We start from the raw sequence: 144,179 nt of genomic DNA, 5'->3' as shown, positions 1-144,179 counted from the left end.
CCTAACTGACTCGTGCATTATGTATGAGAGAAACTTTTGTTACGTCAAAATACCATACCACTTAGACGTGATATCCGATTTGTAACTTTGAAGAAATATAGAAATGGTATGAAGGGTTATCAGCAGAATTTAGACATTAGTGTAGGTAACCTCACTGCGTGTAAATTTCCAATAATCAACCATTCTGAAGTTACGAATGTTGTTGATTAACACACTTGGCCAACGTATTTCTCATGTTATAACATTCTGAAATTACGAATGCTGTTGATTAACACACTTGGCCAACGTGTTTCTCATGTTATACTCTACACCAGTGTTAAATCCATGATTATATGTTCTATGTAAACTTTACTATAGATCAATAGTTATAGATAAATACAGGACATCATTTTATTTTGACCAATGAGAGGACAGTATTCCATTCAGCCGGATCTCACATATTAAGCGGGCGCGATCACGGCCATGTCGAGCAGTAGTGTGGAAAAATGATTTGACATTCCTTAATTGTATGATATTAAGTCAAACGTTTGATAGGGATACACAGTCGACTGCCTGAGCTAAATATCGGTACCAAATTATTATACAGGTCGCGTGAGCAAGGAAACAAGTGTCCTCCCTTGTAGTTTTTATATAGTACATGTATGACAGGTCAATTGCAAGCAACGATACGAGCCCTTGTGGTGAAAACGAAATGTCCGGTTGCAACGATATTTTTGTCATCTTCATATGCATGAAATGCTTTATATATACCGTGCCTGACGAATCAGGAGCTAGTCCCTAAGTCAAGTCTATACAAATACTAAATTTACATCAAAAGTATATTGTCACTTTCTTTCGCAAAAATTTTACATTTCAGAATTAATTATGGGCCATTAAAATAAGGTCAAACATTTCTAGATTGGTCTATAATTGTGCATATTATTAGTACCGCGAATCCAATATACATGTATACCGGCTAATGTACATAATGTCAATTGGTAGAAATTGAATTTAAGTTTTAACAGTGAGTGTAAGTATAGATTCAGTTTGGATCTAATTAGGCTTTACATGAACAAGAAAACGTCTTAGCAGTATCTAAAAGCAACATTATGACTTTACTTTTAATTTTATGTAAACAATCATTTCATGTTTCTTGTAGTGAAAAGTTATAGGTTCGCAGATTAGGGTGTGTGTGTGATTTGGATTTATAACGTAGTTTTAACAATTATTCAGTCATATCGCTACGATGTCTAGTGGTTTACAGTGACGTCTAGCACTGAGGAATCATAAGGCAGACATGTAGCATGATGTCCCACCGAGTCACATTATTCTGACACTAGGCCGACCAGTCCTAACACTAACCTCGTAATGCTGAGCGTATAGAGAGGCAGCCGTATGTACCATTTTTATATGTTTGATATGACTCGGCCGGGGTTCGAACCCGCGACCTCCCGTATCCGAGGCGGACGCTCTAACCAGTAGGCCACCGGAGCGGTCGCAGAGTAGGATGTACAAAACTGAGTTGTATAAGCTTGTTCTTCGTGTATCATGATACATTATGTGCTACAGCATAATGTCGGGAGCAGCAGAGGGGGGGAATCATACAAAGTATTTTTGTAACAGAATCATTCTATCAATTGTATTCTGATAGAAGGGTTATTTTAATTTAAAAAAAAACTTATTTTTAGTAAATATAACAATAAAGGTGTCAATTTACTAAAACAATAAGGGTTTATCACATAAAACTCATTTGATAGATTATTTTTATTGTTAACATGGTTCCGTTTGAAAACTGCTAGGTATATTCCCCCCCCCCCCCTTCGCTGCTCTCGATGGGGATTTTTTTAAACTAAATAGTGTATCAAGTCCGATACGGTATCGTGTCAGAGGATCATGTAAATTTATTGTTACAAATCCGTGTGGTTTTGCCTGAGCACGACTAAACAAACTTTTGAATTTATTTATGTCCATGTCTCCGCTACACCATGTCTGATGAATATTTCTTAACGTGTGGACATCAACTCCGTTAAACACCGCAAGAATATTGCAATTATCTCTGATCACTTTTGGAATTTGTGTGTACCGCTGTGTTACATAAATTACGTCTGTGTTTTTGTTTCTGCCTCGGGAAAATATTCTTGCAGGATTTGTTTGTTTATCCAACATCACATCATCGTACACTACGAGATTATTAATTGATCCATCGATGTCATCAATGCCTGGTGCATCATTGATGTCGATGATAAATTCAACTATGTCTTCACCGGTTTCAGTTACCGCTTTTGCACTCTCGTTAAAATCTTTTATTACATCATAGCATCGCTGGTCATCCACAGACGGAGCAATCAAATATAGTTTTTCCCATTTCATCCACTTCATTATCAAATTTAACAACAAAAAAACTGTGTTTTACCTGATCCGGATGGTCCTATGATAATCATTCGGATTGAATTTTGTAGCACACTATTATGTTTAGCTGGTTCTTTTTTCTTGTTGCGGAAAAGTCAGTGACTTCCATTTATATACAAGTAAATAAGATATGGATTTATATTGTGTGAAGTGCAAGACACGAACCCCAACAACTGATCTGACAACAATCACGACAAGTAATAACAGACAAGCACTTTCTGGTAAATGTGTACAATGTGGCACAAAAAAATTTAGATTTCAAAAAAAAAAGCTACGCATTGACATCTCCGGAGGTGATATCGCAGCAAAATTGGGAAAATTACCCGGAACTCCATGGGCAAAATATCCAGGAGAAAAGCATCTCCCCGGATACAATTACTGCGGCCCTGGAACCAGACTTGACATCAGACTTGACAGCGAAGATCAACCAAAACCCGGCGAGTATCCAATAAACGCTAAAGATAGCGCATGTCATATACATGATATAGCTTACCGAAGCAAAGATCTGTAACAACGACATATCGCAGATGTGAAATTAATTCATGCGTTATCCACGATAAAAAATAAATCTCTCAAAGAGTCACTCGCTAATTGGTTAATAAGATCCGCAATGAAATCTAAAGTAGTATTAGGCGCTAGCAATTAAATAATATGGAGTTGATTTATTATTCCCCAGTCGGATACTGGAGAGGTAACGCAGCAATTGATAAACACGCCAGCGCGGCATCAGTAACACGCGCGGTTGCGAAAAATTGCTTATCAAAACAGGCAATATGGCAAATTTATCTACCACCGCCTAAACAAATCAACTTTGCACATTTTGATGTTAGTGTGCCAAACGAAGTTCATCAGGCAGATATCTTATTTCTGCCACATGATACTATCCGAAGACGAACATACAAATACGCGTTAACTGTCGTTGATGTTGCAAGTAGATACAAAGAAGCAGAGCCGCTAACAACAAAGACAGCATCTGAAGTTGCTTCTGCGTTTAAATGAATTTATCAGCGAGGATTTCTAAACTGGCCACAATTATTACAAGTTGATCCTGGCAAAGAATTTCAGGGCGTGGTATCATCGCTGATGAAGCAACATAACGTTACCATACGACGAGGACATACTGAAATTCATCGTGATCAGGCAATCGTTGAGAGATTTAATCGAACACTCGCCGAAAGATTATTTGGATATCAATACGCGAAAGAATTTATTCAAGATGCGAGATCACGCGAATGGGTTGCAAGATTACCAAGCTTGATAACTGCGCTAAATAATGAAATTACCCGAGCCACCAACATGAAACCTGCCATCGCGATAACAAAAAAACATATACCCAGGCAACGAAATAATGTTTGAACGCAGCCAGTGCTGGGTAATGTCAATGTGAGGTATTTATATGAACCCGGCGAGCTAGAAGGAGGAAAAAAAAGAGCTACCGACCCTGTCTGGAGTGTTACAACACACAGGATATCTAGTATAACCAGATCTACTGGTAGACCAGCAATCTACAGATTGGATTCGACTGCTCCTCAAAGTGGATTTACACGCGAGCAACTTCAGGTGATTCCTGATGATACACAATTACCACCAAAATCACTTCAGTGATTTCAATCACTTAAATAGCTGCAGTAGCACCTCTACGTCTATTACACTCAAGACAGGTCAACATGATATTTTCACGTGTGTGACCAAATTTACTATTTTTTCCATCTATGGTAAATTGTCTTGAGTTGTTTTTCGAATACTGCCATAACATTACACAATTGCAATACGCGCAGTGATTATTTTGTTGCTGTCGCAGCGCAATAATAAATTCAACATCCAAACTTTGTTCAGGGTCAGATTCTCGATCATTTTTTTGGTCGCTGTGTTTGCAATCGATTAATTTTTTTCTTATCGTGTCATTCATCGTTGACTCATCAACGACTGATGTCGTCGACGTATCTAATACAATTCTTCGCAGTTGAGACATTCTTCTTACTCTGGACACAGCTAAGTAAACTAAATTTGACCACTCGATGCGATCACCAACAATCCAAACGGTTGTGTCTTCGATGGTTAATCCCTGCGATGAGTGAATTGTCATAGCATATCCTAACACCCATGGGGATTTATTCATACTTAGTGCATGTTCGACAACATCGACATCAACTAACACAATATCATTCAACACTAAATTTTGTTTCTCTGATTTCCCTGGATTATCAACATCAGTATTCTGTAATCGTGTATCAGCTGGTCTATAACATAACGGTACCGGCAACGTTGGAAATTTTTCTCGATGTAGTTGAAATAATCGTTGCTGAAGTGTGTCTCTGACTATTTTTCTACTTGCCACTATGAGATCACTTGGGTTCCATTTTTCCCAGAAGTCTCTCATGGAAGTTTTTGGAATTACCTTACGCATGATTAAACATTGAATTTTATTTGACTGTAACCTAATCATGGTTTTGAACATCTTTAACTTTTCATCAAGCGCTCTAGCATCGTCATGTATTTCTTCGTAATAATCAACAAAATTTCTCAGCCAATCATGCGGAGAATCACCAATAAATGGTGGTGGTTGGCCATGAACACCACACATGATCACAGCAGTATTTTTAGTCAACAACCATTCAAGAAATCGTTTTAATGTATCCAACGGTACAGTGTCTATTTCGTCCCAGATAATTTTCTCAGGAATATATTTTGTGCCCATTCGTTCAGGAGTCCATGTACCTCCGCTGTATTTGAAAAAACTGTGATATGTACAAGAATTAATCCCGCGTTGTTTCATCTCCCTGGCAAGTCTGTGTGTGGGCGTTAACACAATCATATCTGAATGTCGAAATAACTCAATTACTCGAGTTGTCTTACCAAAACCACCTGGCCCGTTCAGATAAATAGTTATGTGTCTAGCAACAGGATCATGTACAGATGGCAACAACTTGTTAGAATATATTTCAGTCATTGTTGATTTACGATAATTATCTTTGATTGGAACATCAGCTGATTCACAATATCCGTGTAACGTTTCATTTTTTATTCTCCAACAACCCCATGATGAAGATTCCGTTACGACATTATTCACCAACGGCAAGTATTTGCTATCTATGTAAAATGAATCTGTTGCAACTCTCATTGCGGTATCAGGAAATCTATTTATCATCGACAACAAATTTATAGAAACATAAGACAGCATTGAAGATCTCAAATGTGTGTACTGAGATGATTCTCCATCAAGGTAACTAACAACCGTGCCTAATTTTTTTCCGTCTGACAACAACACATCCTCACGGGTACAGAATATATTTCTCGCGGCAGCGTCAGCTATTATAAAATTTAATTCGGCATCATCGATAATTAATCTATTGTGATATATTTTGTGATCATACGCTCCTCCTTGAGTAAATTTCCCTATTAATCTTCGCCCGAGATCCTTCGCTGATTTTTCGTTGTTGTTAAGTCTAATCTTAAGCATTTTAACAGCGTGACTTTTGATATCATCAAGAGGAGTTTCTGGAAATCCTTGTGTCCAATCTTCGATAACTTCTTCAAGAGTAATCGGTGTTGGTGTTGGTAACCAAACTTCAGTTTGTGAATTGTAACATATAATTGCTTCGCTGACCGTCAACGATATTAATATTCGACTGTCAAGCATGTATCGCAATAACACTATTGGTGCCCATCGTTTTTCACTAAAATGTTTACCAAACCATACATAATTGATCGGGTGCAAATTCTCAGCAAATTCAAACGATGCCACGCAAGCAAATCCAGTCAAATCAAAATCAGGTAAAACTCCGTTTACAGCGACTCGTGTCATCAAGTTAGTGGGATGTCCAAATCGCTTAAAATATTCACTGCATGATCCATACCCGAGAAAGCTTCCCGACTATCACGCAATCATATCCACGGATATCATATCGCGGTGATCATATCGGGTATTCCATAATCCTCCATGTCCATATTCTACACAGCTCAGCTGAATGTCCTCGAGGAAATTACTCCGAGTTGGTTTCCATGAATTTCGTTCCCTGGCTATGTGAGCAGCAACACTTGGAACAGTAAAACAGTGCGTCAACAACTGATCAATGTTTGAAAACTCTTCAAGTTTCACTGAATATTTTTCTGCAAGTGCTTTCATTTCCCCGTGTAGTGACTCAGTCCGGTATATTTCCCCGTTCGGTTTCACAAACTGATCATATTCACCATCTTCGTTACTTTTAAACAACCATACCGACACAGGATCGGTTTTACTCATTTCATGGATACAATCAAATATATTTCCGTGATAATATTTCACAACACGGTCTCGCGGAAATATCCTAACCGAGTCAGTCCAAGCATGACTGTTATGATCAATAATTGTTATTGGTGCTCCATAACAGTTGTATTTTGATTTGTATAATTCTTCTCCGGTCAACGATTTTACCTTTATAGGAAATCTCAATGAACGTTCTAGTTCAGCAACATCGTTTATTGATGCTCCGCTATCTTTGACTCGATTAGTCCATTCTGTTATCTTAGATTGTCTTAGCGGAGTTAGACCATTACCTCGCATTACGTTTTTAAAATGTTCCATTACTCGTTCAGCTACACAATTTAACTTCGACATTCGCATCGGGGCAAGTTTATCAATTTTTGGCTTTTTTACAGGATATATTCCATAAACGACCGCAGTTACAGGATACGCTCGAGCATAATAAGGAATATCAATTCCAACGAGCATTCCTGGTCTGGAATTGTTACTTAGCAAAACGGTTTTTCCGTTAGCGAGGACAGGATCACGTTTATCACAAATGATCCATGTATCTTCGCCGGTATCATCGATAACGTTGACAATAAATTTTATCAGAATAAAATATTTTTTATCATCAAGATATTTAACAATGTTGCTCGCGCGTGTATCGGTCATTGTACCGTCAATGATATTTTCCCCGATATCTTCGGTTCCGTCGTTGATAATTTTATACGTCGAGAACACGTGACTGGCACCATCATTGTAAAATTCCTGTTTCGCACGTCTGATGATGCTATTCAGCATTGTTAAATTCTTTCGTCGTGCGTCAGCGGTTAATCTATCAAAATCAAATCTTCTCCGGGTTGGTCTTATCAATGATAATCTTTCAAACTCTTCCATATATAACATTTAAAACAAATACATTCAATTGAAAGTTTACACAAGTATATATGCCTGAAAACTACTGCAAGTGGAGAATCATGGGAACTAAACAATGTTGTCAGCGAAAATGCATCAATGAATATTGTGCATCGCATAATCAAAATTTCAAACGAGGATCCAACGGTGGAGTTATTTGTATGATATGCGGTGTTGCAATCCGTGAAAAAACAAAAGTATGTTCAGGTTGTGGCGGTAAGAGATTTCGTGAGCTTGCCAGGTATTATCGATTCAAGCATAACACTACGCTGACCGAACAGGAATATCTCATACGAACCAACAGACAACCCTCTGAAACACCCCCCGTTGATTTTTGTTTAAGTGACAATGAATTAGAAACAAAAAAATATATAAGTATACGAACGACGAAACCATTGCTGTGTTATCTGCTGAACTTGATTCACTTAAAAAATTTACCACACACAGTGAAATTTTTAACTCGGCATGGTTAGCTCAACAATACAGCAAAGTCAGTGATGCCTGCGCACAAGATTATCGAACTCATAAAAATGAATACCTGATAATGAAAATTCTCAATGAAGAACTAAGAACTAAAATTGTTTATTAGAACCGAGACAACATAGCATTGTTATCTCCGGTAGCGAAGACAATAAAGAAAATTCTTGATGAAATCGGCAAAATATTTGAACAAGAAAAACTAGGTAAGGCTCTCTCTGATCAGCTCGATAAACTGATTTCCGAAGATTAGATCTTAATCTTCCGAGATTGAAAAAAAATAATTACCGAAAAATAATTATCATGATAATTACCATAACAGTTTCTCTAATAATTTACTCGATAAATAACATCGACGATAATTACTTGACGAAAACTGTAACGTTTTTGAAATTTTTGTTACACGCGTGAAAAAAAAACAACAAATCAAATCAAAGATTTCATTGATAATATTTATCAGTAATTTTTTTTTCGCTAAAAAATAACGATGAAAACCATACTCACTCCGGAACAAATTTCACAAATACTACTTCAGCGGGGTGTTATTCCTATCAATCAGATCGCGAAATAATTCCACATCGGATATAACAGCATTTATAACATTTGGAGACAAGCTGATCCTGACTCGATCAGACCAAAAATAGTTACAAAACCTAATCAATCACAGATAGATTCAATGGCACGTCAGCGAGATTCATTTGAACCAAAGCATAATCTTGCCCTGGCAAAGATTAACGAACTGATGACTTTCAATGATAAACTTGTCAGCGAGAACGCACAAGCACACGCGGAGATAACCCGATTAAATAATCAAGTGCAATCAATAGATGAAAAATGTCTCGAATTAGGAATAACCATGCATCTTGAAAAAACAATACAACAAATAAAAAAACCAGAGCTGATATTCAGCAACAGTTTGAATCTGAACAACAAACTAATATTAAACTTTCTCAACAGTTAGCGAAGTTAAAATCAGAAAATAAACTCATCAGCGCCGACATTAAACATGTTTCAAAATCACCCACTGGTGATTTTCCCACGAATGAGAAAATTCATCGCAAAAAAATAAACAATCGAAGATCACCCAATCAGAGATCGCCTAATCAACGATTGCACAATCAGCGATTACACAATCAAAGATTGCCCAATCGAAGATTTCACACAAAGATAAATATCAAAAAATTCCCGTGTCGGTCACTAACGTGTTATGATCTTGTTATGTTATGCATGGTCCTGTCAATGTATGCAAGTGCGCGCCAGGTATATTTCGGCATAACAAGCTTGCCTCGCGAATGAGTAAAATCTCCAAGAAATCCATAATAGTCTCTGCGTGATAAGCTATCGTCGTCAGGAGATTTATACCAGCAATACATGATACTACGATGCAGATCTTTGTCATCGTATTGAGAGCAACGACAACCAACATAAACTTCAATAATCTCGTCAAATACTGAGTCTATCGAAAACGGGACCGCAACTTTGAGAGTGTCCAAGCAATCATCGCATCTAATATTATCAGCAAAACATAGCATCATTATATATATACTTTAAACATATGTTTAATTGTAATATCGCAATTGGGAAAAAAAGAAATCGTACGATCAGAAATTATCAGGAAAACTCCATGTTATAAATATCTCACTATGGTATGCATGATCCTGTCAATGTATTTAAGTGCATCAATGGCATACAACTGTTTTGGGTCATCCGGTTCATCGTGATATTCGTAATTTTGAGGTTCATATTGATAATAATCTGCACGCGCTATACATTTTTTGTCACGTTCCACGTAACAATACATGATCCTGTAAAAAAATGGACCTTTACGTGAATATTCATATTCACAGAAACAACCACGTTCGCTATCAACTTCTTCATCGAACACTGAATCGTAATATTCAAGTTCATACGCGAATATTCCAGACTGACAATCGCCGCAGTTTGTTGGTCCGATGTAACAAAGTTTCATTGATATAGTTATACATTTTGTTTAATTGCTGGATCAGGAAATTTTCCCCCGGCGAGAATATCATCTAACTGTACACGAGTCAAGCATGAGTGTGCGAAGTTGTAAATTTCTTGAAGATTCATATGCACTTAAATATATTTTTGAGTATTAAACCGCTGAAGATCTTCATCGCGTAACAATACTTTATCGTTGCCGTCACGAAAACATCTCACAGCGATATATCCTAATCTGTGATAATTTTCCGGCCACGAAAATGCGTCTCTGATTGCATCAGCGAGTTTTTATCGGTCATAAATATGCACCAGTGCTTGATTGTTCATATACCCATGAGGTTTTTCTAATTTTGAAATTCTTAGGATGGAAATCGTTTCACGATGGCAATCGTTTCACGATTTCACCAAAAGGTTTATACTAACAGTCTCGCCACATATATCTAGTAAATTTCCTGACTGGTTAGTAAGTTTAAAATTTATTCTTGACAGCCACGAGTTATGACACCGCAGATAGACCGGATTGATCGGCTCTTGCACAATCAAAAATCCAGGTGGTTCTTCAGGAGTAAATGAATATAGTATAAACCCTTGCTGGGCTTGATTTGATACTGTTGTATCTATGTAATACTGCCATCGATGACATCACATACAAGATTGACCGCGACGACATCAGTGATATTTACGATTCCCGGAGAAATATGTCTGCCATCTCCCGCTGTGGAATTGTCATATCTGAGGATAGTTGGCGGTGGTAGCATTCGCTTGTACTGTTCAAGTATTCATCGATGATATCAGTGACGTATTTTCGTAAGATGACCGGGGAAACATATCCTGGTAATTTATAATTCGGTAGTTCAGCTTCGATCAACGAGTACTTATTTAGAAATTTTTGTTTATCGGGGGATCTACTCTTAATTACTGCCTGAACCACTTGCTGGTTAATATATTCCATATCTGAGACAAGTTGATTTAATATCTCAATTTGTTTAATAATTTCGCTGCGTGAACCTGTCACCGAGGATACATGTTCTTGAAAGTGTTGCTGTAGATACCCTCGTTGCGCTCCATGCACCACATTAATAAGTTTCAAGTATTCAATAATGTCGTTTAGATAAATATTAGGTCCAATACGCACCATTCCTGATTCCATTTCACGAGTAAAATTAAACATAATATCGACACCGCCTATGACAGGAAAAATCTTACCTTGTAAATTATCCCTGCGTATCTCATCAAGACGTTGTTTGTATGGCGGTGTCATTCCGTGATATGACTGCGCGTCAGTGATATAATCAGACTTCGCTGGTTCTGGTGGTATCGGTGGTGTCGGTGGTTTTGATTCAGGCCATCCTAATACTGTTCTGATTGAACTGTTATAGATATGTACGGCGTAACCCGGTGAAGCGATTTCGATGATCGTTGACAACGTTGGCTCGTGTGCGGTTATTGATATTTTTGCTTCCTTGGTGGTGATACGCTTCATTTGACGCTGTATTTCTTTGTTGATTTCTTCTATCTGATAAGACCCTGTTGGTAAATGAATGACATTCCAGTCGGGGGTACCGTCAGGGTTATTCTGATACGAAAATACAAATGAATTATTTGGCAACTGTCCGTGAAATGATGTCGACTTGATGTTGGGCCAACTGTGATATTCTCGTAATTGTGCCAACGCGATTTCTTTTACTGGAATTGCAGTTGAAAAATTAATATCAAACTCTGGTTGCGTCGAAGATATTGTTATCATTGATGTTTTTACCGGAGCTGTATTTGCGGCTATGTCGAGTAAAGCTCGATGCTGAAGTGGTTCTGTCATTATTTATCAGTGATGTTTTTAAATCCTCATATATTTTGGTGAGCTCGGTGAACTCCGCCGTGGAAATATTGCTGTCAGCGACGGATTCCGATAACGCATTAGAAAGTTTTGAATAACATTTCTGAGTAAGTTCTAATTTAGTTGTGTATTCTCGGAGTTTGTCGCTGGCGCACGATGATATTTTTTTTGCGATGATGCTAGCGACTCCGGCAACCGTAGTTGTCGCTGACACAGCAATGGTGGCGGCAATCGCCGCGGTAACCGGAGTCAACGCTGATAATACTACTCCGGTTGATGCAACAACCGCAGAAACAGAATACACTAGCACATCTAACACGGTTACTCGTCGTCGATATTTCTTTGTTTTTACCGTGCACTCGTTGATGATATTTTTTCACTCTGATTGGTATTCACGTATTTGATTGTATCTGTGCTGTTGAGCATCTATCGTTGAAGATTCTTCGAGGGTTATCGATGGCATTTTATTATTTTACGCGGTAACCAATTGAGGTGTTTCTACGACGAATTCCAAATACCACCAGTAAGATGTTGCGGTTAATTTCCTGTATGCGGCTTCAAGAATAAATATTTCTTCGGTTCCGCTGTTTAATATGATAGTCACAACCCCGGAATATTTGTCAGTGGAATGTCTCCGGGGATATGTTGTAAAGATCTCAAATTTAGCAGCGGAGAACACAGACAATCTATACACGCCATTAGCTGTTGCTGTATATTTGATAGTATTATTTTGTCGGGACCATGTTGCAGAACCAGATGATACCGTATATGTTATGTTGGTGATATGCCTCGGGGTAACTCCATTGGGGACTTTAATCAAACTGGTTTTGGCAACGATCTCAGGAATTCCCGCTACGATATTCTGCTGTGTTTTTGATTTCAGAAAGTTTCGTATCGATGACTGGAGGAGCCCCAAAGAACTTATCCATAACCTCATCAGTTTTTTGATAATTTCTGCGAAAACTTGTAAACGCGCCCACGTGAACAGCATACTCTGCCCACAACGTGGCTAGTTTACCGTCAATGGTGTCTACATATTGTTTATTTGCGGCATCTTCGGGACCTTCCGGATCTCTTTTGCTACACGGGCTAGTGCAAGTTTTTTCATATCATCTCGAAGCGCCCTGATTGATATCAACGAATCTCTGGTTCTGCCGCTGTCAGTGAATACAACGATGTTATCCGTGACAGCTCCAAGAACTCTGAGAATTATATCATTGAACTTAATGTTGCTAGTTCTTAGCTTGCCATGTCGATCTTGAAAAATTACAACCTCATCTGGGTCTACTCCGGTTAACGTTAAAAGATTATCAATTTCATCTTTGGTCGCATACTTTGATAAATCGATATCTTTTTTTTCTTCCTTGGTTCTGCTTGATCTTCCGTAAATATCAACCATTATTAGTTATGGGGTTGTTTAAATTTGGAAATCACATCTGTGGTGTATTCGTGCACGACTTTGTGAGGAGAACTCGCTGATTTTGAAATTACATCAAGAACATTTAATACTTCACGACCGCATATCGGAGGATCAGTTAGTGTTTGTGTTGGCAGCGTTGAGCGGGGATGTTTTATGTGTATCTGAGGAATTCAACTGGCGGTGCTAGCCCGTACGAATCGAAATAGATAATTCCACGTGGATCGATCGCGTAAGCAACCCAGTGAGTTCCTGGACCGTTTTTGTTGTCGAGATTAATAATTCCGGTTTCTGGATTATTCGGTCGTGCTGGTAATTGATCTCGCATAAAGACACCTCTGAAGTTCTTTATGCGCAATTGTTTAACAGCATCAAGCAAATCAAAGTTGGACATTGGTGTAAAAACACTAGCGTTGAAAACACTTTGTGTTTTTAGAACCTTTTTGGGTACCATGACGCCGGAGTTCCTGGGAGTCTGAGTCCGCAACCTGTTTTTTTATATCCTTTTCAGACTGCTTTCTTAAGTGCCATTCCTGCTGCGGTTCCAACTGCTCCTAACGCTGCTGCTTTTGCTGCTGCGAATGCTGCTGGTGCTAGTGCTGCGGCAATTATTGGAATAAATGGAAGTATTCCACCGGATTTAATCATATCTTTGACCGCGGCTAGAGAGAGATCAAGTCTCCAGTCGTTGCTGCGCTGCTTTATTGAAATGTTTTAGTTGGGTTTTAGTCAACGATAACTTGTTTGGACCGCCCGCTAGCTGATCGTGTTTTAGTGTTATTGTTGTCCCACATGTGCTCGCGTTCTTCGATTGTAATTTCTTGACCTGACCAGGAGTCAGAGTGACATTATCATGACTGTATGACATTTTATTTAATACGATATTGATCTAATTGTGTTACTTTCAGCAATGTTACATATTTTCCACCGGGGCATCGATGACTCTCATTCGCCCACCAACACCTTCAAGTAGCATATGACCGCGATTGCTCTGAAACCAAGAGGTGGACCAGCGGGAAACTCACCCATGTTAGCCTTGAAGTGTATATCGACGACAGATTGTTTGGTTAAGTCCAGATGTTCCAGCGAAAAGTAATAAATCGGATACAACGTTTTGAAATCCAATTGTGATATCTGCAAACCAGTATCAATATTTTGATCACGTCCCATAAATGTCATAAGACGATGATACGCACGTGCGACTTGATTGTTTTCAAAATCTATCGATATGTCTTCGGATGGTTCTTGATGCCCGTTTATTCGCAGCCAAACTTCAGAGACATTAAGTTTGTCAAATATCATATGACTCCGCGTTTGTGAATTTACTCTCGCATTAGCCTGGAGTGCTATGAAAATATGTCGTGGTGCTGACACCCCTTGCTGTGATGCTATGTGCCACGTGAATTGCCCAGCACCGGCGCCCTGAATGGAATTTGTAGATGTTGTTAACCATGATATCAATGATTTACCGCCTGTGTCCATAAAAGAAAGTAGCCGTTGCTCTTCAGCTAATGATGGGGACATCACTGGCATCCATAGCGCAATCTTGGATAATACTACTTTACCGGCAGCAACAAGAGCAGGAGGTTGACCAGTATTGACTTCTCACCAGATAGCGTCGTTATGATCACCTTTTCTAACAAATACAACTGTATGCTTGGCTCCAAAAATAACCTTTCTGACACCTCTGCAAAATCCAAAGATGTGAGACAGCGGAATTGCACATGAAAATCTTCTACGTTCAGCTGTTAACATCGATTTGCGTATGGCAAAACCAAGATTGTAATTTGGATTTGTCCCCCCCCCCCGAGAGAGCTGTGACAGCTGCTGGTTTGTCTGGAGTACCTGCTAATTTATTGTTAGTTGCTGCAAAAGAGTTAGCTAACATTGAATATCTAATATTAGGTATCTCATCCGGATGATCAGAATTATCCTTAGCGAACATCATAGTCGGACCAGCTGATCTGGTGCAATCATCTGAGTATCGTGCTAATCCAACGATTGTTGTGGCAACGTCAACATTATCATGAATCGTTTCAATTTCCCTCCTGTCAATCATGTAGATAGCACTTCTGAACAACGCCATGATGCCATTATTAACAAAACCAACTCGGACAGCATTGTCATACGGGTTATCATCATTTTGTATGAGTTCACCCGTGACTTCAAGGAATGCTTCAGCGGGTAAGAAATATTTACTTGTATCCTGCACTAGTAATTCAATTCGTCCGCGTTGATTGGGTGATCTTGCTTCATAAGAATAATACTGATAATCACGCAGAGAATCATCTTTGAATACTGGTGCATCCATATCGAAGGCTGGATCTGATACTCGTTTGAACATTTTATATAAATTATCGACGTCTAAAACGAAGACCACTTCCTGATATGAACGAGGTATTTATTTGGTCTGGTTCTTGGGTTACAAGAGATGCAAGTTTTTGATTTACGGCCTGATTTATTATTTTACTGACATCCGCGGGCATAGTTTCAGTGCTCGGTAATTTTACTGGTGGTGGTTTAACCGCTTTTGGTCTGCGTATTAACCGTGACAGTCTATCCTTGACTGACGTAAATGCTTTTCCGGCAAGATTACCAGCAGTTCCAATAGCTTTATCCTTAATAACATCAATAGCCTTCATAGCCAATTGTTTTGCAATCGGTAACGCCTTGGGGGTTATTCTTCTAAACAAACCAGTAGCAATATCACCGAGACCATCTCCGTAGGTTGCTCGATAGACCGGTAATCGTGAATTTACTACTCTGACTGGAATGGGTCGAGCGTTGTGTTTAATCGTTTTATTCAATTGTTGTTTCTCTAACTAAAATTACTATAACCTTCAGTCGCTGTAGTAACCGTCTGCGAGTTCATTAATAAGTTCACGGCAGATATGAGTATCCATGATACCACGTTGAAATAGTCGCTGACAGATATCTGCGGCTTCATTAATTATTTCTGGTGAGTTATTTCCAGCACGTTTTCCTCCTATGAGAACTTCTAGCCGTGATACATCATCAATGATATTGTTAGGACAGGCAATAAAACCAGATCAAGTTTTAGGTTCATCGAAACATTTCTCTGGAATGATTTCCTCCTTGTGGGGTGATTGTTTTCGTTGTTGTATCTCTGCTAACTCTGCCAGTCTCTCATTAAATTTTATATAACCAGGATCGCTTGGATCAACGGGTAAATTTTTTTTAGCAAAATATACCACACTTGCCCATTCCTCGAAGGTGTCTAATTTTTGTTTACGTTTTTTTCTTAAAAATTCTTCTCTGTTATCAAAATTATTAAAAGTAAAAGCGGGAAGAGACCCAGTATTTTCCATTTTATCAATACCTAATTTCGTAAACAAACCTCAATGAGTTTCTTGTTGTTGGGTCTGCTGCAACGAAGGAGGAAGTTGATATAATTCTTTTGATTCTTTTTCTGTTGGATCTGTGACGCCTTGCGGTTTAGCTATTTTTTTCGGAGTTGGTTTTTTATGTCGCTTTGTCTGTCGCATTCCGATATCAAATCGATCTGATCCTGCCATATACTCTCGATAAAATACATCACTGGTATCTAACCGTTCGATACCCTGTTTTATTTTATAAATTCCATCGAGAAATTGTTGTTTAGATACCTTTTGATTAGGATCTTTTATAAACTTTTCTCGAGAGTGATAAGCCCTATCAGCGTCAACGCCAAAAGCAATTATTTCATCTCTATTTCTGACTGGACGATTTTTAATTTGATCAACAAAATCTTCAAGAAAGTCTGTTTTATAATTAAATCCTTTAATCGGTTTAGGTTGAGCCCGCTTAAGTTCTTCTATCGCTTGAAGCAAACTCTTCTGTGATTGTTCAGGATCAGTGGGATCGGGTTTTCCTTTGATAGCGGTTTTAACTGTTTCAGTAGCAGCGCATTGGTCTTCTTCTTGTCCTTAGGCTGAGTCTCACTGTAGGACATAAAGGGCAGCGCATTGGTCTTCTTTTTGTCCTTAGGCTGCGTCTCACTGTAGGACCGTAAATCAGGACTCTTTTGAGGCATCCTTGTCTTTCTACGTAGATCCTACGTATCCACAGACTGGTGTCTGTCCTGTGGACAACTGTCCACTTGGATCGGACATACATGGGTATGTCCGTCCGGAACATCATTGAAGACACAAGCGTAGAAGATTGCACATCGGTCCATATCTTGAGGCGCCGAGAACAGGTGAATCAATTCAGTGAACTGCGCTTATTTATAGGTAGAGGTAGGATTGAAACGGATTGAGTTTGTTGACCAATCCAAACACGCGTTACAAAATTCAGTCAGCCCGCATCCAATCCGAAGAAAGCAGTCTGTGACGTCACGTGGTCTATATAGATTTGCTAGCGCCTGTGTGCAGTCAATCTATGCGACAGTGATTCAACATGACGGAAACTCAGAAAACGATCCATTGGGGTGCACCAGCAGTGGAGACCGCCCAAGGGAACCCGGACTTACTTTGAGAAGAGGTAAATTGGGATTTTGTGGATTTTCTTACCTCGCAAGAATTTGTTCCGGAACCTTCGTCACCTTCTTTATTACCGCAAGTGGAGAATTTTAGACAGACAGAAAGAAGAATTGGATAAATTTATACAACTACAAAAGGAAGCGGAACAAGCTTTTCTCCTACAGCAACAGCAGCATGAAGAAGAGGTAAGAAAAAAACAACAACAAGAAGAAGTAGCAGCAAAGAAACAAGAGGGTGAAAATCAAACGGTCACGGTACTGTTAGACATTTTAGCGGAGTTAAGAAGTCTGAAACAAATGTATCAGACTTCTTTATCACGACCGAAGAGAATACGACCTTCCCGAGCTAAACACGTCAACCCTGTGACTAAGCCTGTCGTACCACCCTTAGTGATTTCAACCAAATCATCATCATCAACATTACGCAGTCCAGAAGTAGGCCTTGGCCGTGGCAAAGGCTTAAGACAGTTAAAGTTGATTGCTTAAAGTCACCCCTACACCAGAAAAAGGCCCTTTCCAGGGCCACCCACGTCTCTCGAAAAGAGATCGACTTTCAATTGCCAATAACTCAAAAAAAGAAAAAGAACCATTTTACCCTATAGTACGTGTCTGTGTATGAGTGCGTGAGTGTACGTTCTTATTTTAAAATCAAAAACCAAAGACACTTACCTTTTTATACCTAATTTATTATTTTATCAATAGTTACAATACAATTCACAATTCACAACAGAGCTTTTTAAAAAGTTCATGCACTTCTTCTGTCTCATTGTTTAGTCTCTCTGTTTTTTAAATTTCTTCACCGTTACAGTCTTTTTCTCCTCTTCCTCTTCACTTTCTTCCCTTCTTCTTTTCTTCTCCTGTTTCTTTTTCTTTACCTGGCTGCTTTCTTCCTCTGAAGAATCCCTCTCTTCTGAAGAAGAATCCCTCTTTTCTTCTGACTCCTCTTGTTTCTTTTTTGGGCAATCTGGAGACCAATGTCCTTTTCATTGACAATAATAATAGGCATCTTGACTTTTGTCTTTTCTAGTCCCTTTTTTTCTTTTCTGATGGTCTGGACACTCTGAAGACCAATGCCCTTTCTTCTGACAGATATAGCAAGTATCTTGACTTTTATCTCGAAAGGAAGGAGAGTAGTTCGTCGGCTGGTCTGAAGAGAATTTTCTAATGACCCCTCGCAAAGCTCTGATGAAACGTTCGATTTGGCTAGTCTCTTCCATCGTTGTGTTCGGTTAGAGAGTGAAATGAATAGTGAAAGGACAAGACACACACCCTTTTATATACGCTGGTCTGAAATGACTATAAATTAGTCTATGGTGTTTAAACTTTAGTCATTTGACGTTTTTCACTCAAGATGAAACGATCATATTCATTCGAGAAGAAAGAAGAAGAAAGTAAGAGGCAGAAACGTGATCTATCGCCTCGAACCAGGGCTGAAGTCTTAGCACAAATTCATGCCAGTGATTTTGAAGAGGACATGAGTGAACCAGAATCCGAACCCTCTAAACAAAGTTCACCACCCTTAGTCAACCCTGAAAAGTACTATTCCATTCGAGAGACGGAAAAGCGCTCCTCTAGAAAATTTAGAACCACGGCTTACAAATACACAGTGAAGTTTAAAGATTTCAAGGCTGAAGTACCGTTAGAGAAAGCAGAAGGGTTCATCACTGGGGTGTGGGATTCTTTGCAAACCGCACTCAAGCGACAATGTCAACCCAAAGAAGACGATCGCTTGAGACTTTCCATACAACACGACGGTTTGAAATCCCCGTTTGGATCGAGTTTAGCAGACCCGCAGAACTTACTGCTTCCAAAGTCATGGACAAGATTCAACACGTGCAACAATCTAATGACCAGTTTGACATCACCGATGGAAAAGCCACACTGGACATGACCCACGTCTCTCCTCCTCAAGGGACCGGACAACGCAATAAGGTGTTACTGGTGAACGACCTTCCCAGCAAGAAAAAAGAGTCTCGTCCAAATTCACAACCCTCAAGACCAGATGTGCTTAGCCCGAGCCATCGTGGTGGAACGAACCTATGCCAACAAGAATGACACGGCAGAATGGAAAAGAGCCTGGAAAACTATTCAACGATCGGACCGAGCCAAACCACGAAACGAAGCCTGTTGCAACAAGCTGACCTATCCAAAGACACACCCTGCGGCATTCCTGAAATGCAAAAATTGCAAGATGTCCTAGCTCCACGCTACACCTTGAAAGTGCACCCTCAAGAAGTGCGTGGCCTCTGTTGTTTCGAGGCCAAGACTTTAAGGACGGAAAATACATTCATCTCTATTATCACGATGACCATTTCGATACCATTACCAGTATCACTGCATTCCTGGGATACAGTTATTACTGTGAGAAATGTGACTATGGTTATAACAATCGGGAGCAACACAAGCATTGCGGATCGAAATGCTCAGGATGTTTGGCCTCTCCACCCTGTCTGAGCGAAGGGCAAAATCCATTGCATTGTCCTGCTTGTCTGCGCACGTTTGTCAGCCCTGCCTGTTACCAACAACATCTGAAGACGCAAGGTTCACAGCAGAAATGTGCTTGTTAACTCCTGAGATTGTGCCCTACCTGTGGACAAGGCTTACGTACCAATAATGCCAAGGCACACGTATGTTCAGGAAAGAAAAAATGTCACATTTGTCACCACATCGTGGACTTGGAACACCAATGCTACGTGCAAAAATACCAACCCCCACCAGAGAAAGAGGATGGATACAAGAAGAAAGGCAATTTCATCTTTTTCGATTTCGAATGCATGCAAGAGACCGGCATTCGCATTCCTAATTTCTGCGTGGCTCATCGAGCGTGCGAGAAGTGCATTCAAGAACCTATCTTTAGTCATTGCCCTCACTGCAGCAAGATTCCCGGAGGGCGTGAAAAAATCTTTCGGGGACCGAATACGCTAGCCGATTTCGCACAATGGGTCTTAGACCCCATCGACAAGACGTGGAGCCAAGAGGACATCGAACGTTACGGAGATTGTCATCGTCATGTCACAGTGATGGCGCACAATTTCTCCGGATACGATGGACAGTTTCTTTTGAGGTACTATACGGAACATGGCACCGAACGTCCTAAAGTCACTTTGAACGGAGCCAAAATCCTTTTCATGCAAGTGAGACAAGTGCAGTTTAAAGATTCGATGAGTTACTTAACCATGCCTTTGAGTCGAATGCCTAATACATTTGGAATGACAGAAATGGCTAAAGGGTACTTTCCACACTTTTTCAATACGGAAGCCAATCAACACGCCGTTCTACCCCATTTGCCTGAGGCTCACTATTACGACCCCGACAACATGCGTACCGAACAACGAGAAGATTTCTACGCTTGGTACCAGGCTCACGCCTCGGACCCTTTCGACTTTCAGGAAGAAATGCTAAAGTATTGTCGTTCCGACGTGGACATTTTACGGCGATGCTGTGGAAAATTTCGAGAACTTTTCATGGAACACGGAGGGGTCGATCCTTTGAAAGAAGCTTGCACCATTGCCAAAGCGTGTTCCTTGGTGTACAGGCAACGATTCATGCCTGAGAACACCGTGGCTGTCATCAGTCCTCAAACGACCAACTATGTCAAATGTCAATACTCGGTCAAAGCCCTTCGCTGGTTACATTACTTCTGCGACAAGGAAGACAAATGGATTCAGCATGCCTCAACGGAGGAGGCGAAAAGACCATCGGAATGCATTCGGTCAATGGTTGGGACTTAGAAAACCCCAAGATCGTGTACGAGTTTAACGGTTGCTTATTTCACGGATGTCCCGTCTGTTACCCTGACCGCGACACTAAAAATCAGTTTTTACAACGAACCATGGAAGACTTGTACTAGGACACTTGTCAGCGACGCCTAAAGTTAGAACAGGAAGAATACAAAGTGGTGGAAATGTGGGAACACGAGTACGATCACCGTTTGAAAACTGATCCCGAATTTAAATGCCTCGTGGAAAGTTACCAGTTCATGGACCCCCTGAACCCGAGGGATAGTTTGTACGGAGGAAGGACCAATGCCACCTGTTTGCTGTACCAAGCCGACGAAGAGAAAGGAGAAGAAATCAAATACTTGGACGTGTGTTCGCTGTATCCCTACGTGTGCAAATATTGTCGCTTTCCTGCAGGGCACCCACAATTGTTCACGGAACACATCGACCTGAAAAACATTCGACAATACGAAGGCTTGATCAAGTGCAAAGTTTTGCCTCCCACGAACTATACCATCCCGTCTTACCTCACCATTGCCAAGGCAAACTGATGTTTCCTTTGTGCCGTACTTGTGCCGAAACGTGCAACCAAGATCAGCCTTGTCAGCACACCCAGGAAGAACGGGCCTTGACGGGAACCTGGGTCAGCGTAGAGTTGTTCAAAGCTCTGGACATGGGATACCAACTGTTAGAAGTGTACGAAATTTGCCACTTTCCAAAGACACAACAATACCACAAGGGTGATCCCACGCAGAAAGGCATTTTCGCCGACTACGTGGATGCCTTTTTGAAACTGAAGCAAGAAGCCAGCGGCTATCCTTCCTGGTGTCACACTCCCGAAGACGAAAAGACATTCAAAGAGAAATACTATGAACAAGAAGGCAAAAATGGCACAACGCCCGTGTTTACCCAAGACGGAATATTTGACAGAACCTTCCCGCTACTTCCAGATGATTCACGACAAAACCAAATACATGAAACACTTGGACGTCGTTCGTGAGGATTTGATCTTGGTCAATTACGAAGAAGATCTGGACTTTGTACAAGACGACCCCTTTCGAAATGTCATCATTGCGGCTTACGTGACAGCCCATGCTCGCTTAAAATTGTACGAAGCTTTAGAACTGTTAAGGGAACGCGTCCTGTACTTTGACACGGACAGTTGCATTTACATCTATCACCCGAGTCAACAGCACCCTGACATCGAAGGAGACCGTTTAGGAGCCTGGACAGACGAGCATCCCGACGACAAGATTCTAAGTTTCGTCAGTGGCGGTCCCAAAAATTACGGCTACGAATACCGGGACAAACAAGGAGAAGTGCACACGACGTGCAAAGTGAAAGGATTGACTCTGAATTATCGTACCAGTCGAGTGGTCAACTTTGGGGTACTGAAAGAAGCCTTGCAGTCTGGAAAAGATCAACACTTTAAAGTGACCACCTATCAACCGAACAAGATTGTACGTTTACCCACTCACCACATCGTCAGTCGACCCTTGGAAAAAGTCTATCAAATCGTGTACCAGAAGCGAGTTCGACTACCCAGCCACTTTACTTTGCCGTATGGACACGTTGGTATAAAACATTGGTTGTAAGAGGATAGCCACCCACCAGAAGGATGACTTCGCCACAGCAAGAATCGAGTGAGAAACCCGATGAGAACTCCAAGTTCAAACCCTACCATTTTCCAGTCTTCTTACCTGACTATTGTGATTGTGCCCGTCGATTGGACACGTTTCAGAAATGGCCTACGGATAGGGAAGGATTACCTTCTTCGCATGTTTTAGCTAGAACAGGATTTGTCTACTTGGGACCTGAGTCAGGATTGGGATATGAAGTACAGTGTTTCGCTTGTGGCCTGAAGTTACGAATGGATCTATGTATCTATAAAAATTCGGCTATTCTGGATCATACTCGATGGCCTCCGCACTGCCCTTACCTTTCTATGGCCTTTCCACCCATGACATTACGGTATAATGATGACGGTACCTTAGAGACGGTACCTTCCAAAACAAGACATAAAAAACATAAAAAAGGAACGATGTACAAGCTTGAGACTGCATTGCGACTAGTATAAAAAGGGGCTAGGGTCAAGATCGATAGTTCATTGGGACTACCAAGACCGAGCGAACAAGATGAATACTTTCAGAGAAACACAAAACAAGTTTAGACAGGCACAATTCAAGTGTGGGGTTTCGGAATTGGAATGCGATTGTGAGCCTTGCGATGGGTACGATGCTGTACGTTGTGACCTTAGCGATGCCGTAAAGCATCATGATGGGAACTTTGTTCTCACTACCCCTATCATGGAAAGTGATGCTGTGCGTGTCAAACCTGAGGGATGCGAAAGTGATGCCGCTCGTCCTCTTGGACATTTTACTGGGTTTCGTTTTAAAGGGGAATGTTCACCTTCACGTCTACCCCCCTACGGATGTCATCCAGCCCTGAGCAAACTCCTGTCCATGTCACCCAACCCTCATCGAAACGAACCTGTGAAAGACGAATATTCGTTTTCTGTGCGTTTGTCGGAATACTGCGACTTTGAAAATCGTCTTCAATCGTTCAAAGGAAAATGGCCTAAGTATCTGGGAGGACCGACCCCCGAAGAATTAGCCAGAGCCGGATTTTTCTACTTGGGCGAAGGAGATAAAGTCAAGTGCTTCAGTTGCGGTGTGTCACTTCACCACTGGGAACCGCAAGATTCGGCCTACGTAGAACACGCTCGATGGTCACCGAATTGTCATTACTTACCCTTAGTTGGACCAAGACATTGAAGTAACTTACCATAATCTGTTTATGGATACTTTACAAGAGAACATTCACGCTTTGCCTGTGGAGTTGAGAGAAAGGATTTACTGAGAGCTGGTCAAAATACAAGTGAAACGTAAAGAACAATTGCATCCGTTACGTCACCACATGTTTAATCATTGGTACCTGAATGGTATACAAGGACTGATTGAGTTGAAAGTGTTCCATTGGACAGACATTGATCAACAACCCCCTGGTTTTAAAAAGGATTTGTTTGCTATTGATGATTCTATCTTCTACAATGTAAACGTACTGCATCGAATTCCAGAGGAAGAGTTAACGAATTACCGACATCTTTTACACAATGTCAACTTAGTGAAAGAGGAAACTTCTGAACGAATTGTAATGTGTAAATTAGTGACTAAACGATTTCGATTCGACAATGAATTAAAACTATGTCTGTGCAAACAGTACATTTCTTGTGTCAGACAAAAGAGGATTTAGTATGATCTATTCATGGATACTTTGCTAGAGAACATTCGTGCTTTACCTATGGAGTTGAAAGAACGCATTTACCGAGAGCTGGTCAAAATACAAGTCAAACGTAAAGAACAGTTGCATCCGTTACGTCACCAGATTTTTAACCACTGGTACCTGAATGGTATAAAAGAACTGATTCGTCAGAAATTGTTTCAGTGGCCAGACCTTGTTCAATACTTCCAGGCCCCCGATGATCGATGTGTTGATCATGTTGGTTACTTCGAGATTCACCTAGTACAACACATTGAGGAAGACAAGATAAAGGATTACCGACATATTTTACGTGGAATCTACTTAGCGGAAGAAGAAACTTCTAAACGAAGTCTCCCGTTTCGGTTACAGTATGCAACATTTAAATTTCCCACTGGAAAACGAAGATTTCTGGCTAGAAAGTACGTGTATTGTTTCCGAAACAAAGAGACTATAAAAGCTGCCATGCCACGACTTTTATAACATGTAATCCAACAGATTCCGTGGAAGGAACTCAATGACCATATTCAAACCGTGGATCATTACCATCGATTATTACAAGAGCTGTATCCATTCAATTTGGAACGACAAGTGGTGTGTGTCTTAGTGACTTGTTTTCTGGGATTTCGTTTACTAGCCGATTCCTTGTGGACTCTTTACGAATAGTATTTACCACCCCATTCAACATGAAAGTGGTGCCTTTAAATGTTCACGAGAGACTCCTTTTGCTCAAAGCATTACGTTTTCATCTGGATACTTCTCGACCTCTACGGGAAAAAAAGATTCGTCAACTTTTAGCTACCCAAGACGTGTATGACGATGTGTGTATAGCTAGTGACTTACACCCCCATTGGACAGATGTCCGTGCCTGAAAAAAATGGGATTTTGAGGCTTGGACCCAAGAAGTGGCCCAATATGCTCGAGAGTTGTGATCCTTCCTTTCAACGTCCAAAGAAAAAAGTTACTTTTCAACCTGTGTTAGTGACGGTGCCAGAAGAACCCGTCACCCAGGACAGGACTGTCGTGGACAGGCCTGAAAGACCCTTTCGGGAGGACACTTGTGTGACCTTACCCCCTATAGAACTGGTCAGAACTTTACCCAAAACATGTTGTACAGACACTTGTTTCTATTCCACGTTAATGATTTTCACGTGCCTTTTATCGTTGTACTTAAGCCTTTCGCTTTTATGTAATTTTGTCTTTCGTATTCATGTTTAAAATATTCAATAAACGTGTTCTGAAAAAAGTATATAAACTCTCGTCTTGTTTGTTTTCGTGTCACAAGTGACATTCCTGACACTATGGCTACTTCTGCTGTCTCTGCTCCCTCTTCCTCCACTGTCAAAGTCATCGACGAACTCTTAGATCGTGCCAGTTGGGAGGCTTTGTATCTTCGCCATCCCTTTAACATGCTCATTGCTGGACCTAGCGGTTCAGGCAAAACCGAATTCGTCAAACGTTTCATCGAACATAAACATCATTTGATCGATCGACCACCTCAGCGGATCGTGTGGTGTTACAAAGAGTGGCAATCGGCGTACAGCCTCTTGCGAGAAAGTCAAGGCGATTCCATCGTGTTTGTGGAAGGCATTCCTAAAGAAGACGACAGCATCGTCTCTGACTCCCGTCAAACCCATTTGGTCATTTTCGACGACATGTTAGGAGAAGACGAAGAAGAAATTAAATTGTGGTTCACGCGCAAAGGGCATCACCGTAATGCCAGTGTCGTTTACATCACCCAAAATTTGTTTCAACAAAGTAAAGCCCATCGCACCATCAGTCTCAATGCGCATTACGTGGTCTTGTTTAAAAGCCCTCGAGATAAATCGCAAGTGCAAATCTTAGCCAAACAGTTAGGAACGCCTTGGCTGACTCAGGCGTACGACGATGCCACTCAAACTCTACACGCCTATTTACTCGTCGATTTGAAACCTACGACCCCCGATGATTTGCGATTTCGTACCCACTTGTTTCACCACTGGTGCCAAGACGGAGGACCTGTCCTGTACACGTCTCCGTCCTCGACCGAATTTCACTCCACAAAAAAAATCTATAAAAACCTCAGACCCTTTTCGTCTGTCTCACACACATTTTGAACATGACGTTCCTTCAGTCGCATCTTCCCGTCAAATTGATTTGTGCCTTGTATGGCATCAGTCGAGAAAAAATCCACAAATACGAGCTCGTGTCTTAGAAGCTAGTCTCAAAGACGTCTTACGATGGTTTACGGTGACGGCACGTCAATTACTCCAAGGAATCATTCATATTCCTCATCAAACCAAACGCTTTTTTGATCGAAACAAAGTCGCTTTGACCCAACTGGCCGATCCCCGCATCGACACTCAAACCAAAAAACAAATCATTTTGAAACCTGGAGGGAGCGGTACTCTAGGAGGGGTCATCATTCGCTCTCTCTTAAGATGGGATCCTAATGCCCCCAAACTTCTCCCCAAGAAAAAAATCAAACGAAGCTCCAAGAAGAAGAAAAAGACCAGGTCCCCAAGGAGAACTTCTCCAGTGGCGGGACCCTCCTCTTACCAGATACCACCCCGGAAAAAGTAAAGAAGCCCCCAGAAAAAGAAACAGAGAAACAGTCCCCAGAAAAAGAAAAGCCCACAGAAGAAAACTAGTCGCAAGAGAGGCACTTCGGCCAGGACGCAACCTTACACTCGCAAACCACGACCTGCCACGGCGGTGACTGCGTCTCCGGCATCCTCACGTTCATCCACTTCTCCGTTGATGACACCAAGAACTGAAGAGTACTTGGAGACGTTGACCACACAAAGAACTTCTCCATTGATGACCCCAAGAACTTCCCCAGTGACAGGACCCTCCCATTTAGTAGCAGTGGCTGCTGCTCACAAAGTACCTGCTCCCAAAATCAAAGTTCAAGAAAGATCGGGCATGTTACAAAGTTTACTGGATTTGTTAAAGCAAGAACTGGCTCGATTTAGTCCGTTGCGTACCCCTGCACGACGTGTCATGCCTGTCCTCAAGTTGATACGACGTAAAGACAATCAGTGGCGACGGGTTCCAGTATAAAAAAGGCCTGTGACCAAGTAGGGTATCAGTGTTTTGGTGCTCCTGAAGATGTCACCCTCCAGAAATCATCCCTCTTCTAAACAACCCCAAGGAAAGAAAAGGAAAGGACTGCCTCCTCGTTTAGTCAAACATGGGGACATGTTATCTGTCCTGTCCAAAGCTTCTCCACCCCTACGAAAAAAACTCATTCAATCGGCCTCCAAAGAGGTCATCGATACCGTGTGCGAATGTTGTTTGAACGTCTTGAAAGGCACGATCCCTTTGTCCAAACACCAGAAACAATGCTTAGGCAACCATCGTCACGTTCTTCGCCAAATGGTTCAAAAGAAAATTCCCATTCGTCAAAAGAAGAAGATGTTTGTCCAACGTGGAGGTATTTTACCTCTCTTGTTAGGCCCCTTACTGAAAGGAGTCTTGGGAACCATGTTGGGAGGACTGGTGGGAGCAAGATAAAAAGGCCCTCGGAAGTCCCAAGATCTCAGAATCGACCCCTGACAACCCATGAAAGGACGAAAACTAGCTTTAGTGCCTTATAAACGATGGATGGAATACCATCGTTGGCAAGAACAACGCATCCCGCATTTACCTCCCAATCCCAATTTGAGCGAGATGTCCCAGTTACAACACGAATTGCAGTCCTTGATGGATCGCCAAGATTTGTCCGAAACAGAAAAATCGCAAAAGTACGGTCAACTCTTGCAACGACTGCAACTCTTTCACCAGAAAGCTTTAGACGAAACAGCTTTACCCACTCTGAAAGATTTTAAGACCTTGATGAAAAGTCCAGCACCATCATCACTACCACCACCACCACTACTACCATCCCCCGGGGGTTACCAGAGATGCTACCCCACGAAAACCTGATGAAGAAGAGATGCGAGAAGTGTTTCAAACACCGTCAGCAACTCCCATTTCGAGTAAGATTGCAGCATCCTTGTTGACCCCGTCCCCCACACCCCAACGAGAAGAAATGAAAGCTTGGGTTAAAAAGATGATGTCCACTTCTCCTTCGACAGAAGTGAAAAAGAAAGAAGGGAAACCAGAAGTGAAAAAAGAAAAGAAGACCAAAGCCATTCCATTGCCACCTCCACCACCACTACCTTCGACTTCTACTCCCGTAGCCCATCGGACACGTAAATCCGTTTCTAAACCACCCTTTCGTCCCAGCCAAAGTAGCATCACCGAAGACTGGGTAACTTATCAACACAAAAACAATCACAAAAATGGAAAAAGTCTTAGCCAGCATTTACTACGATCCCTCCCATCCTGCAGGTTACGCAGGAGTTCAGAAATTGTATCGTGCTGCCAAAACTCGACTGAAAAGTCTCCGTTTAACTCAAGTGCAACGATGGTTACAAGAACAAGCTACCTACACTTTACACAAACCCATTCGACGCAAGTTTGCCAGAAGACGAACCCGAGTGGAAGGCATCGATCATCAATGGCAAGCCGATTTAGCCGATGTCTCTCATTTGGCCAGTTACAATCGTGGCTACAAATATTTGTTTTGTGTCATCGACGTCTTTTCCAAATTTGCCTGGGTCGTGCCCTTGACTTCCAAATCGAGCAGCGAGTTAGTGCGAGCCCTGCAACGAGTGTTTAAACAAAGCGGTCGTCACCCTCTTCGATGGTAAACAGACAAAGGTACCGAATTTCTGAACCAAGCTTTCCAAAAAGAATTAAAGAAACGTGACATTCATTTTTTTGCCACCGAGAATCCCGAAACCAACGCCAGCATCGTGGAACGTTTTCAACGCACTTTGAAAGAACGCATGTGGAAATATTTTACGCATCACCACACTCTGAAGTATATCGACATCTTACCGCACCTGGTGCAAGCGTACAACCAATCTTACCATCGAAGCATCGGACGTGCCCCGCAAGAAGTGACTCCGGAGAACAAAGTGCTGGTGTTTGAGCGCCTGTTTGGTACGTCCACGACGAGGGCTGTCTCCAAGAAAAGTGGAGAGTTGACCGTAGGAGATTGGGTGCACATTGGCAAAACCAAACGCACTTTCGACAAAGGTTACTTACCTAACTGGACGACCGAATTGTTTCGTGTCACTGGACGAGTGCATGGCCGTCATCCTGCCGTCTATAAATTGGAAGACATGAACGGAGAAGTACTCAAAGGAACGTTTTATTTGCCCGAGTTACAACGTGTCACCAAAAAAGAAGACGACGTGTACGACATCGAAAGCATTCTCGAACGCAGAACAAGTAAAGTGGGCAAACGACGTGTCAAAGAAGTCAAAGTACGTTGGAAAGGATATCCACCCAGTTTTGATTCTTGGATCGACGCTTCGCAAGTCATCGACTATAAAAAGAAGTGACCATCATGCCCTTTCACACAGACGCAGCTACGTTGACCACTCCTTCACCCAGTTCTTCTGTGCAAGATTTACAAAAACAACCCTTGTGGGTGTGGTGTGGAGAACGTGTGCCTAAAACGCAAATCGTCTTTTTCTGCCAAATCTTTGTGGTATATTGTGTCATCGGGGCAGCCATCGCCAATTTGAGTTTGCAACAAGGAGACAAACAATTGTGGACCATTTTATTGAGCAGTTGCATCGGTTACCTGCTTCCTAATCCTTCCCTGAAATTCACCTCGAACGGGAACCACGGGAACCTTGTGTCCAGTGCCAGTGCCAGTCACCACTCCAACAACAACCAGAACCCCATTTTGAGCGGAGACACGCCTCTGACTTCCAGTAACCCCTCGGAGAGCTACAGAACTCTGGAATTATGAGTCACCAAAACCAATTTTACTTAACCTTACCCAGTGACAGTTCCATGGAGGTGTTTCCCCACAACACGTTGTGCTGTTACACGGCCAAATTACCTCAGGCCATCCCATTAGATCACGAAGCCCATTGGGAAGAGGCTTTGGTAGAAATGAGGAAAAAAGTATACGTATTAAATTTTGCCCTGAATTGTATGACATTTTGGGTGGAGACCTCAATTTGGTCACGGATAAGCACTCCAAAAAGATTGAGAAAGCAGAGATTGACAACAACGGGCATTTTGCGAGGTATTTTCGTTTCCCGGTAGAACTGAACCAGGGACTGAATTTGATGTTCGTGTACTCCGATGTGATGGAGTACAACGTGGTGGGACACACCTCCGTGCCGTTACTGCGTGTCATTCCTTTCAAAGTGGATTCTGCCACGGTCACTGACGAGGAAGGTGGAAACACTTACCACGTCCACCGCGAATTTGTACATCCTCATTATTTGCCTGTCAGTAAGTCGTATTTGGACACGGTCAACATTGCTATAAAAGGAGATTTGGGACAAAATATTCCATTCACCAAAGGAAAGGTCACGGTGAAACTCTTTCGAAAACGGTTCTCTCACAATTCGTAAGTCATGTATCCAGTGTACCGAGGGGTTGCTCGACAGCGAGGACACGGTTTAGGAGATATGTTAAAATCGGCCTTTCGTTCGGTGGCCCTGGTGTTTAAATCGATGATGACACGAGGATTGCACGCCTTGAAAGATGCGGCACTGACGCAAGGCAAAGAATTTCTCCAAAATGTCATCATCGACAAACAAAACCCAAAAGAAGCTTTCATGAGGGCAGGCAAAAATGTCTTGCTACAAACGGGTAAAGACCTTTTGGGCCGACGAGAAACACCTATAAATGCCCTGCACGCTACCGAGTCAGGCATTCAGCAAGGACAAGGGAGAAAGAGACGACGAAGAAAACACCCTTTCACCAGACTTCACACGTCTAAAGCTAGAAAGGCAAAGAAAAGAAGAACCGTTCGAGACTTAGACGTTTTCGATTATTGAGAAAGAACAAAGAAATGATGCACCGAGAGTCTTGCGCCTCTTCCAAGTCGGAACTGGATCTGTTTGCTATGCCGCCCACCATGATGACCATGCAAGAAACCTAATGGGAGGAATTTCACCCCATCTCCTCTTTGACAGATTCCGCTCCCATCGAGTTTGAAATCAAAGTACAACCCGAAGATTACATCGATCTGAATAGCAGTTGCTTGTACTTGAAAGTCAAAGTTCTAGATAAGAATGGAGGTGGTATTGACGGTGACGAGAAAGTAGCTCCCGTCAACAATTTCATGCATTCCTTGTTCAGCTCAGTGGACTTGTACTTGAATAACAAACTTGTCAGCAACAGCATGGATACTTACCCTTACCGTGCCTACCTGGAAAATCTCTTGACTTACGGAATAGATGCCAAGAATACTCATCTCAATGCTTGTGTGCTATGGGAACCTGACGATGCGACCAAGTTTGACACATTAGATAAAGAAAATGACGGCTTTGAGGAAAGACGAAAGAAAATCAAAGATGGACAGAGTTTAGAACTGATGGATCGTTTGCATTTGGACATGTGGTTGCAATAGAAATATTTGCTGAACGGTGTAAATGTTCGCTTGAGACTGAATCGCAGCAGTGCCGCTTTCCACTTGTTGGCTGATACTGATGCTACTACTGGTGGCAATCCTAAAAGCAAAATCGAGGAGGCCAAACTCTACGTACGACGCGTGGAAGTGTTACCCAAAGTGGGAAACAACATTAGTCAGACATACGACGCGTGGAAGTGAAAACCTTCACCATTCCCGCTAACCATCATTCCATGATCGAAGATCATCTGTTTCAAGGACAGTTACCCAAACGTTTAATCCTTGGTATGGTCAAGAATTCAGCCTTCAACGGAGACTTCACTAAAAATCCTTTGAAGTTTAAACACTTTAAGGTGAAGAAAATCGAAGTCATTCGCGATGGCAAGACCTTGTGTACCAGACCTTTCGAACCTGACTTTAGTGACACGAAGATGAATTACTTGAAATCGTACTTGTCCCTGTACGAAGCCACCGGCCAGTTAGGGACCAACACCAGTCACGGCATTACGTACGACGATTACGCAGGAATCTATGCTTTGTGGGCTTTCGATTTCACTCCAGACCAAGGCAGCGACGAGGGACATTTCCACCCTATAAAATCCGGCCAGATTCGTGTGGAACTTCAGTTTGCAGAAGAAGTGAAAGAGACAGTGAACGTCATCCTGTATGCAGAATTTGATAAGACCATAGAAATCAACAGTTTGAGAGAAGTCATTCTAGACTATTAGAAGCTATTGAAGACTGTTATCCCTCTTTACCTAGTGGAGAAACTTTGGAGATGGAATGTGAGGAGACCGTGGAAGGAGAATCCCAAGACAAAGACGAAGAAGTTGTCATGATGAAGTCGAGATGGCCAGAACAAGAAGCCCATTTAGTCTCCTGTTTTGCCAAACACTTGTTCGAAAAAATGACGGAATTGATCAAGAAAGATTGCTATGGATGTCAAAACGATCATCCCAGTCAAATTCAACACGATAAATGCCTGATGCTGAGTCAAGAAGAAAAATTGGACGAGTATATGGACGAAGCTTGGAGTCTCATCTCGGACGAAGTTGTGTTGCACCAGTGGTATAAAGACTTGCGTGAACATTCTTGTCCACCATTAACCACTCAAGAGATCGATCGTATCGAAGCTCTCCTGAATCAAAGTGAGGAGACGAAGCGAAGAAACGGTTATTTGTCAGACATTTTCAAGCAAAAAGTCAGGATCGAATTGATGACTTATTATTACCTGTGAAGAAGAAAAAAACCACACAATACATGGATACCTGGGAACTTTATTACCTTTTGAACCACAGTTCGTATACGGCTTCTTGGAATCCTGTCGTCTGTGCTAAAGATGAACTCATCGCAAACCTCAAGACCATTAAGCTTATGTGATCAACACGGACGACAGTCATTTCCCAGGAACCCACTGGGTAGCCGTTTACTTTCCTCAAGAAGGTTGTGTGGAATACTTCGATTCGTACGGATTGCCCCCTTTGGAAGACGATATCATTGACTTTATGAGAAGAAATGCTCAAACCACCCGATTCAATAATGTGAAATTACAAGGCACAGATTCCTTGGTGTGTGGACAATATTGCGTGTATTTTCTGCATCATCGCAGCCTGGGCTATTCCTTAGAACATTTAGTACTCATTTTGATCCTCGTTCTTCTTCTAGAAACGATGTGAAAGTAGATCAATGGTTTTGTGACCATTATGCTTATGTTTTGTCTCAAGCTAGGAAACGTAGTGTCCATCAATGGCCTAATGATTTCCAACAGTGGAAATCACAATTTCATTCACAACGTTGTCAGCCCTGTTTAAAGTAGAGTGTTAATTGAAAAAAAAAATGTTTGTCATTTGAAAAAAATGTTAGATGTTATATTGTTGGATTATTGTTAAAAATGTTAGAGTTGTTGGTTAGTGTTAAGTGATTTTGAATAAAAAATGTTGTGTTTTGATAAAAAATGCCTTTGTCTTTTGTTTGGCTATAAGAATGTTGATTCATGCTCTTTGACTTCTTACTATCCCTCTCATGACACTCATTGAACGTTCCGGCTCAAAAACCGTAGAGGGATGTTTTCCTTCACGTCCGCGCTTTGACTTTAAAGCCGGGGTAGTTTACAGTCTAACCATCCATTGTCGATTAATCCTCCTACGAAGATGTGCTCCAAACTAGCTAAGCTAAACGAAGCCTACGTGAATTTGCATTGGGTCAGACACAGTCTGATACCGAAGCCAGAAGAGATAGAGAATGTGAGAATGTTAAAAGTCACTGAAGACCTGATAGAAGAGCTCTTCAAAGAAGAAGTGAACATGGAAAAAGAAGAATGGACAGAGAAGTACAGACTTCAGAGACAGCAGCAACAGCAACAACAGCAGCAGCAGCAACCAGAACCTGACAGGGGCTTTGTCGATTGTCGTATCGACACCAAAGAGTTCTTCTTCTCTTTCTGAAGAAGCAGATCTATCGTCAGAAAGTTTATCCTCAGAGGACGTCGCATTCTTAGAAACTAAAAGATTGCCATAGCAAACAAAAAACAGCCCTTTTCAGGGCTACCCAATACTCTAGAAAAGAAATAACAATTGATTTGCCAATGTGTGTAGGTAGAGTAGTGTGAATATAAACACTGACTCTTTTTTATAGTGTGAGTGTATGTGTTTGTGTATAGGATTGTGTGTTTGTAAGTGCTCACGTACGTTGGTGTGGATAATAGATTAAGATCATGTTTTTTGCTGTTTGAGGTGTGGGGAGAGTAGATTTGGGGTTTGATTGGATTGCTTTGCGTATGTGAATAACATATTATTTGTTTAATAAAATGTTTTAGAATAGTGATGGGCAGTATAAAAAAGTGAGTGAGTGTTTCTTTTAGGTCCGCGCGTTTGTTAGGTTATGATCTAGGTAAGATCAATTTTGTTTTAGGGGATGTTTTCCTTCACGTCCGCGCTTTAAGTATAAATTGAAAATCGCAGGGCAGTCTAGCTACCCTGTTCATTCGTTAACAAGACAATGAATGCCAGAATTGTAAAGCTTCTAGAACTCCAGATGCACCTGGAATATGCCAGGCGCATACTAAATGAACTGGCCGCGGAGGCCATTGTCGAAGAGGGAAGGATGAAAGAGGAGGAGGAAAGAAGAAAAAAAGAAGAGGAGGAAAAGGAGAGAAGAAATTTCAGAATCCCAGAGACAGAAAATTGGGATTCTGAAGCCACTTATCCCGCCTCTGCACTCCCAAGAAAAAAGGTAAAAGGAGACTGGGGAAGAAGATGTGTGTTTGGTGCCAGGCCAGGAAGGTGCCAGCATTAGATAGGTGCATCTGGAGTTAAAAACAAACAGCCCTTTTCAGGGCTACCCAAACCTTTAGAAAAGAAATAACAATCGATTTGCCAATGTGTGTAGGTAGAGTAGTGTGAATATAAACACTCTTTTTTATAGTGTTTGTGTTTGTGTTTGTAAGCGCTGACGTAGGTTTGTGTGGATAGTAGATTTGAGTTTCATTTTAATGCTTTGCGTGTGTAAACAGTAGATTAATGGTTTGTTTATTGATGCTTCACATATGTGGATAGTAGATCATATGAAATGAGAAAAGTAGGGAATGTTTTCCTTCACGTCCGTGCGTTGTTCGGTTATGATCTAGGTAATATCAATTTTATGTTTTAGGGAGATGTTTTCCATCACGTCCCCGCTTTCACTATAACAACCCACAGTATTCGTCGTTCAAACCATTCTACAAAGAATAAACAAGAAGATGGCTTCGAACCAGCTTGATAAAATGAAAACATTGCAAGACGTCCTGGACAGTTTGGGTATGATGGAGCAAATGTTAGTGAGGTTACACGAGGATCACTATTCGTATAGCCCCATCTAGTGAAGATGGAGATTAACAACTTAAGAAAAGTAAAGGAAATGATAAGTGCTGTGATGAAAGAAATAAAGGAGGAGAAGGTGGATGAAGAGGAAAGGATAAGGATAAGAGCATGGAATGAAAACATTGAAAAAGAAGAAGAAAATGAGAAGAGGAAGAAAGAAGAGGAGGAGCAGAAGAAAGAAGAGAAAAAAGGAAGAAAAGAAAGAAAGAAAAGAAAGAAAAGAAGAGAAAGAGTGTAGGACAGAAAATAAGAAGATGGTGGAGAAATAGAAGAAATTAGAAGCAGAAGAAACCCAAAGGCCCTTTTCAGGGCCATTCATAGGTCTCGAAAAGAGAATGACTTTCCATTGCCTACCCCTTTTTTTATTTTTATTTTTATTTTTTTTTAAATAAAAGATCCCATGTTAATTTCCCCTTGTCCCTATACCGGCCCACAATTTATTCCCATGTTAATTTACCTTGTCGCTATACAGGCCCACAATTTATTCCCATGTTAATTCCCCTTGTCGCTATACAGACCCACGATTTTTCTCCATGTTAATTTTCCATTGTCGCTATACAGGCCCAAGGGGGTCTTGTAATGCTAATTCCCATTGTCGCCAAATCGCCCCACTTAACTACTCTCACCTCTGTCTGCGTAGGTTAGAGTCTCGGATTCAGTCAATGTGGGTATGTGAGAAAGCTTGTCATTAGCTTCTCGTGGGTCGGTGGTTCTTTCCGGGATTTTCCCGGGTTCTTCCTCCACCATTAATACTGGCCGCCATGTATAGCCAATCGTGTGCTGAGAAATGGCGTTAAACACTACAACAAAAAGAACTTACTTTAAAAAAAAAAAAAAAAAAAAACCTGTGCCCACTAGCTTTCTTAATTGGGTTTTCTGATGATTCGGCAGTTGTTGTTAAAATTGGGTGGGGGATAGCGCTGAATTTGTAACTATCATTTCGTGTGCATGATATCATATATGTATATTGTCTTGATTTATTCTCTGGTTCTTTTAGGCTTCATTAAATTATGGAAGGGTATATTTGCTTTGCTTTTAGACCTTTGTAGAAAAATACTCATCCATTTTTTAATCTACGTTTTTATGGATGTAACAAACCTGGCTGCTCGTTTTCCGTATTCTTTTCAATTTTATCTTCTCAACCCTGGGATTTGAGGTACTGTAAAAGCGTATTCTAAAATAAGTCTTACTAAACCTTTGTTAGCGAGTTCTTTCGCATTTTATGGGCACGATGACAAGATACGATACGTCTTTATTGGCTTAAAGTTCGAGTTAAAATCGAAGGTTCCATTTCAGATCACATGTACTTGTGAGGTTTAAATATTTTGTTTGATTGAGGTTTTCTAACATAGTATCTTCTAGTAAATACGACATATTTGTTTTATGTCATTTCTTTCTTGTCAATAAGCATATGTTGCATTGTTAAGTTGGAATCGCATGCCACATTTTCGAACCCATCGTCCAAGCTTTTCTAATGTCATTTGCAATATCTTAGTATCAGGCTCCCTTCTGATTAATCAGTAAGATATACATCTGCGAATAGTCGACGTTCTTAGTCAATTTCAATTAGGATGTCACTGCTGTTGCTAGGAGAAGAGTGCTGGTCAAAGTATTGTTCCTTGAGGTACTCTAGAACATACGTTGTACTAGTATTATGTATATTTACTTTGCATTGTTTGTTAGTTTTTATTTTTTATATTTCATTATATGCCATTGTAAAGTAACATTGCATAATGGATATAACCTTGTCAAAAATCAAGTTTATTTTCTACTTGACCTGAATTGTTTTATGTTAATGTTTGATTCTCTAAACAACTAATACGTAGAAAAATATTCTCTATATGCATGGGTTATTATCAGGATCATTATTAATATAAGCAAATATGTTTATTTGTGTCTGGGTCTATGTTATTCACATTCCCCACAATTTACCTGATATTGTCCAGGTTGTATATTATAATTTTATTGACAGACTTTCTAATAATAAACAACATTTCATTTTGTTATCATACAGAACTTTCTAAAAGGTTATTTTGCATTAGGTATCGTTTTGTTTCTTCTGGGTTTTTTCCGTTTGATTGTGAACTGTTGTCAAGTAGGTGACTATATAATCTTGTCACTGGAAAGGTTATTCACTCGTGCCAAATAAGTAATTTGTATTATTGTTGTGTCCATTATTAATTTGGAATTTCTTCAAAATATTTAATTCATTGATTCTTTTCTCTGGAAAGGCAGAGTGCTCACAAAAATAATATTCTTGGATAGAGACATTTATTAGGATTTGCAATGAATTAAAACCTGGAATTTTATTAGTGTTTCAACAAAAGAATGTTGGCACATCAGCATGATACAGGTCAACACAGACAAGCCAATTCCTTCAGCATTGAACTTAATTTGGATTTCTACTAAGTTTATTTAGAATTTTAAATTATTAGGATTTGTGTCTGTAATTATATGATTATTTTGGATTTAATTTGTAATACCGCAAGTTTATTTTTCATTTTCACTTTTTATTCAAGGCAAAGAAATTATTTGTTGAATTTTACAAAGCTTGTTCATTTTCACTTTTTAGTTACTTGTTTTAAGAGCATAGACTTGTAACACCAGCCAGATTTGGGACCATTTGTCACTACATATATTTCTCGGAAACATAAAAAGCGCCTAACCTGCGTTGAGCTTTGCTTGCAATTCCACAATTCATGGGGGACCTGTCAAAAAAAATTTCAAAGTCAAAAATGCAAATTGTCTACTTGGTCACCTCTATCCACATATTTAGCCCGATCATTACTAACTTAGCAATGTGTGTTTCAAACTCTGAAATTTCCGTAATGCATCGTGTTTGTCATAGTTATCCAAGTGCTTTATGATTAGACAATATGTTCGAGCTCATTGCAACGAGCAATAGTGAGTGACAAAGGGCGGTAATTATTGGCTATTGCGTGATTACCTTTTTTCAGTAGTGGCCATGCCATTTATTTTCCAGATACAAATCCTTTGGATTTTGTAAATGTCCAGTGATTCTTAAAAGGCGTGTAAGTACTTGTGTCAACTCAAAAGATAGCTCCTTAAGTACTTTTTGATTTTATCATCCGCTCCTGAAGTGTTTGATAGGTTTAAACAATAGAGCACATTTTTAAGTCCTAAACATGTCACTACTGTATTACTCGTTTTGCTACCTTTGGTAATATACAATGCGAAGCCATATCACTATAGTAGTTAAAACAATGCAGAATTGTGTGTTTATTGTATCGGTTTCTATTAGTCTGGTGTATATCTTTGGTAAATGAATGTCATGATCGTCTTGTTTTTCTCCATGTATTTCCGACATGATTTAGAATCTAATGTTAGGCTTCCACTCATGTTGTTGATGTATTTGTGTGAAATTTAAAATTTAAACACAAACACACACACAGTAATTCAGCTCTTACCAGTTTCCATTTTGTTCTAAATAGTTCATTGCCGGCGAGTTTATATATGGGTCACCCTAGAGTCAGATGAGAAGTTTGCTTTAAAAAGTATGCCATACTGTAGGTTTACATAAGAAGCACTCTAGAGCCAAACAGGAATTTAACATTGTTTGTTCATGGAGCCAAACGGGAATTTTGGGAATGATAATGTTATTTTTTTTTAAAATTAAGATCTAATACGCCACATTTACAATGTAGCTACCCGTTTTGTTTTTGGTGCTATACACGCGTCCCATAATACTTCAACCGCTTTTTGATCACTATCCAAAGACACCGACTACAATCCAGCAATCTCTGTAAGTTCAGATCTCCGCTGTCAAACGTGAAGATATGATGACAACCGCTTAAGGGTTATGTTCTGGTGACCTTTGAATTTGCCAATAGAAATGCAGCTTTAAAAAATCTGATAGTGAATCAAATCGTTCCATACACACTGTTATCCTACATCAACACTGCTCAGTCTCCAAACACAAAGATATTACACTTCATCTGACTGGCTGATAAAATTAGCGATTATGGTAACAACATGTTACCAGAATACGATCCTTAAGTTGTCGTTGTCAGATCTTCACGTACAGCAGTGGAGATCTGATTATTATCCGTCCAGCAACTGCTTTTGGATCACTGTTCAAGCACACAATCCTGCTATCCTGCGAAAAGTTTCGGAATGTTTGTGCATACGTGCTATACTTACATACACACAAACAGTAGAGTAATAATAGAGGTTTTTGATTGAAGTAGATCTATTTTTCTTTATATATTATTCATGACTGAAAATGGCAGTGATTATCTTTAGTTGAAAATTGGTAAGTTCATAAGTTCTATATTAAGATATTATGAGCGTAAAATTGCATAGTATCTATAAATAGATGCTGACGCGCGTGTTTGCTGTTACTAATATTAAAATTAGTAAATCTATTGACACCTTTAGGGTTGTTTCCCACTGGACATGTCGGTTAGGTGAATTCTTAGAAGAAATGCTATTTCCTACTTTATAGATTAGGTCACGTGAATAGGTATTTTTAAATGTTAGATTAAGTAGTTAGATCTGTACCATGGGGTATATTGCGACAAAAAGTCGTATTAAGAGTTTTGAAGGTTCATATAAGAGAACTGAGCAATCAAATTCATTCCTATTTTTGGATTATAATTTTATATGTTGAAATGATTTTGCTAAATAATTATATGTTGTATTTAGCTATTATTTAATTAGAAAAAACAGTTCTTTTGATTATTCAGTGGAATAGAACGGGTACATTATTTATTATTGCTAAAGAATAAAGACACCTATTGAGAAAGTTTCTTTCTTTGAGGTCTAGGTCATAGTCATGTATTGGAAAAATAAATTTACGGAGTCAAATAAACCCCGGTCAATTATATGGAGAATTATAAGCCATTTAGGTCAAAAGGTTCTATATAACTTATTGGTGATTGGGTCAATCCTATCCCAATAAAAAAATATTAAGGGAAGCAGGAACTTCTCGCAATATTTTATTATCAGGAACTCTGCCTTTGTCTGAGAAGTCTTCTGATGAAAGTGTTCTTGTTTAGGGAGTAGAGTGCGTTTTTCTTCGAATTCCACTCCATAACGTTAATTTGTCTTCACACCTAGTTTCAGGACCACCGACTGTCAGCGCTGTGAGTTTCTTGCAAATTGAGGATGTTCATTTATTGATAGGCAACGACTTAGCTGGAGATAAGGTTGTGGTTAATCCACTAGTAACTGTTAATCCTAGTTTGGTTAAAAAATCTGATCATATTTAAAACGAAATCCCTTATTTATACCCTGCTTGTGCAGTTACTAAAGCTATGGCAAACAACAACAAAAAAACGCTCTTGGGAATGATGTTTTTTCAGGAAATTATTCCTTTGTCTGACACATACCTTGGTCAGACTTTTGATGAGAACACCTTTGCTCCTGTTACTGATCAATAAAAAGGTATTGATCATTGTAATCATATTTTAACTACTCGTTCTTTTATTTCTAATAAGACTGGCAAATGACATTCACTTGTCATCGAAAAGGAAAAAGATTCTGATAGCTCCTGTTTGTTTCATAGGATTATTAGTGAAGCTGATTCTGCAGATGTAACAACTTGATAGTTTTTGAAAATGGGGTCGTTATGATACAATGGAGACCACCTGAAGCACCCGCTGGTGAAGAATGGTCAGTGAGTTATCAAACTGTTGCTCTTATGTCATATAGACAGGAAATTCATAGTTTAGCTCATGTAACCATCTTGACTGGTCATTTAGGAGTCAATGAAACCTATCAGAAGCTCTTGCACCATTTTTACATCTTCTTACATCATGTTTCAAAATATTGCAGATCTTGTTTAATTTGTCAATGGCTGGTTTCAGTTCTTTTGAACTAGTTTTAGGACATATATTATCCATGGACTTGTTAAAAGAAAATGCTTTTTTACAGAGGAATCTGATACTAATCTTTTTCAATTGCATCTTTCTAATTGTGAAGTAGCAAGATATAATCTTCTGTCTACTCACTCAAAATTACTATTAAGGCAGGTCAAAAGTACAAAGGTAAGACTTTTCATCCTGGTAATAAAGTTCTGTCTCTCTTGCCAATGCTTCAAAATCCTATATAGGTTATATATTAACTGTCCTTACAAAGCTAAAAACAAACTGATGTTGGAAATGTTTGGATTATTTAGTGGAAATAGAAAGTGCTCACTTGACTATAATATGATTTTGGAACTAGTGTAAAGTATTCAAGCAAGTTCTGGATGACACCATTTTGAAACATCAGGATTGTTGGCAAACAAGTATATTCTTGGATCTGAAAATTATTCGGAACATTTCAATCTTTTTGACCGTATTGTGATTATTTTGCATTCAGTTCATAAGTATATATAACTCTCAAACAAAAAATTAAAACATTGATACTTAAATTCTTTGTTAAGTTTAACAAAACATTTAGGTTTTTTTTCTTTCTATGACTAAGTTTATGACTACAGACTTGAAACAGTTACTAATACAGGTGACAACCCTCTATCCATCATGACTTAGTCCTCATATCTTATGAAATCACACATGTTTGCATGTGAACTGTGGATTATAATGCATGAAAGTTACCAACAGGCATCCATGCAAGAGGATAGTCATGTAGAGTACCACTCTACTTGAAAATGTCATCTTCGCGATTGTGACATGACGAATACAATTAAATACTCTTCTTTTTGGTATTTATAAACTTTTTATTTTAAAAAGACATTACTCGACTTGTACTCTCTGTCAATCCACAAACCCCTGGTTTTGTACATGTGCACCGAGTTGCCAGTGATTTTCCATTCCCACCAACACTAACTTAAACTCGGCCATGCTAATGCTTTGATCCTCAATAGCATAGCGTTATTAATTGTACTGAAACTGTTTTGTGCTGCCATGAACAGTTTGGAATAGACACGTATTCCAGAATGCAGCCATAACGAAATAATTTTACCAGCACCATCTGTGCCCAAGTTCCGACAATTCCACTGGGTGTAGCTATAATAGTCAATGTAGTTGCGATTCATACCACACTCAGACCAAAGGTTGTTGCCGTGTCCATTCCACAAATAGCATGTTACACATTTTAAGTTCGATCTTCAAAATTCACAATCTCACTTGGGTCCATGTCAGCAACAATGTGGCTGGTAAACTAAGCCAAATCTCAGGCAAATCTGCCTTGGTTGAAAATCTGCTCAGATTTTAATCAATACAACATCTGAGTAAATATCAACATACATTTTGAATAATGTTAATCAAACTTAAACGTAATTTCAATACACATTTGCCTGGATGGTGAATGCTCAAGTGCATGCAATTCTTTAACAACAACATGACCATATATTGGCCCATCTGACAATGATGAATGTCAGTCTGAGCTATCGCCATGGGTTAAATAATTAACAATTTTAGGCGGTGGTACCAGCCAATACAAGTAAAAATATAAAAAATGTTTGGGTATTAGAATGTATGTTACCCAATGCATTCTAGTTTCCTTTGTCAAATCAAGGTTAGCAATGCCATTTTGTATTATTTGTGGAATCCTCAACCCGTTCCCCTGCATAAAGACACCTAAAAAATGTTTGATATCACCACTGCTAACAACACTGAAATCTCTGCGACGAATGGAAATATCCCACTGAACTTTTGCATTTACTGGTACTGGTATATAAAGGAAATTTTTTTCTAATTACAAATTCCATCAATAATTTTCTTTTAATTTGTTGACTCTATCAGGATAATAAACTGCAATCGCTTCAACCCTGGATGTTACTTCATCAACATATGTTTCCTCAACAGTGTTAACGTTACAGGGTGTTTTTATTGACATATATCTTAGCGAATCACTATCGGAGTGCACAATAATACTCACGATCAGATCCATAAGGTCGGCAAAGCTGGTTATGTGGTTTAACTCAGATGCCGCATTTAAAACACCTATACCAAATTGTTATGCGAGCAAATGTAATGTACAGTATACAAAATGGCAAGTTCTGCTTAATAGTTAACATTTTATAAGACCAATACCTCTAGAGTCATAACATACCAATGCCACTGAACTTTATATAATTATAAATTGTATTCTAATAATCATCTGTGTTTTCATAAAAATCATAATTTATGTTTCTAATTGTTGCGAGTATTTTGAAGACCATATGTATATGCTGGCAAGCTTTCTCACATACCCACATTAGCCAAGCCTGGGACTTGAACCCATGCAAATCTGACATGGCAGTGATCAGCAAAGGTGACCCCTTTAGACCAGTTAGTCACCTCCAGGGCCCCTAATTTGTTTGTTTCTTTTGAATGATGGTGTATGTATTATCAAGCGTATATGCTCCTCAGCATATACATATGGTCTTCAAAATACTTGTACGGCCATTTGCTGTAAAATACGCCGCTGTGAAAGCAATTTTGCAAACCTCTGGTGGTGCATTTACAAACATTTTTACACCAGTATGCATCAACCAAGGATAAAGATCAAATATAATTGTGTGTCTTAACATAATTTTCTTTAATTCAGTATCTGATAAAATCACCGAGTGCTGATCAATATGATCTCAATTTATTATACCAAAACATAAATGACCACCGCTTGTACAATTACATCTCATGTTCTTAAAGCAGTGCTTGTATATTGACACTATAGCTTTTCTCTTTGCATGTGAATCTCTTTCCACAATAATTATAAATCTGCATCATTTGCTTAGATTCTTCATCGTCGAAAAAAGTCTCATATTATTCATGTAAAGGTGTTATTCGTAATTCAATATATTCATGCTAAAGACACCTTTCTCTAATTATTTCATTCTTGATGATGATCACTCTTAGGCTATTATATTCACTTAACATTTTCAATGCCACCAGTATCATAATCATTGCAGTATTTATTTAAATTTGGGTTCTCTAAATGTTAACTACTTCAGTTCATTCCTGTACAATATCAAATGACTTTCCAGGATTGTTTTCTTTTCCCAAGTCATGTTCACCGGTACATCATTGCTACTCCAAGACAATTTCTAAGTTTAATAAATTATCAATATGTCCAGGCTATGTCTTTAACAAGTCTCTGACTAACCTTTCTGAAACCTTTATGTAAAACAATAATTTAATCTTTACCTGTAGCATTGTGCATAATTCACTGATCTGGTGAAATGAAACCACAATTTGACATATCAATACATTCTTTCAAAATACTATAATATCAATCTGTGACTTTTTTGCCATTTATATATAGTGTTGTAATTGTCTCATATAAAAATATTCTCTACTGAAGTTTGTATAAAATAATTTCAAACTACCTCTGCCACAGAAAATAACATCATTGTAATGGTGATCAATATTCCTATTTCTGCAGTTACACAAGAATTTGTAGTAAAGCCACAATCAATAATATAAGCCTGATTGAAAACTTCAGCTCTGTGGGTCATAATGAAAAATTGCTTATACAAGTAAAGTCATGAAAGTCTTTTTGTCCATCTTCTTCTGAATAAGACCTTGTCAGACCCTTTGCCTGTGTACCTGGACTCAACTGATCTACTTATTTTGTTCGGTTCATGAGTCAATGACTGGTGGTAAGGCTAATGAAACCACCTATTTACATGGAAAAAGCATAGATGTAAAGGAATACAACCTTCCGATTGGATTGATGAGAAAGAAAACATAACCAAGACTGAAAGAAAGAAATGTGAAAGAGAATGTCAATTTGTTTTCAATAAATAAAAAGCCTTTTCTTTTTTCAAAAATCACCATATTTAATAATAAAAATAAGCTTCTCAAATAATAACTCAAAAACATAAAACAAACATGCAATGCTTTAAACCTGATCATGTTTACAAGGTTGAAAATTCTGGTTGAAATTTAGTGTGTCAAGATTAATATAGCAGTTGTTGAGGGACACAAAATGATGCACGATGGACAAAAGACAATACCAAAGCACAAAAAGGCATTATCAGCATAACTTCACTTGGCTTTACAACCAATTTAAGTAAAACACGAGCTCCTACAAACGATGATCCTCCGCTGGCCAAAATGAATTTCCTGGAACCAACGACTGTTTTTCTTCTGTTAACTGATGGTCTGAAAACTATCTCTGATACGCTGGAGGAAAAAGACAATTTTCAAAATGGCCACCATGAGAACCATAATGGATGCAAGATTGGGGCCATTGTTTTGTGTCAAGTTTTCTGGTGAAAACCCTATGTTGATATGACCATTCATTTAGGAAGAGTAGAGATACAATGTTTTTTCAAGATAGTCATTGTAGCAATCATACTGTCTGTGCAGATTGGCATCATTAAAGACCAACGTTAAGTCATAGGGCTTGAACTTAGGTAACAAGACCAGGTAAAACCATACAAACATTCAAGTCTTCCAAAATATAAATTTACTTAAATAAAATATAAAATCAAACAATGTGAGAGAATTAAAAATAACTTAAAATTATATGATGGCTGCCATAGTGGCCATTGTGCATGGCACCTCCACAAAGTTTGAATTTATGACTATTAAAAGCCTTTTGGTGAAAACCAGATGTATATATAACTATCCATTCAGAAGAATGCAACAAAAAAATTCAAGATGGCTGCATTAATGTTCAATAATGTGTTGCTTTGACCAATTCTTGCTAATAATTGGTTCAGTTAATAAATATAATAAAAAAGGTTTCATATTTCAACGGGTAACATTATCCAAGATCTCAGAAAGTCAGTTTAATGTAAACAAAGAACATGATTAACCAAATCTGAAATGTAGGTCACGGTTCTACATTTGTTTGCAAATGGGTTAAAAAAAACTCTTAAAATCAATAATCAAATTTCATGACTGTATACAAAAAATTGTGAGGAATATTAACTAAAGGCATAGCGATATATGTAGTTTGGGAGGATGAGACCAGGTCTTTGTGATTAATTTTGTCAGTTGAAAATTGTACAACAAGAGTAAAATTGTTTCTGCGTGTCCCCACTGTTGAACAAAAGGTTGCAAGTTTCATCTTTAAAAAACAATATTACTTTTTTTGTCCTTTTATCTACAAAATTTTTTAAGCATCCCTATTTGTTAACTGATATATATACTTTTTCTTAAACTCCCATAACAGGACAGGCAATTAACCAAGGTTTGAAAATAAATGTGGCCAGTCATACTGACCAATAGATGCCAATAAATGCCCATGCTGTTTCCTCAAACAATGCAGGTTAAAGACAGTACAACTTTCCAAATATTAAGAATAGGAGCAATGCAAATATATTAATACTAAATTCCATCTCCACCTTAAGCATAATCTTCATTTCAGCTAATAATACAAACATTCAGTGTTCAGTTGCTCAGTTATAACTTCTATAAAACGTTTTTAATGAACAAAACACTATATGATAAAACAGTTAAACATTTTTAAAAATCGTATATAAATCCTCATTTCATGTAAGACTAATAAAATGGTTACCAAGTGCAATGAATCTACTCAACTGTTTTAAAATATTTTGTATGAAGCAATGAAAATAGTATGTTTCTGGTCAGGTTACAAAACAGCAATGTTGTTCCTTGCACACAAGAATTATGACATGGATGAACATGCTTCAATGAGGGATCATAGCCAGCTGTCTTTCCAAAAGGTGGAGCCACAGAAAAACCTGGTCCCGATATTTGGTTATCCTTGGACTTTATTATTCCTCAGAACAATATATCATTGATCAGTCTAGATATATTATTTTATTTAACTCATCATAAGACAATTAACAATGCAAAACAACTTTGAGAACAGTTTCGTATTTAAATCTTGATAAAAAGCTGTAAAACATTGCATTTATTTTGAGGAACAAGTGTGAAATACATGGTCACGGAGAGGTAAATAAGACTTGGCATAAATTTACAATATATACGCCTTTCGACAGAGCCAGGCAACAATATCACCGATGCCTAGTTTGCTTAACCTTTCGATTAACTCATTTCTTCACATAGATAACTTAGCTCGTCATTTAAACTCCTCTCTCACTGCCGATAATGTCTATGATCTATAGGAAGTATACCCCATATACTTTTGGACTGCTTTGTTCAATGCTGCCACCTATCAGTTTAAAGGGAAGATAACTGGCTATGACCCCTCATTATTTGATGCATATTTTAGAATGAATCCATCTGGATTGAGATGATCTTTAACCCCAAACTTTCCCCACATCCCTTGGTATAACTTGTTACTGTAAAAACAAAAACATTAATTTCTCTTACTTATTATATTCAGACTTTGGAGTTGTATTCTAACAAGCATGCACATACTGTGTCTCAATATTAAATGTATTAAAGCACATGTCCCAGTTTCATACATATCTGAGTATAATTAAGCTCAGCCAGTTTAACAGCCAATTCTCCCTCCCCTCCCCTTGCTGGACTAATTGGTAATTAGCTTAATGTCCACATGTGAAATATCATACATGCAATGGGTCACTTAACAAATGTGGGGGGGGGGGCAGAATCAGCTAGCTGATTCTTTTCCCCACCCTCAACCAAATAGTTTCTTATTATTAATGGGTTTCTTCGTAATATACTTAAGACCTACAAGTGAAATACCATACATATAATGGGTCACTTAACAAATTGGGGGGGGGGGAGGGAGAGAATCAGCTAACCGATTTTTCCCCACTACGACTAACTGGTTATTTTTTCATTAATGGACTCTTTCTTAATCTGCTTAAGGGTCCACATGTGAAATATAATACATATAATAAGTTCATGTAACAAACTCATATAGGATTTATTTCAAATGAGCCATTACATTAAATTTAATATAGATTACAATTTCAAACTAATAACCTTTCAAAAATCACCTACATGGAATAAAATACAGCTTTTAATTATTGTTCATACTTCTTCTTAGTAACCTAACACTATATTAAAATGGTCACTTACAAGGTTTTGTAAATAAATTCCTGACTGAGTGAAAGTTTGTGAACTCTTTTCCCTGATCGATAAGACCAAAGCGACATATGATGTTAAGTAGAATTGTTTTATACTTCATCAGCACTTTTGTTGGGGAGACCTTCAGCCTCAGAACATTTGAAAAAATTATCTTTGGCTGCAACAATATATTTGTTCCCACTACTGTCTGTTATTGAAGAGGACATATAATATTGATTTCAACTAAACTGAACACTTTTGATGGCACTGGTAACGAATTCAGAGGAGGTACTGCTTGTATTGGCCTAGATTCAGTCTATTGTATTTATTGCAGTCACTGACATATTTTATTGTATGTTGTTTCATCCCCATCCAGTAATACCCTTCCTGGCATTTCTCATATGTTTTATCATGTCCACCATGTGCATTTACCTGTTAAAATAAAAATATAACAATTCAATCATATTTCAAAAGTACAAGAAAAGAATGTTTACAATTTATAATTATGTACTTTGTGTGCCACAGAGAGAAAGAAGAGAGTAAGAGCAAGAGCTATAGAGAAAGACGAGAGAAAGGAATTGAGATAGAAAAAGAAAGGAATAGAGAGACATAGGGAGAGAGAATGACAGGAAGAGGAGCATATGAGAGTTCTAGAGGCAGAAGGTGAAAGGAGAGAGAAAAAGTGAGAGAGGAAGACAGGAAGAAAGAGATAGGAGAAGAAAGAGAGAGAGAACGAGAGGAAAAGACATAGAAGAAAAGTGAGAGAGAGATAGAGGAGATAGAAGAAGACAGAGGAAGAAAGAGATAGGAGAAGAAAGAGAGAACGAGATGAATACACACAGAAAAGTGAGTGTGTGATAGAGGGAGATAGAAGACAAAGGAAGGCTGAGAGTAGATGAAGAGAAAGAAAGGGGAAGACAGACACAGAGGAAGTGGCAGAGAGAGAGAGGAAAACAAGACAAGAGGGAAGAAGAAAGGGAAAGGGATTAACAGGACAAGAGAGAAGACAAAAAAGATGATAGAGGAAGAAAGAGATGAAGAATGAGAAGAAAGCAAGGAATATGGAGATAGGAAGGAAGCATGGATGACAAAGAGGCAAGTGAGAAAGACAGAGGGGAGCAAGAGAGAGAGAGAGAGAGAAAGACAGTTATTAAGATATAGAAAAACAGAGGAAGACAGAGAGCAGGGACAAACAGATTCCACTCCTGGAATAACGATGGATAATTGATTTTGATAGAGTATGGATGTATCAATATATTAATTAGCTTAGCAAGTAGTGTTATATTGTTTTTTTTGTGTGGACTACGGTCAATAGACCCAGGCTCTGTACTTGTTATCTGAGTATCTTAGAATTTTGCAATAATATTATATTATGATTCATAATTTTTTAAAGTACTACTTACCAAAATGAAAGCTTGCTAGGACTGCTGATACTTCATTTCTTCTAAGAAGTCATCTTTATAAAGCATACCACTGCTTGCAGTAAAGCCTTTAACCTCAATTCACTCTTTCTCCTACTAAGAGCTTTGATATCTGCCAGGTTTGCTGGGTAGGTGCCATCATTAGCATCCGATAATATATCAATGTATAATTTGTCATCCATGATTGTGAGTCAAGAAGTAATATTAAGGATATTCAACTTTATTTATACCAAGATTTTATGCCACCAGATGCTCTTGTAAATGGGATTATAGACCATTTTCCTGTAGGGAACACCTGGAATTACCTGTGATAATTACCATGTATAGAACATATGACATTTCAGGTGGGTTTTGTAACAGACAAATTATGTGATTTTAATTGTTTTCAAAATTCTGACCACCCTTCCCTGATCCACTGAATCCCCAAACTAGCAGTTAGAACAATAACAGTCACCTGTAGTCATCAAACCTAGAATACTTACAACACTGGTTGCAAACTTCCTATTGTTTTCTTTTTAATTTGCAATTTCAATAAAATACAAAATTATTTTATACATGCTAATAAAAATTGACAAATTGGGACAATCATATTTCTTACAAGTGAGACGTTACAAAAGTTATATTTCCTCATCTTATATTCTAATTATATATAAAAACCAAACAGAATACGAATAACATATAACCCCCCTCAATGAAGAATGGACATATATATATTTTTTGTTGTTCATATGGAAGGTTGTAACATAAATATTTATTTGAATACGATTGGTTTTAAAAACTAATATATTCATGGGGAGGAGCAGAGATTTGTTCTTATACATTTTTTAAACTAAGTTAGTATGTATCTGTTTTTATAAATTTAGTTTTGCTATTTAAATGTGCTAATGGTGTAACTGGCAGGGGGGATAATCACCTAGCCAATTCCTTCTGGGGGGTGCACTTTCAGCTGGAGGGGGGAAAGAATTTGCTAGCCTGGCAACACTTTCAGAGCTGGGTAAATTGTACTACTATCCCAGTCCTATACTTTGAAGTTTTTGTGCAAATGCAAAATTTCGACAAATGGAACAAGGTTTCTTTGAGGCAAATTATACAGCACCTTTTGTGAACAGATCAGACAGGTCGCTTACAAGAGGGACACAATCTTGATTTAGAGGAAGCCTAGTTATTGTGCTATCAGATTTCTTTTTTTCTTTAAGCTCTACATGAATCCTAAATAAATCTTGTGTGAAAAGTAAAATCTGAGAAACTTGCAATGCATTGTTTCATCATGGTACCTGAAGTTCTTCGATTAATGGCTATAAACACAGTTCACACTACAATAGATATTTCTATAACTGCATCATCATGCCACAGTGTTGTCTAGTGAGTTCAAGATGTTATAAACAGATAAATAACAACAAATAATTTATGCATGTACTGTTAATGTGCACTGATATGCTTAAACTTTGGACACAGAATATTGCCAATTACAAAATCATGCAAAAACAACTCAGAATTAATTTCATGGACCTTAAACTGTTATTACCACAACTTTGCAAGGGATCCGATCCTCCTCCCCCTGGCAACAATATCTTAAACCTGTTTAAGAGAAACTCAGTATCCTTTAATTTATTACCAATTTAATTAAAGAACCAATATGACAATTTGCAACTAGTACAATCTAGCTGCATTTTTTAACATATAAATTCATAATTATAAAAATGTATACAAGTACTAGGTTCTATGCAAAGATAAACGGCACTACATTATACCAGTATTGTACATCTCTTTTACACCCGAAACCCCCAAACACAGCATTGACTAGTGTTATGACTATATGGTCTTAAACTAAGTATCAGAATATAGTGAAAACCAACAAGTTTTTCTTAAAATTCAACAGATAATGTATTTCCCTGGAACACAAAGGGAAAGTTTAACAGGAACTTACACTACTGTGAATTACATCCCAAATAGTCCCAAAAAATTATAACTTAAGTTCAATGGGTATCAAGTATTTCAAATGAATTCCAGTAGTATTCCAAAAGAAATTCGATATTGAGTGCACTGATGTGATAGAAGTCTAGAATAGTGTGGATTTGCTGACAGTCTCGATGTAACACAACAATATAATCCAAAATATCATTGAATAAATTCACAATAATTCAAAGATAGCAATTTAGTCCTAAATTCAATGAGCACAATTACAATCGATAATTGAAATAAATAAATTAGATTTTCACAAAATATAACTGAACACAACTGACTCCACTAGACTGATGTCAAAATATGGAATTAATCATTCTGAAGTAAACAAAAAATATATCTCGCAAAAGACAAGACACAATAACATAACCTGGATGAGGGTCAAAAGTTAATTTTCCCATTAAATTCACAATAATAATAAAAATTATAATGAGGACTTTGTATAGCGCATAATCTTTAGAAGCTCTAAGCGCTTTACAACATTAGACAACACCTATATGATAAAAAACATATATAATGATATGATTACAAACACAAACACCATGAAATTAGAAAACATAAACAAAAACATGCTGAGAATATTTAAGGTAAGAAACATCAGGTCGTTAAGTTTGTTCTTGCAGTCGAAATAAGTGAGTTTTGAGAGCACTCTTGAATGTGATCACTGTGTCTTTGTGTCTACGTTCAGTGGGCAATGCATTCCACATTTCTGGACCTTGGTATGCAAAAGAACACTGTCCATACGACCTTGTTCTCATAGTGGGAATAATCAGTATATGATTGTCAGAAGAGGAACACAAGTATCTTGCTGGTGTGTACACATGGGTGAGGTCAGATAGGCATGTTAGCTTAGCGTCCGTCAGTGAAACGAAGCACAGATAACAAATGTTGTGTTTGATTCTGGATTAAATGGATAGACAGTGTAGGGTACAGAGCAGCGTGGAGGTGTGCTCTGATCGTGGTACTCTAAGAATGATTTGAGCAGCTGTGTTTTAAACTTTTTGAAATTTTTGGAGTAGATATTGAGATGAACCAGACAGAATGGAGTCAAAATAGTCCAATCTTGAAAGTACTAATGAACACACAAGTGCTTTAGTGGCATCAACAGAAAGATATCTGCGAATGCTAGGTTTCATACTGATTGTGTAAATTTAATGTTGGTGTTACTGATATGTATTGTTTAAGGTAAAGGATGTGAATGAGAAAGTCTTTGTGTTGTAATCAGAATGGCATCAGTTTTATCATCATTCATATGCAGCTTGTTACATGTCATCCATGATTTCACATCAGAAATGCACCTCTCTACAACGTGCATGGTAGCGTCAACTTCAGTTGGGTGGCTAGATTTGTATATTTGGATGTCACCAGCGTACAGGTGGTGAGACACTGCATCATGATCTGTGATACTTGAGAGCGGCTCGGTGTATGCAATGAAGAGAACAGGTCCAAGAACATACCCCTGTGGAACACCACAACATAGATCAACTGGGCTGGAGTGTATTCCATTTGCAGACACAATTTGTGTCCTGTTTACCAAGTAGGACTTGAACCACAGTAAGGCTGTATCGTGAATGCCAAATACATGCTGGAGACGGTGAAGTAATATATCATGGTCATTGTGTCAAATGCTGCAGACACATCAAGGAAGATGAGGACCGTAATATTTCCGCTATCCAAAGCAGGAAGAATGTCATTAACTACTTTGAGAAGAGTAGTGTCTGTAGTGTGGCAAGGGCGATATGCAGATTGTACATTGCTGAAAATACTGTTTGAATTTAGATGAGATACAAGTTGGGATTGAACAACCATTTCTAAGTTTTTTGATAAGAAGGGGAGATTAGAAAATGGGCGGTAGTTATTTAAATCATTATGGTTGAGTGTTGGTTTCTTCAGCAGAGGCTTTACATTGGCAGTTTTAAAAAAAGATGGAAATTCCCCTGATGAGAGAAAGGTATTAATAACATCAGTTAGTGAAGGCAATACTGGATCTAAGCACTCAAGCAGCAGTGATTTTGGAATTGGATCAAGTTCACATGACTTTGGTGCACTCTTCATCAGGATTGTACGTACGAAATCCATAGAGACAGGTTCAAATGATGCTAATGGTTGCTGCTCAAATTCTGTATCCCACCTGTACGGTAACGACGAGTCACTTGAAATTGTGGTGTCAAGCTTGTCTCTAATGGTTTGCACATTGTCATGAAATTCGCAAATATATCCGGAAGGTCAACTGGAGAGAAGGTAGTTGGAAGTGTTGTAGATTTGTTCCTTGACATTAGCTAATTAGTAATCTCCAAAAACTCTTTGCAGCTGGAACTTTCCATAATCTTAGTACTACAGTGGACTGATTTCGCTGCATGGACTATATTGTGACATTCTTCGTAGAGATTTAATATATCTGCTTATGAATAGTGAGTCTGGTGGAAAGCCAAAGCCTTTCAGCTTTACAGCGGTCTCTTTTAGCAGTGCAAAGTTGGTCCCTAACACTGCTATACCATGGAAAACACTTTTTAATTGATACTCAGCACTTGCTAGCTGGGGCATGTTTGTCGAGTAATGAACGCAGGCAGTTATCAAGTTGCTCTGCTGTAGGAAGTAAGCAAGTTGTTAGGTTTACTTGGATGTCATGCATTAGTTTGCAAGGTTACTTCCAGAACATTATTCATTTAAAAAGGAAACAGACCCTTAACTTAACATCTGTAAACATGTATATCTATAAGTGATAATTATCTTAATATATAATCTAACATCACAAACAAGACTTAGTAATTAATATGGTGTCTACAACAGCAAAAACACAACAAACAACATTTCTGGCCAAATTTGAAAACTGTCAGTAGTTGCTGCATAACCCAAAGTCTGACAAGCCATTTTATTTGCAGCAAAAAGCCTCATTTTCCTGCACCAGACATCACGCTAGGCCTTTATTCCAACATCCTGAGTAGGTAAGATATTTTGCATGCCTTGGTTTCAATTCCATATGATCCTGATATTATAAAGTATGTTTCATATGGCAATGTGACAGATGTCGAATGCTATATTTTGTAAAAGTTTTCATGGAAACATCTCTAAATATGGCTGAAATTATACGACACTTTACTTTTTTTTATTAGAAATGCAAAACCATTCTTAACGCCTTAAAAGGCAATATCTTGCTTCTGACAAACAATAAAGCATGGTGGGTAGGAATAATCCACTTGATCATGTTCTGAGATACATACTTTAAGTTTTCTTTTGCTATCACCAAATGAGTACCATAAATGTTACACCAAACATCTATTCGCAGAATTATGAGAATCATTCAGTGCATTCGCCAAGAATCAGTAGCAGCATTCGTGCCTCCATTATGGCGGGTCGCATCTCGAAAGTCGTTACCTACTATATTATCAAATACCTCATCTTTCTCAACTCAGATGCAATCAAATGACAATTTTGGTCATGGAAATAAATGAGGTTTTACATTTTTACACAGTGAACCCAATTTTCATCATGGAATAACTGTGCCAATTTGACTCCAATATCAAAACAGTTCTTTATTTAAAGCATGAAATGCAAGCCAACAAAAAATTCTGACCAGAGTATGAGATGCAGATCTCAAGTTCAACTGTGTCAAGACGGGTAATATATATTCTTTAAGTCAATGTGACCCTGGAGTTTGAGCTCAAAGCTACAAAATCAATAGATGTATTCCTTTTCTAAAATGTGAGTCATCCACAAAATTTGGTCAAATTAGGTTATAGAGTACTTAAAGTAATTTGTTGAAACTGTCCCCAAATCAATAAGTGTCTTTAGTCTCAAGTGCATGATATCAACAATCTCCGTTTTATAGTAGGTAACAAAGAACAGAAGATATTGTCAGTAAACTATATTTCCCTAAATGGTCAGTAACCTTGACTACAAAATCAATGTAACAGTATGAATTTGGAGGATGATTACAGTACCATAATTAAGTGGAATCTTGTTGCAGTGAAGATGACTCGTAACAATTAACTTTAGCGTATAGGCTTGGCCTGCAATAAATAACTGCCTGTGAAAGATGGGATACTCTGCCGAATGGGATAGGTTTTTAATTACGACCTGCTGAAATAATGGTTAGAGATTTAGAAGAGGCGACATTAACTTGAGATTAAGTGGTGAAGAACGCAATGTAGAGACAAACCAGAGACAAGTCTGTGCCATTTGGATCGTGTGCGTGTGATTTGAATTGTAATGCAGCTTTCACAATGTTACAGTCATATCCCTATAATTCTGCAGTATGGAAGTTTATAGTGATGTTGCACTAGGGTATCTTGCCGCAGACATGTAGCATGATATCCCACCCAGTCACATTATAGTACACTGACCAGTTCTAACAGTAACCTCTTAATGCTCAGCGCCTAGCAATACAGCTCTTAGAAACATTTTTATAAGTCTTTGGTATGAATCTGCTGTGGTTCAATCCCTCAAACGCCTGCATCTGAAGCGGACACTCTAACCACTAGGCCACTGGAGCAGTCTAGTCCCATTTGGAAACAAGTGTCTAAAATTAGTTTTTCTTGAAGTGTTATTAATAAAGGTGGACCAGAGAGAATTATTCTAAGTTAAATGAGGACTGTGCTTCCATGACAAAATTCAATGTTTTAAATATTCTTCCCCAAACGTTTTGGCAGTACAGGTTTCTACGAGGAAGTGGATGCCCCACTCCAAGAAAAAGAGCAAGTATCTTTTCTCATTAAAACATTGTCCATGGGATGGGTGTCTAGAAGAGAGGGACACGAAGACATTCAATTGTAGAAAAGAGAGCGTGTCTTGGAAAGCATAAGGGCAAAAGAGCTCTATATGTAAACCAGTGGGGAAAGAGAACAGACAAGCAAGTTATGCCAGAAGACCCAAATGAGGCTGTAGAGAGAGAAAAGTGGAAAAGGAATACAGTAACTCTGACCTCTCACAAACACTGAATTTGGAAGGAGACACAAACAGGTTATGCCGGCATGCTGAGCAATGAGTTTTATTGTTCACTCGACTCTATGATCAAATTTGTTTTATCGGTATAACAGAATGGATAACTGTATTTCTTAAAAAATTTGAAATTCTATTTCTAAGCAAAAGTATATCATTCCAATGTCATATTAAATTTCATATTGTTTATGTAATTGATTAAATTGTTATTTTCTAAATACGGGGTGGGGGGGGGGCTGTGTTGGTCTATTCGATATCACTGCTCAGATCTCTATTGTTCCATCCTTTAATTTCATATTTGACATTGTTATTTACTCTATCTGGGCAATAACACCATTCAATCATCTCCTAGATAACAATAACCAACAAAAGCACCATGTAGCAAGTGAGGCATTCTCTCTCAATCAATTAGTGTCTTTTTCATCTCCTATGTCGGCCATTTACATGGTTTGGTCAAAGCAGTGAGTATGCATGTAGATATCCATCTTCAGTCTTTCATTCCTAGTCACCCTGCCGTTTGATATCTAATATTAATCAGACTCTTCCCAAAGTCATGCCGATCAAATAGTTTGGTATCCACAGACTGTAGAGAGCCTAAGTTATTCCTATCAAAATAAAGAACAAGCAGACATCTGGAAAACAGGTGCGCATATAATATTATTAAATGGTTGTTGTATAAAAACTGTAAGAAGAAACATTAAGGTTGCCATGCATTACTAGAAGGTACAGCTTACGTGGATCTAGTCAAGAGGTCTCAAACTGATGACCAATGGAATTATTTCCTGCAGCCCGCAACAACATATGGAATTTGTTGTTGTTGTTATAGGGTTTAATGCCATTTTCAACGCAAGATAGGCTATACATGGCAGCCAGTATAAAGGGTGGAGGAAGAATCTGGGAAAACCCCAGAAAGAATCACCAACCCACGAGAAGCTACAGGCAAGAGTTCTCACATACCCACACTGGCCGAGCCTGAGACTCAAACCCACACAGACAGAAGTGAGATGGCAGTGAGCATTTTAGACCACTCTGCCACTTTGGGCCACACGGAATTTGTAAAATAATTAATAATGCAATTTATTTTTACAGTCAGCAAGTTTGATACAAATTGGAGTGTTACATCATTTGCTTCTTCTTTCCAACATTTCAACTAGCTACCATTTTTTATATGAACCACTTTTGACATGTCAAAACTTATTAATCTTTGAATTTCAATAAATGTCGAAACTCATTAATGTTTGAATTTCAATGTCGAAACTATCCAAGTTATATTTATTCCAAACGTCTGACATAATGTAGTTTTAAGTTCAGGTATGGCAATTATAAAATTAAAATTGCAAAAACAGCTCATTGGTTGAGGTTTTCGTACTCACATTTGTGAGTCTAACAAATGAAGGGATGATGCAAATTAATGCAGCAATATACTGATCAAAAACTACCAACACTTAATTATCATGTACAAAATTCCAATTGCAAGTAGTTTATCGTTAGAAATATATTTCAATATAAATTAAGGAACAATCCCTCACTTTTTATTTGTGTTTTCAAAACAGGTGAATTGGAAGATCCAAATTGAACCTTTTCCTACTTGGATATACACAAGAAAAATTCATAGTGCAGCAGTTATGTTTTTTTATCTAAGTATTTTTTTTCTCTTGCTGGGAGTATACTATGCAAAAATAAGAGCAACTCCTGAGTAACATTTAATTTTCATGCCCAAAATTCATTGTCATATTCCAGAAAATAACAACAACAACAATCTCCCAACTATAACAAAGAATACTACTTTTACTAAAGTAAAAATAACACGAGCCCATGTAATGGATTGATTCTTTTCTGAATGAGAAGAATTTCCAGGAATTTAATACAATACCATGTTTTGGGTAAAGACTAAGTAGACTGTTATGTATATTATATTAATTTGTTTTGATGATTATACACTGTTATGTGTCATTTTGTTGTTGTTGGTGGTGGGTTTAACGTCATTTTTCAGCAAACAATAGGCTATACATGGCGGCTAGTAATAATCGTGGAGGAAGAACCTGGGAAAACCCCGGAAAAACCCACCAACCCACGAGAAGCTACTTGCAAACTTTCTTACATACCCACACTGGCTGAATCCAAAACTCAAACCGGCATCAGACAGAGGTGTGATGGCAGTGATCCGTAATAGAGAGCGCTTTACGCCACTTGGCCACTTGGGGCCCTGGGTCATTTTATAAAGAACATATTAAATAGTAATTTTGTCCGTTACTGTGGGCATTTACATTAAGATAATGTAATTTTGTTTGTAAACATGTTAACTTGGATGTGAATTCAGGATATTGGTATTCCCCTCAGAAAAAAACATGATCTACCTGCCCTTTTTTTAACAGCTTGCTAATATTTATGTAAACAGACATGACCTTTTTATTATATACAAATTTGATGGAAATTCTACTAAGATGACAGACTATTTCCCAAAAAGGGTTTATTGCAATATAGGTGTATACATCATACATGTAATGTTGTTTAAATCAGAATTACTATTGCTATCTTAACATTTGTAGTGGAATAGGTCTTTTAGAATTGTTCAATTATTATCTGAGGAGATTTATTTATTTTAATTACCAGTATTCATCAGAATTACAAAGTTTTCATTGACTTTAGGATAACATTACTCTAAGGATTATTGTGAACTTATTCAAGGACATATTCTAAGTTACACCAATTTGAAACAGCAGGACCATTTGCAAATTCAAGACCATTCATATATTAGAACATGCAATATTGGAATTTATTTGGAACACCACTGGAATTCATTTAGTACATTACACGTTTTGGAAATGTGATAGAATTTATAGGACTATTTGGGATTTAATTCACAACACTGTTAAGTTCATTTTATTATAGGGAAATAAATTATCTGTTGAAGTTTACAAAACTTGATTTTTTATCATTTTTTTTAATTAGCTGAAGAAAATAGAGTCATAACAAGACAACAATAAAAATCTGTTAGTGAAATCCTAATGAAAATATAACCATCCCTGCTTGGGGGGATAGTGACAGCAACATTTTCAAGACAGCCAATGTAACATCAATGTTGGATCTACCAATGGCAACATTTGCACTTAAAAACTGCTAGGTATCATAAGAAGTCTTTTGATGAAAAAACTATGTTGATATAGGCATACATTTAGGAGGAGCAGAGATAACGACACTTTCAACATGGCCAGCATGGTGGTAAAACTGTGAGTCAGTTTGCATTGTTTTCATTCAGGACTAACTAGACATCAGAAGAACTCTTCTGACAAATAACCATCTCAAAATGACTCCATTGAAGAGTAGAGCAAGAATTTCCAAATGACCATTTGGGTCATCAGTTTAGCATCATTGTCATTTATAACCAACTAGACATCACAAAAAGTCTTTCAGTTAAAAAACCATGCTGATATGACCATTAAATTGGTCACTGTGATGGCTCAAGTGGCACCATTTTCATTAAACACCTTAAGGTTTTAGTAAAATCCACATGTTAATAAGATATCCATTTAACACAAAACGTGATGACAAAGTTCTCAAAATGACCACTATGATATCCATATTGGATTTGTGAACAGCATCATTGTCACAAAACTATTTGCTATGGAGGACTAATGATAAAAAGATTTTAAGATCGATCATGGAACTCAAATCAGCACCCTTTTCATTTAATACTAACTAGACATCATGAGAATCCTTTTAGTTAAAACATTACATCACCATCCATTGATACATAATGACAAGATTTTCAACTAGACGATACCTGTATGTTAAGACGTCTGGTGAAAACATTTTTCATATTGGATGTCTGAGCAGCAGCGTCTTCATTTAGGACCAACATGACCATGAGATGAATGCGTGCATACGAAAAGGTTCACTGCCATCCTCAATGTAGTTTAGGAGATTTGAGAACAAATTAGCAATAACAGACAAATTAATGGATAACAAATATGCATGATATACAATCACATAACCTCTTCTGTTCCATGACAAGTAAAGCTAATAAAAAGTTTTAATAGTGCCTTTTGCAGTGTAAACGATGCCAAACCACCCCCTATCACCCACATGTAACTAAGCAGATCTAAACATAGTTTAACAGCATAGAAAATTTACCACGTGATCCACTGATTTTCACTGAAAAAAGTTAAATCTCACATTCGCTACTGAAAACTGTCTTTTCTTTCTTATGATATTTCTTCAGGTAATTTCCACTATCTGATTTGGAATCACCAATGTTTGATCATCAATGACAGATCTAGATGGTGCCAGCTGGGTAATTTCATATTTGTTCTGAAGGTGCAGTGTTCATTTTTCAGAACGATCATTCATCATTTGTTTAATTTGAAAATATGTGTCACACATTACGACTTTATAATGAAATCACTGAAATGTATAACACAAGATACCAGTGGACTGCATCATGACAGGCCAATCATGTGACTATTTCAGTGCAAATCCTAACACAAAGGTCATGCACCAGAAGCATGGTCAAGTCAGTTACAACAGATACATGTAGTAGCCAAGTGAGCCAGTAATTATCCTAGATTATATGAATAGTCACACATATAAGAAAGGTTGTTGTTGTTGTAGGGTACAATGCCATTTGTAAGTACATGATAGGCTATACATGGCGGCCAGTATTAATGGTGGAGAAAGAACCTGGGAAATACCCGGAAAGAACCACCGACCCTTGAGAAGCTACTGGCAAGCTTTCTCACATACCCACATTGGCCGAATATGAGACTCAAACCTACGCAAATAGAGGTGAGATGGGAGTGATCCATAACGGAGAGCGCTTTAGACTACTCTGCCACTTAGGGCCCCTATAAGAAAAGACCATGTGTTATTTGAATGATGAGATTTTAGTATTTGGTGATAGGGTGTTTAATTGACTGAGTACTTTTTAATGGATGTCAGGAAAAATAAAGTATAACACTTTATTATGTCTTGTCTTTTATTTTTAAGAGGTGGGTGTTGTCCTGGGAGTATTTTATCTGTACCCGATGTTCTTTATAGGTAATCGTCGTGCATGTCCTGACAGGCGAAAACAACGTTACTCCAAATAGTCTTTTATAGGTAAACTACCCTAAGCAACGATACGAGACACCCCCATCCCTATAATGGTGATGCATTGTGTAGTATATCCAGCACCTAAATTGCATGTAGATTAAATCAACAGCCAATCTTTAATTTACAGAATGTACTATATCTAAGAATGATGCAAGTCACTTCGAGCTATTCTGGCCCAGCTTGCAACAGGAGTTATTGACGGAATAAACAAGCAGCAGTCAGATTCAGTCAAATTGCATGATCAACCAACCTCTTCCATACTTTGGAATATTCTTCCTCCTGGCTACACTGCTAGATCCCTGTTACGTCTACAAATCCCTGCATTAAATTTGCAGTAATTACAATGCGCTTTCTGTAAGGCAACTGCAAACATAGACCAGCAAGTTGTTCTCCACCTTTTTTTTACTGACGCCGCCAGTCAACAAAAAAAAGGTGGAGAACAACTTGCTGGTCTACTGCAAACCCACGATTATTTTTGCAAATATAGAGACGCTTTTCCGGAAGCTGACTAGGCCAATATATAAACATGCGCATTATGCTCGAAGGTTACACTACGGCAGGTTAAACCTAGAAGTGGGCAAAATATATAGCTAATATGTGGGGCTATGGTATTTCATTATATATGCTAACGGTGCGATATGTAAAACGATGATCAAATATAAATTTAAAATCTATTTTAATGGTATAAACACACACGCTACCAACAAAGATACTGTATACGTAATATACATGATGTCGCCAAAAGGTTGCACCGCGAATATATATAAAAAAATTAAAATTTGAACATCTAAGCATCTATTTAAATAAAGTTGACTTAAAAAGAAGTTTTAACCTTATTTATATCTCATTTATATATATCAAGTGACTAATACAGTTTTATTTTCACAGAAACAGTAGAAAATCTTGTCAGACCTTCGGGCGATACTAGGTATATATATTTAATGTGATATCTGCACATTTCTACCAGAATACTTAATCACATATGGACAAATATAATATAAATAGAAGCACATAGGTTACAGTGAAAACAATATTCAGATTTAAGGAAAGAAGTCAGGTATATAGAAAGAATGTCGCTATCGGCTTGATTTAAGCGAACGATTACCAGAAAAATGTATGGACTTGATTTAAGCGGCTAATTACTCTGTCAAATTCGTACTATTTAAAATAGCTATTGCATGTGCTAACGAAGATACTGCTGTGCATAAACGTCTCTTAACCACGAAATTTACAAAAGAAAGGATACACTAAGGTCAAAGGATCATATATACCCCAAGGCCAAAGGGCCATATATATATATATATATATATATATATATATATATATATATATATATATATATATATATATATATATACTATTATTTAAGGTGGGTCGTGGGCAGTTTTGTCGTCCTCAGACGGTTTCGTGGGCAGATAAAAGTTCGTGGGCAGATTTCCATCTGCCCACGAAGCACGTCGTCCTTTTCTGCACTCTTGCCACAAATATCAATAAAATAAATGCATATTTACGCTGCTGAATGTTAAATATTCGATAAATATTCATCTGCAAAATAAATAATTGCCTTTTTACCTATTTATTTCCATTTTTTCATTAATGAATTGAATTGGATAGCACAACTTGAGTTACCTCCCATTATGTACTAGTATATATTGCACCTTAAAAATAGATTGACCCGGAAGTAGTATGTTTCAAATTTACTGCCCATGATGACAGGGGGTCGTTACAAAGAAAATCAAGGGATGGGGTTCTAACCTGTAACAATATATGTTAATAGTGTTACAGGTTAGAACCCAAATCTGTTGATTTTCTTTGTAACGAGCCACTGTGCCCGTGATTATTATTTTGAGAGATCAAAACTGCCCGGGAACCAGGATGTGGAGTGAATAATCTGCCAATGTCGCCAACAAGCACCATACATATATACTATTTATTTTGATATCTAAGAAGTTTTCAATAATGCTAATTAGTAACATTATAATGAGTGAGCTGTTATATGTCTTTCGAAATACCTCTATTCACTATTGCTGGTCTTGAGCCCAAACTAAGAGGATTGTGGCTGCCATTAGAAATACAAGTGATACCATTTATTTAAATCCAGGCTTAGTAAGTTCATAACTTCACTTAAGTTCATATTATATGCTGCTGCATTTTCTTCTCTCAGTCTACCATTAACAACGACAACAAAAGAAAAATGGTGTTTACTCAGAATTTGTTCCTATATTTATCAAAAAATTTGTTTTGGAACATATTTTGTTGGAAAAGCTGAAAGAATAAAATTGGGGGAAAATCATGATGGTATAATAATACAATTGTTTACTTATAATAAAAGAATACTGGATTTAGTGTACAACATCCTTGCAATAATTAAATGGCATTGTGAATATGCAGAACCCCAATTCTTTAATGTACATGTACTGTTTAAGGTACAAAACTGTTTTGCATACTTCAAAACTTATTTCTCTAATAGTGCAAATAATAGGAGACAGAAGACATTTAGAAAGAATTAATTTGTCAAAATAAGTTAAATATCAAGATTAGTTTAATGGACGTTTGAAAATTTACTATTAAAGTAAAATTGCCTATTTTTGAGAGAAAAATCCTAATAGTAATGCACGTAATTTTATTTAAATTAGAAGTAATGTAGAGGATGCTGATTTATTTATGAAATATACCATAAACGTGTGTTTCATGTTCATTACTCCAAAGTAAAATACCCAAGAACCACCTCAGAAAATCAGTAATGACATATTCACGTAAAACACAAAACACAATTCTAAAAAAGTGATGGAGATGCAGTTATCAGCTGTGAGTCACATAGCTAACACATGTTGAGTAGCAGACTGGATGATTGGTATGGAACGAATTGTATTTGCCTTGTCAGAATAGTTGGTAAAGATTTTAAGAGGACTTCCTGGTTGGAAAAAAGTGAATTGGAGAAATGTATTATTTTTTTCATCGTATGTGTCCTTGTTTCACTTCATTAATAATAATGATATGACTTTTGACAAATCTTTTTGTCCGAGTGACTCAATGCTGATAAGTGTAAAAAAATGTCGAGGCTGCGACAGATGTGTCCTCTGTAGAAATGGGTGTTTATTAAACTAGGTCAAAATTAGGTAGTGTAAAAATAGGAAGTGGAACAATACACAATATGGAAAACACTCGCTGTGGAAGACATTGGGCGGACATACAGACACATCAAGATGTATTTAATAAGATTCATACACATATTATATACTGTTGTATAGCTCTCCTTGTATGCTTCAGATTTATACTATAAACATTGAAGTTTGTGATACCGAGACAAACGGCAATGGAAGATGCACGTATCAAGGTTATGAAGATTGTTAAATTCACAAGCGATACAGAGTCAAATATACCAAAACTTTCATATTGCATTTTCTTACATTTCTACTATCACAGATCGATTTAGACTGATGCGAAACCTATCAATTTATATCAAATTTGTCAAAATCGGGGTTTATTTACTATTGTTATGAGTTATTCACCTGTATGGAAAACGATCGTATAGGAAGACATTAGGCGAAATGACAGACAAAGGAAGATATACTTAATAAGATACATACACATACTATTTGCAGTTGTACGGCTTTAATTATATGCTTTAGATATATAGCAATAGCATCGAAATATGTAGTACGATCGCAAAACGGCAATGATAGATTCACGTAGCAAGGATATGCAGATCGTTAAAGTCGCACCCGATATTCAGTAAAAAGAACAAAACCTTCTATTTTGCATTTTCACACATGTATATTGGCACAGATCGATTTAGTATGATTAGAAACATATCAATTAAAATCAAATTTGTCATCTGATATCAAATGTGTCAAAACCGTTGTTTTTGCGATTGTTATGACTTATTCGCCCATATGAAAAACTTTCGTATAGGTCGGATCTAGGCGCACGGACAGACAAATAAAGACGTGCTTATTAAGATATATACACACATTTTATAATATTTTATAGTTTTAATTCTATACTTCAGATCTCTAATATTAGCATCGAAGTATGTGCTACAATCACAAAACGGGAAGGGTGTATTAAAGTAGCAAGCATATGAAGATCGGTAAAGTCGCACCCGATATTCCGTAAAAAGTGGAACTTTTTTATTTTGTATTTTCACACACGTCTATTGGCACAAATCGATTTAGGCAGATGAGAACCTATATATTAATATGAAATTTGTCAAAAGCTGTGTTTGTTTACTATTGGTATAAATTATTCACCTATATGGAAACCGTTCGGATAGGAAGGCATCGGGTGCACAAACAGACATATGAAACCGTACTTAATAAGATACATACACATATTATTTAATGTTGTACATCTTAAATTATATGCTTCAAATCTATAGTATTAGCATCCAAGTATGTGCTACTATCGCAAAACGGGAAGGGTAGATGCACATATCAAGGATATGAAGATCGGTAAAGTCGCAAGCAATAATGAGTCATAAATACCAACTTTTTTATTATTAATTTTCTCGACTTTTTTTGGCACAGATCGATTTAAACTGATGAGAAACCTATACATTGATATTATATATGTCGAAATATATGGTTGTTTAAGATTGGTACAACTAATTTACCTATATGGAAAATCTTTGTGTTGGAAGGTATTTGGCGCACGGAAAGACAAATGAAGACGTACTTAATAATATATGTAAACATGTTATATGCTGTTGTTTAGCTTTAATTTTATGCTTGAAATCAGTAGTATTAGCATCGAAGTATGTTGTAACCCCCCTCCCCTTAGTACGCTACTGCAAGCAGACTTTGTCAAATGCTAAGAGACACTAATTGTTCGAAAATTATAATTTAAAAAATATTTATGTATTTATGGACTCGTATATTATAACCTTATAATGCGCCTTCATTTTCCATCAGGTAGGTCTCCAGGTCGAGTTGTCATGAAAAACAGGAACCAGTATCGTACATTCTTTACTAAGCGACTTCTCCGATGGTGCAATGTGTCTATAGAGCGTCCGCCTCGGATGCGAGGGGTCGCGTATTCAAACCCCGGCCGAATCATACTAAAGACATAAAAATGGTACTAGCAGCTGCCTCTTTTGGTGCCGATCATTAAGAGGTTAGTGTTCGGATTAGTCGGCCTGGTGTCAGGATAGTGTGACTGGGTGGGACAAGTTTGTCTTATGTCCGCTAAAATGCAAAAGCCTACTGAACCAAGTCGAACAGGTTACGTATTATACAACTTATTTTCGAGGTTTCAGCGCCCCCCCCCCTTAAATGCGTACATATATTATCAGTATACCTCCATGCTCAAGCCTATGCATTTAGGTTACCCCACCCCCACCCCTCTATGCGTACATACTAAATGGACGGCCCCTAACCATTCATGAGATGGTATTGATTCAAATTTACGAGTGCGATTGTGATGTACGCATTTCCCTACACAAACACGGGATGGTATTATTCAACCGTACATGTCCACAAAACTATATATATTTATAGATATATGTATACAACCATGGTACATCAATTAGGTATCTAATTACATAATGACAGTGTAGTGGTTAGCAAATTTGAGAAATATACTTTTTTATTCAGACACCATGCCAAAAGGAAAGAACTAACTTACAGTTTACGCTGAACTAAATTAAATTTACTATTTTTGTTTCCAGCATGGTCGGAATATGTTTACATGTTTCATATTAGGAAACAATTTGCATTATGGCTAAGTATATCTAAGAAGGAAATAAGATGTTCTTACAAACTCTTATTTTGTTGGTGTATTGGTTACCTCTCAACAAATGAACCATTCTTTGCCATCTCACGATTATAATCCGTATGTACTTAAGCGTTGTCTCATTTGTAGTGTTAATTTTTAAATGTATACTTTGCTTGTAAAATGATTCCACTTTATATAAATGTACAAACACCGAAATCGTGATGTGCTTACAGGAATACATTCTTCTGAGTTCTACTGAAGTCAGTTATTCAGTATAATTTGTAAAACGATATGGACTGATTGATAAAAGTGACTGTTTTCTTTACTTTGGTTTGTCGCAATATTTTTCTAACACAGTACTAATATACACTGGTCACACATGACGCCCCAAAGAAGCAGTTGTAGTTAATTCTTTTTTACCTGTAGTAATGGGAGTTTTACAATATATGGCTGTGGCAGATGTAAGTCGATTATCAGACAATGGTCGGCTTTTGCACTATTCGCTTATTTCCCTACTTCGAGTGCGGACTGATTGACCGTTAAGCAAAATCTCAATTAATCTCTGCGATTTATGTGCAACGTACGATATTGTCCCCAGTGTTTATTTAATTCCATCATCGTTTAACAAAACTTCTTTTCTTATCCTCTCTAAATCAACTTTTGTTGACCAAAGACAATACATTTTATAAGCAAGGCAGAACACAAAATCACATTACCCATCCACGAGTACAATGAAAATATGTAAACAAAAATAGTTAATAAAATTCCAAGGTATGTATAATATTGTAATATATTTTGGAGTATGCGCATTTGTTTACCGCTCTCCATTTTAAGGATTCCTTATATACTTGCTTGAATATGGGAAGTCGGTGCTGGGATTATAGTCTTTAGACCAAAATAATTAGCCAATTACTAGGGGCAAACGTTACGGAGTGAAGTGTAAGTGAGTTTCAAGATGACATGGTTTACTTTTGGTGAATTCAGGTAAGAGCCGCATGAGTATCCCTGTCACTCAGTAGTCCCTATTCAAATCTAATTGCGTGAATTGATCGTGTGACTCCAGGTGCAGTATTTATGACTGGAGATTGGTAAATTATACAATGGAATCAACAGAAAAGGACTGTTCCGCCGTCGGCGGGCGCCATTTATTGTTGCTGTGGTGGTAAATATGTTACAAAGTTACAGGCGAAATGAAGCTAAAAATCATGATTTAAAAGGCCTAAGGTGGCGTAGTAAAAACGGTTCCCTGTATTAGGTTGTTGAGTTGTATAGTTTCACGGCGTGAAATACTGGCGGTAAGTTACGGAAAGTTAACGAAGAGAAGCTTTGCAATTGTGACATTGACATACAATTGGGAAGTTGGGATTTGTGGTCATGTATTAATTAGAGTAACATTACTGATAGATTGGACGCGTTGGACTTTCCAGTTTGCAGAAGTAGTTGTACAGGATTCCTTTGAATCGGGGAAACCTATGACTCGTAGCGGGATTCGCGCAAGGGATTGACATCGCTCGGTCAAGAAACCCATTTGGTTGATACAATATTTCTTGCGTGAGCATAATGCAAATATGTATACTGGCTTGCACTGTTTTCAGCTATGATGTACGATGTTAAGATCTCAGTCGGTCAGGATATTCTTTAACAACGGTATCTTTTATCCTAACACGTCTTTCAATACGGTACCATTTATCCCTTGCAATAAAGTATATCAGTTGGAGGTTGAGGATGAACTAATCGATATTGAATTTCTCTAAGTACTGTTTGGTCAATGTTCGGATCTCATTATCTTGTTATTGCAAAAAATATATATTGGTTATAATCAATTACACCTTTAGTTTTATGATTATTTAGACATTCTATATAAATCCAGCATGGTATCAGTTAATATTTCGACGATATTGTTATATGTGACCAGTACATTTGAACATGTATGATTATAAACAGTAAAATTAGGCATTTAAACTGTAGGAAAAAAAAATTCTACTGAAAAATGTTTCATCAGCATAAAAAACTAAGGATTGTCAAATCCGAGACTAGCAATATTTTATAGTACCTATATTTGCTCTTTTCAGGCCAAGTTCTCACGTAATGGCTTGTTTTAGTAGATTGCTTGTTTTTTTTGGGGGGGGGGTTGTGCTCCCACACAAAATGCGCATGCGCGGAATTTATTTTCCGTTGCCATGACGTATAAAAGTTACCGGCCATGCACCAACATTTTTCTTTATACATCAGATTTGCATAACATGATTAAAAGTAGTTATACTTGAACAAAAAGAACCAAAAAAACCTATAAAGTGTACAGAAAAAATAATTTAATTTCTCGAAATAAAAGTATACATCACTGTTACTTAGATACGATTTTCCACCGATAGAGGACGCCAGCAGGAAATGACGTACATTTATCCCCACAAGACGAAGTACGGGGGGGGGGGCCGGCACCAGACAGACCCCCCACCCCACTTTTCCAAAAAATTATAGTGTTTTATGTGTATTTATCCCCCCCCCTCATGTGTTGTATGTTTTATATTATGCAAAAGAATTTAGGTTAAAAAAATTTAATTCTCCTTTTTAACGGGGTATTTCTTTTAAAACCTAGCTTTATCTATAGGGTTGTTTTTTCCGAATAGGTTTCCATCTTTCCATCACCTGTCTTGAAATCCCTTCCCTATACTCTTGGTTGACCTTGGCTAGAGGTCGCCTATATCCCGTGTGTGCTATATATATATATGCTATAGTTTGTGTATGCTATATTTTGCTTCCATGTTGGGATAGCCTTTATTTTTTCCCAAATCTCCCCAGTAATCTTAGGACCTTATAATCGGATCAAGAAAAGGTTTATTTTTATTTAATATATTTTTGAATTTTGGCTAAGTAACGGTGTATTATAATTTAATTAAGAAAAAAAAAAACTTAATGTGTTCTGTGTGCAAATATATTGTGTCATTATTCACATATTGGATTTGTAAATTGAAATCCGCTGTACTCGAGTTGGAGTCCATACACTTTTTTATTTGCTTGTATTTCTCCCACCTAGAGTTAGGCCATCTCAAATTATTTATTGGATTTCTGCCAAAATCTCTAAAAATGGTTGTTCTTCCCACACACACACACACACACACACACACACACACACATACACACACACAGTGGGGATTTACCGTGCAGTGCGAGAGCTGCACATTTTGAGCAAATAGAATTAGAAGAGAGACTTATTAGATCCTTTGTTTTCGTGTATGTATGTAAAGTTTCCTATATGAGGTGTTTTTCCCGACTCTTTCATAGCCCCATGACGTCATTATCTCGTACTTTTCCCATATAGTTTCTCTGTCCCGATAATTAGGATTTGTGATAGTTTACGTAATATAATTAAAGTCTATTTAATTATTTAATTTTAATTGTAATGGATAATAAAAAGAAACTGAAGCTGTTTAGGAAAATTTATAAGAAATTAAAAGGGTGGCGGCTACAGCAGATTCCAATCCGGGGTGGAGGTATGAGGGCAAGGGTTCACTTTGTGATGGTCCCCTTTAATGGGAGATTATCCATTGCCCCATCTCCCTCCCCTTCTTTTCACCCTTTGCAGCCCCGTCCCTCCCATTCACAAATCTTCCTAGAAGTTCTTTTTTCTAATTAATTTGAAAGGATTACAAAAAAATTTGCCTATTCATTTTTTTATGTTTATGACTTGGTCACACGCCATCATGGTTTTAGTTATGTTATCTATTATTTTTCCTATTAAAGTTTTGTTAAAGTTGCCGTCTTGATATAAAACTTGGTTTCTTCTGTATTTTTATTTCTTGGATATCTCCATAATTAATTGTATCCTGTCTTGTTTCCTAAACTCGCACTGTGCCATCGCATAATATTTTGTGAAGTTCGCACATTTGCACACGAGATATTTTACATGTATGCATATGTCGTGTAGATATTTTAATATCAAGCTTTGTATTTTTGGAGAGCCGATGTTGGTCCAGTACCTCCAAGGTCTGTCCCAATTAACCGAGATATTTCCTCCTCTACTTTATTTTTAATTTTAGAGGTTAAATTTTCCCTTATCCAATTATATGTTTCCTTAGTTTCAATTCCCCAAAGTTCCTCATTTTTCCTATATTTACATAAAAGTTCCTTTATACTTCTAAAGGTCCTTGTTGTTTCTAGTCTTTTTACCAGTTTATTATTTTTGTAGATGTCACTTATGTTTTTCATGCTAAAACCAAACCAGTAAATGTATAAAGCTTCCTAAGGGGTTTTGGGTTGGATATTTACTTCTTTTACATTATAAATTAAATACTAGAGAGGAGGCCTAACTCGAATCGGGAGAAACACAAATAAATAAAGAAAGAAAGTGGGGACCCTGACTCGAATACAGCCTACCTCATTTTGAAAATAGACTTTAATGTGAGAAACGCCACACCATAGTCAATCACATAAAACAAAAGGTTTTATTTTAATTTCAAATGGTAGTATACCGTTCATCTCGCCGGAATTCTAAATTGCAAATTAATTCAAAAGCAACTAAATTTATACCAGGACAAACAAATAAATTTGAAAAGTCCATAGAAAAATATATATTAAGACAACAGAGACAAATTTGACATAGTATTGCTGTCCCTACACACAGACTATATAGCATACACACACCATAGCATTGATACACATAGCATACACGGAACATAGAAAATTCTTGACAAAGATAACTAAAAATCAAGGATATGAAATCTGAAAATGGGAATAAGACCCATGTTTTAGACTACTACCCTTTAGAAAACACTAGGACTAATTATAAACTAAAAGTTTGATCAAAATTCCTTTTTTAAACTTTAAACAAGCACACACATCTTGGGGTATACAAGAGTACATGAAAACACTTTATTTTTTTTTGGGGGGGGTCATCTGTCTGGTGCCCCCCCCCCATGATACTTTCGTAACTCATACTAGCGAAAGATTATCATTTGCACTCACATTGTATGTTCTTTAAAATAATGATTTTTTTTTATTTGCGAGATATCGTCGTATAGTTAACCTGGATACAATATAATCTTGGTCCGTTTGCACCTTGAAACTTATCATGCGTGAATGGCAGGCGCCTTCAAGCAATCTGGTGATATTTTCGTCTCTTTTGCGATATTTTTTTTATCTGACATTAGCGATACACACACAGTAAGGATGCATACGCATGCCGGCATCCGCTACATTTACGGAGTTCGTTGATATATTTTGTTCTGTAAATTTCGCATGATGAAAAAAGAAGAAATACATTATAACAATGCAAGGTTAGTTTCTTTTATTTTATTTTCAATCAAGTGTTTGTTTATTGTACCGTGCCGGGGCGGGGAGGGATGGGGGGGGGGGGGCACAAATTCAACACAAAATTAGTTCCTTTCTTATCTGCATGGAATAATGGAGCAAATATGATTGACGATATTGACTAGTAATAACAAGCTTTCAATTTACGCGCGCACACACGAAGACAACTTGAAAAATAGAAACAAACAATAAAATTAACTGGTAACTTCGCACTTGCTCAAGGCTTTGTAGTTACAATGGGGGGGGGGTCTGTGCTATTATCTGGTTAGGCATAACTATTTCGCAGAAATACAAACAAATCTTTTGAGATGAGCATAAAATACAATTATTTCTTTTCCTCCATACATTTACGATGCTCTCAAAGGACCCACATATTTAGGTAAAAGTATGACCGTTACCAGGCGTTACCGAGTTGAAAATATGCCGAGTAAACTTACGAATTACGCCACGTACAATGTATAAACAACACTTGGCAACTTTTAATGATAAAAGATGGTGTTTTTATTTATTTACTTATTTATTTAGTTATCAGAACTCTTTCAGAATAACAATGTAACTGCCGATTATACAGCTCGCCTCTAAGAAGATTTTCGTAGTTTCCAACTGCCATGCATAAAATAAGTTTATGCCAAAGTGATCGTGACCTACAAAATGTTGGCCATTGTCACAGGGCATAAAATTCATAAAACAATAAAGAACATTCCTTTTTGTTCTACCAAAGCAGCGGAACCATAATGAGTTGATAAAACACAAGGATATTTGTTGTTATTTTGCAAACCATTGCTAATAAAATCAGCTTCAGAAACTATTATTATTGTCCGCCCTAGAGGAAAGATTTTACAAGGTGGAAATCACTGACTGTCAGTATCCCTGGAATGACAACCAGTATGACAACTATAACTAGTTTGTGCATCAGTAAATAATCTTCAGTAGCCACTGCACCTGAAATGCGTGCAGTCCATTCATCGAATACCTCCTATTCATTCATTGTATAATACACATTTTACTTACTAAGAATACCCTATCACAGTATAAATGTTTAGTCATAAATCGGGAAAGTTTACAACTGTATATGCATATTTATTTCTATTTTAACCGTACTGTCATAAAGGTACTTCTGTGGAGGCTAGTGTGTATATGTCATGAAGAAAGTTTATGTCATTAATAGTTTTCTTTCTTTGCTCTTTACAAAAAATCAAAATAATAAGACTTTCGTTCATCTTTTGTTAGATTTCATATTTTCTTGAGAATTTTTTTTAAAAATGTATCTGGAAAGTAAACATAAAAAATACGATAATTTAAAAAATGAAATTTGGGTCTCCATCTAAAGAATTTATATATTCTTAGTTACTACTCAGTAATTTTTAATTATTCATAAATGATTGTAAGATAAATTAGTTTTACAATGTAAAAGTGCGAGTTTGCTCCATTTACAGAAGGGTTTACTTGCTATTCTCTTTGTATAATTCTCCCAGCTTTAAACTACAGATACAGAACATTACATAAGACAGCGAATTTCAGTCTTAACCTAAAGCTCGAGGCTGGAGAAGAGGTCACTAAATTACCGTTTCCATAGTTACACACTGGTCAGATAGAGCAGTCTCCCGCAGGTATCATTCCCTATAGATGAATTAGAGGCCAAGTAAACTGCCTTCATTTCATGAGCTATACTAGTGTAGTATAGATGAAATAAGTTTTAAATTGCAAAAGTTGTCTCTTTTGTAACCAAAGTGCAAATCAGTAAAGAAATATAATGACATGTAAAATTACATGAACAGCAATGAAGGATCTTTTCACGAGAGTCGCAAAAGATTGAAACTATTTAACGAATTTCATAAATTTCATTTTAAATAATCTTAAATGTAAGATTATGTTATGTGTATCACATGACAGAAATGATATTCAATAAAAAGCATAAAAATAGGTTACATAATTTACTTTAAATTACATTCGTCATTACACCTTCAATTCATATGTCGTCATGCCGGCATTTGCTGAGTTATTGGGTGTTATTAAACGTATCATATAGTTACGTATGATACTGGAAAATATCATATGGGTATATTAATCTTAAGAGGAGCAACATTGGCTCAGTGGTTAGCGTCTCAGACCTGCGACCGAAAGGATGCAGGTTCAACCCCTGCCATCGGATCAAATCCTCGACCTTATTGGAAAATAATGAGATAACAAGTACATTCTACAAAGACATGGAACCTATTACCTCCACTGAAACGTACGAAATGATCATCTAAATTTGCAACAAGTGATCAGGAGAAGTGCGACCTGTTGAACTCGCAAGTTCGATATGTTACACGTTTAAAAAATTATGATAAACAGTTACCGCATTTTGAAGTTAGAAATGAAACTTTTATTTCTGCCATCATTATATATAAACAAGAAATTATAGATGTAGTAACTAGTCTTGACCTAAACAAAACCGCTGGAACCAATCCAATAAGTAATAAACTTGTACAAGTATAGTTGAAGAAATGTATGTTCCATTGCAAATACATTTAAATAAATCACTCCCAGCCAGCGTGTTCCTAACACAGTGCAAGCTGGCGTATGACATACCGATGTATAAGAAAGGAGATAAAACACTACCGTCTAAATGCAGACTAATTGTTGACTTCAGCTAAATTATATACACTATTCATAAGTCCAACCTTAGAATATACTTCTAGAGTCTGGGATAATTGTTCTATTGAAGATTCCGAAAGATCAGAATAAAGGGGGGAAAATCAGATGGAAGATGCACGGATCGTTCCAGATCTATACCCATTAATTCTTCTAGATAGTCTCTTTATGCGGAAACTGCTTGGTTTGCACAACGAAGGAAAAGGAAGAGATTATGCATTATGTATTCGATTATAAATACTCAAGTACCTAACTATTTAAACGAACTTCTTCCACAAAGGAGATATGAGGCATCTAATTATCGTCTACGTTACTCTCAAAGTATCACACCAATCTCAACCAAACTTTATATTTTCACACGACCTTTTACCATATACGATCCGTCTTTAGAACTCTCTGCCTGATGATATCCGAAATCCTCCAAATCTTTCTATTTTTAAGAAACGTTTCTCTAATTTAACTAACGTGTCATCACACAAGCAGAAAGACATCTTATTGTAGGTGAGTAGTCACGTCACTTTTCAATGATAAATCTAGACTTAACCAAGAAGTGTATTGAAAAGTAGAGCGAAAGAGCTGCGATCTTTGGCATTAGGTAAGGGGCAATAGACAAAGTGTTCAACTTCTTCATTATCATAAGCACATGCACACGTGAAAGAGTTAACTAAATTCACCATGTAAAGGTCGGATTTCAGGAGACTACCTGCTTGTCTAAGTTTAGTATGTAGGATATTAAGGTGACATTTGTCAGTAGCGTAATTTTAGCGTGATGACCCGTTAGTTGAATTAGAAAAACGTTTCTTAAAAACAGAAAGATTTGGAGGATGAGAAACCTATAAACTGATCTCAAATGTGTTAACATCGGTGGTTCTTTACAATTGGCATGACTTATTTGGTTATATACAAACCATCAAAAAACGGCAAGGGTAGAAGCGGGTAGCAAAGATATGAAGATCGGTAAGTCGCAAGCAATACCGAGACAAAAAAGGCAACTTTCAAGGTAGCATTTTCATACATTTATATTGACACGGGTCGTTTTAGACTAATGAGAAACCAATAACTGGATATCAAATAGGTCCAAATCTTTGTAGCTTTTTTTACGATTAACATGACATATTTAGCCTTATAGAAAACGATCATGTTGCAAGGATATAGGCGCACGGACAGAGAAATGAAGATGTACTTAATAAGATACATACACATAATTTTTACTGTTTTATTGCTTAAGTATATGCTTCATATCACTAGTATCAGCATCGAGGTATGTGATACCATCGCAAAACAGCAATACTAGAGGCACGTAACAAGGATATGAAGATTGGTAATGGTAAAGTCGCAAAGGATACTGGGTAAAATATATAAACTTTTCTAGGTTGCATTTTCACACATTTCTGTAGGCATAGATCAATTTAGACTGATGAGAAACCTACCAAATAATACCAGATTTGTCAAAAGCTGTGTGTGCTTACGATTGGTATGACTTATTCGACTCTAAGATAAACGTTCGTGTTGTAAAGATCTAGGAGCACAAACATTCAAATGATTATCATCGAATTATATGGTACCATCTCAAAGCGGCAAGGGTAGAGGCACGTAGGTAGAATATAGAATATGATGATCCGTTGATGATCCGTAATATCGCAAGCGACACCAAGTAAAAAATATCAACTTTTTTACTTGCATTTTCACACATTTATATATTTCACAGATCAATTTAGACTGATGAGAAACCTATCAATTGATATCAAATTCGTCTAAATCGCGTTTTTAAAAAATTACTAATGTTATAACTTATTTGCCTATATGGAACACGCTCATTGAGGAAGACACTGAGCGGACATACAGACACACAAAGATGTACTTTATAAGATGCATACACATATTATATATTGTTGTATAGCTTTCCTTATATGTTTGAGATCTATAATATTAAAATTGAAATATGTGGTACCGTGGCAAACTGCAATGGTAGAGGCACGTATCAAGGATATGAAGATCGTTAAAGTCGCAACCGATATCGAGTCAAAAATACAAACTATTTTATTTTCATTTTCACACATTTCTGTTGGCACAGATCGATTTAGACTGACGAGAAACCTAACAATTGATATCAAATTTTGCTAAATCGGTGTTTATTACTATTGTAATGACTTATTCACCTGTTTGTTAAACGATCGTATAGAAGACATTAGGAGAAAAGACAGACAAATGAAGACGTACTTAATAAGATACACACACATATTATTTACTGTTGTACAGCTTTAATTATATTCTTCAAATTTATAGTATTAGCATCGAAATATGTGGTACAATCGCAAAACGGCAATGGTAGTTTCACGTACCAAGGATATGAAGATCGGTAATGTCGCACCCGATATTCAGTAAAAAGAACAATCTTTTTTATTTTGCATTTTCACACATGTCTATTGGCAGAGATCGACTTAGAATCATGAGAAACGTATCAATTGATATCAAACTTGTCAACATCGTTGGTTGTTTGCGATTGGTATGACTTATTCGCCTATATGGAAAATATTCGGTTAGGAAGGCACTAAACGCAAGGACGTACAAATGAAGACGTACTTCATAAGACGCATACACATTATTTACCGTTGAACAGCTTTTATTATATGTGTCAGGTTTATAGAATTAGCATCGAAAAAATGTGATACGATCGCAAAACGGGAATGGCAGATGGACGTAGCAAGGATACGATGATCGGAAACGTTGCAAGCGATACTGAGTGAAAAATACCAACTTTTCTATTTTGCATTTTCACCCATTTATATTGGCACAGATCTATTTAGACTGATAAAAATTTATCAACTGATATCAAACGTGTCAAAATCGTTCTTTGCGATTGGTATGACTTATTCGCCCATATGGAAAACTTTCGTATAGGTCAGATGTAGGCACACGGAAAGACAGATAAAGACGTGCTTAATAAGATACATACACATATTTTATAATTATGTACAGCTTTAATTCTATGCTTCAGATCTATAGTATTAGCATGGAAGTATGTGCTACCATCGCAGAACGGGAACGGTATATGAACGTAGCAAGGATATGAAGATCAGTAAAGTCGAACCCAATATTCAGTAAAAAGTACACTTTTTTGTATTCTGCATGTTCACACATGTCTGTTGGCACAGATCGAGTTAGACAGATGAGAAACCTATATATTAATATGAAATTTGTCAAAATCGGTGTTTATTTACTATTGGTATGACTTATTCGTGTATATCGAAACCGTTCGTAGAGGAAGGCATTGGGCGCACGAACATACATTATGAAGACGTACTTAATAAGAAGATACATAAACATATTATTTACTGTTGTACAGCTTTAATTATATGCTTCAAATCTATAGTATTAGCATCCAAGTAGGTGCTACCATCCCTAAACGGGAAGGATGGAAGCATCAAGGATACGAAGATCGGTAAAGTCGCAAGCGACAATGAGTCACAAATAGCAACTTTTTTATTATTCATTTTCACACATTTTTTTTAATTATTTTTTTTTTTTTTTGCACAGATCGATTTAAACTGATGAGAAACCTATAAATTGATATCATATATGTCGAAATCGGTGGTTGTTTACGATTGGTACAACTTATTTACCTATATGGAACATGTTCGTGTAGGAAGGCATTTTGGCGCACGGAAAGACAAATGAAGACGTATTTAATAAGATATATAAACATGTTATGCTGTTGTTTAGTTTTAATTGTATGCTTCAAATCAGTAGTCAGCATCGAAGTATGTTGTAAACTCCCCCTCCTCTTAGTATGCAACTGCAAGCACACTTTGTCAAATGCTAAAAGGCACTAACTTTCTTGAAAATTATAATAATCAAAAAAATTCCGGATTCGTATATTATAACGTTATAATGCGCTTTCATTTTCCGTCAGGTAGGTCTCCAGGTCGAGTTGTTATGAACAACAGGAAACAGTATCGTACATTCTTTGCTAAGCGATCGCTCAGGTGGTGCAGTGTCTGTACAGAGCGTCCGCCTTGGATGCGAGAGGTCGCGGATTCAAACCCCTGCCGAATCATACTAAAGACATAAAAATGGTACTAGCAGCTGCCTCTTTTGGCGCCCATCATTAAGATATTGGTGTGAGGATAATGTGATTGGGTGTGACAAAATGCTGTATGTTTGTGGCATGATGCCACATTGCTAGACATCATTATAAACTGTCACAATGCAGACATGGTAGCGATATGATTGCATTTTTTTTTAAAGCTACGTTAAAAATTACACACACACACACACACACACACACACACACACACACTTTGCTTGGTTATTTGCTATTTGAAGAGATGGAATATTGTTCATATTTCAACCACTTTTTATTAATGATCATCGATGTGACCAACATATACGATAATAATACTCCCGATGATGATGATGATGGTTGTTGTTCTGATTTCTGTATTACTACTGCTCCATGGGTATATTATATATCGAACTTGAAAACAGAAGCACTACCAGCAATAAAGCAGCTTTGAAAACAAATCGCACTTAATCGATATCAATATATATTGACATCAAAATGAACGTCAAATGCTCTGTGCAACTGTATCGAAATGAACTATTACATGCTAGTTTTTTTTTTCTTTTTTTTTTTGGACAGTTTTAGACCGAAAAAAGTAGTACTTCAAGGCTCTGTCTATGGTATAAATATGTTCATGTACACTTTTCCATTGTAACTTTAAGTGTATAGACTGCAAATACGATGAAGTACAAATCGAGGACGTCGAGTGTTAGCATTGGAACAATGTTACTACTTCGGTCGAGAAGGATAACGACCTATATATGTATTCCTGCCCACTACCATGTAGGATGTATCAAACTGTATATTACTCAAGCGCTCTTTGTCGAGCGTGCTGGTGTGTGTGTGTACAAAAAAAAATGGAATATAATAACTTTAACTGAAATATATACAATTAAATTCTATATAAAAGTGATGCGGCACCTGGGAGTAAAGCAAAAATGGAAGAAACAAATTTCCGGATCGCTACTATCAACAGCAATGGGATTGACAAAGCGAAAGCAGACAAAGTAGCCAAAGAAACAAACTTTGATGTAATAATGATACAAGAAACACACTATAGAATTAAACCAGAGTTCAAAATTTTAGTAGAAGACAAACTTAACGCAATAAAGATATGCAACAATTTTGCAAATAATGATATTAGAGTTGGTTGCAACAATAATATTTTTAAAAAGCTGGGAAAGGTTTGAGGAGGGGGGAATTTTTTAAGGGACGGTTGCTACGTGTTAAAATGTTTAATTGGCATATTATAAATGTGTACATGCCAGCTAATAGAAATAAGAAACTAATTTTAAAGAAAACTTATATACCTACCTACAACAATATTCGATGGAAAATCTAATCATAGGGGGAGATTTCAACTGGGTAACTATAAATTAAACCAGTCTAACAGGATTGATAAATTTTACGGAAATTTTTATGATCCATTAATATGTATTAATACTGCAATAACCAGCCAAAAGCTATCAGACCATTTCATGCTCACTATTGACCTAAAAATAAAAAAAATAGAAAAATGTGGGCCAGGACTATGGAAACTAAATAATAAGATTTTAAATGACAAAGAATATGTCGAAATAATAATTAAAAAAAGAAATTGAAACCGTCAAAAATGAAGAAAATATTAATATAATAATTGATTGGGATGTTTTAAAAAACAAAATAAAAGGAATAAATATTCAGTACTCAAATAGAGGGCGGAAAAACCCCAGAAAAAAAAGACAAACACGAACTCAAATTAGAACTAAGCAAAACAACAAACGACGATGGAGAAAGAAAAAAAAAAAACGATTGACAGACAAAATTAAAATCGTTGAAGAAGACGAAAATCAGGGGAGAATAATAAGGGCGGGAAAATTTACAGAGATCTACAACAAGGCAAAAAACGTATATAAGCGAGAAGAATTTAGAAAAGGGGGTGATACAATTTTAAACAATATCAAAATAAACAATGTAACCCATACTGTAAAAGAAGATATCCTAAACAATATTTCCAAATATTATAAAGAACTATACACCACACACCACACAGAACATATACTTCAGCACAATCGACAGCTACTTAAAAAATGTCGACTGTGAGATGACATCAGCAGTACATAGAGACCAATGTGATGATGTCATCTCAGATGAAGAAATCACAAAAAGTATATCAACACTCACAAAAGTCACCAGGGAAAGATGGACTCATCGTGGAATTCTACCAAAAGTTCCACGGTGAACTGACGCCGATCTTAAACGCTTTGTATAATAATATAGTTTTAAGTAAAAATAAAATGACTAAATCTATGAGGGAGGGAGTTATCACAATTATATACAAAGGGAAAGGGAATAGAGACGAGATTAAAAACTGGAGGCCTATATCCCTTTTAAACACGGACTATAAGATTTTAAGTGGATTTTAACAAATACAGTAAAGGGTAGGATAAACAAGATAATTAATGTAAATCAAACTTGTGGGGGAGGGATATACAAAACAATATTTTAAACATTAAAACTATAATTAACTACATAAATGAAACTGGTATGATGAGTGCTATGGTACTTTTCGACCAGGAGAAAGCTTTCGACTGATTTGAACAAAACTGTATAAAGAATGTTTTTAAAAAATTTGGTTTCGGACCCAATTTCCAAAATGGACCAAAATCCTACACACTGGGATAATTAAACGGGAAATGCACGAAAGAATTTGAAATACAACGATCAGTGATACAAGGATGTCCACTATCAATGCTAGAATACGTAATGGCAATATAAATCCTACGTCACACGATAAGAAACAACCCAGATATACAAGCAGGGGCGTATTAACCATTAAGCAGACTAAGCACGTGCATAGGACACCAGGGCCAAAGGGGGCACCACAAAGTTGAGAAAAGGGTGAAAAGAAAGAAAGAAAAAAGAATGAAGATTTGTAAAAAAAACTGATACAACTAGTGCAAATTGATCATGATGTTCTGTTTCTTGATCATGGTACACCCTAGGGTTATCTTCTCAGGTGTACGTGGAAAAGAGGGGGGCACCAAGATTTGTCAGTGCTTAGGGCACCAGTGAGCCTTAATCCGCCCCTGATTATACAAGGCATACAAATACCAAACCTAAAAAAGAATTAAAAAATGCTCTAACGTGCATATGATTGCAACATCTTTATAAGAGAGGGGAAATGCTATAAGCGTCGGGTTCCAAAATAAACCACAACAAGCACGAAATCTTAAAAATAGTTAACTGGAGGGGCAACCACCCTGGATTATCGCCCCCCCCCCCCCACACACACACACACTTACTGAGAGACACTGTAAAGGCTCTAGGGGTTTACTTTGGTAATAAAAAAAAGAAGCTGTAGAAAATTATGAACATATTATCAATAAAATAAGAGAAAATGTGAAAATCTGGCCATGGCGCCATTACCTATCATGGAGCGGGCCCAAGTGGCCAAGACTTATTTATACTCAAATATTAACTACATAATTAAATCCATAGATATGGATAATACAATTTTAAACAAAACAGACAACGAAATAATAGATTATATATGGAATCATAAAATGCATCATGTAAAAAAAGAGACATTATATAGGGCCAAAAGTAGAGGGGGCTTGGGGTTGCCGAGCCCTCTACTACTATAATTAACTAACATAATCAATAGATTAAAAAAAAAAAGCACTCAGACCCGGCTACAGCGTGAGAAGCACCGTACATCTACTGGTTCGGCTTCACCTTGAGAAACCGACCAGAGATATACAAAAATAACAAATTAATATAAAAAAATCGAAGTGCCACGCAAACATATGAGAACTAATTTTAAAATATAGAGACAAAACAGATTTATGCAAAATTTAATAAGTAAAAGTCACGCTTGGATTAGGGAGGAGGTAACCAAAAATATAAAATGTAGAGTAGAGCAGGACAACTGAGGGGGTAAATTGGACAAAAAATTGGAAAAATTGGGGAAAATAAGATCTGTCAAAACACAAAGTATAATTTTTAAATACCTGCACAACACCTGGCTAACAGGCGAAGAAACAATCAAACATCGTATGCTGAGGATAATGCCGAAATGCCCTTTATGTAAAACAGCAAACTTCACCAAACTACATACGATTGTCCAATGTGATAAAACTAAACATAATAGGATAAAGTTAATAATGAAAATTTGCAAAAAATATAAGTATAACAAAAATAACATTTTATTCATAGATTTAGACTACGAAAACAAAATCGTTCTAAAATGTATAGACTATATAGTAACTACGATGATATCCTGTGGACAGGTGATAAAGATTTTTAAATAAGATACGTGGTAAAAATAAGAATATTAACCACAACAAGAACTCAATACGTCTTACGACGAATAGATACTTACCGTCAGGTTGATATAACGCAATTGATGTTGGAATTGGGGGAGAGAGGGGGAGGGAGGAATAGGTATTACAGACCGAAGGGTCGCGTAGCGCAATTGCGAGCCGATGCCATACCCATACCCCCTCCTCGCACCCCACAACAGCCATATTTCAAAGAAAATTTCAAATTCTATTTCAAATATTTCAAAGAAACCCATATAACTTTTTTTTTTAAAGAGAAAAGGGAAGAAAGGAAGAAAGAAAAAAATAAAAGAATTTTGTAATTTAATTTTTTTTCTTCTTTCTCTGAAAGAAAATTCTAAAGACATATATAGGAAGGGATACAGGGAAAATATAAGGGGGAAGTAAATGGCGATGACATCATGGGGCTAAGTCACAGGGCTCAGTGAAGTGCACAGGCCCATCATGAGTCTTTGAAAACACCCAATGTAGAACATAAACAGACAAAATAAAGACACAAATACATACTGTATAACACTTAGTTTAAAACCCTACTAACTTCTCCCGCACTGCATGGTTGACCACTATAGAATAATGTGGTCTCATAAATACGTTTGGATCTTTCAATAAAGCATAATCAGATAAACTAAATAAAGGAGGCCTAACGCGACCCAGGAAAAACACATAGAGAATAAAGAAGCGTGAACCTTGGATCGAGCGTAACCTACCTATCAACATCTTTAAAGACTATTATGAGGAACGACACATATTATCACTCGAATAATAAAATAGGAAATTATTTTTTTTAAACAAAATCTAAATAGTACACCATTCCATCGTCAAAATTAGAAAACCATAAAACAAATTAAAAGATACAATATAACATCATAAAGGAAGAAATACAACTGGGAAAGATATTTGATCTATACTTGCTGTCTCAAACATAAAGAAAATATAGCATACACACAATATAACACCATTACATATAGCAAACACTGAGACCTAGGCGACATATAGCAAAGGTTACAAAACATTTCAAGGGAAGGAACTTCGAGCAAGGTGAGGGAAACCAGACTCGGACGAACAACCCTTTAGATAACACTATGGAAACATAAATACCCCATCAAAAATTCTAAAAACTAAATTTTTTATATAAAATTTTGTTTTAATAAAACGTAGAACACATCTGAGGGGGAAATACACAAATATAAAATACTTTTTATTTTTTTTTTGGAAATGGGGGCATCTATCCGTTGCCCCCACCCCACTCCCAAAAAAGTGTGTGTGTGTGTGTGTGTGTTATTATACCCATTACATTACTTGCAAAATATATATGGTGCTGACATTTTCGGCAAGAGGGAGACCTACCGATATTCTGCATATAATTATTTTAATGTTTTTCAGAGCGAGAGTATTGGGGCCTGATCTGTTCAATATATTTCTCAACTGATACAGCAGGTATAATCAGAGGCGTAGCGGGGGGGGGGGGGGGGGGGGAAGGGGAGTACATATGTCCCCGGGCGCCAAGGTACAGGGGCGCCAAAATGAGGCTTACAACGTTACATTATAATAAGTAAACAAGGGTAATATTCAAAAATGTGATTAAACGGGGAGGGGGCTGGGGCGCCAATTTTATAGTTCGTCCCCGGGTGCACAATATCATAGCTCCGCCTCTGGGTATAATAGAGACCCCCCCCCGCCGAGTTTGCCACAGAGCGCTCGTGTAATATACGGTTTAATACAAAATACATGATTGTGGGCAGGAATATACAAATTTTGGTCGATATACATAATCGTTGGTATCTATTCAAACGAGGGCCATGAAATACATTAGCAAATTCCTACAGTATTTTAAGGCAGGCGATTACGAATTATTTAAACCACGTTTTTCATCTGTCACAGATTTTATAATCATTTTGAAGTGGCTGCTTTATCTCGAGGAAAACGAGCGGTAAGTGTTATACAAAACAAAATCTTAATAGCAATTTGATCACTTTTGCGTCATTTGACAGTAAGAATAGTAATAAATAGAGGATAATTTCTTTTCCTACGTTAGGCCTAATACCTGGTATGTTTTTTAGTGTGGTACACACACAAAAAACAACCCCAAAACAATACTAACAACATTTTAAAAAACCCACAAAAACGAGTGCCGTGCCGAAGCCACGGGCTAAAATGCTTTATTATCATTTTTTTTTTTTATAGCATCAATCACAAATTGAAATATATACAGTATTTGCGTCGGAAAAGAAAGTTTTCTTTTTGTTATATTTTTTTTTTCTCACCCTAGCGAAACACTTTCTGCAAATGACCTTAATAAAGAAAAATAATAAATTAACCTAAACCACTTTGAATGTCGACCGTATCTTTTATTTACACGGCATCATGCGCGGAAGAAAATACCAACTGAACCGGGATTTCAGACAGCAGATGAATTGAAGTTGATTCATTGAACATCATTAGCAATTGTACAATCAAACAGATGCAACAATGAAAAGTGGAACTATGAAAAATCGAGAATGTTAGATTTGCGAAGGATTTATTCCGAATCATTGTCTGCTAATAGAGAATTCATGTCAGTTGCTGTGTCGGCGATGCCCACACAGCGCGCCGTCCAAATGTGAAGTTGCGTTTTGCTGACAGACATAACACTGTGCCATAATTTATCTGATGACATGTAAAGAAGCTGCTTAAATTATAGTATTTAAAAGTTTCTTCATTTTGTAAGAGCTCAAGAAATTAATTCTGGTTTGAAAGACAAGATGACGGTAAAACTCAGAAGACGTAGCTGTACAGTACCGTTGGTGTTGGAGACATCATAATAAAGGTAACTGCGTTAACTTCGCTTTTTGTTTGGTAATTTGTTGGATATTATCTTTTGCTGATCTTCTTTGAGCTTGGAGTAAATTTTACATTCTGAACATTTTTATTTGCACTTATCTGCTTAATATGTATTGCTGGGATATCATATAGAATATGAAGTCAGTATAATGGTACTATATTTTACATATTTGAATGATAAAAGACTGGTAAATGATATAATGATAAACTACAAAATAAATAATTTGCCCATTATCCCAAATATGTTAATTAAAACAAACATTGAATGTAAATTCAGATATAATGAGCAGTTGTAAGAAGTAAGAAATAACATTTTATCCATTGAACCTGTTATGTGTTATCATCATCAGTTTTAAAATAAACACATGGAGACAAGTTTGCTTAAATTCTAAAATTAACACACACACACACACACATATGGTATTTTAATCTAATACAGAAATGGTGACATTGATATATGCAGACCAATAGTTTTTTTTTCTTCTACAGATATAAATTAAAAAGCCTAATTCTGAGAGTTTCACCTACAACATTCATGATGGGAAAGGGCCACTAATTAAGAGCTGACATATGTGGAAGAAAAATACCATCCATGTTGAAAAGGGCTAGAGGTAATGTGAGAAAACATAATTTATCAATCTTATTTAACATTATTGTTGATATTTTATCTCAACTGGTCAAAAGGCTAAGTGGGTTTATGTAATGGTCCAGAGTGTGTTATTTATTTCACATCCCCTTCTGTCTTTCAACAGTAAGAAATTAGCTACTTTGGAGTCCATAGTTCTGATCAATTTGTTTATATAAAACTTGGTTTTGGGCTTAAATCAACATCTTGGATAAATCTAATAATGAGCAAAATCCAAGTATATACATGTGATCATGTATAAGATTAGTTGAGTTTTTTAACCAGCCTAAAAGCCATACTTCCACAATATAGGCTAAAATCATTAAGTTGTCCTTGAAGTTTGATGAATGTTAACCATTAATAATAATAAGGTGATCTTTCATCTGAGTATGTTACCACCGCATGCAATATTTATACATGTAGTGCAGTTTTTACTAAACTTAGAATACATGCTTATATAAATGAGATCTAGATTGAAGAAGTGAAGATGCATACAAATACATGAGGTTATAACCACTACTGCTGATTCAAGTTTGATCATGCTTGGCCATTGGGCTTATAGTCAAGTTTCACAATGATGCTTATTATGAGTGTGATAAAGGTATGGTAGTGAAGTGACCTTGCATCTGATTGGCAGAGTTTCTTATGATTTGCACAACAGTGTTTATGATCCAATTTAGATCTGACTTGTTTAATTATTTGCTTGTATGTCTGAGGCTATAAGCAAAATCTATGCATATAATGTGGTGGTTCTACATCTCACTAGCCATTCTTGCTACTGCTCTTAAAACTATTTCTCATTAATTTTATCAGACTTGGTGAATAGATTTATCTCATCAAGATATAGCAAAAGAGCAATTTTGTAAAAAAAATATTCATTCATATTAAACTCAAATTCTGCATCTGATTGGTTGACCTTGCAAATACTATAAGGGCTCTATTTCTGACAAAAAGATTATTTTGATCTAATGTAGCAGAAATGCTTATATGATCAAAACATTGAACATATTTGATGACAAATAAGAAATAGTTTTTCATGCAAATTTGATAAACATTGATAAATCGGTTCATATCATTAAAAGCTTGGAAGAGTTTGATTACATGCGAGACCATCACATATTAATCATTCTTTATTTAGAGATTTATTTTTGTCAGGATTTAGTAAAATATGTAAAAATCAATATGGACTGGTTTTGTTATGTACAGCAACACTAGTTGTTTACTGAGTACTGAGGGAATTAGAGTAAGGCAAGGGTACATTGCAGTAGGTAACCTGGTTGACTTGATAACAGGATTTTAACACAAACATTTTTATCAGGAGTCTAGCATACTAACCATTGATTCACTGCAGATCCTGCCCCCATTAGTTACCTTTTAATACATAAAGCATTTGGGTTTTTTATGTCACAAATCCCATAGGGATTAAAATTAACATCATAGGTCTCACTGGATAGTTTCGTATTTTGACATCCCTCTAATTTTTAAGGTAGAAGGCATGAACCTAATTATCACAAGCCTAGCATTTATAAATTTACACATAAGCTAAATGTATAATGTGGTTCAGATTTACTTTGAGTTAGGCATGGAAATAGGTTGGCTTGTTGGTGACTGCCTGTCACAGTTAGATGAGCATTGGAGATCATATGCGTAACTTAGTCTGCAAATGAGCTGCTGACTTTTATTTGTGTCTGCTACAGAGGTAAATATAAAAAAATCTTGATGGTAGAGGGGTGATGAAAAGTATGCTAATTTGTTATAGTACTAGTGAACTTTATTCAGTCATAAGGCACATACTGATTCTTTTAGTTGCCTTGTCACAGAAAAATATTGAAAATAGCTATTTCTAGTAAAAAATGAATGTAAAATGTACCTGCATCCTTTGACCCTACCAGAACCAAACTAAAAGCTCAAATTTGTGCAGCTGCTTTTGCTCATCACAAACATAATTGGGAGTATAACTGCTAACCCTACCCTCTAGCACACATTTAAGATCTTGTGATGACACTTGTAACTAATCAAACCACAGCAACTGAGAGCAGACTAAGCACTGATATTTATATGGTACAGTGGCAATATACAGTCTGTCTGCCGCAACACATGAAATAAACTGGACAAATCTGAAAGCCTTGAATTTGACTTTATTTATCTGTATGGTAGAACAGAACCTGAGTTGAAAAGCTTTTAAAGAAAGACCTTGATATCAAACCTAATAATAACTGCAGGAGTTATATTATGGATAATTAACCATTCTCTCAGTTTCAAACTGGGCATTCCATCCCATGGGGTTCTAAATGTAAACCAAGTGTAACTGATATCCTAATGACCTGTAAAGACCATAGCAGCACAACAGCAGAGGACCAGATATGTCCAGATCCAGAAATCATAGACCAGTTTCAAACTGATGATGAACCACATAAAAATTACACATCTGCTAGAACTTATGTTATGAAGATAACTTAAATTGCATTATTATTAATCCTCCTCCTCACATTCATCATAATTGAGATGCATCATATATGTTTTATTGTAAAATAGTTTATGCAACATAATTCAGTGAAGACCTTTGCTGCCAATTTACCAGTGAACCATTTGTTTCAATGAACATATTTTATGTTGTAACAAGGAGCATCATTTAAACATTATGAGTAGTAAAGTGGGGCACATTAGGGACAATGGGACTTAGCATTAAAAAGACCCCTGGGTCAGATTAGGGACAATGGAAATTTAACATGGAGAGAAATCGTGGGTCACTTTAGGGACAATGGGAATTTAACATAGAGTTTGGGTCTGTCTAGGGACAAGGGAAATTAACATGGGGAATAGAGTTTGGGCTTTTGGGATTTTTTTAAAATTTTTTTTAAATTTAAATTTAAATTTAAATTTAAAAAAAAAAAACGGGGGTAGGCAATGGAAAGGCTATCTCTTTTCGAGAAATATGGCTGGCCCTGAAAAGGGCCTTTGGGTTTTCTTCTTCTTCTTCTGCTTCTAGTTTCTTCTTTTTCTCCACCAAGTTCTTATTTTATCTCCAACACTCTTTCTCTTCTTTTCTTTCTTTTTTTTCTCCTGCTCTTCTTTCTTCCTCTCTTCCTCCTCTTCTTTCTTCCTCTTTTCATTTTCTTCTTCTTTTTCAATTTTTTCATTCCATGCTCTCATCCTTATCCTTTCCTCTTCATCCTCCTTCTCCTCCTTTATTTCTTTCAACAGATCACTGATGATTACCTTCATTTTTCGTAAATTGTTTATCTCCATCTTCACTCGATGGGGACTATAAGAATAGTGATCCTCGTTTAGGTTAACCAACATTTGCTCTATCATTCCTAAATTGTCGAGGACGTTTTGCAATTTTTCCATTTTGTCCATTTGGTTAGAAGCCATCTTTTTTTTTTATTCTTTGCAGAATGGTTTGAACGACGAATACTGTGGGTTCTTATACGAAAAGTGCGGACGTGAAGGAAAACATCCCCCTACTTTTTCATTTCATATAATAAAACCCAAACTATACTTTCTCATTTCATATAATAAAAACCCAAACTATACTCTCCACATACGCTAAGAAACAATAAACAAAATCCATAATCTACTATCCACACAATCTTACGTGAGCGCTTACAAAACCCAAACTATACTCTCCACATATGCTAAGAAACAATAAACAAAATCCATAATCTACTATCCACACAATCGTACGTGAGCGGTTACAAAACCCAAACTATACTCTCCACATACGCTAAGAAACAATAAACAAATCCATAATCTACTATCCACACAATCGTACGTGAGCGGTTACAAAACCCTAACTATACTCTCCACATACGCTAAGAAACAATTAACAAAAGCCATAATCTACTATCCACACAATCGTACGTGAGCGGTTACAAAACCCTAACTATACTCTCCACATACGCTAAGAAACAATTAACAAAATCCATAATCTACTATCCACACAATCTTACGTGAGCGCTTACAAAACCCAAACTACACTCTTCACATACGCTAAGAAACAATAAAGAAACCCATAATCTACCATTCACACAAACTTACGTGAGCAGTTACAAACACAAACACACAAACACATACCCTCGCACTATGAAAAAAGAGTTAGTGTTTATAATCACACTACTCTACCTACACACACACACACACACACACACACATTGGCAAATCGATAGTTATTTCTTTTCTAGAGTATTGGGTAGCCCTTAAAAGGGCTGTTTTTTTTTTTTTGAACTCCAGATGCACCTATCTAATGGTTGCACCTTCCTGGCCTGGCGCCACACACGCATCTTCTTCCCCAGTCTCCTTTCACCTTTCTTCTGGGGAGCGCAGAGGGAGGATGATTCGCTTCACCACCCCAATCCTCTGTCTCGGGAATATTGTACGACATCCTCTCTTCTAGTTTCTTTTCCTCCTCTTCCCTCTGTCTTCTCTCCTCCTCTTCGTTCTTCATTCTTTCCTCTTCTACTATAGCCTTCGCGGCCAGTTCATTTAACAGGCGCCTGACATATTCCAGATGTATCTGGAGTTCAAGAAGTTTGCTTATTCTGCTGTTCATTCTTGTGTTGATCAATCAACAAGGGTAGCTAGACTGCCCAGCGAGTTTCAATTTGTAGTGAAAGCGCGGACGTGATGGAAAACATCCCCCTAAAAACATAAAATTGATCTTACCTAGATCATAACCAAAAAAAAAACAACAATGCGCGGACCTAAAAGAAACACTCACTCACTTTTTTATGCTACCCATCACTATTTTAAAATTTTTTATAAATCACTTCAATAGACTATCCACATACGCAAAGCAATCCAATCTAACCCCAAATTTACACCTCAAACACCAAAAAAAAAAAAGACATCATTTTAATCTACTATCCATACCAACTTACTTAACCACTTACAAACACAAACACACAAACACATACCCTCACATTTTTTTAAAAAAGAGTTAGTGTTTATTTTCACACTACTCTACCTACACACATTGGCAAATCGATTGTTATTTCTTTTCTAGAGTATTGGGTAGCCCTGAAAAGGGCTGTTTTTTTTTGTTTGCTATGGCATTCTTTTTAGTTTCTAAGAATGCGATGTCCTCTGAGGATAGACTTTCTGGCGATAGGTCAGCTTCTTCGGAAAGAGAAGAAGAACTCTTTGGTGTCGATACGACAATCGACAAAGCCTCTGTCAGGTTCAGGTTGCTGCTGCTGCTCTTGTTGTTGTTGCTGCTGTCTCTGAAGTCTGTACTTCTCTGTCCATTCTTCTTTTTCCCTGTTCATTTCTTCTCTGAAGAGCTCTTCTATCAGGTCTTCAGTGATTTTTAACATTCTCACATTCTCTATTTCTTCTGGCTTCGGTATCAGACTGTGTCTGACCCTATGCAAATTCACGTAGGCTTCGTTGAGTTTAGCTAGTTTGGAGCACATCTTCTTAGGAGGATGAGTCGACAATGGATGGTTAGACTGGAAACAACCCGGTTCTTAAAGTCAAAGCGCGGACGTGAAGGAAAATATCCCCCACACGGTTTTTGAGTCGCAACGTTTAGTGAGTGTCATGAGAGGGATAGTAAGAAATGAAAGAGCATCAATCCAACATTCTTATAGCTAAACAAAAGACAAAGGCATTTTTTTCAAAACACAACATTTTTTATTCAAAAATCACTTAACACTAAACAACAACTCTAACATTTTTAACAATAATCCAACAATATAACATCAAACAATTTTTTCAAAACACAACATTTTTTATTAAAAAATCACGTAACACTAAACAACAACTCTAACATTTTTTAACAACAATGCAACACTAAAAGTTTCTCCACTAGGTAAAGAGGGATAACAGTCTTCCATGGTTTCTAGTAATCTAGGATGACTTCTCTCAAACTGTTGATTTCTATGGTATTATCGAATTCTGCATACAGGATGACGTTCACCGTTTCATCAGGGTCTCGGTCTTTAAACTGAATTTCCACACGAATCTGGCCAGATTTTATAGGGTGGAAATGACCCTCGTCGCTGCCTTGGTCTGGAGTGAAATTGAAAGCCCACAAAGCGTAGCCTCCTGCATAATCCTCGTACGTAATACCGTGACTGGTATTGGTTCCTAACTGTCCGGTGGCTTCGTACAGGGACAAGTACGATCTCAAGTAATTCTTCTTGGTAAAGTCAGGTTCGAAAGGTCGGGTACACAAGGTCTTGCCATCGCGACTGACTTCGATTTTGGACACGCCAAAGTGTTGAAAGTAGAAAGGATTTTTTTTCGGCAGCTCCGTTGAAGGCTGTATTCTCGACGATACCAACGATCAAACGTTTGGGTAACTGTCCTTGGAACAGATGATCTTCGATCATGGATCGCTGTCCCTTGGGAATGGTGAAGGTTTTCACTTCCACGCATCGTATGGGATACTTGGCAGTTGTTCTGCTCAACGTCTGACTGATGTCGTTTCCCACTTTAGGTAACACTTCCACACGGCGTACGTAGAGTCTGGCTTCTAGGATTTTGGTTTTGTAACCGTCACTATCAGCCATCAAATGGAAAGCGGCACTGCTACGATTCAGTCTCAGGCGGACATCCACCCCGTTCAGCAAATACTTTTCTTGCAACCACATGTCCAAATGCAAACGATCCATCAGTTCTAAACTTGTGTCGGCTCCCGTGATTCTCTTTCTTCTTTCTACAAATCCATCATTGTTGTCTTTCTTTTCATCAGTTTCCAATATTTCAAACTTGGTAGGTTCGTCAGTTTCCCATACCACACAGGCATTGAGATGAGTGTTCTTGGCATCTATTCCGTATGTCAAGAGATTTTTCAGGTAGGCACGATAAGGGTAAGTATCCATGCTGCTACTGACCAGTTTGTTATTCAAGTACAAGTCCACTCCACTGAACAAGGAATGCATGAAATTGTTGACGGGAGCTACTGCTTCATCGTCTATAGCACCTCCAGTCTTATCTAGAATTTTGACTTTCAGGTACAAGTAACTGCTATTCAGATCGATGTAATCTTCGGGCTGTCCTTTGATTTCAAACTCGATGGGAGCGGAATCGGTCAGTGAGGAGACGGGGTGAAATTCCACCCACTGGGATTCTTGCATCGTCATCATCGTGGGGGGCATGGCAAACAGATCCAGTTCCGTCTTGGAACAAGCGCAAGATTCTCGGTGCATCATTTTTTTGTCTCTTTTCTCAATAATCGAAAACGTCTAAGTCTCGAACGGTTCTTCTTTTCTTGGCCTTTCTAGCTTGAAGTCTGGTGAAAGGGTGTTTTCTTCGTCGTCTCTTTCTGCCTTGTCCTTGCTGAATGCCTGACTCGGTAGCGTGCAGGGCATTTATAGGTGTTTCTCGGTGACCCAAAATGTCTTTGCCCGTTTGCAGCAAGACATTTTTGCCTGCCATCATGAAGGCTTCTTTAGGGTTTTGTTTGTCGATGATGACATTTTGGAGAAATTCTTTGCCTTGCGTCAGTGCCGCATCTTTCAAGGCGTGCAATCCGCGTGTCACCATCGGTTTCAACACCGGGGCCACCGAACGAAAGGCCGATTTTAACATATCTCCTAAACCGTGTCCTCGCTGTCGAGCAACCCCTCGGTACACTGGATACATGACTTACGAATCGTGAGAAAACCGTTTTTGAAAATGGAGTTTCACCGTGACTTTTCCTTTGGTGAATGGAATATTTTGTCCCAAATCTCCTTTTATAGTAATGTTGACCGTGTCCAAGTACGACTTACTGACAGGCAAATAGTGAGGATGTACAAATTCGCGGTGGACGTGGTAAGTGTTTCCACCTTCCTCGTCAGTGTTCATGGCAGAATCCACTTTGAAAGGAATGACACGCAGTAACGGTACGGAGGTGTGTCCCACCACGTTATACTCCACCACATCGGAGTACACAAACATCAAATTCAGTCCTTGGTTCACTTCTACCGGGGCACGAAATAACTTGCTAAAAGACTCGTTGTCGTAAACGATGGGTAATTCGCTTTTCTTCATCATGCTTATTCTCAGGTTCATGTCTCCGCCCAACATGTCATACAATTCAGGACAAAATAAAATGGACAGGATTTTACTCCGTTCAAATTTCATCAAGAAGCGACGAGCTGTTTTGTGGTACTCCATGGTGACACTTTTGTTAACATGCTCCAAAGCTTTCAGAAACACGGCATTAAACCTGGAGGCTATGGTGCTGACCAAATGTTGACCACTAAAATAATAGCCTGGGGAAATGAACAAGTGATAGGTGGTGTACTTTTGTGTACGGGTTTTCTTGTCATATTTGACATTGCTATCCATCCACTGTTGCAATTGTTCGTCATGAACTTCCACATCAAAAAAATTTTGATTGGGAAGGACATTGAGGACTTGGGTCGGGTGAATCATTTCTACTAAAGCCACTTCCCAATGGGCTTCATGATCTAAGGGGATGGCTTGAGGTAATTTGGCCGTGTAACAGCACAACGTGTTCTTGGGAAACACCTCCATGGAACTGTCACTGGGTAAGGTTAAGTAAAATTGGTTTTGGTGACTCATAATTCCAGAGTTCTGTGGCTGTCCGAGGGGTTAGTGGACGTCAGAGGCGTGTCTCCGCCCAAAATGGGGTTCTGGTTGTGGTTGGAGTGGTGACTGGCACTGGCACTGGACACAAGGTTCCCGTGGTTCCCGTTCGAGGTGAATTTCAGGGAGGGATTAGGAAGCAGGTAACCGATGCAACTGTTCAATAAAATGGTCCACAATTGTTTGTCTCCTTGTTGCAAACTCAAATTGGCGATGGCTGCCCCGATGACACAATACACCGCGAAGATTTGGCAGAAAAAGACGATTTGCGTTTTAGGCACACGTTCTCCACACCACACCCACAAGGGTTGTTTTTGTAAATCTTGCACAGAAGAACTGGGTGAAGGAGGAGTGGTCGATGTAGCTGCGTCTGTGTGAAAAGGCATGATGGTCACTTCTTTTTATAGTCGATGACTTGCGAAGCGTCGATCCAAGAATCAAAACTGGGCGAATATCCTTTCCAACGTACTTTGACTTCTTTGACACGTCGTTTGCCCACTTTATGGGTTCTGCGTTCGAGAATGCTTTCGATGTCGTACACGTCGTCTTCTTTTTTGGTGACACGTTGTAACTCGGGCAAATAAAACGTTCCTTTGAGCACTTCTCCGTTCATGTCTTCCAATTTATAGACGGCAGGATGACGGCCATGCACTCGTCCAGTGACGCGAAACAGTTCGGTCATCCAGTTAGGTAAGTAACCTTTGTCAAAAGTGCGTTTGGTTTTGCCAATGCGCACCCAGTCTCCTACGGCCAACTCTCCACTTTTCTTGGGGACAGCCCTCGTCGGGGACGTACCAAACAGACGCTCAAACACCAGCACTTCGTTGTCGGGAGTCACGTCTTGCGGGGCACGTCCGATGCTTCGATGGTAAGATTGGTTGTACGCTTGCACCAGGTGCGGTAAGATGTCGATGTACTTCAGAGTGTGGTGATGCGTAAAATATTTCCACATGCGTTCTTTCAAAGTGCGTTGAAAACGTTCCACGATGCTGGCTTTGGTTTTGGGATTCTCGGTTGTAAAAAAATCAATGTCACGTTTCTTTAATTCTTTTTGGAAAGCTTGGTTCAGAAATTCGGTACCTTTGTCCGTTTGCCATCGAAGAGGGTGACGACCGCTTTGTTTCAACACCCGTTGCAGGGCTCGCACTAACTCGCTGCTCGATTTGGAAGTCAAGGGTACGACCCAAGCAAATTTGGAAAAGACGTCGATGACACAAAACAAATATTTGTAGCCACGATTGTAGCTGGCCAAATGAGAGACATCGGCTAAATCGGCTTGCCATTGATGATCGATGCCTTCCACTCGGGTGCGACTTCTGGCAAGCTTGCGTCAAATGGGTTTGTGTAAAGTGTAGGTAGCTTGTTCTTGTAACCATCGTTGCACTTGAGGTAAACGGAGACTTTTCAGTTGTGTTTTGGCAGCACGATACAATTGTTGAACTCCTGCGTAACCTGCAGGATGGGAGGGATCGTAGTAAATGCTGGCTAAGACTTTTTCCATTTTTTGTGTTGGTTGGTGTGTTAATAAGGCACCCACTCTTGGAGGAGGCTACTCTTTTTCTCTTGGGGTATTTTCTTGGATTGCAATGCTTTGCGTGTGCGACCGGCAATAGGTGTTGAAGAGGAGGAGGATGTCTGAGCGGGGGGATATCGGTTCTTGTTTCACTTCTGTCTTCACTTCTGTCTTCACTTTCTTTTTCTCTTGTGATGAAGAAGGGGTGGCCTTCATCTTTTTAATCCATCCAATTCTGGAGGTAGGTGGTGTTGTTAACTTGCGTACTTTTTCTGGTGGAGTTTGAAACCCTTCTTCTTCTTCTTTTCCTTTTTCTGTCTTGGTCACTGGTACTGGTGGTACTGGTACTGGTACTGGTGATGGTGCTGGACTTTTCATCAAGGTCTTAAAATCTTTCAGAGTGGGTAGAGCTGTTTCGTCTAAAGCTTTCTGGTGAAAGAGTTGCAGTCGTTGCAAGAGTTGACCGTACTTTTGCGATTTTTCTGTTTCGGACAAATCTTGGCGATCCATCAAGGACTGCAATTCGTGTTGTAACTGGGACATCTCGCTCAAATGGGGATTGGGAGGTAAATGCGGGGTGTGTTGTTCTTGCCACCGATGGTATTCCATCCATCGTTTGTAAGGCACTAAAGCTAGTTTTCGTCCTTCCATGGGGTTGTCAGGGGTCGATTCTGAGATCTTGGAACTTCCGAGGCCTTTTTATCTTGCTCCCACCAGTCATCCCAACATGGTTCCCAAGACTCCTTTCAGTATGGGGCCTAACAAGAGAGGTAAAATACCTCCACGTTGCACTAACAACTTCTTTTTTTGACGAATGGGAATTTTCTTTTGAACCATTTGGCGAAGAACGTGACGATGTTTGCCTAAGCATTGTTTCTGGTGTTTGGACAAAGGGATCGTGCCTTTCAAAACGTTCAAACAACATTCGCACACGGTATCGATGACCTCTTTGGAGGCCGTTTGAATGAGTTTTTTTCGTAGGGGTGGAGAAGCTTTGGACAGGACAGATAACATGTCCCCATGTTTGGCTAAACATGGTGGCAGTCCTTTCCTTTTCTTTCCTTGGGGTTTTCTGGAGGGTGACATCTTTGAGTCTTCAGGAGCACCAAAAAACACTGATACCCGACTTGGTCACAGGCCTTTTTTATACTGGAACGCGTCGCCACTGATTGTCTTGACGTCGTATTAGTTTGAGGACAGGCATGACACGTCGTGCAGGGGTACGTAACGGACTAAATCGAGTCAGTTCTTGCTTGGACAAATCCAGTAAACCTTGTAACATGCCCGATCTTTCTTGAACTTTGATTTTGGGAGAAGGTACTTTGTGAGCAGCAGCCACTGCCACTAAATTGGAAGGTCCTGCCACTGGGGAAGTTCTTTTGGGGGTCATTAACGGAGAAGTTCTTGGTGTGATCAACGTCTCCAAGTACTCTTCAGTTCCTGGTGTCATCAACGGAGAAGTGGATAAACGTGAGGATGCCGGAGATGCAGTCACTGCCGTGGCAGATCGTGGTTTGCGAGTGTAAGGTTGCTTCCTGGCCAAAGTGCCTCTCTTGCGACTAGTTTTCTTCTGTGGACTTTTCTTTTTCTGGGGACTTTTTCTCTGTTTCTTTTTCTGGGGGCTTCTTTTCTTTTTCCGGGGTGGTGGTGTCTGGTCAGAGGAGGGTCCTGCCACTGGAGAAGTTCTCCTTGGGGATCTGGTCTTTTTCTTCTTGGGGCTTCGTTGGACTTTTGTCTTGGGTATAACTTTGGGGGCATTAGGATCCCATCTTAAGAGTGAGCGAATGATGACCCCTCCTAGAGTACCGTTCCCTCCAGGTTTCAAAATGATTTGTTTTTTGGTTTGAGTGTCGATGCGGGGATCGGCCAGTTGGACCAAAGCGACTTTGTTTCGATCGAAAAAGCGTTTGGTTTGATGAGGAATCTGAATGATTCCTTGGAGTAATTGACGTGCCGTCACCGTGAACCATCGTAAGACTTCTTTGAGACTAGCTTCTAAGACACGAGCTCGTGTTTGTGGATCTTTTTCTCGACTGATGCCATACAAGGCACGAATCAATTTGACGGGAAGATGCGACTGAAGGGACGTCATGTTCGCACTGAGAGTGAGACAGACGAAAAAGGGTCTGAGGTTTTTATAGATTTTTTTAATGTGGAGTGAAATGAAGTCGAGGACGGAGATGTGTACAGGACAGGCCCTCCGTCTTGGCACCAGTGGTGAAACAAGTGGGTACGAAATCGCAAATCCTCGGGAGTCGTAGGTTTCAAATCGACGAGTAAATAGGCGTGTGGAGTTTGAGTGGCATCGTCGTACGCCTGAGTCAGCCAAGGCGTTCCTAACTGTTTGGCTAAGACTTGCACTTGCGATTTATCTCGAGGGCTTTTAAACAAGACCACGTAATGCGCATTGAGACTGATGGTGCGATGGGCTTTACTTTGTTGAAACAAATTTTGGGTGGTGTAAACGACACTGGCATTACGGTGATGCCCTTTGCACGTGAACCACAGTTTAATTTCTTCTTCGTCTTCTCCTAACATGTCGTCGAAAATGACCAAATGGGTTTGACGGGAGTCAGAGACTATGCCGTCGTCTTCTTTAGGAATGCCTTCCACAAACACGATGGAATCGCCTTGACTTTCTCGCAAGAGGTTGTACGCCGATTGCCACTCTTTGTAACACCACACGATCCGTTGAGGGGGTCGATCGATCAAATGATGTTTATGTTCGATCAAGCGTTTGACGAATTCGGTTTTGCCTGAACCGCTAGGTCCAGCAATGAGCATGTTAAAGGGATGGCGAAGATACAAAGCCTCCCAACTGGCACGATCTAAGTGTTCGTCGATGACTTTGACAGTAGAGGAAGAGGGAGCAGAGACAGCAGAGGTAGCCATGGTGTGAGAAATGTCACTTGTGACACGAAAAACAAACAAGACAAGAGTTTATATACTTTTTCAGAACACGTTTATTGAATGTTTTTTTTCAAACATGAATACGAAAGACAAAAATACATAAAAGCCAAAGGCTTAAGTACAAGAATAAAAGGCACATGATAACCATGAACGTGGAATAAACACAAGTGTCTGTACAACATGTTTTGGGTAATGTTCTAACCAGTTCTATAGTAGGGGGTAAGGTCACACAAGTGTCCTCCCGAAAGGGTCTTTCAGGCCTGTCCACGACAGTCGTGTCCTGGGTGACGGGTTCTTCTGGCACCGTCACTAACACGGGTTGAAAAGTAACTTTTTTCCTTGAATAACTCTCGTGCATACTGGGCCACCTCTTGTGTCCAAGCCTCAAAACCCTGGTCTCGGTGATGTCCAACATTTGACTCCTAACCAATCTGGTTTCTTCTTCGTCAACGACATGGTAAGTTACTTCAATGAACAATGAACTATCGATCTTGCCTAGGGTTCCTTTTCATATACAGACCAATACCAACATGACCGAACGGCAACGTAAAGTGATTGGGAAGTCTCACTCGCTTCTGGTACACGATTTGATAGACTTTTTCTAGGGGCTGACTGACGATGTGGTGAGTGGGTAAACGTACAATCTTGTTCGGTTGATAAGTGGTCACTTTAAAGTTTCCATCCTCTCCCGATTGCAAGGCTTCTTTCAATACCCCAAAGTTGACCACTCGACTGGTACGATGATTCAGAGTCAGTCCTTTCACTTTGCACGTCGTGTGCACTTCTCCTTGTTTGTCCCGGTATTCGTAGCCGTAATTTTTGGGACCACCACTGACGAAACTTAGAATCTTGTCGTCGGGATGCTCGTCTGTCCAGGCTCCTAAACGGTCTCCTTCGATGTCAGGGTGCTGTTGACTCGGGTGATGGATGTAAATGCAACTGTCCGTGTCAAAGTACAGGACGCGATCTTCTAACAGTTCTAAAGCTTCGTACAATTTTAAGCGAGCATGAGCTGTCACGTAAGCCGCAATGATGACATTTCCAAAAGGGTCGTCTTGTACAAAGTCCAGATCTTCTTCGTAATTGACCAAGATCAAATCCTCTCGAACGACGTCCACGTGTTTCATGTATTTGGTTTTGTCGTGAATCATCTGGAAGTAGCGGGAAGGTTCTGTCAAATATTCCGTCTTGGGTAAACACGGTCGTTGTGCCATTTTACCCCACAAGCAATGTAACATCACTTTGGCAAACGATCGCCTGCCTTCGTTTTTCTCTATGTGGTCTAAAGAGATGCCTTCTTGTTCATAGTATTTCTCTTTGAATTGTATTTGGTCTTCGGGAGTGTGACACCAGGACGGATAGCCGCTGGCTTCTTGCTTCAGTTTCAAAAAGGCATCCACGTAGTCGGCGAAAATGCCTTTCTGCGTGGGGTCACCCTTGTGGTATTGTTGTGTCTTGGGAAAGTGGCAAATTTCGTACACTTCTAACAGTTGGTATCCCATGTCCAGAGCTTTGAACAATTCCACGCTGACCCAGGTTCCCGTCAAGGCACGTTCTTCCTGGCTGTGATGGCAAGGTTGGTCCTGGTTGCACGTTTCGGCACAAGTACGGCACAAAGGAAACATCAGTTTGCCTTGACAATGGTGAGGTAAGACGGGATGGTTCGGTTCGTGGGAGGCAAAACTTTACACTTGATCAAGCCTTCGTATTGTCGAATGTTTTTCAGGTCGATGTGTTCCGTCAGCAATTGTGGGTGTCCTACAGGAAAGCGACAATATTTGCACACGTAGGGATACAGCGAACACACATCCAAGTATTTGATTTCTTCTCCTTTCTCTTCGTCGGCTTGGTACAGCAAACAGGTGGCATTGGTCCTTCCTCCGTACAAACTATCCCTCGGGTTCAATGGGTCCATGAACTGGTAACTTTCCACGAGGCGTTTAAACTCGGGATCGGTTTTCATACGGTGATCGTACTCGTGTTCCCACATTTCCACCACTTGGTATCCTTGCTGTTCTAACTTTAGGCGCCGCTGACAAGTGTCCTGGTACAAGTCTTCCATGGTTCGTTGTAAAAACTGATTTTTAGTGCTACGGTCAGGGTAACAGACGGGACATCCGTGAAATAAGCAGCCGTTAAACTCGTACACGATCTTGGGGTTTTCTAAGTCCCAGCCATCGACCGAATACGTTCCGATGGTCTTTTCGCCCCCTCCGTTGCGGGCATGCTGAATCCACTTGTCTTCCTTGTCGCACAAGTAATGTAACCAACGTAGGGCTTTGACCGAGTATTGACGTTTGACAAAGTTGGTCGTTTGAGGACTGATGACAGCTACGGTGTTTTCAGGCATGAATCGTTGTCGATACACTAAGGAACACGCTTTGGCAATGGTGCAAGCTTCTTTCAAAGGATCGACCCCTCCGTGTTACATGAACAGTTCTTGAAATTTTCCACAGCAACGCCGTAAAATGTCCACGTCAGAACGACAATACTTTAGCATTTCTTCCTGAAAGTCGAAAGGCATCCGAGGCGTGAGCTTGGTACCAAGCGTAGAAAGCTTCTCGTTGTTCGGTACGCATGTTGTCGGGGTCGTAATAGTGAGCCTGAGGTAAATGGGGTAGAACGGCATGTTGATTGGCTTCCGTATTGAAAAAGTGTGGAAAGTACCCTTTAGCCATTTCTGTCATTCCAAACGTTTTAGGCATTCGACTCAAAGGCATGGCCAAGTAACTCATCGAATCTTTAAACTGTACTTGTCCCACTTGCATGAAAATGATTTTGGCTCCGTTCAAAGTCACTTTAGGACGCTCGGTGCCTTGTTCCATATAGTATCTCAAAAGAAACTGTCCATCGTATCCGGAGAAATTGTGAGCCATCACCGTGGCATGACGATGACAATCTCCGTAATGTTCGATGTCCTCTTGGCTCCACGTCTTGTCGATGGGGTCTAAAACCCATTGGGCAAAATCGGCTAACGTGTTCGGTCCCCGAAAGATTTTTTCACGCCCTCCAGGAATCTTGCTGCAGTGAGGGCAATGACTGAAGATAGGTTCTTGAATCACTTCTCGCACGCTCGATGAGCCACGTAGAAATTAGAAATGTGAATGCCGGTCTCTTGCATGCATTCGAAATCGAAAAAGATGAAATTGCCTTTCTTCTTGTGACCGTCCTCTTTCTCTGGTGGGGGTTGGTATTTTTGCACGTAGCATTGGTGTTCCAAGTCCACGATGTGGTGACAAATGTGACATTTTTTCTTTCCTCGACATACGTGTGCCTTGGCATTATTGGTAAGTATGCCTTGTCCACAGGTAGGGCACAATCTCAGGAGTTGACAAGCACATTTCTTCTGTGAACCTTGTGTTTTCAAATGTTGTTGGTAACAGGTAGGGCTGACAAACGTGCGCAGACAAGTCGAACAAGGCACTGGTTCTTCACTCAGACAGGGTGGAGAGGCCAAACATCCTGAGCATTTCCATCCACAATGTTTGTGTTGCTCTCGATTATTATAACCATAGTCACATTTCTCACAATAATAAGCATATCCCAGGAATCCAGTGATACTGGTAATGGTATCGAAATGGTCATCGTGATGATAAACATGAATGTATTTTCTGTCCTTAAAATGTTGGCCTCGAAACAACAGAGGCCCGCGCATTTCTTGAGGGTGCACTTTCAAGGTGTAGCGTGGAGCTAGGGCATCTTGCAATTTTTGCATCTCAGGAATGCCACAGGGTGTGTCTTTGGACAGGCCAGCTTGTTGCAACAGGAGTTCTGCTTCGTTTCGTTGTTTGGTTCGGTTCGATTTTCGAATGTTCTCCCAGGTTCTTTTCCATTCTACCGTGTCGTTCTTGTTGGCATAGGTTCGTCCCACCACGATGGCATGGGCTAAGCACATCTGGTCTTGAGGGTTGTTAATTCGGACGAGACTCTTTTTGGTGTTGCGAAGGTCGTTCACCAGTAGGACCTTTTTGCGTCCTGTCCCTTGAGGAAGAGAGACGTGAGCCATTTTCAGTGTGGCTTTACCATCGGTGATGTCAAACTGGTCATTAGATTGTTGTACGTGTTGAATCTTGTCCATGGCTTTGGAAGGGGTTAGTTCTGCAGGTCTGCTAAACTCGATCCAAACAGGGGATTTCAAACCATCGTGATCTATGGATAGTGTAAAGCGATCGTCTTCTTTGGGTTGACATTGTCACTTGAGTGCGGTGAGCAAAGAATCCCACATCTCGGTGATACACCCTTCTGCTTTCTCCAAGGGTACGTCGGCCTTGAAATCTTTAAACTTCACCGTGTAGGTGTAAGCCGTGGTTCTAAATTTTCTAGAGGAGCGCTTTTCCATCTCTCGAATGGAATAGTACTTTTCAGGGTTGACTAAGGGTGGTGAACTTGGTTTAGAGGGTTCGGATTCTGGTTCACTCATGTCCTCTTCAAAATCACTGGCATGAATTTGTGCCAAGATTTCAGCCCTGGTACGAGGCGATAGATCACGTTTCTGCCTCTTACTTTCTTCTTCTTCTTTCTTCTCGAATGAATGGGATCGTTTCATCTTGAGTGCAAAACGTCAAATGACTCAAGTTCAAACACCACAGACTAATTTATAGTCATGGCAAACCAGCGTATATAAAAAGGGTGTGTCTTGTCCTTTCACTATTCATTTCACTCTCAAACCGAGGAGAACGATGGAAGAGACTACCCAGATGGAACGTTTCGTCAGAGCTTTGCGAGGGGTCATTAGAAAATTCTCTTCAGACCAGCCGACGGACTACTCTCCTTCCTTTCAAGATAAGAGTCAGGATACTTGCTATATCTGTCAGAAGAAAGGGCATTGGTCTTCAGAGTGTCCAGACCGTCAAAAAAGAAAAAAAACAGGGGCTAAAAAAGACAAAAGTCAAGATACCTGTTATTATTGTAAAGAAAAAGGACATTGGTCTCCAGATTGCCCAAAACAGAAACAAGAGGAGTCAGAGGAAAAGAAGGATTCTTCAGAAGAAGAGAGGGATTCTTCGGAAGAAGAGAGGGATTCTTCGAAAGAAGAGAGGGATTCTTCAGAGGAAGAAGAGGAAGAAAGAAGACAATTCTATTTAAAAGAAGCAAAGAAACAGGAGAAGAAAAGAAGAAGGGAAGAAAATGAGGAAAAAACGGTGAAGAAATTCAAAAAACAGAGACTAAACAAGGAGAAAGAAGAAGTCAATGAACTTTTAATTAAAGTGTTCTGTGGTGAATTGTGAATTGGATTGTAAAAAATGGATAAAAGAATACATGAATGATATAAGGTAAGTGTCTTTGAGTTTTGATTTTAAAATAAGAAGCTACACTCACGCACTCATACACAGACACGTATTATAAGGGTAAAATGGGTGGGGTTTATTTTTGAGTTATTGGCAAATTGAAATTGTATTTCTTTTCGAGAAATGTGGGTGGCCCTGAAAAGGGCCTTTTTATTTTGGTGTAGGGGTGAGTTTAACCAATCAACTTTAACTCCCTTAAGCCTTTGCCACGGCCAAGGCCTACTTCTGATGATTGGGTTGAAATCACTAAGGGTGGTACGACAGGCTTAGTCACAGGGTTGGCATGTTTAGCTCGGGAAGGTCGTATTCTCTTCGGTCGTGATAAAGAAGTCTGATACATTTGTTTCAGACTTCTTAACTCCGCTAAAATGTCCAACAGTACCGTAGCCATTTGATTTTCACCCTCTTGTTTCTTTGCTGCTACTTCTTCTTGCTGTTGTTGCTGTTGTTTTTTTCTTACCTCTTCTTGTTGCTGTTGCTGTAGGAGAAAAGCTTGTTCCGCTTCCTTTTGTCGTTGCATAAATTTCTCCAATTCTTCTTTCTGTCTCTGTCTAAAATTCTCCACTTGCGGTAATGAAGAAGGTAACGAAGGTTCCGGAACAAATTCTTGCGAGGTAAGAAAATCCACAAAATCCCAATTCACCTCTTCTGAAAGTAAGTCCGGGTTCCCTTGGGCAGTCTCCCCTGCTGGTGCACCCCAATGGATCGTTTTCTGAGTTTCCGTCATGTTGAATCACTGTCGCATAGATTGACTGCACACAAGCGCTAGCGAATCTATATAGACCAACTGACGTCACAGACTACTCTCTTCGGATTGGATGCGGGCTGACTGAATTTTGTAACGCGTGTTTGGATTGGTGAATGAACTCAATCCGTTTCAATCCTGCCTCTACCTATAAATAAGCGCAGTTCAGTGCATTGATTCACTTGTTCTCGTCGCTTCAAGATGTGGACCGATGTGCAATCTTCTACGCTTGTGTCTTCCATGATGTTCCGGACGGACATACCCATGTATGTCCGATCCAAGTGGACTGTTGTCCACAGGACAAACACCAGTCTGTGGATACGTAGGATCTATGTAGAAAGACAAGGATGCCTCAAAAGAGTCCTGATTTACGGTCCTACAGTGAAACGCAGCCTAAGGACAAGAAGAAGATCAATGCGGTGCCCTTTATGTTAATGAATACATTAACATAAACCCAAAGGCCCTTTTCAGGGCCAGCCATATTTCTCGAAAAGAGATAGCCTTTCCATTGCGTACCCCCTTTTTTTTTTTAAATTTAAATTTAAATTTAAATTTAAAATTTTTTTTTAAAAAATCCCAAAAGCCCAAACTCTATTCCCCATGTTAATTTCCCTTGTCCCTAGACAGACCCAAACTCTATGTTAAATTCCCATTGTCCCTAAAGTGACCCACGATTTCTCTCCATGTTAAATTTCCATTGTCTCTAATCTGACCCAGGGGTCTTTTTAATGCTAAGTCCCATTGTCCCTAATGTGCCCCACTTTACTACTATTATGATACACTTATCATACCTGTATATGAAATCTTAATACTAACACTTATACTTGCAATACTACTACTAATAAAAACACCTGCATTGATAATTTGATTATGTTCAATTGGACTTGTATCTAAATGATCACCAGCTGTATGAAAAGACATATTTTAATATATAGATATTGGATGGAATACTAGTTACCACAATTGAATAGTCATATGATAAATGATATATTATTTTAAACAATTTATATTTGCAGTGAAACATACTTTTACATTATTTTCACTTAAATTTCATTTATAGAACAGTATACTCTGCATTCATTAAATTACTGAAATGGTTAATAATACAACAACAAATACTGCAACTTCCAGAATCACAAAAATCAAAAGATATAAACAAAAACTTCCCTACATGTATCAACAGTTGTCACTTAATAGACAGAACTATGAAGATTTAGAATAGGATGTTAACAAATTAGGTATTCAAGTTAAAAAGAAAAAAATACCAAGTAAGCTTACTACCAAAAAATCAAATAATAACAGTGAATTTTAGTACATTCCCAGGAAACAGAATATATGATTTTTCTTAACTTGATCTGATACATCTTAAATCTGTAGAAAATGATTCATATTGTATGACTAAAATATTATGTAAACAAAAATTCCATCACTTTTTTCAGATGCAACATGCATACCCCAACCCATCCTTCTTGATCATAAAGTATACCAGCATTCCACTATAAGATGGGGAGCTGTCGTGGCTCAGTGGTTAGCTTTCTGGACCTGTGAAATAAGGTAGGTTCAAATTCTACCATCAGACCAACCTGGGTTAGCTACCATGGTGTGTCCTTGGGCAAGGCACTATACTTAAAGTGCCTTGGCACTAAATAACTTACTTGTGTTGGTTTACCATAAAAGGCCAAACCAAACACAAAAAAACAACAACTTTAAAATATGAGTTTTGTCAATACTAAGTAAATGAAAATCATACTGAAGAAATGTTTTTGTTAATACAGTTTAATGGATCTAAAAAATCTCTTTCTTCTGCAGGAGTTTAAAATGTTAAATTAAAAAGGTCATGGTACACATTGCTTTGTTCGTACACATCAGGCTCCGTAACCCATATCCAACTAAAAAATTTAGTAGAGTCTGAATAAAACATATTTTAATCTGGATGATAATATTCTTTCTCCATTCATATATTACACCACCAAGATTGATCCAAATAAGATTACATTTTACTATAACACTGAGGATGAGTATGCCTCTTAACAACTGACAAATGTGGAGAGAATGGAGTTAAACTGAACTTTGATTTCTTTTCAGCCATAGCACAAGATGATCATTTATTATGAAAAAACCTGAATAAAGTTGGAGTTCATAACCATGACAGTCTTGATACAATATAAATTCAATATATTATTGTTGTCTTGAGGTATAGTTCTGTATATTACAATCTCACACAAGATCAGGGTATATTTTAGTACCATACAGTTAATTCGGGATTGTATTAATACCTATTCTGGTGAATGAACATTAAATAAGATTTACTATTTTGGAACCAGTTGCAATAAAGTTTACTAAACAAGAGAAAATATGACTTTACTATAATATCTAAAATGTAAAATCTGCAAACAGAATACTTGCTTGACTTTACACTTCAACTGTATCATAATATTTATTTGAAATGAATTTATACAAATGGCATTAAATTGGGTTTCAGGCTGGTAATGACAATGGTAGTAGTGAATAGGGACGGTCTAGGGACTAGGGAACTTCCATGTTAAAAAGGGTATATCCACTCTGGGGACTATGTAATTTAACATGGGAGAAAAAAAAATATCCATTCTAGGGACAAGGGGAATTTAACATGGGAGAAAGAAAAAAAACTATTCACTCTAGGGACAAGGGAAATTGAACATAGGGAATAAATCGTGGGACTGTCTTGGGACTAGGGGAAATGGAACAGGGTCGGGACCCTATTTTAATAAGGTCCTGACCTGATGGGTCTATGAAAATGGAACAGGCGAAAATTGAAACAGGGAGGGGTCTCTATTTTTTTATTATTTTTTTAAACAAAAAAATAAAAAAAGGGGTAGGCATTTGAAAGTCAAGATCTTTTCGAGAGATAGGAATGGCCCTGAAAAGGGCCTTTGGTTTTATGTTAATATACCATTAACATAAAGGGCATCTGTAACATCTTCTTCTTGACCTTAGGCTGCGTCTGACTGCAGGACCATAGATTAAGACTCTTTTGAGGCATCCTTGATGCTGCACATAAGATTCTTCGCATCCACAGGCTGGTGTCTGTCCTGTGGATAACTGTCCAGTTGGATCGGACATACATTGATATGTCCGTCCGGAACATCATCGAAGACACAAGCGTTGAAGATTGTACGTCGGTCCACATGTTGGGGTGCTGAGTAACAGGTGAAGGAATGCAGTGAACTGTACTTATTTATAGGGGGAGGAAGGATTGAAACGGATTGAGTTTGTTGACCAATCCAAACACGCGTTACAAAATTCAGTCAGCCCACGTCCAATCCGTAGAGAGCAGTCTGTGACGTCACATAGTCTATATAGATTCGCTAGCGCCTGTGCGCAGTCAATCTAAGCGACAGTTTTTCAACATGACGGAAACTCAGAAAACGATCAGTTTGGGTGCACTGATGGTGGAGACTACCCAAGGGAACCCAGACTTACTTTCAGAAGAGGTGAATTGGGATTTTGTGGATTTTTTTACCTTGCAAGAATTTGTTCCTGAACCTTCGTCACCTTCTCCTTCATTACCGCACATGGAAAATTTTAGACAGAGACAGAAAGAAGAATTGGAGAAATTTATACAACAGCAAAAGGAAGCGGAACAAGCTTTTCTGCTACAGCAACAGCAGCAAGAAGAAGAGGTAAGAAAAAAACAAGAAGAAGAAGAAGCAGCAGCAAAGAAACAAGGGTGTCAAAATCAAACGGTCACGGTACTGTTAGACATTTTAGCGGAGTTAAGAAGTCTGAAACAAATGTATCAGACTTCTTTATTACGGCCGAAGAGAATACGACCTTCCCAAGCTAAACACTCCAACCCTGTGACTACGCCTACTGCACCACCCTTAGTGATTTCAACGAAATCATCATCAACAGTACGCAGTCCAGAAGTAGGCCTTGGCCATGGCAAAGGCTTAAGACAGTTAAAGTTGATTGTTTAAACTCACCCCTTACACCAAAAAAGGCCCTTTTCAGGGCCATCCACGTCTCTCGAAAAGAGATAGACTTTCAATTGCCAATAACTAAAAAAAAACATTTTACCCAATAGTACCTGTCTGTGTATGAGTGTGCGTGGGTGTAGGTTCTTATTTTAAAATCAAAACCCAAAGACACTTACCTTTTATAATTAATTTATTCTTTTATAAATATTTACAATTCACAATTCACAACAGAGCACTTTAAAAAGTTCATAGACTTATTCTGTCTCATTGTTCACTCTCTGTTTTTTTAATTTCTTCACCGTCATAGTCTTTTCCTCCTCTTCCTCCTCACTTTCTTCCCTTCTTTTCTTCTCCTGTTTCTTTTTCTTCACCTGTCTGTTTTCTTCCTCTTCTTCTTCCTCTGAAGAATCCCTCTCTTCTTCTGACTCCTCTTGTTTCTTTTTTGGGCAGTCTGGTGACCAATGTCCTTTTTCTTGACAATAATAACAGGTATCTTGACTTTTGTCCCTTCTAACCCCTTTTTTTTCTTTTTTGACGGTCTGGACACTCTGAAGACCAATGCCTTTTCTTCTGACAGATATAGCAAGTATCTTGACTTTTATCTTGAAAGGAAGGAGAGTAGTCCCTCGGCTGGTCTGAAGAGAATTTTCTAATGACCCCTCGCAAAGCTCTGATGAAACGTTCGATCTTGGTAGTCTCTTCCATCGTTGTGCTCAGTTTGAGAGTGAAATGAATAGTGAAAGGACAAGACACATACCCTTTATATACGCTGGTCTGCTATGACTATAAATTAGTCCATGGTGTTTAAACTTGAGTCATTTGACTTTTTGCTATCGAGATGAAATGATCCAATTCATTTGAGAAGAAAGAAGAAGAAAGTAAGAGGCAGAAACGTGATCTATCGCCTCGTACCAGGGCTGAAGTCTTGGCACAAATTCATGCCAGTGATTTTGAAGAGGACATGAGTGAACCAGAATCCAAACCCTCTAAACAAAGTTTACCACCCTTAGTCAACCCTGAAAAGTACTATGACATTCGAGAGACGGAAAAGCGTCCCTCTAGAAAATTTAGAACTACGGCTTACAAATACACAGTGAAGTTTAAAGATTTCAAGTCTGAAGTACTGTTAGAGAAAGCAGAAGGGTTCATCACCGACATGTGGGATTCTTTGCTCACCACACTCAAGCGACAATGTCAACCCAAAGAAGATGATCGCTTGAGACTTTCCATACAACATGACGGCTTGAAATCCCCTGTTTGGATCGAGTTTAGCAGCCCTGCAGAATTGACCACTTCCAAAGTCATGGACAAGATTCAACACGTGCAACAATCTAATGACCAGTTTGACATCACCGATGGAAAAGCCACACTGGACATGACCCACGTCTCTCCTCCTCAAGGGACCGGACAATGCAGAAAGACCTTATTGGTCAACAACCTTCGCATTACCAAAACAAGTCTTGTCCAAATTAACAATTTTCAAGACCACATGTGTTTAACCCGAGCCATCATGGTGGGATGAACTTATGCCGACAAGAACGACACGGTAGAATGGAAAAGAGCCTGGGAGAACATTCGAAAATCGAACCGAGCCAAACAACGAAATGAAGCAGAACGTCTGTTACAACAAGCATGCCTGTCCAAAGACACATCCTGTGGCAATCCTGAGATGCAAAAATTGCAAGATGCCCTAGCAACACGATACACCTTGAAAGTGCACCCTCAAGAAGTGCGCGGGTCTCTGTTGTTTCGAGGGAAAGACTTTAAGGATGGATTCATCTCTATCATCACGATGACCATTTCGATACCATTACCACTATCACTGGATTCCTGGGATACAAATATTACTGTGAGAAATGTGACTTATGATGGTTATAATAATCGAGAGCAACACAAACATTGTGGATCGAAATGCTCAGGATGTTTGGCCTCTCAACCCTGTCTGAGCGAAGGGCAAGAACCAGTGCATTGTCCTGCTTGTCTGCGCACATTTGTCAGCCCTGCCTGTTACCAACAACATCTGAAGATGCAAGGTTCACAGAAGAAATGTGCTTGTCAACTCCTGAGATTGTGCCCAATGTGTGGACAAGGTCTGTGTATCAACAGTACCAAGGCACACGTATGTTCAGGAAAGAAAAAATGTCACATTTGTCACTGCATCGTGGACTTGGAACACCAATGCTACGTGCAAAAATACCAATCCCAACCAGAGAAAGAGGATGGTCACAAGAAGAAGAAAGGCAATTTCATCTTTTTCGATTTCGAATGCATGCAAGAGACTGGTATTCACATTCCTAATTTCTGCGTGGCTCATCGAGCGTGCGAGAAGTGATTCAAGAACCTATCTTGAGTTATTGCCCTCACTGCAGTAAGATTCCTGGAGGGCGTGAAAAAATCTTTCAAGGACCAAACACACTGGCCGATTTCACACAATGGGTCTTAGACCCCATCGACAAGACGTGGAGCCAAGAGGACATCGAACATTATTATGGAGAATGTCATCACCATGCCACGGTGATGGCTCACAATTTCTCCGGATACGATGGACAGTTTCTTTTGAGATGTTATACGGAACGTGGCATCGAGCGTCCTAAAATCACTTTGAACGGAGCCAAAATCATTTTCATGCAAGTGGGACAAGTGCAGTTTAAAGATTCGATGAGCTACTTAGCCATGCCTTTGAGTCGAATGCCTAAAATGTTTGGAATGACAGAAATGGCTAAAGGGTACTTTCCACACTTTTTCAATACAGAAGCCAATCAACATGCCGTTCTACCCCATTTGCCTCAGGCTCACTATTACGACCCTGACAACATGCGTACCGAACGAGAAACTTTCTACGCTTGGTACCAGGCTCACGCCTCCGACCCTTTCGACTTTCAGGAAGAAATGCTAAAGTATCGTCGTTCCGACATGGACATTTTACGGCGATGCTGTGGAAAATTTCGAGAACTGTTCATGGAACACGGAGGGGTTGATCATTTAAAAGAGGCTTGCACCATTGCCAAAGCGTGTTCCTTAGTCTACCGACAACGATTCATGCTTGAAAACACTGTGGCTGTCATCAGTCCTCAAACGACCAACTATGTCAAACGTCAATACTCGGTCAAAGCCCCATGCTGGTTGCATTACTTGTGCGACAAAGAAGACAAATGGATTCAGCATGCCCGCAACGGACAGGGCGAAAAGATCATCGGAATGCATTCGGTCGATGGCTGGGACTTAGAAAACCCCAAGATCATGTACGAGTTTAACGGTTGCTTATTTCACGGATGTCCCGTCTGTTACCCTGACCGCGGCACTAAAAATCAGTTCTTACAACAAACCATGGAAGACTTGTACCAGGCCATTTGTCAGCGACGCCTAAAGTTATAACAGGAAGGATACCAAGTGGTGGAAATGTGGGAACACAAATACAATCACCGTTTGAACACCGATCCCGAGTTTAAACGCCTCATGGAAAGTTACCAGTTCATGGACCCCCTGAACCCAAGTGATAGTTTGTACGGAGGAAGGACCAATGCCACCTGTTTGCTGTACCCAGCTGACGAAGAGAAAGGAGAAGAAATCAAATACTTGGACGTGTGTTCACTGTATCCCTACGTGTGCAAATATTCTTGCTTTCCTGCAGGGCACCCACAATTGTTCACCGAACACATCGACCTAAAAAACATTCGACAATACGAAGGCTTGATCAAGTGCAAAGTTTTGCCTCCCACGAACCTATACCATCCCGTCTTACCTCACCATTGCCAAGGCAAACTTATGTTTCCTTTGTGCTGTACTTGTGCTGAAACGTGCAACCAAGATCAACCTTGTCATCACAACCAGGAAGAACGGGCCTTGACGGGGACATGGGTCAGCGTAGAATTGTTCAAAGCTCTGAACATGGGATACCAACTGTTAGAAGTGTACGAAATTTGCCACTTTCCCAAGACACAATAATTCCACAAGGGTGACCCCACGCAGAAAGGCATTTTCGCAGACTACGTGGATGCCTTTTTGAAACTGAGCAAGAAGCCAGTGGCTATCTGTCCTGGTGTCACACTCCCGAAGACCAAAAGACATTCAGAGAGAAATTCTGGGCACAAGAAGGCATTACTTAAGATCACATTGAGAAAAACGAAGGCGGCGATCGTTTGCCAGAGTGATGTTAAATTGCTTGTGGGGTAAAATGGCACAATGACCGTCTTTACCCAAGATGGAGTATTTGACCGAACCTTCCCGCTACTTTCAGATGATTCACGACAAAGCCAAATTCATGAAACACGTGGACATCGTTCGTGAGGATTTGATCTTGGTGAATTACGAAGAAGATCTGAACTTTGTAGAAGATGACCCCTTTGGAAATGTCATCATTGCAGCTTACATGACAGCTCATGCTCGCTTAAAATTGTACGAAGCTTTAGAACTGTTAGGGGAACGTGTCTTGTACTTTGACATGGACAGTTGCATTTATATCGATCACCCGAGTCAACAGCACCCTGACATCGAAGGAGACCGTTTAGGAGCCTGGACAGACGAGCACCCCGATGACAAGATTCTAAGTTTCGTCAGTGGCGGTCCCAAAAATTACGGCTACGAATACTGGGACAAACAAGGAGAAGTGCACACGAAGTGTAAAGTGAAAGGACTTACTCTGAATTATCGTACCAGTCGAGTGGTCAACTTTGGCGTATTGAAAGAAGCCTTGCAGTCTAGAGAAAGTGACCACCTATCAACCCAACAAGATTGTACGTTTACCCACACACCACATCGTCAGTCGACCCTTGGAAAAAGTCTATCAAATCGTGTAGCAGAAGCGAGTGCGGCTTCCCACCCACTTTACTTTGCCGTATGGACATGTCGGTATAAAACATTGGTTGTAAGAGGATAGCCACCCACCAGAAGGATGACTTCGCCACAGCAAGAATCGAGTGAGAAATCCAGTGAGAACTCCAAGTTCAAACCCTACCATTTTCCAGTCTTCTTACCTGACTATTGTGATTGTGCCCGTCGATTGGACACATTTCAGAAATGGCCTACGGATAGGGAAGGATTACCTTCTTCGTATGTTTTAGCTAGAACAGGATTTGTCTACTTCGCACCTGAGTCAGGATTGGGATACGAAGTACAGTGTTTCGCTTGCGGACTGAAGTTACGAATGGATCTATGTATCTACAAAGATTCAGCTATTCTGGAACATATTCGATGGTCTCCGCACTGCCCTTACCTTTCAATGGCCTTTCCACCCATTAAACTACGGTACAATTATGACGGTACCTTAGAGATGGTACCTTCCAAAACTAGACGTAAACACATTGCATCCTATTTCATTGTTGTTTCTTTTCCACATAATAGCTTATTTTTTATAAAATGTTAAACTTTACTAATCTTTTTTCAAGATCACTTTAGTTTGCAAAAATATATCTTGTCATTTATTGGCATTCTACATTGAATTTTGTAAACTAGCTATAAACCTGACCTAATTACTCAACTTAACTGCTGACAGAAACAGTCTACAGTAAATGTATTTCATTTCTATAGCTCGATGGATAAACATTACATCTTTTAAAGCTGTGCACAGAATAGGCCGACATATCACGAGTCAGGAAAACATGGGGGTGGTATCCCCTGTGTCCAAAATTAATATCATTTTGAATAGAATATTCTAGTGACAATTGCCTCTTTTCAAATGGTAAGCATTGCTTTTTTTTTATTTTCGTCAATCTGTCAAATTCGGTATGCATTTTGCTTTAATATTTGAGATGGAAACCTTAGGGGCATAGAAATGTCAGACAGCATTGTACATCATGGATGGTGTCCAACATACTTTTATGATCATAAAACAAAATCCCATTTTTTAGTTATGGCCACTGATTTAAAAAATATTCATCCAAGCTAAATATAATAATAATAATAATGAGGACTTTGTATAGCGCCTAATCTTTAGAGGCTCTAAGCGCTTTGCAACATTAGACAACATAAAAACATACACAATGATATGATTACAAAAACAAACACCATGAAATTAGAAAACATAAAAAACATGCTGAGAATATTTAAGGTAGTTAACATTATTAAGTCATTAAGTTTGTTTTTGTAGTCAGAATAAGTAGTTTTGAGAGCACTCTTGAATGGGATCACTGCGTCTTTGCGTCTAAGTTCAGTGGGCAATTCATTCCATGTTGCTGGGCCCTGGTATGCAAAAGAATGCTGTCCATGTGACTTTGTTTTCATAGTGAGAATAATGAGTATATGATTGTCGGAAGAGGAGTGTAAGTATCTTGCTTGTGTGTACACATAGGTGGGGTCGGATAGGTATGTTGGACTAGAGTCTGTCAGTGAAACGTAGCACAGAGAACTAATGTTGTGTTTGATTCTGGATCGAATGGATAGCCAGTGTCGGGTACAGAGCAGCGGGGAGGTGTGCTCTGATTGTGGTACTCTAAGTATGATCCAAGCAGCTATGTTTTGAACTTTTTGAAGCCTCTGCAGTAGATATTAAGATGAACCAGACAGAATTGAGTTACCATAGTACAGTCTTGAAAGTAGTAACGAACACACAAGTGTTTTAGTGGCATCAACTGAAAGATATCTGAGAATGGAGCTGATGCGTCTCAGCTCAAGATATGCAGCCTTGCATATGTTCATGACATGTTGGTGCAATGTGAGAGTACTGTCCAGAGTAACACCTAGGTTTTGTACTGATTGTGTGAATTTAATGTTGGTGTTGCTGATATTTATTGTGTGAGGTAAAGGATGTGAATGAGAAAGTCTTTGTGTTGTAATCAGAATGGCCTCAGTTTTATCATCATTCATCTGCAGCTTGTTACAAGTCATCCATGATTTCACATCAGAAATGCACATCTCTACACCTTGGATGGTAGCATCAACTTCAGTTGGGTGGCTAGATTTGTATATTTGGGTGTCATCAGTGTACAATTGGTGAGACACTGGATGGTGATCTATGACACTTGAGAGCAGCTGAGTGTATAGAGTGTAGAGAACAGGTCCAAGAACAGACCCCTGTGCAACACCACAACATAGATCAACTGGGCTGGAGTGTAATCTATTTGCAGACACAATTTGTGTCCTGTGGCAAGGGCGATATGCAGATTGTACATTGCTAAAAAGACTGTGTGAATTCAGACAAGATGCAAGCTGGGATTGAACAACCTTTTGTAAGATTTTTTATATGAATTGGAGATTAGAAACCGGGCAGTAGTTCTTTAAATCCTTATGGTGTAGTGTTAGTTTCTTCAGCAGAGGTTTTACAATGGGAGTTTTGAAAAATGATGGAAATTATGCTGATGAGAGAGAGGTATTAATAACATCAGTTAGTGAAGGCAATACTGGATCTAAGCACTCAAGCAGCAGTAATGTTGGAATTGGATCAAGTTCACATGACTTTGGTGCACTCTAGGATGATTATTTAAAGATGAAAATCTCAAGTGGAAACCTTTCTGGTCAGCCATCTCATCCAAAACCTCCTGAAATGGAGAGTATTTTGCAGACTCCAAGATTTCCTCTTATCCCGCTGGTATGTTCTATTTAGTTTATCTGGTCTCTTTTTATTTTTTATCAATTGCTTTTATACCATGCCACAATTGGAAATTCTTTATCAAAAGTATGTATAAATTTCATCATTTTTCTGTCTGTTTAATAAGATGTGTTTAAGAGTACTTACTTACTCATGATGCTGTATATATGAGATTAGATGTTTTGTTAAAAAAGAATGCATTTTGTGATATATTGTATCACTGCTTTATATACAGTAGTCATTGCAACCAGTATGCATTTTGTTTACATGCCAAAAAATCCAGTCTGATTTCTTTGTTTCTTTTTTACTGCAATTAAGGAGTAGTGATAATCTTTATACTCTTAGCTGCATCCAGAAGGACAACACCATCACCATCCCCATCCACTCTGGAGTGGAGAATATAAAGATTTCTCTCTGCCAGTTCCTCTGCAAGTAGTAAGTATTGAGGATGGAAAAAAATGTACATTATAGAATAATGAAACAAATACTACAGGTGTTGACTTTTATATAATCTCTTATTTCATTTACAGCTCTCTAAATACGAGTAGGTCAATTATACACTGTATTTATGAATTTAATTCTCATCTAAGGTAGTAGAACTGTTTTATGTTTGACAAAATGTTGGGTAATTTGTGGCCATACACTAAAAACACATTTTGTAGCATTTAAAAATGCTTATGTTCAATGCACGTAAAACTCATTGGTTTGTTGTCACTTCAGTTGATAATAGTCTTCTCATCTTGTAGACATTTTGAATGTTAGTGTTCAATGCTAAGGTCATATACATTGATTCAACATCAAAATTTGTTTGCAAAATGGAAGATTATGACATGAAAGCACAAGCTCTTGTAGCTTAGATACTGTTATTTCAGAACATTGTGAGATGTTAATTAATTAAATTATAGGTCATAAAACATACTGTTCAAGACTTATTTGTGCAAATAAACAATGAATTGTTTTTCATTGATGTGTCGACTGTTCATCATTCCATTGGTTTTTTTATTTTTCTTTCTGATGTATACCATTGTCTTGTGTAAGTCAGACGCCTAAACCATCTACATTGAATGCAGACTTTACAGACACCAGCAGTGAAACAACATATCCAGGGAATAAAAAAATAAAGGATTATAGGGAAAAGTTTTCATATAAACTGTACAAAAACCATGTATTTCATTTCATAAATATATTTCATTGTTAAACCCATGTTCACTGTACAGATCTTTTTAAGGAGTTTATAATAATGATCTTGATCTTTCAAAACTAATTTCATCACAAATCTGTTACAGATTTCCAGTTCAATGTACTTATGAAACTGGACACAAATATTGAGAATTTGTTGGAGCAGCTGGCCCTCCAAGTTCATACACAAGGCCCAGACACAGAATATAGAGAAGAAATTCTTGCAATGCCATGTGATTCAGTGGAGGAACTAGAGGGCCTTTGCCAGAGGTTGGAGGAGAATCCCAAACTCTCCAAGAAGATGGTAAATTGGGGCTTTATTTTCTATTTAAAAAAACTGTTATAACCTTTATTTGCTGTTGTGAACCTCAATATGCATTATGCAAGTTCTGCAGTGCCTGTATAATTATTTTTGGGGGTGGGGTGAACATGTAGTGGTCGGCTGTTTTGTCTTACGGATATAGGCCAAAACATGTTTAGAGATGAACATGTAACAGGTATTTTACTACATATGGTATAACGGTACCAATTGCGCAAGTCCAGGTGGGCGGAGCTTAAGGTGTATGGAACATTGTATTCAGAATTAAAGAACAAAACTAGCTGTGATTGGTGCATTATGTAAGACTTGTACTTTCTGTTTGGCTTAAAAAAAAGTTGAGCCTCTTGGCAACATGTGAGTTTGTGTTAATTTCTATCTAGATCATATTTTGTATTTTTTATGATTTTTTTAAAATATGGTACACATGACTGAAAATGTGCTTGTTGTGACTAGATAACTCTTACCCCTGTCTAGTTCCAGTAGAGTTATCTCTCTTAAATGCAATGGAGTACCTGGTTATGTCATTGTCAAATTGACAATCTAGCATTGTTCTATAGGACAGCGTGTGACATGCATGCCCAAGTAGGACAGAAAGTATATTTATTTCACAAAACATTAGCATTGAGGTATATGGAAAAACAATTGGTACCGTGATACCTAAAGGAAAGAATAGCCTCACAGTGTTTCCATAGAAACGCATACATGTGGGCGGCATTTATGAACTATACTAGTTTGATGTAGGAAAACAAATGTATGCTGAACACTTTTGGTCAAATATTGAAAGTTCTTTAAGAACAAAATGTATGAAATCTTTAGAAAATAGCACAAGATGGCTTTGGATGGGGACTTTTGATAACTATAGCTATGATAGATATAGACTTGTGTTACCTGATGCCTTTATGTATGTGCTGTTACCTCCTAGATTGGAATGCATGCAACAAAATAAGTTATGTAAACATAATATAGTTGATTTTGGCCAAATATTGGCTATTGTACCTGCAAAAGATGAAAAATCATGTGTACAAAAACAACTATCTTGTTCTTGTAAGGCATGCCATAAACCAGGATAGAGAACATTCTAAGTACACTTGTAGATAGATCACTTGTACCATGTGGGATGTTCTGGCATGAGTAATTTTTAGGTAATTTATTAAGGATTTGGTATTCCTTCCCATTTTGATTTGAATTGTCCTGCTCTAATTGTCCCTTCTTTTTTTTTACACTCTCCTGCTTTGAAATTGTTCATGTAGTTAGTTCAGTTCTCTTGCATTCCCTTTTGTTGAAGTAGCAGTGAATACCAACAAACAAGAACAGTTTCCTTAAGTCAGCATTTCCCATTGGCACTTGTATAAGCCCAATTATAATCTACTATTGACTTTCAATTAATCCTATTTCTTTCTGTCAAGCTGCTCCTGTGGAATTTCCATGTTTGGTCCAACATTACAGAATGATAACCATTTTAGTCACAAAGTGCGTATTCATTCCATTCAAATCCACACTGTTCTTGAAACTTTGCATCCCATCGCAAGAATCCAAATTGGCATGAGATGATATCTGCATGGTTATGGAAGGCTGCACTCTACATGCCGGCATTGTAGAAAATATGAACTATGTGATATGAAAGAGCTGCGTCATCTTAGAAATTAAAATTACATGACTCTTGAGGTCTCCACTAAACATAGGAGTCTAAATGTTAGGTTCTCACTTTGTCAGTAATGTATTTTGAGATAATTTAATTGCAATGAAGTTAATACAGGTTGTTGATGAACTCATCTATATTACATGGATAATGTATTCAAGGTTACCACACCTTATGTATATCATTCAGTTATCTCCCTTACACCAGTCATAACATTTCAAGGAAATAAAATCTCACATTTTTAGTGACTGATTATGAAAATAAAGAGAAGATTTGTGAAGTATTATATTAGCCCTCAATCTTGATGCAAATGTAAGTAGAAGCAATTTGATAATTTCTCACAGTAAAGTTTACAAGTTTAAAAACTGATAAGGTATGTTCTGCTTGGCTCTGAGATAAGTTTCTCTCTATCTTATGCCAATTATTATTAAATTCTTATTTAGAAGAAATATACTTTATATGTATCTATATTATCTAAATTATTCACCCTTTTATATTAGATGGAAATGAACACAACTTCACTTGAAATTTGGGTCCTGTAAGGGATGTTATAGCACAGTTGCCTTTGGGCTGTCCTTGGACCTGTTGGGCCCTGCCCCATATATTTGTCCAAGGTAAGGTCATCAAACTTTCACTTCTCATTTTTCGCATTGCTGATTTTGCCACCTTTAATTCCTTTATCATAAGCTACCTCTCCCTTTTAGATAAACACTTTCCTCCTGTTTTTAACTCCATTTGATGTGCTATACTTAGTGTTTATATTTGGCATTTTTCTGTATTTTATTCCCCTAATTTCACCTCCCAATCCAAACATAACCACTTAGAAGCTGCGATTTACTATATTTGGTGACTGACTGGCTTATTGAAACAATTTTATTCACATTACAAAGGAGGAAAGCTTACTATTTGTGTTACAAAGAGGATGGGTAGGTGGACCTTTGTGTGAGGACTGGTGGTTAGTGACCTCTTGTATCTGTAGATAGTGTAAAGTGGTCAAAGCTTATACTTTATAATAAGATTGGGCCATGTCCACCTGTCTCTGATGTTAAGTTCTGCACCTACCAAACAAATATAAATTCCTTTCTTTTAGGTGAATTGTACATTTTGAAGTAGGACAGGTGCATACTATTTGGTACATTGACCTTTGACCTAGTTATTACATAATATGATATAATGTGATTTATCCCATATCACCTATGTGAAGTTCAATAATTGCTGATATGAATAAGATACAACTCATAGTTGAAAGAATTCATTTTATTTCAAAAGATGATTTTGATGGTGAAGCAAAAGTATGAAAACAATAGTTCAAACAGCTCAATGACATTTCTATACACATTCATATAAGACATAGGTTAGTACCTCATCAAATTGTTTTTCACAAGTGAGACTAAGTATATTTGTTACTTATACAGTCCCGAACTATTTCACAGATTATTGGAAAAATTAAGGTTTGCTATAGGTATAACGGTACCAATTGCGCAAGTCCAGGTGGGCGGAGCTTAAGGTGTATGGAACATTGTATTCAGAATTAAAGAACAAAACTAGCTGTGATTGGTGCATTATGTAAGACTTGTACTTTCTGTTTGGCTTAAAAAAAAGTTGAGCCTCTTGGCAACATGTGAGTTTGTGTTAATTTCTATCTAGATCATATTTTGTATTTTTTATGATTTTTTTAAAATATGGTACACATGACTGAAAATGTGCTTGTTGTGACTAGATAACTCTTACCCCTGTCTAGTTCCAGTAGAGTTATCTCTCTTAAATGCAATGGAGTACCTGGTTATGTCATTGTCAAATTGACAATCTAGCATTGTTCTATAGGACAGCGTGTGACATGCATGCCCAAGTAGGACAGAAAGTATATTTATTTCACAAAACATTAGCATTGAGGTATATGGAAAAACAATTGGTACCGTGATACACTATTACATATTATGTGGCTACTTTAATTCAATCCTTGAGTGAATGTCATTTATGAAGTTAATATATTCACGGTGGTTAATTTGGTTTATAATTGCTATTAGTACATTGTGTTGCATAGTTAATGTTATCAAATTTTTTTCAAGTTAGAGAAATTAAATTTGCTTGCAAAACCATGGCAAAAAATAACTATATACAAGCATATTTTGTCACATCGATCATGAAATACTACTACTAATAATAATATCAAAATCAAAAAATAGTAATATTATTATTATTATTATTTTCAGATATGCTACTTGAGCTCCCTTGGCAGGTTTACAATTGGGGATAGTGTCTGCAGGATGATGAAAAGCTTAAAACAAAAAGACTGGCCAGAGTATAATCCAAAGGGACGTAAAGGGAAAAAAGCATTTCAAGAGCTTGTGATATGTCAGGTTTTGATAAGTAAGTATGGCTTGATTTAAATTGTGTTTTCCATGTGACTTGCCAGAGATTTTTAAATGAATTGATAAAGTAACTTGAGACACATTTCAAAGTACATGTTTTAAAAATATTCCATTGATTATTGCTGGCATTTAGAAAAATGCAATGCATCCTTTGTTGTGAAACTTATTTTAAAACATTGTATTACTCTTGCAGAAGCCTGCTTGAAAACTAATGGCAAAGCAAAGGCAAATGGAATGGAAGAGACCATATCAGAGACCCTCAAATATGCACCCAACCAACGCAGAATGATAAAACACAAGGTAATCCAAATGACTCTTATTTCATCAATATTGGATTCAGTTTCGTCTTTTAAAGCATAGTATTTGCAAAGCGGATGCATTTCTAAACTGATAACAAAATCAGCTTATCCTATTGCCCAGGACTATCAGAGCTAGAGTCCAGCTAACTACAATATGCATATATCTTGTCTGATCGGACAAGTGCCTCCATTTGGAATTTTTATTCACATGAAATATTTGGATGAAATAAATTCATCTTTGTGCAAATTGATTGCACCATCCACTTGCCAGAAATGACTAGTAAGTGCAAAGTTATCTTGTATCATGGCTTAACGATAGTAAGGGAAGCACAAGTGCAGTGAAGAAAATTTCATACATTTTTATAATGCTGATTAACATGACTTCTGCATATGTAACTAGTGCTGAGATGATATGACTTTATTTAAGCATTACAATTTTGTTTTAATTTGCAGGTGCCTGAGCAGAAGAAGTAATAGATAAACTTTACAGTGGAGTTGGAGACTGATTCTGATTCATAATCTTAATTAAATCTAGAAAATAAACATTAAAGACATATTAAAATATCTGTTGTATTGTTTCCTTCTTTCATTTTTCTCTTAAAAACAAATGTCTGAACCTTTAGTCTGTAAATTCAGTGGATTCCTTATCAGCCCATCTACTTTTACTTTACACCATGCTACTTTAAAAAAAAAATGAATTATCCCCATTGGGGTAGGTCCCCCCAACCCCCCACCCTACTTTGTCAACTTACCTGCCACATTTAAATCTAATGGAAGGCCCTGCTGTAAAGCCTGTTAGTAAAACTACCCAACAAGAGGATTTCATACATTTGCAACTCCTAGATGGATGGTAATGTTTTCATTTTTGTAATGTAGATTTGGACATTCTTGCCACCAGTATGGAATATGTGTTTCAGAAACACAAGCAGCTTTCATCAGATTTGCATATAGGTTTTATATGTTGTGAGTATGTTGTAGGAAGTTTTTTTAAATAACATCATATGAGATGATGCCAGTGGAAATGGCAGAAAAGTGTCTGTATTGTTCACCAACTACACCTTGTTCTTACAAAATGTGGCTGTTACACATTCCCATGATGATGTCACTGACAGCCATCAGTGAGGAATGCCCCAACAAGCATAATACAAATTGCTTCCATTGTAATTGTTACAATTCCATTCTGACCACTCCGGTGTCCTAGTGGTTAGAGCGTCCGCCTCAGAAGCGGGAGGTCATGGGTTCAAACCCCAGCCAAGTCATACCAAAGACTTACAAAAATGGTATTAACAGCTACCTCGCTAGACGCTCAGCATTAAGAGGTTAGTGTTAGGACTGATCGGCCTGGTGTCAGGATAATGTGACTGGGTGCAACATCATACTACATGTTTGCAGCATGATGCCCCAGTGCTATACATCACTATAAACTGCCACACTGCAGACATCGTAGCAATATGACTGAAAAATTATTCAAGCTACGTTAAAAATCCAATCACACACACACACAATTCCATTCTACGATCCAGAACCAACACTAATTCCGTACTACAGTTCTTGCATTTCAATCCAATTTTGCTTTTGAAATGTAGTGCCACTCAATTCATAATGAACCCATTCATTTCAAACACTCACAAATACTTATTATTCCTGTCTACAACTGAAAAATATCTATATAAAAAAACGTGTAACTGTGTTTTATGCAAGGGCATGGAGATGCACAAAAACTTGCACCTGAAGCTTGAATAAAACCCCGACTGTGGATAAGACTTTACCCATCGATTACCCCAGCTTGGGGATAAATTCCGACCGTGGCGATTTATTATATATCCTATGACTGCTCCAGCTTGAGGGCAAAATCCAAGCACATCCCTAAAAAGATAACAAGTATAGCGGCTCTTTACCTTTTGTAAATGCCACTTGAGCTTCCTGATGCTGTTGTATCTGCCATTTGACAGAATCACGAATGTGGATATATTTCTTAATTGCCTCTAGTTGTTGAGCTAGTTTAGCTGTATGAAATTCCTTTGTGCAGACTCACTCATTATTAATATTACAACAGTGATTTAATTACACATCACCTGTCAGAACACCGATGATAAGTCAGTTATTTTATAACACACCAACAAGCTTGCCCCTTGCACCCCCCCCCTTTTTTTTTATTTGGGCACCTGTGGACATGAATCTGCAAGGCTCAAATTGTCATTTTTAATATAAGATCTCAACATTTTTAAGGCCTTAATTTTAAAGACATCCTTAAAACCCCCAAAAGGTTATCAACTGGATCACCAGCCTTCGTTTAGAGTAACAGCAAGTATATATATATATTTAGGTCTAAGGAAACACAATAAAAATGTTTGATTTAACAATGACATATTTGCCTCAGGTCTGTGATCCTGAAGTGAATATTAACTGTCCATTTATTTTCTTGGCTTTTCTTTACTAGGAAATTGATTATAGAGATTTCTGCAATGGTGAAGGCAATGTAAAAATTGGTTACTATAACATACTTTTTACGCCATGTTTGAAAAAATAAATCCAATGGAAAGGTTATAGTCTGAAAATCTTCATTAAATTAAGTTAATATAGGGGAAAAAACTTTAAGAGTTCATAAATATTTTTCAGTGCTGAATAAAGATATAACATAACACTTTCTGCTGTGATTTTAATAGTTTCTGAGAGCATGAAAAATTTCTAGAACTATAATGTATAAATGTTTTCAAAAGATTATATTAATATGAGGGAAAAATCTGTTATGAAATAAACCGACAAGATCTTGTATGAATTCATGTTATCTTTAAATATGATATTTGTGTGAAAATATCTGGAAGAAAAAACAAGATGGTGCCACTCACACATACAATGTGGTTGCCACAGTAGCCATATTAAGAAACTTTTTATCGCTACTTCTGAATGGATAATTGTGTCAGCGTGTCAACATGTGTACAAAATACTTATGTTGATGTCTAGCAGGTCCTGAATGAGAATTATGGTGCTGTACAGACATCCTATAAGGCCACCAATGTGGCCATCCTGAAAATCTTGGTATAACTACTTCTCCTGAATGAATCGTCATATCAGTGAAAGACTTCTTATGTCTAGTTGGACGTAAATGAAAATAGTGCCAATCTAACCTCCAATATGGCTGTTTTAATGGGCATCTGGAAAACCCCTTCCTTGCTACTTCTCCTAGATGGCTGGTCATTTTGACATTGTGCTTTCACTAGATGACCTATTTGATGTCTGGTTGGCCGTAAATGGAACTATGCATATGGTTTTGATGTCTAGTTGGTCCTAAATGTGGTTTTTGCTGCTCATAAACTGCTAATGGTATTATAGTTGGTTCCTTAATGAAACTGCTGTACAAAATTAAAAGGCCTTCTCACTTTCTATCAAGTTGGATACAATTATCTTTACCAGCTAGGATTTCTTGATCCTCTTTTTTATACATCAACCCTTCGCATATGTAGTTAGCTAAAACAGCATTTTGAACAATTAATTGCCCTCTTGCAAATACAATCCCAGTTGCATGCTTTTACCAGTGTGAGAGCTCCTTATATAAGTAGCTAAGTATTCAGTAACTGAATTTCCACATCCACATGCATCAACTCAGAATTAAAAGTTGCAAAACATATACAAATTTGAAAATCTTGAGACATGTGTCACTTTGCATGGTGGGTGTTATGATTTAAATGCAACAAGGAAATTGAATTAGGGTTAATTTCTTTAAGCTGTATTCAATCATGGGGCCCTGGATTATAGAATGGTCTAGGCATACACATCACTAATCAACTCTCTCTAGTCCAACCAATGTGTGGATATGAGAAAGCTTGCCAGTAGCGTTATGTGTGTTGATTTCTTCCAATAAATATGTTGGCTGCCATGTAAAGTCTATGATGTCCTGAAAAATGGTGTTAAGCTCCATACAAGCAAGCTAAACAATCAATGATATAATGGAACAGTAGACACCATTTTAGCTAAATATGCCAAGAATTGATTTAGAGACTTGGTTAGTGATGATGACTTAAAATTGGCAAGGGATTAAAAAGATAAAAGAAATGACCTTTCATGGCACTGTAATATAACAAATGAGGAAAAACAAAAGTTTATTGCATTTGAACCTTTTGTTTTTTCACAGTTTCAATTTAAGTCATAAGGCCCCTTATTTTGCCTTACCAAACATATAGCAAGTTATTACCTCAAGCCCTAGCACTAATAATGCCTCACAAGTAAGCAGTCTTTTATGAAGTCTCAGGTCTGAGTATATGTCTAGCAATACTTATGTCCAGTTTGTTTATAAAATTCTTTCTCACATGGTACAGTTTTCGGAGAGACACGATAAATTCAACAAGTGTGGTAATGAAGGGACAGACATTCTTTATTTATGCACACATCCCAAAGGGACATTGCTATGTTTGAATCAACACTGAACTGAAGAATGGAGCATCAGCTGCATCAATTAAAATATTGTGGCCCACACAAAATACTGCAAGGACTATAATCAATTTATGAGTGCAATGGGCATGAATTACTGTAGCAGACTGGAGGAAGTAATCCGAATTTATTAATATCTTGAAGCTAAATATAGTAAAGTTTTCATCTATAATCTGTGGAATCGTTTTTGCACACAGTTTGCAGGATTTGTCTTTGGGTCATCGTTTTTCTTTTTCTTCATCTTTCTAGCTCATGGTATCTTGATAAGTCTTATGGTGCCGTGCAACTGCACTTGATGATTACCACAGCCAGTGACATTGTATCAAATTTTCTGGGATCAGATGATTCAATGCAAATTCCACATAACCTATCACCATCCTCATGTTTGCCATCTGACTTACTAAGTTATTTTGCCTAAATAATAATAAAAACAATCTGGTCTGATGTATTGATAGCGTTCTGAATGACCATAATATATTCTCTGTATCTACCCTAGAAAATCCTGAGTGGATCGCTGTTTGGTTTTAATAAATCAAAGTAATCCAATGAAAGGCATTTTACAGACACAAGTGTCTGTTTCCTGTATGCAGTGATTAAATGATAGTATTATGTCTTTATTTTTTTTAAACTGATGATACATATGATCACCTTCAGTGTGCAATATTAGTTATGTTAATTAACGAGTGGGCAATATTTGAATTTCAAAGATAAAAGTGTATGCCATGATCACTTTGGTAGGATGATTTGTCAAGTGAGGTTATCTTTTCTGTTTGAATAAATATTGTTAACTAAACTATTTTCGCAAGTTATGACATAAGAATGATTCAAAGAAAGAAAATTCATTAAATTGAACATATAAAATGTAATACTGCAACAGAGTCTAGATGAACTATTTCTTCAGAGACACAATCCAGACTCTGTGGCAGCAAAATTATCAAATAGGACACAACTAAGAGACAATCACATTTTCAGTCACAATGGTTTGACGATTATCAATGGCTTGAATTCATTGACTGTGAAGGCAAAGTGATTTGCAGTTACTGCAAAAAAAGTTCCCAAACTGTCACAGATTTTAAATTCTACCAGTGGACTTGTAAGTGTAACTGACAAATTCAGGATTTAATCAAGCAAGTCTCATGATAGTATTATACCTAATAAAGCAAAATGTAGCACAGTATATTCATGACACTTAGGCCAGCATGTACAAAATATTCCTCAAGTTACAGTTGCTAGCACTCCACTAAGAAATGTCATTTTATAATAAATAAAAATGTAATGGAAAAAAAATCGATAAAGTGATTGCACTCTTTAACATAGCCTAGTACCTAACTCAATAATGAAAATGATTTGGTTCATTATATCTTTGTGTTTTATGGAATAAATGCATACATCTGATTGAATTTTAGGCAAGAGACTGAACTTTTGGGTTAAGTTAAAATGTATGTGGAACAAATGCATTTTCTAAAACTACTTGTATCAGTGTGCATTGTGACTTTTCTTTAAGATAACTCTAAATGGTACTGGGTATATATCATTTTCTTCAACTGCACACTGTTGTCTTCCATTTGATTTGATGACTTACAGCTATACTATCTACACAGTAGGCCTCAACATCAGGAAAAATTCTGTATACTTCAGTTACAGCTGAAATAAGTTTTGCATTAGTACCTGAATCAGACAAAAAAGGTTGTGTTCTGGTGTGTGAATAGAAATGGCTAAAAGTAATATAGACAAAAGCCATAAGAGTACACAAGTTACATATGAAAACCACCAATTCACTTGCATGTGTGGCATACAAGTTCAAAGATTTGCTTCATGTTTATTTGTGTACACACATTGTTCAACTCATAAGATATTTTAAGAGCTATTTCTCTATTGTATGCATAATTCATTTACAAATGTGATTAGTGGGCCACACCGAAGGCCATACTATTAGTTCACTTGGCAATGTGGTAACTTCAGCTGAAAAGCATAATCATCCATTAAAAGAGCATTATGATATGAACATTAGGTATTTAGGACATATAGATTTTTCTTTTCCAAATGGAGTCCAAGTAATTATTGCCCAATCCAGGTATAATTTTGTACACAAGTAAAGAACAAAATAAGATAAATCTTCATTTATTTGCAATTGACAATACACTTCTTAATGAATATACACTTTTGCATTTATTTTGTATCACTTGAATAAACAATATTTCTTTCAGTTCATTTTAAACTTTTATTTTATATCACTTGAGTAAACAATATCTCTTTCGTTTCATTTAACACTTAGAAACAGGTTCTTCCAGTTACAATAATCAACTCTGGAAACAATAAACAAACTGGAACTTTTGACCTAATTATATTACATTTACTAGGGTTAAAACAATAAATTCCTTAACATAATAAATTAACAGTTCCAGTTAATCAAACACAAAATCATCTTTTATACAGGGTGTGAACTGTTAATATTTACAGGATAAAGCTTATAGTTTCCAAATTGATTGAAGCTTACATGTTGCAGTTGCTGGCACATATCTATTTCCAGCATGGTTTGCATACATTCCACCTTTAATAATTTTGTTACTTCCCTACCCCACCCCATTCAGTAACAAGTATCAAAAATCAGGCTCATTCTAAGGCAAAGTCTGTAACTTGTGTACCACAGTCATCAGAGAGACAAAGATGCAAAACTTTATGATGTCTGTCAAAGGAAGAAAACAGTTTGTTGTTTACCCAAGTTTTGAACCAGTTAACTTGAATTCTCAGACCATCAATTGCTACAGCCTCACTAATTACAATTGTTAGGGAATAATGAGAACTCACCTTCAGTTATCTGTGTATATATATAATTTTAATAACCAAGAATACCGGATGTCTGGGAACATTATAGCATTCAATGGTAACGTCAGAACTGAGATGAGAGAATTAAACAAGCATAGTACATGACATAATATATCCATAAACTATTGACTGGGAAAAATACTACAGAACACCATTTCTGCTGGCAGTAAGATGTTGAACCTATATGTCAAAAATATCAGGTTGGACATCTAGGACCAGTAATATTCATAATGGGCAGTACCCACCCCCCACCAAGTGAGAAGGGCCTGATTTGTAATCTAAGCCACCCAACCTATCACAGCCTTTATAGTACTTGAAACAAATATTGAGTAATAGTAAAACAAACTCTGAAAGTTATTAAAACCAATTTGTTATATTTCCATAACTCTGCATAGTTAACTGTGCAAGCAGACTTAAACATATCAGTGTATGACAGTTAAATTGAGCTATAGCATCGATTAACAGAAGCTACGAATTCATCAACAAGCAGTGAACAATCATCTTCACAATAAATATCAAACATTAGCATCCATAAGCTGTCAAGACAAGTTGTTACACTGGATATATAATCATCCATTTATTTCAAACAAGCTGTGAAAAACGAACCTCACGTCCGCTATATGTACGCTGGCCATTGCAAAGGATGCTTTAATAGATTAATGTTTATCGTCGTGTCTTGACAACCATTTTGCGCGCGCACACCGGAAAGTCATGCTATATATTTGTTACTTGTGAACGTATTCGTGGGCAGTACGCTATATATTGTTCCCGTGGCCGTATTCACGGGCAGAATGCTATATGTTTGTTCTTCGTGAACGTATTTTTGGGCAGTTACTTTGTCATCTTCAACCTAAAGGTCAAAACTGCCCATGAAATTTATATATCTGCCCACGAACCGAAAACATGAATAGGACTATAACATAAGTGTATATACTTATTTTCAACATATACATAATTACTATGTAAGAAATACAACCTATGTATATGTATTTTGATTTGAAATGTAAACTATATCATGTCCTTCCCGTAAACCCACTTTCGGGATGACTGCCCACAACGCACCTAAAACGTGTATATATATATATATATATATATATATATATATATATATATATATATATATATATATATACATACAGGAGGGACCCTGTTCGAGCACAAGGACATCAACAAGCTCACACGGACGTCACCAGACGGCAGAACTCAGATCCAGATCGACCACATCATCATCAACGGCCGATGAAAACACTCCATGCAGAACGTGCGAGTGATACGGCTCGCTGACAGCGGCAGCGACCATAGCCTTCTGGTGGCCAAGGTGACTTTTAAGCTTAGGAAAGTTAGGATAGGGGTCTCCAGGAATCAGCGCTTCGATGTGGCCAAGTTGAAAGATCTAATAGTGAATGAAGATTTTAGGGTGGCCCTAAGGAATAGGTTTGGTGTTCTAGAAGATGAGACAGCGCTGACCATAGACAATTTCAACAGAGTAATGAAGGAAGCAAGAGAAGTGGTTTTAGGTTTTGGACTCCAAGTCACCAAGACTTAAAGAGAGAATTTCGAAGGTGTATAGAGGAAAAGACAACGAGGTGAGGAAATCAGCAAGGAGAGACAGGAGATAATACACAGAGAGCCTGGCAACGGAGGCGGTGGCAGCAGCAGAGCAGAAAGACATGAAGACGGTGTACCAGAACACCAGGAAGCTAAAGGTCGACTACGACCAGCACCACGACCTTCCAGTGAGAGATGAAGATGGAACTGACGTCACAGTGGAGGAGGAGAAACTGAAGAAATGGAAGCAACACTTTGAGTCCATACTAAATCGCCCAGACCCACCAGTACTCGCTGACATTCCTGAAGCAGAGGAGGACCTTGACATCAACTGCGACGACATCACTGTTGAGGAGGTCAAGCAGGCCATCCACAAGCTGAATAATGGGAAGGCACCTGGTGATGATGGAGTATGTCCCGAGATGCTGAAGGCAGAAGACACAAAGACACCGCAGTTTTTTTGCCAGAGTCTCCAAAAGATGTGGGATAGTGAAGAAGCACCGAATGACTGGAAAACAGGAATCATCGACAAACTTTCCAAGAAAGGAGATCTGGGGAACTGCAACAACTGACGAGGAATCACCTTACTCTCCATCTCCAGTAAGATTTTCAGTCGCATCATTCTCAAATGCATCACAACAGCTGTGGACGGCAACCTACGCAAGTAACAGGCAGGCTATAGGAAGGGCAAATCCTGCATCGACCACATCTTCGCTCGGAGACAGATCCTTGAGCAGTCCCATGAGTGGAATGGATCCCTTTACGTGGTCTTTGTGGACTTTGATAAGGCCTTAGACAGCCTGCACAGAGCCTCTCTGTGGAAGATCCTACGACACTATGGCATCCCCCAGAAACTCATCAGGTCCCTGTACGAGAACTTTGAGTGCAGAGTCATCCCCAACAACCTACTTACTAAACCATTCAAGGTGGAAACCTGAGTGAAGCAAGGATGCATTCTCTCGCCGACCCTCTTCTCACTGGCCATTGCCTGGATCATGCACCGCACCAAAGAGGGCAGGATGCAAGGAATACAGTGGACGCTGACCTCAATGCTGTATGACCTGGATTATGCCGACGACATCGGGTTGCTGGCAAGCAGACATCAGGATATCCAACAGAAGACACAACAGTTGGAACAGACAGCAAGCACCATAGGTCTTCGAGTCAGCATAGGGAAGACACAAGTCTTGAAGAAGAACACTAGAGTGGGCTACCCAATCACCATCAACGACCAGCCTCTGCAAGAAGTAGACGAATTTACGTACTTGGGCAGCAAGGTCGCCACGGATGGAGATTGCACAAGGGAAGTCACCACAACAATCAGCAAGGCCAACCAGGCCTTCGCAATGCTGAAGCCCATCTGGAGGACAACAAACCTCAGCGCTCACACGAAGATCCATTTCTTCAAGAGCAACGTGCTGAGCATCCTTTTGTACGGGTCAGAGTGTTAGAAGACCACTGATAACATAGAACGCAAGCTCGATGTCTTCCAGACCAAGTTCTTGCGACGGATCATGATGATCTTCTGGCCAAACATGATCTCGAACTAGGAACACCGGCACAGAGCGGGCGCAATCACCATCGCTGAGACCATTGCAACTCGTCGATGGAGATGGCTCGGCCACGTCTGCAGAATGTCCCCCTGCCTCACTATCAAGGATGGCACTGAGACAGAATCCACAGGGGAAATGGAACCGTGACAGACCCAAAGAGACCTGGCGCCGAACCGTAGAGCGAGAACTCAAGACCAGAGGCCTCACCCTGCAGACCGCCCCCATAACAGCGCCCGACAGACCAAAATGGTACTCCCTTCCTGTCTCCTCAAGCACCAGACTTCGCAGAGAGAATTGTTATATATATATATATATATATATATATATATATATATATATATATATATATATATATGCTATAAAGGATGCAGGATTAAAGGTCTTGAAATTAACGATAGTCTTGAATATGATTGATGTGTAAAAGAATTTGTGTTGATCATTAGATCAGGCGGCAAAAGACAAAAGTATGGAAAACATCACTTAAGTTTCTCAGCGATTTATTCAAAGAGCTTCTCTAAGAAGTGGGCTCCTTTACAAACTATGATCTAGTTTCGTGCCTCATTAACTGCAACCGACTGGTATGCCTCGTCCGAATTTTGTGTTTCAGGGCTGTTGTCTAACAACAGTTAATGCAAATGTCCAGGATGCAGTTTCCAAAGAAGAGGACACGGGGAAGCAAACAGACAACTACAAAAATGTGCCCTATTATTCAGCTAATGCGGAAAACAACGGATATTGCATCCTGCTGGATGAGCTTTATATGATTCAAGCAAAGTTGATCTTTCCAACTGAGTATGGAAACAAATCTGATGTTTTCATAATTTATCAAGAGTTTTATATCTGACATTAATAACAGCATCAATACTAATCCTAAGCCTCAACATCAATACGAATCCAGTAAAGCAAGACCAAGTCTGCTTTATCCCGCCCTTACGTCGTCCCGCTCAAGGGCAAGGGGCATGATTACGCAAATACACATAAGAAGCTGAAGTCACTATATAGTGTTGTTGTATTAGTGCTTGCGGTCGCTTGGTTTCTGCTCTACATTTAGCGTCTTCTCTTAACGAGGGATGATAGCAGCAGTAACCTGACCACTATCTGCTAGTATCGGGTTTAGGTGCCAGTTCGACGGGAGGTTGTGGTCACAAGAATAGGTTCTGCAGCAGAGTAAACGATGCAAATATATATATATATATATATATATATATATATATATATATATATATATAGTACCACATTACTAGAGTAACTGTGATCTGTGACGAATATCCAGATTGGCTGTATACAATGAAAGGCCCCCGTACTATGTTAATCTTTAATGCAACCCATCTATATGAAGCAACAAAGACATTTCCTCCCTAGCAAAGTTCAAAATAATTGTATAAACGTAGCGAAATATGGAAATTCAACGTAGCAAAGGCACAGACGATCCAAATCATTCTACACTGCATAAAAGTAGTACTGGACGCTCAGCATCAATGGTAGGTGAAAGTCAAGGACCGAAACTACCGGAATGAATATACAATAACGCATTACGGCGAGTTCACTGAGCACAGAGCATGCGTCTGGATAGGAAATAGCGAAGTAAACAGCTCGAGAAAAGCAGCAAAAGCAGAATATTTTAATACAATTTGTTGAATACGACGAGTAGTAGGGTATCAATAATATTTCAGCATAATCGAAACACCAACGGGTGGTCAATATATCCTTCGAAAAATATGCGGGTATACCCTTCACTTCTGACACACAAAAATGCTCCGGCCAATCGAAATAGTCCTACAAAATGATTACAATCGACAGGAATTGAACCTATTTTTATGTCGAATGTACCTGCAATTATACCACCCTTCCATGAGCAATGGCGTTACTGAATAAATACTTGTATATGATCACCATCTGCAACGAAACTGCGCTATACAGCCGAATGTAACCATGACAATATACATTAACAGATTGTACGTAATTAAGAAAAATGTCACCGCATGACACTAGAATACGGGACACTATACAATTTTGAGATCGATTTATGGTATGGCGTTGAATATACCGTGTCAGAACAAAGAACGCTGAGATGAAAACAGGGTGGGGCAAAGAGAATTTACATTTCTCTATTTTAAATACTATTGGGTTATCTACATTTGGAGTGTATAAACTGAATAGAAAAGAGTTAAATGAACTATTTTTCTAAATCTGTGATGTTCTTCTTACAGAATCTTAGACAAAGGAATTAAATGATCCGTCTGCATAAAATTCGACATTAGTTGAGAAATTTAAATTCTGGGAAACGTCTTTTATACGTTGGTTAGGCACATTTCTTTTGTTTACTAGCAAGAACATACTATTGTATGAGTTGAATGTGATGGCTTAATATTTTAGACATTTTGATTTATCTGTTTGCCTGTGATATACCATAGCAGATAGATCAAGTATGTATGTATGTATGTATGTATGTATGTACGTACGTACGTACGTACGTAAGTACGTATGTATGTATGTATGTATGTATGTATGTATGTATATATGTATGTATGTACGTACGTGCGTATGTATGTATGTATGTATGTATGTACGTATGTAATACTTCCTTTTCTGACTATCAACTAGGTCTCAAGTCAAACATGAAAATATTGGGTCTTTTACATCATACATTAGCATACCAAATTATCATTTCCTATATTATAATTTTGATCCTAATAAGATCACTGTTTAGACACTCAAATTGTTTTTGTGTAAATTTAAAATAAAAGCGATCGCTACAATGTTTGGAAATTTTTATTTATTCGGATGCCAAAAAATGAAACTTGAAATGTAAAACAATATCGAGCACAATAACAATTTTCTTGATGCTAATATGTAAAATGTGCGATTATTTGATTATGACACCAACGTACGCTTCTTTAAGTATATATAACATACTGTTTTCCATTGTCGTGTATGCCTTTTGAAGGGCGGATTAACAAATGGTTTTTGAAGACGTATTTATTTGACTTAGGTCCGTCCTTTTTATACCATAGATGTATTCAGTGAAAGATACAAACGAAATATTTTTGAAACATGGTTACATATTGTTGGTGCCGCTCGATTTCGAACGGAAGAGTAAGTATTGTCCTATAACCACAAAAAGTCATTATTGTTGCAGTGATATGATTTGTTTCATATAATATTGATTCAACACATTCGCCTAGTATGATTTCTAAGTTTATTTATTGGCAATTAACAAATAATAAAAATGTTCCATTTGCTCATGTGAGTGGATAATATATCATCATCAATAGGCAAGGCCACCGACTGTAAGATCTATGTCGACAAAAACTGACCAGTCACGAGATTTAAATGGCATGATGTTAAGGAAAGAAATTTTATAGTGCACCGTAATTTTAAATTTATCTTAATAATAAGTAACATCACTCTAACATTATCACATAGTGTACTGGAATGAAAACATTGTATGCGACAATAATATGCGGTCACTTGAAAACGAAATAAATTCGATAAGCAATTCTGCAACATATTGTAAGCGATATCCTCCTAAACATCCGTCAAAACTGCAATAAAAATGTATTCATGCATATTTAACTGGCCAGCTTAAATTTGTTCGTCAAAATTATTCAGTTTATATTGTAATTCGTGTTCAAGCTTGATCCTTTCCATTAGCATATGTATGTGTTAGAAAAATAGGAGGAGAATCTTTATATTATATTAGTTGTATTAAAGACAGATAATGTAACATTGATGCCAAATTTGATCCCTTGTAAACACAACATGACTGTTGTTTTATATTAAAATCTCACAGTTTTGATTATCGTTCCATCTAAAATACAAAGAGACATTTTCTCCCAGGTGAATGGTATGTTTTGCTTGATATGGATTAGGTTCCCATGAATGACGTTAAGTGCGTCATCAACGTAGATATAAATTATATCCAAGGTTTCAATACATATCGGGTCACAAGGTAAGTACAATCCTGACATTTGGATTTTAATGTCAATGTTGTGAGTCAAAAGCGTGCAACATGCATCTGCAAAACGTGATGAAACATGGTAAAATCTATAAAAAAATTAGTTAACTTGAGTGGTGTTGTTCAAGGTTTAAATAATTCGATACCTCTCTCGCTATTTGATATTAATTAAAAGCACGATAAATGCATACTTTTATGTAAAAAAGCAAATGTATCCCACTAACAATATTCGTGGTAAAGATACCCGGATCCAGTTGACTCAGTATACTAAGGGACTCGTTAAGCACAATATATCAAACATCAACTGAGTTTTTCATCTAACTCAGGTTTGATGTTTCCCCTTTCCAATTTCCATTCGTCCTTTCTGACCACAATGCAATGCTCTTCGCTCCCACTGCAGTATTCAGTTCGCTTGCTATATACAACAACTGAACGAGAGTGCATTTATATCTAGTTAGGTTTTTCCCGCACATGTAGTTATTGTAAACATGTGGCAAATGTAAATTGTGCTTATTTCATGCTGAATAACGCCCATGTTACAGGCCTCATCTCAAATAACATCATATATTATGCTCAGCCCATGTGTAGTTTATCAATGTGACTGTATTTGTAGCTATAATTACATTTATGACTGTTATTTGCGGTATGATTTCAATAGCGTGATGAGTTTTAATGGAAATTAAAGTAATTCAGGTACATAGTATAGAAGCATGGGTTGTTTCTGGTAGGATTGTTGTGGGTGGGTGTTTGTCTTTTGTTTTTATGAGGGGTTGTTTTGTAAAGATTCTTTTCATTCGCTTTCCCTGCAGTTTGGTAAGTGTGTCATATCACTGAATTGGTCTTTACTGCTTGAACTTTAAGTAGTCTTATAGAAACATCAGTAGCCCTCTACTACCAAGTCAAGTACATTGCATTGCCACACGCAAAGGAACACAAAAATAACCACTTCGGCCTAATCAAGTGCAAAAATAAAGAATTTTCATGGCAATTATATTGTGGCAGCCTCGTAACATGTCTTTGGTCTTTCAAAGAGGGTCAGCCTTGCAGCGAACTGGAAATTCTAATTATAGAGACCAAGTCAAGATGAGGTTAAAAGGCCACAAAGAACTCAAACAAGACATTGTGCTTGATTTTAAAAACAATCATGTCTTGGATGTATATCTTCGGCTTTCGGCTGTTGTAATAATCTGCCAATATATATATATATATATATATATATATATATATATATATATATATATATATGCAATAAACTGCCAACGAACACAGCGAAACTAGTAACTAACTTGCCTGAGCGATTGCCTCTTTAATGAGTCTTTTGCAAAGGCAAATACAAAACATAGACAAGACAAACTAATAAAACAGAAAAACGGTTATGATTGCACAATTTTCCATGGCTGTTTCTACAGGAATTACAACTTTAACTTTATTATGATTCAACTAGTTTATTTTAAATTGTTGCTGATACTGGAAACTAGTTTTATTGACATAGAAATCGATGAGCCATAGCGACATTTGTTATTTTATGTAAATATGTGTAAGCGCAAATTATATCCCGGATATTTCATTGTTATAGTAGTCATTATAGGCTATTAAGCAAAGATTTTAGAGAGTTATTTAAAAGAAAATGTGCAAAAGATAATTTTATTTGTGCATGGCTATCTTGTTTTAGACTTCTTGGTTTAAACCGCTTGGTTTCAATGTTTTCAGGTGGCGTATCCAGTAAGATTCATTTTCTTTCCTAGTTTGGGAACTCCAGTTGGGGTTGTGAGCAATTGCAATAAGTGTGACATTACTTAAAATGTTTCTAGGGGAGAAGAAGCGTTCTGCGACAGGGCTTCTGTACAGCTTTTTTGTCATCCAGTCAAGTCTATGAAGGTTGATCCTTTTGTGTAGCTTTTCAGTTTTTCCGACATTCTGAAGGCTAAAGATCTTACATGTGATGAGATAACTAGATAAATAACATTCTCTGTTTTGCACGTTTTGTTTGGACCATGTATGCTTAGCTTTTATCTAGTCACTATGCTAGAAAGTATCGTGGTCTCTATCATATGTTGACAGGTTTTGCATCTTTTATCGCAACAGGGGCCAGATTGACTAGGGTGGTCTTGATTTGTGATTGACGTTAGCTTCGCCCTGACTTGGATGTTCTTGAGATTTTATGGTCTCAGATAGGCTACTACAGGTTTGTTCGGGAGGAATAACTTTAGTGCGTCTGACGATTCCACGATGGGCCAGTGTTTCCCGATGATTTTACCTACTGTGGGGTTATCTGGATGGTAGGTCAAGATAAATGGTGTCATATCAGCATTTTTTCCATAGTTTAGTATGTCGTCGTGGTTTGTTTGTTTAGCCCTTTGGGTTGCCTCCGTAATCAGGTCTTTGTCACAGTCTCGGTAAATTAAATCTTTAGAAAGCTCTTCAGACCTTTTTAGGAATGTTTCATCGTCAGAGCAAATTCTGTATATCCTCAGTGCTTGGCTATATGGGATGTTCTTAATGCAGTGTTTTGGATGACAGCTGCTTTGGAGGAGATGCTGGTGAATGTCGGTTAGTTTCGAGTAGATGCCTGTATGGAATTTTGTTTTCTACCTGTCTGGTTGTTGTGTCTAGGACTTTAGTTGGAGACTTCAGCAGTGAATTTAATTGAGGGATAGAAGTTGTTTGCCTTTGATATGAGATCATCCATACGTTCACTTCCATGTTGCCAATTTACTTCTATATCATCGATAAAGAGTACCCACTTGTATGGTGTAAGTTGAGCCGATGCTAAAAGTTGACCCTCCAGTTTTCCCATAAAAATATTAGCATACGAAGGAGCCATTTATGTACCCATTGCGGTTCAAATGATTTCTATGTTTGACTTCATTACATTCAAAGTTTTTGAGATTTAGGACACGCTCCAGGAGTTTGACTAGGAATGTGTAGGTGGATTGTCTACAGGTCTAATTTCCCATGCTTCTCTACACGTCTGTATCTCTTCGTTGTGCGGTATAGTAGTATACAAAGATATGACGTCTAAAGACTCGTTAAAGAGTCGAAAGTGCTCAGGCTAGTTAGATACTAGTTTCGCACTGTTCGTTATTTGTTCATTTCATTTATCTTAATCAATCCCTGACACATGTGATCCCGTGCTGAATCCAGTGCACTATATTCATTCATAACCTAATAATTTTAAGTCCTGAATAAACTTTAGAACAAGTCCAGAATAAATCCGCAGACTGACGACAATGACGTGTCTGTGGTAGTTTGCAGAATGTTGAAGTGCCAACAGTCATTTGTTAAATCACAGTAATATAATTCCAGCTTTGAATTCACTCTGAATTCCAGTGAATGTCTCTATCCAAGAATTGTATCAGAGCACTTTGTATTTCCAGGACAAATAATCACTTCAATGCAATAATTTTGAGGAAATAAATTTTCCAGCCCAAATATTAAATACTGGACACAACATATTATAAAATTTAAAAGTGGTTGATCTTAACGTACAAATGAAACAGTCATCGCAATTACAAGACCCTGTAGTTCTCTTCTTGATCTCAGGCCGAACTTAGCATTTTCAAAGAAAAGAACACTACCTTATGGAAATTAACCTTCTAGAATGATTCTAATGTTAACAAAATACAAGGTATAACCTAGATTATGCAACATTCACTTTGGATATTCCAAATCCAAGACCTTGATCCAAATAAACATATTTACTTATATTAATAATAATACTGATTTCATTCCCATACATAAATTCAATAATTTAGGAATGTAATAGTTGTTTACACAGAGTAAAATAAAGAAATTCAATTTGGGTCAAGCAAAAATTAACTCAATTTTGGACAAGGTAAAGTCGAGCATATAATGTTCCATTACAATAGCATATATAAAAACTAAAATAAAAAAATGGTTTGAGCATTTTTTATATTTTTATAATAAAATATAAATTATATGCACATTTTAATAGACTGATATGAAAATGATTATATTTTACATAATTTATAAGACCAGTTACTTAAAATGCCTTGCCAAACGAATTCCTGATGTTTCTAAAACCAAAACATTTTCTTATCAAAACTAAGCATTATTAATTGTTAGATATAAGCTCCTACATACTTAGCCAAATACAGGTCATTTAAGATAAATATTTTATGTTATCACATTTAAGAACTTATTTTAATTACAAAACATGTTTATCTTTGCTTTTATGATGAACTTGTCACTGAGCACTTAAGCGAATCTGGACCTTAAATTACGAATAGAACAAACATTACATCTAATCGGAGATAGTCAATTTAAAAGTAAAATAGAAATACAGTGAACTATATACATATATATATATATATATATATATATATATATATATATATATATATATATATATATAGTGTGTTATGTACATTGTTTGGAAATGAACTTTTAACCCTCATCAGAATTTTTCTTCTTTGTCTTTGTCTTTTTTATATAATCATTTTTCCATATATATGCGAGCGTCCTGAATACGAACTGGAAGATAATATGTTTGCCAGTTTAGAAACAAAGCTAAGAGCAAAATTTAAATCATGGAAAATAGTTTTTTAATTGCCTTTTTTCTAATTGACTTAATGTTCCTCATACCCTGTGGACAAATTCCAAAATACGTAGGCTTTATCCGTTCAGCTGATGTGAAATAAATACCTCTATTTTTCGAAAGGCATCAGTAAAACTAATAGTTAAATGTTTTTCTTTTATCAATGTATGTCAGTGACCAAATGACTCATATAAGAGTGACCTACCCCCCCTCCCCGATGGCTCAGGGCCGTGCAATATGCCTGTTATGCCACCCTGCAGAACGTACAGATAATAGTTGACCGATGGAGGCAATCAGCTGTCGTAGGTATCGCTATAATATGTACACAACTAAACGACTGGTTTAAATATAAATCCTGTACAATTTTACCAAACTGGTACAAATGTGAAGAAGCATCAATTGTCCGTTAGTGATGCAGGAACTACCAAATCCAAATATATGATATAGTTCGACATATCTGCTTAAAGTGAACGTTTATTATGGTCTTTTATGTTGACTCATTTCTCAAAATGTGTACGAATGTGCCATGTGCATCTTTGATAGGAAATGTTTTATCTCAAAGAAACGTTTTATAGTTGTAAGGCAACTTTAAGTTTCTTAATAAGCTAACATCCTACTAAGGCACCCTATGCTCATGTCCACAAAGTACGTCATGTTCATCACACAGCTTCCTCGTCAAGTTCTTAAATATAGCAGTAACAAACCGTATCAGGACAATAAATAAACATTTTACCTAAATTGTCAGATATCTTCAACAAATACGTTTTTTACATACTGAATCCTCTCTAGTCAAATGGCAACAGACGTACACGAAATAATATATTCTCAAGTTAAATGATGCACGCTATGCACATCCTACTAGCAATCAACCGTTCAGTGTGCTTAACACTTAGTAAAGGTTGAATTTTTAATTGTTTCGATCAAACATCATTTTGGTACACGTATAAACATGTTCGTATACGTTTCAGTTTTCGCCGTGTAATTCAATTTTGTACGATATTCAGAAGATAATGAATTGGTAGTTTTATCTCCAACATGTACGATTATTGGTGCTAATTCGCTGGTGTTTCTTCTAATTTCTGTAAATATGATATTTTGCTTGTTGTTGCCTGTTTGATGTTGGTTATAGTGGTTCACATTGGTAGATATTTTAGCAAATTGTTGTTTCTGCTATATTTGCTATCTAACCTTTTGTATATACTAAGTAGTCAGGATTGTGTTTATGTGCCATTACAATTTATGCATATGCACATTGCTCGTACATGTCGATGTCAGATAAACACGAAAAGTATTTTAACCTAAGTTTCATTTGTTC

General features: G+C 37.9%; 1 protein-coding gene across 3 annotated transcripts; it reads left to right on the top strand.

The window, feature by feature from the left end:
- Nucleotides 1–86,076: 86,076 nt before the first annotated feature.
- LOC149791501 (uncharacterized) lies at nt 86,077–124,557 on the top strand. Of its 3 annotated transcripts, none has more exons than XM_089970034.1 (8): nt 86,077–87,068; nt 87,572–87,693; nt 108,144–108,258; nt 118,531–118,620; nt 119,472–119,668; nt 123,536–123,692; nt 123,888–123,994; nt 124,447–124,557. In XM_089970034.1, the coding sequence occupies exons 5-8, from the start codon at nt 119,492–119,494 to the stop codon at nt 124,465–124,467; spliced, it is 462 nt and encodes a 153-aa protein (XP_089826160.1). In that variant the 5' UTR covers nt 86,077–87,068; nt 87,572–87,693; nt 108,144–108,258; nt 118,531–118,620; nt 119,472–119,491; the 3' UTR covers nt 124,468–124,557. The 3 variants fall into 3 exon arrangements, with proteins under 3 accessions (XP_089826160.1, XP_089826161.1, XP_089826159.1); XM_089970035.1 differs by having other exon boundaries at nt 118,504–118,620; XM_089970033.1 differs by having other exon boundaries at nt 86,089–87,068; nt 118,504–119,668.
- The last annotated feature ends 19,622 nt before the right edge of the window (nt 124,558–144,179 follow it).

This window comes from Sinohyriopsis cumingii, chromosome 9, assembly GCF_028554795.1.
Source record: "Sinohyriopsis cumingii isolate HCF-2022 chromosome 9, ASM2855479v2, whole genome shotgun sequence".
NCBI classification, from domain to species: domain Eukaryota; kingdom Metazoa; phylum Mollusca; class Bivalvia; order Unionida; family Unionidae; genus Sinohyriopsis; species Sinohyriopsis cumingii.
This window is presented reverse-complemented; position numbering and strand designations above follow the sequence as displayed.

Excerpts from the sequence above, each read along its gene's own strand:
- LOC149791501 (XM_089970034.1), top strand. The coding sequence starts at position 119,492 with ATGAAACTGGACACAAATATTGAGAATTTGTTGGAGCAGCTGGCCCTC. Across the intron at positions 119,669-123,535 it reads CCAAACTCTCCAAGAAGATG|ATATGCTACTTGAGCTCCCT; the intron begins GTAAATTGGGGC and ends TATTATTTTCAG. Across the intron at positions 123,693-123,887 it reads GATATGTCAGGTTTTGATAA|AAGCCTGCTTGAAAACTAAT; the intron begins GTAAGTATGGCT and ends TTACTCTTGCAG.